Source organism: Puntigrus tetrazona, chromosome 7 (assembly GCF_018831695.1).
Source record: "Puntigrus tetrazona isolate hp1 chromosome 7, ASM1883169v1, whole genome shotgun sequence".
NCBI lineage: Eukaryota > Metazoa > Chordata > Actinopteri > Cypriniformes > Cyprinidae > Puntigrus > Puntigrus tetrazona.
Genome location: NC_056705.1, coordinates 30,177,825 through 30,318,354, shown reverse-complemented (window position 1 = coordinate 30,318,354; position 140,530 = coordinate 30,177,825). Strand labels below are relative to the sequence as shown.

At 38.8% G+C, this 140,530-nt stretch overlaps 5 protein-coding genes across 5 annotated transcripts in view; 3 read left to right on the top strand and 2 right to left on the bottom strand.

The window, feature by feature from the left end:
• Positions 1-16,105, top strand: part of LOC122347966 (NACHT and WD repeat domain-containing protein 2) — a 33,284-nt gene extending 17,179 nt beyond the window's left edge. The window contains 4 exon segments of the mRNA XM_043243199.1: positions 3,783-3,986; positions 5,840-5,990; positions 7,822-8,411; positions 9,902-16,105. Coding sequence (XP_043099134.1) covers positions 3,783-3,986; positions 5,840-5,990; positions 7,822-8,411; positions 9,902-13,807 — 4,851 coding nt within the window. The 3' untranslated portion in view covers positions 13,808-16,105.
• Positions 16,106-18,378: 2,273 nt separating this feature from the next.
• Positions 18,379-40,768, top strand: zgc:194930 (uncharacterized protein LOC557813 homolog). The gene is made up of 3 exons (XM_043243828.1): positions 18,379-18,710; positions 31,239-31,291; positions 38,634-40,768. Exons 2-3 carry the CDS (start codon positions 31,260-31,262, stop codon positions 39,355-39,357), a joined length of 756 nt encoding a protein of 251 aa, XP_043099763.1. The 5' UTR covers positions 18,379-18,710; positions 31,239-31,259; the 3' UTR covers positions 39,358-40,768.
• A 1,684-nt stretch (positions 40,769-42,452) lies between these two features.
• On the bottom strand, positions 42,453-59,486 carry rell1 (RELT like 1). Its single transcript, XM_043243827.1, has 7 exons — positions 59,155-59,486; positions 52,909-53,106; positions 50,768-50,842; positions 49,107-49,158; positions 45,145-45,390; positions 44,015-44,150; positions 42,453-43,919 (listed from the first exon to the last, which is right to left on the bottom strand). The coding sequence occupies exons 1-7, from the start codon at positions 59,186-59,188 to the stop codon at positions 43,896-43,898; spliced, it is 765 nt and encodes a 254-aa protein (XP_043099762.1). The 5' UTR covers positions 59,189-59,486; the 3' UTR covers positions 42,453-43,895.
• Positions 59,487-60,408: 922 nt separating this feature from the next.
• Positions 60,409-63,770, bottom strand: rwdd (RWD domain containing 4). Its single transcript, XM_043243830.1, has 8 exons — positions 63,561-63,770; positions 63,141-63,221; positions 62,687-62,796; positions 62,011-62,161; positions 61,700-61,811; positions 61,564-61,613; positions 61,412-61,414; positions 60,409-60,876 (listed from the first exon to the last, which is right to left on the bottom strand). The coding sequence occupies exons 1-8, from the start codon at positions 63,582-63,584 to the stop codon at positions 60,844-60,846; spliced, it is 564 nt and encodes a 187-aa protein (XP_043099765.1). The 5' UTR covers positions 63,585-63,770; the 3' UTR covers positions 60,409-60,843.
• Positions 63,771-66,817: 3,047 nt separating this feature from the next.
• Positions 66,818-135,601, top strand: adam19a (ADAM metallopeptidase domain 19a). The gene is made up of 23 exons (XM_043245775.1): positions 66,818-67,336; positions 75,194-75,273; positions 89,201-89,277; positions 105,434-105,509; positions 108,514-108,590; positions 112,082-112,265; positions 113,860-113,925; positions 114,532-114,603; positions 114,769-114,935; positions 115,425-115,509; positions 117,081-117,223; positions 118,654-118,831; positions 120,201-120,290; positions 120,725-120,920; positions 122,402-122,510; positions 122,972-123,176; positions 123,347-123,424; positions 124,667-124,775; positions 126,275-126,416; positions 130,052-130,148; positions 131,240-131,491; positions 131,699-131,880; positions 134,933-135,601. The coding sequence occupies exons 1-23, from the start codon at positions 67,213-67,215 to the stop codon at positions 134,982-134,984; spliced, it is 2,841 nt and encodes a 946-aa protein (XP_043101710.1). The 5' UTR covers positions 66,818-67,212; the 3' UTR covers positions 134,985-135,601.
• Positions 135,602-140,530: the final 4,929 nt, after the last annotated feature.

Sequence of the window (140,530 nt, the reverse complement as noted above, 5' to 3'; positions counted from 1 at the left end):
AAATGTTTAAATGACAACGATTAGCTTCTGAGAACATTCTGTGGAAACTTAAAAGTCGTCAAAATGTAATCAGATGAAATCAGCTACGTTAATAAAGTATTGAAATGGTTACACTCTAAATATCAGCTTGCATTCTGTAACCTATTGCATTTCCAAAGTAACCTTCCCAACACTACAAATATAAACACTGTTCGAAAAATTTGTGGTCAGTAAGTTATTCAGAAAGGTTTTTAAGATATTTATCATGCTACAAATGATTTCAAAAGATTTCAAATAAATGCTGTTCTATTAAAATAATGCGACAGTAGACTGGAGTAATGGAGAAAACTTAGCTTCCCATAACAGAAATAAATTACATTTTGAAGTATATTAAAACAGAAAAATTGTAGTAACGTTTAACCATTTCAAATACAGATTTATGATCAAATAAATGCAGTCCAACTAAGAGATCTTACCAAACGTCATAAAAAAAAAAAAAAAAATAGGATCGTTTAATTTACATGGCTGCTCCGTTTCATTGTAAAATTGCATCAGAGCCCCGAGTCTAAAATAGAATAGCATTCCTAAACAATGAACTTGACATTCCTCAAAGATGAATTAATTCTGAACAACGCTCACACTCTCCACTTCCCACAATGCTCTCAGGTTATGGTTTCCTAGAACAGTAACAGTAAGACAGACATCAAAGCTCTTGCAAGAGGAGACAGCAGCTGAAACTCACTGTCACACAGCTTGGGGCAGAGACAGAGAGAGATGGGCAAAAATATCTAGAAGGGAAGAAACAAGAGAACAGTAACAGAGCCGCTGAACAACAGAGGAGTGGATGAGAAAATTAAGGTCGCTATGATACACACTCGTAATACGACTTCAAAGTCTCTGTTTATTCCAGTACCTGTTCATGTGTCGTCGAAGTGTGGCACGATATCAAGGGACAGTGTCTCACAGCTCACGGTCCGCTCAGTTTCACCGGTACTGGATGTTTAGGGGTTACACATGCAGAATATGTTGTACATACTCTTGTTTTGTCTTGGAAAAACACTGGCTTATCTGCAAGCAGACTGAGCAAACCATCTCAGAGGAACAGTATAGCAACACAGACGGTACTATATAGGGTCATTTTACAGACTCACTCTCTATTTCTCTCTTACACACACCTTGTTGTTCTTCACGCCCCGGGGGTGCAGATAATAGTGCGTATCTTCAGCAGCAGCAGATTTCATGGCAGCGGAGGTGTCTCTGAGCCCCGCGTGATAAAACATGAGACAGATGTACATCTAACATGTTTTCGCCAGTGTGCGTGTCTCAGTTTCCACGTATCTCCACACTGACACCCTAACACTCCAGGTTGACCAGGTTTTCACAGTCTCTCTATTCTTGTTATCCGCTGTCTGAGACTGTGACAAAGACGTCAGCTGGAACTTCCTTTGGTTTTTTTTCGAAGAAAGCATCAGCATCAGTTCAACATATAGTCTGCAAATCTAAAAAGAATATATGTTTTGTAGCTATTTTCACAACTGTTAAAACCCCAAATCAAAGGAGGATCCTCACAATAATGGATTCCCAAAAAATTGTATTACAGGTCAAAAAGATTCAGAGTTACACCGGGTGAATTGTAGAGTGTAGCTCATCTTCCACATCCAGTGTGATGAGATTTCATGAAATTGAGAAGACTGAAATTGGAACCAAATGATTTTCTGACATGTTTAGAATTGCTGGAGGCTGAACAGCGTGTATGTCTGAGCTGGATGATACCTAGCTTTTTTCTTTTCAGGGTTTCATTCTGGTGCTCGGAATGCGTGTGATTATGTGATATTTTGCACACACACACGCATAGATATGCGCACCCATATATCAGAGGAAATCAATAATGGCTTTAGAAAACTGTTTGGGGTTGTGTGGTCTTCGAGTACATTTTTGTTAAATGGGGGAAAAAATATATATATATATATATATATATATATATATATATATATATATATATATATATATATATATATATATATATATATATATATATATATATGAGAGTAATATTGATGATGTTGATCTTGTTTTGTTAAAAAGAGAATATGTAGGTTTAAAATATGTGGGCTCTTTTGATTCATTTAATCCAAATATGCTTTAATTTCTTATTTCTGCTGAACACAAAAGATATTTTAAAGAATGTTGGCAAATTGCTGCTTACATAGTTGCATTAATTATTTATTTTATTTCCTAAATTAATTAATACAAAAAAAATTGTGTGTAATACTATAGAAGAATTGTTGTTTTTAAGCGGACATTTCCTTAATTAAATCCAATAATTTCAGTGGAGCTGATCATTTTTAGTATTTTTTTTCTCGCATCACACAGTCATGTAGCTCATGAGAAAAATTCAAAGAATTCCTTCGATTTTTTTTAATTAAATGAAACATCCAGCAATGTTTTTGCACATTCATTGAGAGTTTATTTATCAAATACAATGTGGTTTTAGTTTAAAACATGATGTTGATTATATTAGGAAGGTTGTTTTTTTTTTAAGTCATATCACCTTTGCTTATAAGGGACGTATGAAGAAGCAGAAGGCGAGGGAGAGAGAGAGAGAGAGTTGGGTTTTGGCTCATCACACTCATTCTTAATCTAGTTGGCAGAGTTTCATAGTCCTAATACTCCTCAGTACTGTGCTCTAAACACTGGAGCTATAAAGCTCACAGGAATAATGTATCTTTCTCTGTGTAGGAAGGAGTTGGAAAGAGTTTAAGGGATAAAAAAGAGAGACTGTGTGAGCTAAAATGACAGTGGGTAAGCGAGAGAGGTAGATGCATGGTGATGTAAAGGTCAGGTAAGCAAAGCATTAAAAGTTCACCCAAGTAGCCATTAAAAAAACTGAATTAGCTGTCATATAAATAATCTCACAGCACCGCTGTCACATGTTTACTGTAGGAAACCTACAATTTCAGTAGAGATATAAGCCAAGGCCAAGCATTTCTCTTTGGAATCCGCTACTCCTCTTGATCCCACAACCCCTGTCTCATCTCCTGCAAGTCTCTAATGTATGTTTTTGAAGAAGGGCCAGATCATTAGTCTATAGGCTTATCCAGCACAATTTGAATGCTCTGCCACTGGCGGTTATGGGCTTGTGGACACAATGACACTGGCAAACGTAGCAAATTGGCTTTCTAATCTCAGCGGCATGGACAGTCGCGCAGGAGTAGCTAAATAGCTCGGTAAAGAAAGAAAGAAAGGTTGGCAATGGTATGTTAAGCTAACAGCCTTCAATGTATTTTTGTGAATTCATGACAAACTTGCAATGGTAAATGGCATGTAGGATGTTTTTTTATTCTTTGCATGAACTCTAAGTTAGTACGTTTTAATCTATCGTGATTTTTAACCACGGTTTTACAACGTTCATACTTGGCATAAAAAATAAACCCACTTTTCAAGGTTTCTCACTCTTGTAAACTCTGGGTTATTGTTCTGATTCGGATATTTAAGAGGTCAGTTTTGCAATGTCCACTAGATGTTTTCAACCTCGTAATATGCAAACCTGAATACCGTTTGTGACCGTGACCACAAAAGATTAGAGGTTTTTATAAGCAAGGGTTTAAAGCAGCTAACATTCAAGCGCAAACTTGATTTGCCAAGGGTTAAAAGTGGCCTTAGTTCAGATTTTGAGAAGACAATAAGCAAGGTTATGTGCAGTGTAACAGCCCTTTGTGTTTCTCTCTTCCTCTCTATTCATTTTTGCTTTTATGATGTGCTGTGATAAGATTAAGTAAACAAAGTTTCTCCTTCCTTCCCAGGGGCTCATCGGAGAGAAGTATGGCAGCATTCGGGTCCCAGGTGAGGTGGAGTCGGCCGAGTTTGAGATGATTTTGGATGCGGCGGTGGAGGCGGGACTAGACACACGGATCTTGGAGGAGTGGTATTGTCGAGATGAGAACTCAGTCCCGCCTGCCTACTACCTAAAACCCAAAGCTGAGATGCTGAAGAACTACCAGAACTCTGTAAGTAGAGCAGGAAAGAGCTGGGATACCTTTCAGTGAAAATCTTTCTTTGTTATTAGATGAGTTGATCATTTCAAAGTACATTTGTCCAAGTTAGCCGAGTTACCATTCAAAAGTTTAAGAGTCAAAAGTTTAAGTCTAATCCTACCCAATACGTACGTTTAACAACTTTACTAACTGCTGATAAGCAGCAAATTGGGAATTTATTGAAGTCAGTTAATAATATTTAAATAGTAAATTTTGTAATTAATAATAAATAAGTGTTCCCTATTCTGAGTGTTACCATCTAATGCATACTCTCTGAATAAAATAAAACCTTTGAACAGTATAGTGTAAAAATGTCCAATTTTTGCTATTTATTCATTATCACAATTTTAAAGGAATTAAAAAAAAATTCAGCTGAAAAGCAAATTAAGATTTAATTGTTGGATACAGTCAAGACCTTTGAGATAGGGCAGGCTAAATTCCAATTTACAGTGGGCTGGCATACAGACGCAAAAATTGGCTCACTTTTAGTACTGTTTGCTTGTTGATTGTCCCAAGTGTAAGGTGTTCCATTAACCCAGAAACTGTGTAAACAGCAAATGCAACAGGAACATGAATTTAAATGAGCAAAATAACCCCCAAACCCAGACAGGAGACTTTATCACTTTATTTCAGAAGTCTAATACGCAGCACCGCTTTTGACTCACACAAGAGGGCATCCGGGATTAAGTTCAGCTTCCAGCAGACCTGACCTGTCCCGCACACACAGGAACAACCTGTAAATGTCAGCGGCTGACCGGTGCTGTTGCCGTTTTATATGGAGCGCTGTAGAAATGGCAGGCCTGAGAGGGAACACCGTTCAGTGCCTGTTGAGTTTATTAGCTTCATAAATTCAGTTTGTCTTTCATTAAACCTTACTGGGGCTCTCTCTTCCTTTCTTACGCTCACAAATTCTGTTTCACTTTCTGTCACCTACACACAGAAAGATCATATAGTGTTGTATAAATCAGGTTGTAACGCAGAGTGGCTGCAAATTGAAGAAGCGTCTGTGAAGCTGAGGGTCTCTGTTGGACTAAAATGAGAAAAGCAGCAGGGACAGTTTCTACCTGCACTCAGCAAAAACACCCACTGATCTCTCTCTCTCTCTCTCTCTCTCTCTCTCTGTCTGTCTCTTTCTCTCTGGTAGGTGACTGGGTTCATGACAAACACTTCTTAAAATATTACTTCAGTAAAACAGTGTGGTGTCCGCTTTCACTTTTCCCGTTCAAGCAGACAGAGTCATTTGTATTGTTGGGTGAACCCTGGCGAATTAGATTCCTTTTGACATCCCTCTACATCAAGTTCCTGTGGTCATAGAAATACTAGAAAATGTTTAGGCATGATTTGGAAAAGTATTAATATATGTTTTCATATCAGTATATGATTTAAATATCAAGTTCTTATTTATATATATATATATATATATATATATATATATATATATATATATATATATATATATATACATGCTATGTTGAAATGTGAGAGACTTTTCATTAGCTCTATAGGTGAATAACTTGGAAAAGTTACAGTATGGCAGTTACAGTATGGCAGTAATTTTAAAGGACAGAAGTCAAATGCTAAAAGAAAAATCTCAGCGCCGTTTGTGCTAGAACAAGATTAAAACTAGCTATGCCACCAACGTCTAGAATTAAGATTAAACCAAAAAGTGCTAATGCATTTGATGCTGCTTTTTGGTGAAATGAAAGAAGTGTTAATTAATGTAAATGGGGCAGGGTAGGATGTCGGTTTTCTTTTTTTATAGGCCAACATACAAATAGTGGAACCTTGAAAAACCGGATGACTCCATATGTGCTTTTACCCCACAGATGGAGTCAAGCAGCGTAGCAAAATCGAAGAACGACAAGGCATGGAGGGCAGTCTCAGAGGAAATCAAGAGGATCTTCAGAACCTCTGTTTTACAGCTGCAGGAGAAGGGAACCATGAAGAGCGCTCAAGCCAAGAAATTTCTGTGCTCAGGTACACTCTAGTTATATTTACAGTAATGACCGAGCCCACAGCTAATAAATGTTTAGTGTTATTTTGCAGTACATTCCAACTTCAAGTGTCAACATTGACTGTGTGTGTGCAGTAAATATACTAATCATTATGGTCAACTTATTTTCAACTGAGCTAAAGGTCCCCATCCATATGCCTGAAATGACTTTATACTTGATATCATTCTTTCATTTATTTTTTGTAATGATCTTAAAGTTCCGTGAGTGATTTTGCTCATATAACATGTTTTCCGATTAAAAGGCAAAGTTTCACTCTAAACATTTCAATGCCACTTAATGCAAAACATCATTTTTCTGTTAAATTACATGCAAAATTTAAAAAAAGGCTCAATCAGAGCCGTAGTTTATAGTTTTGTGGTTTTAAAGTGAGATCGTATTCAAAGCTCATAATGAATGTAAATGTTATTTTTATCCCGCTCTTGAAAGTCATTGTGACTGAATTAAAATTTGCCCGGATTAGCCAGCATAAGAGGAGATCTAATCAGGCTAACTTAATTCATCCAGGTTAATCCAATATTCAGTGATACAGTTAAGTCTCATCACCGTACCCCACATTAGAGACTTTGGGTCAGTACAGGAGAAAGAACAGCTTTACTGCTTGCTCTTTTATGTCATTCTGAGTGCATTGACTTATAATTCAATCACCGATACAGTTAAGTCTTCATCCCGACATGCAGTGGATATGAAAGAACTGCATTCAAGAGGATCCCCTAAGTAAAGCATTTCTTTTTTTGCGAGAAGAATACTTTGCTCTCAATCGCAGAGGTTCCTTTCATTAAAACTGAGGTCTTCTGTCTGACTTCAGAGCATCAGTCTTTCCCTGATCTCAAGCTTGTGCACTCTGATGTCTGACGGATGCTCCACATTGAGGGTATTTATTAAAAGAGCATCCATGCATCATAGAAAATAGGCATTACATTGGTATTACATTTCACAAAGCAAATGCAAGTAAAAATAAAAGACAGTAATGTTGGTCAGAGATCAGATTGCCTGCTCTTCTTGATCGGTTTATTTTGTAACATTAGACATAACATTCATGGCAAAATATTGAGTATGATGTATTTTAATATAGCATACATTACATTTATTCAATTCAGTGTAATAAAAGTGTGATTAAATATGTGCTGAAAAAAGTACATTTGAATATATTTTTTGCTTTTTGAAATAAACTTTTTTGCAACATTATAAATATCTTACTTATTGTGTTTTTCCAAACAAGCAAACAAAAATTCCTAATGAACCCAACGGTCATGCATTTAGTGTATAATGTATAAAATCTTCAAGCAGGTACCCTATTAGTTTTTCAATGCGATTTCTATTTGATTACTAATATCAGAGTGAGAAAAGTACATGCAAGATTTAATCGAGGTAACGCTTTCCTGGGGGATTTGTAGCCATTTACTTGCCGCATTCGCATCCCCCACTCTTCTGATTTAATAAACAACAAGCTGCAAGTATGTGATACTAAGCTGACGAGGTTGGCAGGCTATCACTGGAATACTGCCTTTGGAGGTCTTTGATAAAACCAGGCGAGGCTGGATTAAGAGATCATATCACTTTTTTCTTCGTCAAGGCAGCTCGGAGAGACGGATCTAATCATTTGCTAAAGACTGGCAAACGCGGGGGAAGCGCTCACCTCATGACATCAAATTAAGCATGTTTTCTGAAAGTGCCACTGAAGTGTTTCGGGGGAGTAAACAGTGGCAGTGATGAAAACCATGAATGAAAAGAAACGCTCTGTCATGCAGAACTGAGTAATTATCATGCTCTCTCTGCTTTCTCGTGTCTTTCAGCGTTAGAGGATGAACTGGATTTCGCATTGGGCAAGCAGACCCCAGCCTTCCTCAAGAAGTGTGTATGTTACATCCGGAAGATATCCAACTTTGACCGCTTCGCTAAACTCCCCGAGATGGCCCGCTACATGGACATCGTGGTGAGCGCCGACCGTGTCATGAGAAACCAAGAAGCCTATGAGCGTCTTCTGAAAGTCCGAGACGAGTTCATTCCGATGGTGGTGGCAGCATCCAATCTTCGAGTCTACTCCTCAGTCACTCACTGTGACATGAAACTTGGCTACTCACAGGAAGTAGAGAGCCACTACGTCGAAGGTCTGTGTAAACAGTTTTATGAAGACATGGTGGATATCATCCAAGCCACGGTCCAACAGAACTTTGACACAGAGACCGATCCGCTCTATGATGAAATTATACAGCATCTTTCGCTGTGCAAGACTTTTTCATCTTTTTATGTGTACAAGAGTGAAGCTTTGGACATAGTCCAGGAGTACCTGTACCCCTCCAAAGGTGGTCGAATAACTCCCCAAGTGGTGTATGGAGGACCCTGCACTGGAAAGACATTGTTACTTGCGGAAGTGGCAAAACAGGTGAAAAGCATGTAAAGTATGCACATTTGTGTGTGCGTGGTTGAGAGAGAAAGCATGTGTGAACATACTGACCTGCTTTTTAAGGCCATCTGGATGCCGGCACATGTTAGATTAATGCTGCGGGATGCCTGTATTTAGCCTGAAGCTGTTCTTTGCTTCCTTTGACTTAATATCTGATGTCATGGCATGAGATTCAAATTAACATTAAGGTATTTTGGGCTGCTTTTACATGAATTTGTCTGTCGTAACAGATTTTGTGCATTCCAGTGTATCTGGAGGGACACGGTAGTCCAAATACAGATCATTGCATTCACAAGCTTAAAAAATGCTGATTTCATTTAACTGATAAAAATTATTTGATATAATTACTCCTATCTGTCAGCTTCGGCCAATACTTAGGGCTTATAGAGATCAGTAGTGTGCTTGTGTCATGTGTTGATGGTCAGAATTGACGGTGTTGATAAGTTTGGGGGCGAGGAACAAAGGAGGAAGGGTAGTGTTGACATTTCCCGTCACCCATGGCAACCCGTCAAAGACCTCAGCCTCTAATGTTAGTTCACAGATGATGAGCCTGGGGACCTTGACTAACTCCCTCGTCCTTGCTCATGTTCTCTCTCTCTCTCACTGTCCTTCTATGTAACATACACACTACAGAAAGTCAGATACTCTGAAATGTTTATATTTGTATGCAATGTACATGCCCACACATTGCATGCAGTTTTTATAATCAAGAGTGTGTGTCTGTGTCATTAGCATGATCTCATGTTTGGTACAGCTGGCATGTTTTTATACTGCCCTTGTCAGTGCAGTACGGTACCAAGAATCATGCAGTAAATATGAGCACAGTGATGCATTCAAGTAGCAATCTGGACACACACACCCCTTGGCTAGTCATACAAATGCACAGACACACAATCCTCCTGCAAATGGTGGCTTTGGAAAAGCATTTTATCATTAATTGTCAGCCTCTCCAAACAGGGAGAAATACAATTTCATGTTTCCCTGAATCACAGCTGGGGGCACCCTTTAACCACATCCAAGAAAGAATTGTGCTAAGGATGAGGGAATGTTTCAAACTGATTTAGAAAATCTTTGGCACAAGAAATACAGTGCTGACTCTATTGCTGTGCATTCGATTATTTGCTGTACAGTCATTGCTCTTAGATTTCCTTCCTCGCACTCAGGGTTGTCAAAGTTTGTGTACAGCGGATCTGCTAAGTAATTTATGGACTGGAGTCACTCAAGTTTTGTTTGCTATAGTCATACTTATATATACTTACTCTAGGTCACAGCAGTTCACGGATTTTTAACCATGTGTGTTTTTATAGAAACAGGACACAAGATCCTGTTAAACATTAATTAATAATTCATACAGTAGTTATTTACAGTAAATCATCTATTTGTAAATATAAAAATCAAATGAAATAACATACCGGAAAACATTCTGTAAACTGTATGTCTGAGCTTCTTTTTCATTTTCACTTGTTTAGGCTTATTCATGGCTACAGAAGGAAATGGGACCAGAAACAGACCCGGTTGTCATTGTCAGATTCATCGGGTCTTCAGACTTCTCTACTGACCTCCGCACGCTGCTGCAGAGCATCTGTGAGCAGATTGCCATCAACTATCGGTGCCTGATCCACTTCTTACCAAACAAGATCCAGGAGATGAGGGAGCTGCTGGTAAATTTGCTAGGGGAGTCATCATTTCACCGACCTCTTGTCATTATTCTGGATGCCTTGGAGCAGTTGTCAGATGTTGACGAGGCTCGGAAGCTGTGGTGGCTGCCTGTCCACCTGCCACGTACAGTCCGAATTGTAGTGTCAACCCTGCCCAACAAGCACGGGATACTCCAGAAATTACGCTGCCTGATACATGACGAGGATGCCTATGTTGAACTGATGCAAAGAGACCGCAAAGCTTGCAGTCAGACACTTAAACAGCAGCTTCTGAGTGTCAAAAGGAAGGTGACATCTGGCCAACAGATATATGTGAATGAGGCAATGGCAAAATGTACACTCCCCATGTTCGTCAACCTCATCTACCGAGAGGTAGTTCACTGGAGGTCGCACAAGGATGTGGACGACAAATCATTGTGTTCGACGGTGCACGAAAGCATTGAGCAGCTTTTCTACTCTATTGAAAACAAGCTTGGCTCACGCTTTGTCTTTCGAGCACTGGGCTATATCACAATGGCACGGGCAGGCCTAACAGAGCTGGAGCTAGAGGATATCTTATCTTTGGACAACAGTGTCCTTGGGGACATCATGGTGAGCTCTAATCTTAAAAGCCCGCTGCGCATTTCTTACGATTTCATAGCCAGGCTAAAAGAAGAACTTGAGGGTTATTTAGTGGAGCGTCAAGTCCGTAATGTAACGCTAATGGTTTGGGCAAACCGCCACCTGCATCTTATAGCACAAAAGCTATACCTCAGTAATGAAGAAGATGTACATCAAATGCATAGCCTTTTGGCTGAGTACTTCCTTGGGGCATGGGCAGGTGGTAGAAAGAAGATATTCCACTGCGACAATAATCACTTTGCCTCACTGAATATCTCACACCATCGAAACCCTCATCACCAGCAGAGCCTTCACGGCCACGACAAAGCTTCTGCTGACAAGCACTCTTATGACAGACAGACACCCGAACAACCCTGGGTGTTCCAGTGTAACTTGCTAGAGCCAGACATCTTCTTTGTCAACCATCGAAAGATGACGGAGCTCACATACCACCTGACAAGGAGCGGCCGGACAGATGATCTCATGTATGGTGTCATCATGAACTTCAGCTGGCTCTACACTATGATAAAGATAGGGCAGTTTGACAAGGCCCTGTCAGACATTGACCTAGCTTACAGCTACACGCAAGAAAAGGAGCTAAAGTTTCTCGCAACTACACTCCGCAGTATTAAGCTTAAAGTGACAAAAAATCCTGCATCACTGTCTGCTGAACTTCAGCAAAGGCTCCTTCCAGTTGTCACATCTCTTCCGAAGCTCAGACACCTCCTTCTTGAATGTGACAAGGATGGTCCGAAATATTGCTCCATTGTGCCACTGCACTCTTCCATGGATGTCACTTACAGTCCCGAGAGATTACCGCTGTGTTCTAGCTACATGCAAATAGTGGAAATTCTACCTACATTAGCTCCAAACATAGTCATTGTGGCCCTTGAAGATGGATCAGTCAGCACGTGGGATGTTGAGAGCAGACAGCTGATAAGACAGATAGACACGGCAAGGTCAGTTGTTCTTGGCATCAGGCTAACCACAGATGAGAAGTATCTGGTAGTGGCCACTACAAAAAATACACTGCTCATTTACGACAACCACAAGTCCTGCTTGTTGTCAGAGGTTGAGGTGAAAGGGTCCAAGCACTGTGGCATCACTGGCGGTGTAGCATTTATCAATGGATTCACCTTGTCCAGCCACCATGCCTTAGCTTGGCTGGAGGCAAGCAAAGATGTCAATGTGATTGATTTGCTCTATGGCTGGCCGTTGTATCAGTTCCATTGCTGGTATGAGGTAACCTGTGTCCAGTGTTCCCCAGATGGAATGTATGCTTTCTGCGGACAGTATCTCAACACAACCACCATATTTCATCTCGGAAGTGGGGACAAGCTTGCTACAATGACTTCTGAATTCTCTGGTGGTTTTGTTAAGTCCATCCTGATTCTAGACACCATTCATCAAATGGTGATGATCGACAATGAGGGCAGTCTCTCTGTGTGGAACACCAAAGATATCACAAATCCCAAACTGATGGAGGATTATGACTGCAGAGGAGATGATAGTGAAGTTGTGGGCATAGAGCTTTCTGAGGATCAGCGATCCATCCTCATCTGCAAAGCGAGAAGCATTGAGGTGCTGGACACCAAGATTTGGAAGATGGCAGAGAAGTTCAAGGCCAAGCGCAGCGAGAAATTTGTGGCAGCCGTTCTCTCCAAAAACAGCCAAAGTATAATAGCTTCCATGGAGAACACATCATCCATATTCGTGTGGAGGAGAGATAGTGGACAGTGCATGGCCAGCTTGATAGAGATATCTGGAGCCATTGTTAAACTGATCAAATCAACACACCATAACTTGCTGCTGTCTGTGGCCAGCAGTGGCGTGCTTTCTGTGTGGGACATTGACATAATAACAGCCATGTCAAACATTGATAAAACTGGGAAACCTATCCAAAGTCTGCAGCTCTCTGGCCGAGAGGATTTTGTCTACACCATGGATGGGTCAGAGGTCATCCACAAGTGGAACTACAGCACAGGTTTCATTGAGATGGTGTTCAAGCATGAAGGCCTTGTGGAAAACTGCGTCTTGACAACATCGGGCGATCTAATGGTGACATCTGATGATAAAAGTAGTCAGTACATCTGGCATACAACCACGGGTGAGAATATATTCCGTATCAATGGTCAGAGGATCTCACAGCTTCTCATCACACACAATGATCAGTTTGTAGTGTCCCTTTGCGAGCAAAATGCTTCCCGCGTTTGGAGGCTTGCAACCGGGCACAAGGTGTGCAATATATTGGTAACACTCCAGCATGCCCTCATTACCACAGCAAACACATTCCTCGTGGGAAGCAACAAGAATAAGATGCTGGCTGTTAGTTTGTGGTCAGGCAGTGTATCCAAAAAGTTCATCTGTGATGATGGGATCACAATTGTTAACTTCAAGTTAATTCCTGACAGTCCAGATTATGTCGTCTTCATCACCTCCACAGAAACAGTTTTCATTTGGAGTGTTGCAGATGAGTCTGTGTGCAGGCGGGTGCAGCTGCCTAGCAACTTTTTAAAGAACTTGGAGGATTTCCAAATATCGCCAAATGGGAAATTGGGCATTGTGTCGAAAGGTGATGAGAACATTAATGTCCTAGACCTTCACAGTGGAAAACTGCGTCTGGTCCATGCTGCTGGTATAATATGGCGGCAAAAGCTCTCACGAGATGGACGCTATTTAGTGTACATCTGTTTCCTCAATTGTGACGAAGATGATGATGCAGGGGTGGTTTCAAGTCTGATTGTCATGAGATTGGCAGATGGCAAGAGCATCGGGACCTGTTCCCTCTACAAAACGCCAACCTATCTGTGCCTATCACAGCGAGCACTTAACATCATTGTGGGATTTGAGGATGGCAGCATTGGCACCTACACAGTCGTAGACCGTGTGGATGCAGCTCTGAAAATCAAGATCGCCACCTCAAACAGTCGCCAAATAGTTAACAACGCCTCACAGAAAGTACGACCCAAGTGTAGCACCAATGCCTTCAAGACCATTGCTGACTGTGTGTGGAGAGAATCCACCGAGGTCTTTTCACGGGACAGTCCTATCAATGTGTCTGACAGTGGAGAACCAGAGACAACAACACCCACAAAGAAAACTGAACTGCTGCAGTGAGAGCGCCCTCTGTAGGACACTGACAGACATGAAGGAACAAGGCCAGGTTTGGACACAGGTGATTATTGTTTACAGCAACTTTGATTCAACTGCACAGATCAGTTCTCTGGGTAACACACAGCAACTGGCCATTTGCTATTAAGCTGCACTTAAGCTGCAACCAGTCACCTTGGTTTCTTTTATCCATCACCAACTTACTGTCAAATGTGTACAATGAATTTGATAGTAACAAATTCATAACAAAATGTCATTGACTGGAAAAGCAGATCCAGTTGGCTTTATGATATGTTCTTCCTTTTCGTATGTATACCGGTGTGGCCATATAGTTTAGATTTTGTTTAGTCAAATCAAGCCATAAAGTCACTTTATACAGAAGCATAGAGAAATGTAATAGATTTGTAGCCATATAAAAGTTGCTGCCATTTTTTTTTTTTTTTTTATATATATATATATATCATTTGTGTCTGTTTATTAACGTCCTCTGGTACTGTACTAAAATGGAAACTTATGTACATATGTGTACATATGTACTTTGGCTGCTGCAGTTTGTGCAACTTCTTAAATATATGTTATGTTGTGCTAAATGCAATCAAAGTGAGTGCCTGGATTTTAACTTTTTTGTTACAGAAACTGATTAAGAAAAAAATGCAGGGAATTTCTAAAGAAAAATATATTGATACAACTATTCATCATTACGGTTCTGCATACAATGAACATTTAGCATACAAATTTGCTTAATTTGAAATTACAGCATTTAAATGAGGATCATTGGATCAAAGTTTCAGTATTCAGGTATTCAGAGTATAGTCTGGAGTCATCGTGAGCTTCTTAATGAAATTCAGAATGTGTTCTAGACTTTCTCTGACCAAAGTCGCATGGAAATCCATGTGTGGAATTTGCTTGAAATACCAGACAGTATTGAACCCATCCTCGTATTCTATACCAATTCACCAGTTAATGTTACTATACCACAGCATCGCAGTCCAAGTTTCAAACTGTGGTGGGAAAATGTATATTTTGTTTTCTCAGTGAAAGGATTTGAACTGGCAAACTGATACTGAGAAGGTCATCCTCTGACTCGACTAAATCCTAGAGATTAATAGTATTAATGGCATTACTTTTAAAGAATGTGCAATTCATTGTATCAAAGGACAGTACAGTTGTATCAAGCTACAAATGTTGAGTACTGATTTGAGGACTAAACCACTATTGAGGAGTCATGTGTAGCATCTCACCAAGAGTTTCTACGCCTTAACGGTTGAGTCATCTTATACAAATGTGTATTTGTAATTGTTCTTTGTGAGGTAAAGGTTGATTGATTGTGTGCTTGAAAAAAATATATACTTTGTACTTTCATGTTATAGATAACTTAGAGATATTTATGAATAGATTATATGTTATCATAAACAAGGCTGATTTATGAATGGTGTTTACCAAGGCAGTGTTTGGTGGTTGCACTTTATTTTAAACGGGTTGTTTACTGAGGTTGACTTTGAACAAGTGTGTCGTGAATGCTAACTATACGATTTTTGCCTTCAGTTATGGGTGTACTCCGGCATGTCGCAAAAGAAAGTAGTTTCAACAAAATGATCAGCCATGCCCCATTCAAACTCTTCTCTCCATAACTCAAGGGCTATTCCGTCGAATTGTATGTTTACCTCTGGAAATACTGACACATAGGCCCATTTACAACCCACAACCTGTAGCAGCATTCAGGTGTGATTAGCATCTCCCACTGAAGTGTTTAAAACATATAAATATCATACAATATTTGCCAAAGTTTTATTTATTTATTTTTAATTATTAATATTTGTTTTCAGAATGTTAAATGGTGTTGTTTGTGACCCTACTTGTTACTTTTCTGGCTTTGTTGTGTTTTCTAGCATAACTACGAGAACATGCATTATCTTTGCTAAGAGCTTGACAAAGTCCATCTCTATTATAACGGAATGCCAGTTTTAGAGTATCTTTGAATGTGTCCATATGAGAGCAGTTGAACAGTATATTATATGTTATGTAACTTGAATGACTTTTAACTACTTGTTTGCAAAACATAGTTCACATACTGGTATTGAATGTGTTTATTGTATTATTTGTATTGTCAAGATTGAAGATCCCTGTTTAGAGATATATATTTTCATAAATGTTGTACTTACATTTTGTTACAAAGTTGTTTATGTATTCTAGAAAAAAAATAGCAGAAAAAAATGTGTCTGAAAGCAATATGACTTAGTGTGTATGCATTGTTTGTATGGAACATTTTAATGTAATAAAATGGTTTTCTTTCTGCCTCTTCAATCTCATTGTTTTTTCATCTGAACGTATTGGTCTTCTTTTGGAAAGAAAGCGCAAGACGTTCTGTTCTGTGATCATACATCATTTTTCAAAACCCTGCCATGATACAATCATACTTCTTCCAATCTAGCCAATGCTAATTCAGCTCGGTTTATCACAACAACGCCTCTAGAGTCATGTTGTTTACACGAGGAGAACGATTCCCTACATGGCACAATCAGAAACTGAGACGTTGAATGATTTGACTGATAATAGTTTTGCTCCCCTGTGCAGTGTGCAAACAAGGGTGTTAAATATTTTCCCAAACAGTGGGCAGGTGCTATACCATATCAATATTTCAATTACTGCTTGCGCACACCTGGATTATTTGGAGCACATCTGCAGCAGCGCAGGTATACGAACACCACCGTAAACAAATAGTAGCTCAGGGCAGGAATTCTGGTGTGTGTGTGTGTGTGTGTGTGTGTGTGGTCTCTATGGAAACTGAATCCTCAGTGGAATCAGCCCCCTGTTGTGATGACTATGGAACTGGCATATCAACATTGCGTATCAGGGAAAAGCAAATGCATTGCGTTTTTTTTTACATAAACTCATCACGGCATAGACGCTCTTAGTCATCTCTCCCTAGGAAGTCACTGCGCTGTAACTGAACAATTTGTCAAATAGTCAATATTTGTACAGCTAAATATACCGCATTTATTCTGATCGTCCCCCACTTTTTGATTGAATTTCCTGGTGTGAGCGAGCGGTACTTTGAATTTGTGTTTTGCATTTAACACATCGCACACGCACACACACACCTGAACATACACCAAAAGGAGCAGCTTAAGCAGCATACACCAAATGCTTTCATGTTTTCAATTAAAGCACAAGTGATTGTACAGGACAGTTCATTGGCTCAAAAGATATCTCGCTGTTGTGATCATCTGTAAAAGATCACGATCGTGTAACTCGATCTCATAAGTACATAAATGGAAAAACTAACAGATCAATGGGCAGAGCAGACAAAAACAATATACACACCCATATAAGACAGTAAAAGGCCCTGTGTCCTGCTGTCATACTCACTATGCATATGCACAATGGTCACATGGACATTAAGTGATAATCAAACCTGTGTTTTTGTATAAAGTATTATTATTAAGCATTATTTTTTATGTTAGGTGTCCTCAAATTAAAACCGCTGAATAAATACTAACGTATAACATAAATTCCCTGCAAATGGAAAAACAAGCTCTTTAGATATGCAGGCCATAATATGCAGCAGCAGTGCACACGTGAACAAATAATAACTTCTGACCTAATACAGACACCACTAACCTAAACCAGAGGACGTTACAACATTAACAATATGAAAATGACCAAGAATACACACCTGAAATTGACCCTCAGCCAGACAAACCTGTTGAGATCACTAAATGTAATGTGAATAATTTATGGGCATATGAGCAAAAATGCCACAAGTCATTTTTATCACAAACTTGTGGCCCTCACAATTATTACTTAAACCCGTACACTCACAAACATATGTTCACTGATCATATTAACTCTATAACCCACACCCTACAACTTCTTTTATATATATATATATATATATATATATATATATATATATATATATATATATATATATATATATATATATATATATATAAAAAAAAAAAAAAATCTAAACTGATTTACAATCAAGGATGAGTACAAATGAACAGTTCAGTAGGCCTATAGGTACAAATACAAACTCAATCACCTGAGAAGCTGCAAGGTTGTTTTGATTTGATATAGACACTCAGAAATGTCACTCTCTACATGAAGTTTCCGCTGTCAGTTACATAAGCATATCAAACTGTCAGCATTGGTAGGTGACAAGATCACTCATCACATCAAATTATCACTCTCTGGCATCACACACTTCCTGACTATCTATTTTAATCAAACACTGCACGCAAATGTATCCAATAAAGGAAAGAATGCTAAGATAAAGCCATTGTTAGTATTGGGCAAGTCACCATAACCTGTTCATAACACGAGACCTAAAGTAATAAATCGGTTCTTTTTCACCATTTTATTGCAGTGAACTAATATGTGCATCAGTTTTGTTTGTTGCTGATTTATTTAGTTCTCATGCAGTCGAATGCACCTGCCCAGCCTGTCTAACACCTGCTTAGACCGCACGACGCTCGTAATTATTTCCCTGCGTGCCAACGGTTTAAACTGTGTTTCCCAGTCCGCTGACTTTCCCTGATCCCCCGTCACATGGTTTGTCATTACCGTGCCGAACACAGGCCCTTCCTTGGGACGGCCATCTGAAATTCAAATGGACGTGTGGAGGAGGCACGGCAGAACGGAGTCACGGGGGACCTTCCTTTACTCGGAAGCAGTAACGCGGGAGGGAAAATAAACATAAGGAAGGAGGAGGAAGCGGCTGCTATGAGCGCGCGACGTCTTCTGGTCATGGAAGAAGTTTTTGGGACACTTCGCTTCTTGGGACCGCTTCTCTTTTAGTGCGCTAGGAGATACGACATGGGAAAATAAATGAACGCCGGAGTTATCCGTGAAATTGTAGCCCATCTGGCAAACGACTGCCACACCTTCGTCATCAGTGTAACAGGTAAAGGTTTTCTCTTCACGCGCTTCATCGCGAAAGAGCTAAAGTTTCTCCTCGCACCTGTTGCTCGATGTAGGAGGATTGAACATTTGGCCAGTGTGAATATACATCTTTAAAAAAAGATAAACAGTGATAAAGTCTACTTTACTGCCACCGAAACTGTGTTTTTGGGCAATATTTTAGTGAATATAAGGGAGTTAAACAACCCAATAACCGCGTCAGATCGATTACTTGAGTTACATTGTTGTTTTTGGTGGTTGTACTTTTCCTCAGGAGAAAAAAACACGGTTTTACCTTGTCAGATGGGGCTGTTGCAGGGAACAGTGGGTAGTTTACTGCGCTTGCATTGATTAAAGGGTAGTTAACCTCAAAAAAAAAAAAAAAAAAAAAAAAAAAAAAATATATATATATATATATATATATATATATATATATATATATATATATATATATATATATATTCTTATCCTGGTGTCAAATCTGTGTGGCTTTTTCCATCTGTGGAACACAAATGGAAAGGTTGCCTAACATTTTCCATGCAATTGCAGTCCATAGTGACTAAAGCTAAAAAAAAGAAAACATGTAGCCTATTCAAGTTCTTCTAGTCACCGTTTATTGGGTTACACTTTATATTAGGTGTTATATTAAACATAAGTATAATGTGCTTATTGTGGTCATAATGTATCGCAAAACACATTTGCTGTTATTGAGGTTGGATATGGGTAGGTTAGGGGCATGTTTGGTGGTGTGCTGTAAGGAATGGGAAAACAGTGTAATTATAATTGTAATTACAGAAATGAATAATAGATGTAACTACATAGGTATTTCTAAACATAGATATATACAATGTAAAAACATTTTTGTACACAATAAGTATCAAACATTAATTTAAATATAAGTCGTTAAGTCCACCTAATATAAAGCGGGACCATTTCTTGTCGTTGGAAGACGTTTTTTTTTTTTTTTAATGATTCAAGAAAGAACGATGGGTTTGAGACAACGTAGTGAACACTTAAACCTCTCTTTCTGCCAATGTCTGTTTTGGGATTTTGAACAACATAAGTGATTTAGATGAACTGGAGTTTGGTTATCATTTGTATAATTTTAAATGTGGGTGAAGCCATTACTTTTGCTGTAAGCTGGCGGCTTAGAAACAGGCTTTTCGCTGAAGGTGTGTTTGTAAAAGGTGTAGTTTTTCTGCCCTTAGACAATTTGGTTTGAACTAATTAAAAATGAACGAGCTCTAGACATGTTAGCTGCATGTAGTGTTTTCTGAAGCTGCTGAGATGAAGCAGGAGGAGAGAGCAAAACATTTAAAACCTTTTTAGGAATGTTTTGTCAGGTAACATGAGGGATTCGTATAATAACATCTACTGAAAATTAGATGGTATTAAATAATAACACATGATGGACGCGATTCAAAAGTGTGGGGGTCGGTATACTTTCATTGAACAAGAATGCATAAAAGTGACCAAAAGCGTAGGTACAAACATTCTGTGAATCGCATCCTTCGGAAGAGGATTCTAAAAATATTTCAGCATGCAAAAACGTTTTCTTAAGCTCCAAGAAAATGTTCACGTCAATGTACTGTATTTCTGGCCAATTGAATGAGCCTTTCAAAAAAATATGAATCGACAGCATCACATTGGACACATTCAGTGCTAAATTTAGAAGCCCGTTTTGTTATTTTAATGCACTTTACACATTGCAAAGCCCATTCTAGACTTCGTCAGCTTTGGTAGGCTTGTGTTACTGTTTACAGTAGCTGTGAGGGGGACTGAGCAGGTTTATGCAGTTTGTCTAGGTGTTTACAGTCAGACTCATTGTTTACTTTTGAGCGAGGTCTGCTGTGCTGAGTAAGGTGTGGTCTGAGGTGCCCTACAAAGGCCACTGGGCCTCGCTCCTTGATATTTACACTACTAGTGTGTACACAGGCTAGCCTATATCATACATCTCAGTGTGACGTTCTGTAGCAAGAAGCAGCACCTTTTTTCCATGGTTCACTATCCACCTATCTCTCCATCTCTTTCCCTTTAGCCATTTCCCACTTTGCAAGCACGACTCTGTTTGAAGGGCAGCGCGTTTAACGGTGATAAGAGTTTTTTTTAGTAAAAAGAAAACAAGTTGTGATACACCCAGGGCCCGTCTTGCATGATCTTATGTGTCACGAATGAGCGGTCTGAGGCGTGCGGATCCATGTGCAGGCTTTTATTAAACAAAGGCATGGTCATAACAGGCAGGCGTCAAACAGGGCTAACAGATATATAGGAGGCGAGGCAATAACGAAATCCAGAGACAGGCAGAAGGTCAGGTCAGGCGGCAAACGATCAGAGAATCAGAGAACAGACAGGGTCAAAACCAGAAACTATAAACCACGAGTTTCTAACTATGAGACAGGCGAAACAATGCAACCTGCAGGTGAGTGGCTTGCTGCAACTTTATAGTCCAGGAACAGGAAGTTAACGCAGAGGGGAGTGGATGCAGATCACCCAGAGGTCAGGGCTCCTCTGCTGGCTTGGTGACATAGCCCCCTCCTAGGAGCGACTCCTTCCACAAAACAAAACATAACTGTGAGCTTGGGAGGGGTTCGGGAGGAGTCAGCAAACTGAGACCAGGGAGGAAGAGACGGTGGGAGGAGCCAGGGTGAAGACGGGAGGAGTCCGGAGCGGGAGGCAATCCAGAACCAAGCCATGATGGTCAGTGGTGGAGCCGACGGAGGGAGGAGCCATGGAGAGGTAACGGTCATCAACCCCATGGAGCCGACCGGCGGCGGCGGCGGAGCAGGTAACTGAGGCGAGAGCCGAAGAGCCAGGAGTGACACAGCGGCGCTGGAGGTCCTAGGCAATACCGCAGGCTACTGCAACTGATGCGGAGGCGGGAAATGAGAAGGTATTACAGAGGACTGATGTGGAGCCGGGAAGGGAGGAGCCTGACAGAGCCGGAGGAATGGAGGGACGAGGCGAAGCTGGAGGAGTGGAATCCTGAAACGGATGGTCGATGACCGACCAAGGCGTAGCCGGAGAGACGATGGAGCCTGGTGAAGCTGGTGGAATGACAGAGCACGGTAGAGAGGAGGGAGCTAGGAGCCTAAGGGAAGCCGGCGGGTCTACAAGCCGGGGTGGAGTCTGGGACTCAGAGGCGGGGCGGTGAATCCTTCACCCACGGCGGCGATGGAGACTGGCAGACCCGTGGCAAGCTCCAGGTGGAGGGTGGAGGATGAGTGCAGGGGCTGCTGGGATCCATTGTTGACGTGTAGCAAGGGTGGGAGGGTGGGATAACTTGAGGCTTTGCACGAGGCGCGGGCACTGGAGGCTTTGCAAGCGGGCACTGGAGGCTTTGCACCGAGGCGCGGGCACTGGAGGCTTTGCACGCATGGAGGCTTTGCACGAGGCGCGGGCACTGGAGGCTTTGCACGCGGCGCGGCACTGGAGGCTTTGCACGAGGCGCGGGCACTGGAGGCTTTGCACGCGCGCGGGCACTGGAGGCTTTGGTACGGCGCGGGCACTGGAGGCTTTGCACGGAGGCTTTGCACGCAGCGCGGGCACTGGAGGCTTTGCTGTGGAGGCTTTCGAGGCGCGGGCACTGGAGGCTTTGCACGAGCGCGAACTGGAGGCTTTGCACGAGGCGCGGGCACTGGAGGCTTTGCACAGGCGCGGGCACTGGAGGCTTTGCACGAGGCGCGGGCACTGGAGGCTTTGCACGAGGCGCGGGCACTGGAGGCTTTGCACGCAGGCGCGGGCACTGGAGGCTTTGCACGGCAGGCGGCAGCCATCTTGGGAAGCGGTGCTGGGCAGGCGGCAGCCATCTTGGGAAGCGGCGCTGGGCAGGCGGCAGCCATCTTGGGAAGCGGCTCTGGGCAGGCGGCAGCCATCTTGGGAAGCGGCTCTGGGCAGGCGGCATCCATCTTGGGAAGCGGCTCTGGGCAGGCGGCATCCATCTTGGGAAGCGGCTCTGGGCAGGCGGCGACCATCTTGGGAAGCGGCTCTGGGCAGGCGGCGACCATCTTGGGAAGCGGCTCTGGGCAGGCGGCGACCATCTTGGGAAGCGGCTCTGGGCAGGCGGCGACCATCTTGGGCAGCGGCTCTGGGCAGGCGGCGGCCATCTTGGGCAGCGGCTCGGGTCTTGGGCAGCGGCTCGGGAAGCGGCCATCTTGGGCAGCGGCTCGGGAAGGCGGTCATCTTGGGCAGCGGCTCGGGAGGCGGCCATCTTGGGCAGCGGCTCGGGAAGGCGGCCATCTTGGGCAGCGGCTGGGAAGGCGGCCATCTTGGGCAGCGGCTCGGGAAGGCGGCCATCTTGGGAAGCGGCTCGGGGCAGGCGGCGGCCATCTTGGGCAGCGGCTCGGGGCAGGCGGCGGCCATCTTGGGCAGCGGCTCTGGGCAGGCGGCGGCCATCTTGGGCAGCGGCTCGGGGAAGGCGGCCATCTTGGGCAGCGGCTCGGGAAGGCGGCCATCTTGGGCAGCGGCTCGGGAAGGCGGCCATCTTGGGCAGCGGCTCGGGAAGGCGGCCATCTTGGGAATAAATGCAGTGTCTTCTTCTCCATAATACCCAACGTGAGTGTGTCACTAAACCAAACTCAATAAAGTGTGCAAGTGATTCACGTGGACCCTCTTGAACAAGTTGTGTTTTGAGTGGCTGATTTATTCCTCGTGAAAAAATTCAATTAGCAAACAGTCCGGTAAATCAGAGAAGTAAGCCAGGTCCAGAAATTCCTGAGTATAATCCTCAAGTGATCGGGTGCCCTGCTTGAGGGTTAGCAAAGACATTGCAAGGTGCATACCTGGCCATGGTTCGGGTGAAAAGCCGCTGGATCCTGGTGTGAGGTTGCATTCTGTCACGAATGAGCGGTCTGAGGCGTCTCCATGTGCAGGCTTTTATTAAACAAAGGCATGGTCATTCCAAACAGGGCTAACAGATATAGGAGGCGAGGCAATAACGAAATCCAGAGACAGGCAGAAGGTCAGGTCAGGCGGCAAACGATCAGAGAATCAGAGAACAGACAGGGTCAAAACCAGAAACTATAAACCACAAACGATCTAACTATGAGACAGGCGAAACAATGCAACCTGCAGGTGATGGCTTGCTGCAGTCTTTATAGTCCAGGAACAGGAAGTTAACGCAGAGGAGTGGATGCATATCACCCAGAGGTCAGGGCTCCCTCTGCTGGCTTGGTGACATTATGACTGTGGATCTCTGATTGCGATCGCTGGTGTTACGTAGACTTCGTTTGGAGCTCACGTAATTATGCAACATCCACAGATTAATGTCACTATGATAATGTTTGTAGCTTTAACACTCGGTGTAGTTTTTATATTGGCATATCTTTCTAGAAACACATTGGAAATCATTCTAATATGCTGACAGTTCTAACAGTTGCGTCGTTTACCTTTTTTGGAAGAGATCATTTCTTTTTCTCTAAAAAGCAACATTGAAATAGATTTTTTACATTTAGTTACAAAAGCCTTTACTGTATTTCATAATGTATTTAAAGCACCTTTGCTGAACAAAAAGTAATAATTTGTTTTAAAAAATCAGTCAATCAATCAATCTTACTAACTCTAAGACATTTACTTTTCTTGTATGTATTAGCTATTTATTTAACAAATGTGCCATTTTACTATATATAGTATTCTTGTAGCTCTGTTTAAGTTGTAGCTCTGTTATGAATTGTTTCAAACTTTGCGAATTTCAGTCTTGCTGCACACTTTTTCATGGATCAATATGAAATTTCAGGTTTGAAGAGTGCAAGCAATCAAAAACGAGCTCAGAATATAATGTATTTTGTTATGCCCTAACCATAACCTCTGATTTTTAATACAATCCTAAAAAACAAAAACGCTTTATGCGTCAGCATATAAATAAACTTGTTTTATTCAAATCAGAAATATTATTTATTATGCATCAACTTATATTTACAACAACAAAAAAAGCCATTTTGATGGTCATTAGCAGATATGTTTGTTATTGGATGTTAACTTATAAGACGATAGCCATCTGCGTACATGAAATGAGCATTTTAGGACTATATGTGAGAATTTTAGCCCTGCAAACAGCTAAATACATCGCAGAGAATGACCGTGACTCACAGTTTTTATAAACAAAGAGCAAACAAAGAGCCAACGTCGTGAAGCGAAACAGCTGAATGATAGTTAGCAGTGACTCTGGAGTGTTTGGAAGTGCTTCACACGGGATGTAAGGTGGATTCTTGTTTTGTATATTTAGCGCAGTATTAACTGATGATATGGGCATTCTCAAGAGGGCTGATTCTGCGCGCGCTGGTCTTCTGTGAATGAGGCCATGGCAACGGTGTCCAGGGCAACACACCCATATTTGGCCACATTTCAAGCCATATTTAAAACCAGCTTTGAATGCATTTGTATTTTTACCTGCTCCAGAAATATGGAGAAACGGAGCTCAACGTCATTAGACGCTCAAGCTAAACGAGGATGAAGATGGGGGAAATATTAACTCGAATTGCACTTTTAAGTTTCCATCGTCGTGATGCATTTTTCATTTCAGCTTCATTTTAATGACCCTTGTCAATTCCATGCCATCTGGCTGTTTCCATGCGATATAAATAAAAACGAAGAGGAGCATAACGCGTGCTGAGAGAAAGAGAAATGCTAAACCAGTTTTCCCACTTGTTTAAACCACACCTTCATGAATCTGATCCCTTTACGTAGTAACCCAAGACCTACACATCATCCACTACTTAGTTACACGTACACTCACGCACAAACACACAGTGTACTGGTAGAAAACTAATATTCTTTACCATCTCTCGCTTTCTGTTTGTGTGTTAGTCACTTAGAAACATTGACACTTTCATTAATGCAATTATCTTCATTTAAGTCCTTGTAAATGACCCAGAACTGTGTGTGCCTTGGCGGAAGTATAAAATAATCTCTTTCCTGTCTTCGGATACGGAGGCTAATGTTTTGACTCATAACATAAACCAGGATTTTAGACTAATAAACGTAACTGAGATCTGAGATGCTGCTGCCACAACAGAAATCAGCTTCCTGTACATCGGTGCATTAAATGCATCTACACTTTAAACATTTCCCTCGTTAATTATATATTACATGAATATATATATATATATATATATATATATATATATATATATATATATATATATATATATATATATATATATATATATATCATTAATTAATATATTCAGTGAAATACAAAACGTAATCAGTTATGCATCATTTGCAATGCAGTTATCAAAATATGCCAACAAATATGATATTTCATCGCGTTTATGTAGGATTTATAAAATGCTAGCTTTGAAATTAGCCTCAGCGAGACAAAGGCGTCAAAAGGACTTTTATTGTCGTTTCCACCACAGAATACCATTAAACAAAATATAATATGTGATGAAAATGACATTAGGGCGAAAATATTTTACATATTCAAAAATGAGAGTACGCATTTTAGTAGACAAATGACGCGATAATTGTGAAATAATTGTGAAAAGGCCAAACAACCAATTATACGATGATTTCCACGAAGCAGTCATAAAAAGAAAAGGCCTTACAGGTGTCTGTGAAAAGATTTGAGCCCGTCGGAGCAGTGTGTGAGTGAAATCAACTGGTCATTGATAGCTCTAATTATCTCTTGACACTGGTCTGTCTGGCTGTTTGCTTCACTTTGTTCTCGGCAAATTGAAAGGAAATGAACCGTTAGTGGCTTGTGCGTTTGTTTATCTTGGCTGCGGAAGACCAGTGCGTGTGTGTAGGCTTGTGTTGGCAGCTGAACCAGTTGAAAGGATTTAAACGTTTGAGTAATGCTCAGAGCAAGGAACCTTCTAAAAAGTGTGTGTGTGTGTGTGTCGATCAGTAGTACCGTGTGTCTGCCTTTAAGCTTAAACACGTAAGACTGTGATTTAATGCTATGGCAGCGTGTGCGGATGCCTACCTGTTTGTGTGTGTGTGTCTTGAGTAGGTTAAGGGCTGAGGAATGGAAAAGCCCCCTCATTTTGTTGCAGGAGATTAAGTATTTGTCACTTTGAAAGCGCGGGCCAGAAAGCTGAGCTGGAGGGCACACATTCTACAGTGATGAGAAATTCCCTTCTCCAATTTATTCCAATGGCATATAGCTCAGATTTCAATCTGCCTCGGTTTCAGCCCGCAATCTCCAGTAATCTCCCCAGGAATCACCTTTCTCCACATGGAACATTTCTATTCTTTGGATATAGAGTCCTGGATACGCCATTCATCTTAACTTCGCAATCTGCTAATCTCCTGTTAATCTTTGTTGAGACTGCACAGTGAAAACTGTAATGTTTTTCATAAAGAGCACGGTTTGGCTTTGTATTGTTACGCACGTCTGTAGTAGTAGATGTAAATGAACAATGTGACACTCTTTCTGCACGTTGCCTTGCTCCCAGATATGCCTGATTATTTTAAACTGCAGTACTATTTGAGCTATTTTGCATAATCCTATAACTTTTTACAGTTTCAGGGTTTTCAAATAAATTTGCAAATCTTTGTTTTCCCACCCATAGACCGTTGGATTGAAGGGCAGGGACAAAATGAAAAAAAAGAACATTATGGGTGTTGAAGTCTTTGGCTCCACAGACATTTTTCAGATTCTTCAGTCATGTAAAAGAAACCGATATCTCTCTAGTGACATATGGCGGACTTCTCCAGTCATTTAGTGTGGGATTTAAGTGGATTAAATCAGTAGTTCTCAATGTTTTTGTAGGCCCCTGCACATTTTGCATGTCTCCTTATATAAACACACCTGATTCAAGTCATCAGTTCTTTAGTAGTAGAAGTGCTTTGTTGTTAGAAAGAAAAGAAATCATGGTGGACAGCCTATTTAGTCATTATTTAAGCCGAGATATATTATATTTTAGAAGGTATTTTGACAATATCCAACAGATTTTGAATAAAATGTAGTGTCCCATTCATTGGTAGCCATATAAAGATTCTCAGCGCTGTGTCGTTCTTTCAAATAAATGCAATTTGCAGAGTGTTCAATACATATAATATGCATTAAATGGTTATTTATATACAGTATGTGAATATACATAATGAAAAGCAATGTAAATGTTGAAAGAAAATTAATAAACTTTACTATTGCTATGTTTCTCTCCTTGGCCATGTTTAAAATGTACGGGTCGCCTAACTTGGGTTTCGACATTTTCGAAAATCTTTTGGAAATGGAAGCAGTTTGTGTCCAATTTCTGACTAAGAAAATCATATTTACGATCATTCTGCTAGCATGTGAAGGCAGAATAAAACCTGAAATAGGTGTCTCAGACAAAGGAGACATATATGCATTATTAATGCGCGGTTCTGCACTCTGACAAGATATCATATAACATCATCAACTGCCGAAGTTCAGTTCCCGTACTCAAGATCGCAAGTACGGAGGATCCATAAAAAGTGCCCGCATGTGTTCTTGATATCGGATGCAGTTGACTTGAGACAATGAAAAAGTTCTTACTTTCGATGAATGGATGGGCCTTTAAAGCTATCACTCCTACTTTAAGAATTACTGCTGCAAGATTGGATATATGTAACGGTTTGTGAAAGTAAGCGTTCTAACTATATGAAGTAAACATAATTACGTTATGATTAACGTTATAGATTAACCACAGAAGAAACTTTTAGTCGTTGCATTCATGGAAAGAAAGACTGTGCTATGTTGACTGCTGTAAAATGTAATAATCTCTAGCAGCTGACAAAGAGGTTGCCAGGTGCCCGTGTCACACTCCTGCTGTCAAACAGGTGTCTGCTGCGTACCACATCTGGCTGCTAATGATTTAGAAAAACTCCATCCAGTTCCTTGTGTCCGTGGCAGTGGCTTGAAAGCTGTCAAGCGCCAGCTTATTTTATGATCATTTTTGTATAAACATATTCCAAAATTTGTAAATAGAGCAGCTTTGTAATACAGTGAAAGTAACGACAGTGCTTTCAAATGAAATGTCACATATTGCATCAAAGCAACATGTAAGTTAGCCATGGGCATCTGCTTTCACCGTGACCCGAGTTTGATTTCCAAATTAACATGCTTTGCCGGTCCCATTCCCCATTTTTCACCCCGTCTGTCCTATATAAAGGCATAAAAAGGCCCTAATAAAGATGGTTGAACACAAGACTTCTATTCTCACTCATATATGATAGTTCACATAAGAAAGGTTTAGCAGCTTTAGTAGATTTTTTGAGTTTACTCAACTTATTTTCGTAGAACTTTTGTTATACAAACTTAAAACAAGACGTTCTCCTGTAGCTGGTTGCCTTAAAGTTTTAAGTTTGCTCAACTTTTTTTTTTTTTCAGCTATTCTCAGTGCAGTCCTCGCGCCAAACCGACCTGCGCGTTTCATATGTTTCTCTTTTTGCTTCAGACATTTGTTCTATTCGACGTATAGTGAACCTAAACCTTCCATTCATAGTGTTTTGAAGTGTGCGGGATGTAATGCAAGCTCTCTTCTAAAAGCTGATTATCTAAATCAGGTGCGTTAACAAAGAGAGACAGACAAAATATGCAAAGCGGTGGAGCGCAAGGACTAGAATTGAGAACCATTGTTGTACAGACATCATATAGACTTAAAAAACACGTCTGTGAAGAGTGCCGTGTGTTGATGTCTGGTCTACGTGCACTGCGTTTTGAATTTTTCCACTTGTTAAGCCATTTGCCTTTCTGTCACAGTGACTGGCTTTTCAGTAAACCTGTACAACAAATATTGCCTAACTTGATATACTTGTTAAATTTAGTCTTATTTGTCTTAGTTTCAAACGCGTTATGCCCCAAGTGAATGACGTAGTCAGTTTTCCCTTCCTTAAAACTAAACTATAAACATGTCTTACAAAACAGCATTACCTGCGAGCATGGCAGTAATGTATTTTAAGCTTTTTTCCAGTTTAGACAGTTCTTTCATTTTAATCTAGGACTAGTCTTAAACCCTGTCTGGAAAACTTAATTGCATTCGATTCTGGTTCAGATTACTGATTGTGACATAATTAAATGGAAACTAAAATAGTATTACAAGACATTTGCATTTATGTAAAATATGGGTTACACTTTATTTTAAGGTGTCCTTGCTACAGAGCAATTATACATTTATGTACTGAGTAATAACTACATGTACTTACTATATGGTTAGGGATAGATTAGTGTTTGGCTTTACTTGCATGTACAGTAATTATGCAGAATTTGTGGGGTCCCACTTAATATAGGGTGGTCTTAACTACTATGTACTTGTACATAAATGTTTTTACATTGTACTTACATTTTTAAAAATACCAATATGTAATTACATCTGTAATACATTGGTAATTACACTATTTAGCCATCCCTTACAACTTACAGCCTTAAACCTACCCATAAACCTAACCTGTTCCTAACCTTACCCGTATCACACCTCAATAGCAGCAAAAGTGTTTTTGTTCCTTATTAGCATGAATATTACTAGAATATTAGTACTAATTAGACACATATTAATGCCTTATTCTACATGACTTTATACTGCATCCCAAATCCTACCCAATAACTTAACAGCTACTTTACTAACTATTATCAAACAGCAAATTAGGATTTTTTTCATATATTGGTCTCTTCTACGTCACTCTCTTTTAGCTTCATATGTTTGGTCCCGGGACACGTGAGGTGACTGTTTTCCGCGTTGCTTTCTGTCTCAGGAGAAAAAAAGCGAGCGAGTCTGGGAGTGTCTTTGTCCTATTAGACGGATCTTTTCCCAGACTGAGCTATCAATTATTTACAAGGCTACTTGCTCATAAAAAGAGCACAAGAAATGCCAAAGCCTGAAATGGCACGACAGGCATTGGAAAGGTCAATCCATCTTTGTTGCTTTTCACAAGATGAGGATGTATTAATAACATTTTATTTGACCAACCACAGCGAGGAGTAATCCAGAATGTCATGAACATATGTGTATGACCGTCCTTGTGTCCCGAAGCCACATACCTGACTAATTTCATATGTCAAGTTAACTCCATGTGCCACATCAATATGAAACCAAATAAAATGTCCCCAAGGCCTGGCAGATATTGATATAGTACTTCTAAAATATCATACCCGTGTGTGTGTGTGTAAACATATCAACAGAGTCCGACATTGAGTGTGCTGACATTGAAGGGTGTAGTTTAAAAAAAAAAAAAAGAAAAGAGTATGTATTCTTGAATGTATTCTTCACCTGGGTCCACCAGGCAGTGGTTCGCAGTTGTTGCCATTCAAGGTTTATGCTGTTCTTTAAGTTTCTCAGTTCCCGTGTCAGCAGGTCTATTCACACAGATATAACCGCGATCACGTCCTCATGTTCTAATAGCTGAGGTGAAGAATTAGCACAGTTACTGAATAGCCCTTTGTTGAAATCATGTTCACTCTCCTAATCACTGATTCAGCAGCCCAGCTCTAGATTCTTCAAATACCTTTAGAATAAATGTAACTTGCGTATTTCAATCCACACAATAGTTCTGTGGTATCTCTAACTCACTTCATTCAATGAAATATATATACGCACAGCCAAACGCTAAACCTAATTTTGCCTTTCCACAGGTTTTCTGCACAACTGTCCAGATGGGTTGCAGTTGCTGTAGGATGATAAAAAGGTAAGACTGAAGGTACAAATAGTAGAGATTCTTTAGTCTCGAGTATTCTTTCCTAAAGATCCTAGATATTTCTTACATAAATGCTGCTGTTTAACAGACTCTAGTCTCTCTAAAGCTGACCTGGGATCAGTTTTTGTTTGAAACTGGGATTCAGTCTGCCAGCACTGCTCTGTTCTCTGTTAATAGATGTATTATTTTAGTATCTTTGACTTATAATTATGTGGGTTGTTTTGATGCAGGGAGTTTATTTCACGGTAAATACACACAGATATTCACACTCTCAAACAGCCCTTTAATTGCACAGAATGTCACATTTCTGGGCTTAGTTTGAGCTGCAAGAATTGCCTCATGCACATACTACAAATACATGCTTTCTTTTGGCATTTAACATTAGTAGTGTTGAACAACACCCACACATTTTACATTTATATGCATGGAGATGAGGAAAAAGTACATAAATCTAAGTTTTAGTTAGAATGCAAGTGTGTCCAGTACTGTCCAGTACTCCTAATGCCAGCTGTACACCTCTGGTGTTTCTTTAAATGCAGTCCTTGAGCCAAAAACTCATAACCAAACACCAATGACTTGGTATGATATGGGTGAAGTCATTTTAGACACTTTCAAAACTGCTGCAACAGAGATGTTAATCAATTTTGTTTCTAACATTTTGGAAATGCCTTATCTGTTCTACATAAAGGGGTGTCCCAATACTTTTGTTTATATAGTGAATGTACAAGTCATTGGTGTTTGGTTATGAGTTTTTGGCTCAAGGACTGCATTTAAAGAAACACCAGAGGTGTTCAGCTGCTCAGCATGTATATATGTATATATGTAAATGTATGTATATATGTATATATATAAAGGCTAAATGTCTATGGAAAGGTGGCCCTCCAAGAGCAAAATTTAAATCCCTTGACGTAACGTTCAAACATCACAAAACCTCCTTTTTACATTGTGCAAAGCGTTGTAGGCAATATTTGCTGAAAAGATATACATTTTCAAACCTCCCCTGGGAACAGTATATAATCCGGCCAGCTGTTTAGGGTGAATAGAATGTGAGTTCCCAGGCTCCTCTTGGATTATGTCAGATCCTGCTGCTGATAAACATTAGCATTCTACTCTGTTGCACCTTTTACCAGGCAAAAATTCCTTGCATTGCTAGACATTGTGTGCTGTTTAACGGGGGTAATGTTTACTAAAGGTAAAATGTTTCATCCTGCCAGCTAGAGTGGAAAATTCCACTTTATCCACCCTTAAACTGTTAAACTGGAATGGATTTTGAACTGATGTGCTTAAACGTTGAGAATTTATAATATCAGGAAAATCATGTCATGTCATACACTAAAATGAAAAACGATAGGAATATGACAGAGGAGACGCACACAGATAAATACATGAGCACCTAAGGTTGACATTGGCTCTGTTACCTGCCTCTCTCTTTCCATGTGGATTGTCGGCGGACTAGGGAAGTGAAAAACAGAAGGATCTCAGCGGGAGGTGTCTGACACAAATACACCAGGCTCACACACACACACACACACACACACACACACACACACAAATTGGGATTCGTGTCTCTCATTCTTACGTTGGTTTGACACTTTCCCTATTTATCACCTGTATATTGTGTATAAATATAGTGTTGTTAATATAGAAATGTAAATATTTTGTTATGTAATAAGAAAAAAAACAGCAAATCCCTAAAAGAGGAAGGAGGATATACACCTGTTTGTTATTTCAAATGTCGTTTCGCTACACTGGTTGTGCTTTCGTCAGTACGGCCCTTTGCCTGTGCTATGCAAATTACGAGTGCATTCAAATGTCCTGCACATATCAGGTTCCAGTATAACCCCAAAGAGAAACAGCATTTTGTGTATTATGATGAAATTGACAACCTGAGGAAATTTATATGTGGTGTATTAAGATTGGCAATGGTGGTCAAGATTTAGGCCGGATAAATAGATAACAAATGGGTTTGTTTGTCTAGCGTCTTTTAATACTGTTAGAATATTGCTAAATTATTATACAGAATTGTTTTGACATAAAGAGCCCAACCTCATTTTGCTTTTACTTGTTATTTAGGGGTGACTGAATCTGGAGTCAATCAAACTGCAAAAATAGGCTGCCATGGAAAAACTCAAATTATTCAAAATAATGTAAATGTCACAAATGGCTGTATAGAAAACACCAAGGAAACACCAAGGAATGATTATTTCAGAGTCAGAAAACAATTGAACAATTGAAATTTAATTTACAATATGAATATAATACAGGGATGTCCATTCTGGAGGACTACCTTCTTGTGGAGTTTACCTCCAGACCTGCTCCAGCACTCCTGTCTGGAAGTTTCTATTGATCCTGAAGGCCTTTATTAGCTGGTTCAGAGTTCTGTTGACCAAACATTTTAGTTGTACTATATAACAATGCACTGAATTTTTCAAGTAATGCATTTATTTAAAAACTAGAAAGTTTGTTCTGTGTTGATTTGATAACATATTTAACCTTAGATGCACAGACATTGATTAAAATGTTTATCATTAAGTTTTAGTAAAATTTAAAGTAAAGGGTCACTCCAATTGTGTCATTAATCACTTAATCACCATGCTGTTCCAAACCCATGAGACCATTGTTCGTCCTCGGAACACAAGGCTTGTGACTGTCCCATTGACTGGACACTGTCAAGTTCTAGAAAAGTATCAAAGACAGTCAGAATAGTCCAGCTGTAATGTTGTAAAGTGAAAAGAATACTTTTTATACGGAAAGAAAATTCGAATTCAGCACCGTAGCATCACCATAGCAGTATTTTGGAGAGTATTGCTGCTTGCAAATAGTGTATGTACACTGTTCTTTGTCATCCATGATACACGGCTATGTTGCAATTGCTATTTACGTGCATCGATACTATCCAAAATGGTGCTATAACGATGCTACGGTGCCAAATTTATTGAATAAAGTAGTTATATTCCACTTCATTTTCTCCTGATTAACCTGTGGTAAGTTTTTGAAGCCTTTCATTGTTGAATTGGCTCAAGACAACATTTCCACAACAGCAGTGATGGAAATTGCAGCACACATACAGTCATGGCCAAAAGTATTGGCAGTGGCATAAATTTTGTGTTTTGTGAAATCTGCTACTTAAGCTGTTGTGGTGTTCATTCACATTGTTTCTAGATTATGTTACCTCAAATACTTGTAGAAGTAATGTGAATGAACACCACAACAGCTTAAGTAACAAATTTAGCAAAACACAAAATTTATGTAACTGCCAATACTGTAGTGATCTAGCCTCCATGTTGTCCGGGGATATTGAGGCATGATGGCCAATCACATTCCTTTCTCATTTTTGTTGAAATTGAAGCCAGCTTCATCAACATTCAGCCACTTGAATGAGTTGCACTGCTATCCAGCTCCAAACTCTTATGGAGTAAAAAGAACCGAAAGTACAGCACTGCAGTGGTTGGACAGTAGTATTGATTGTAAACCTGACTCTGTAATTGTTTCCGAACTTTAAGTTCCCACTTTGACACAGCACTAGGCATTGACACATCTTAGTATTTCCAGAGTGTAATAGTATATGGATACGCCATTAAATACATATATTTGCATTTACAGTAAAAGTAATTGCGTAGCATGCACATACCTGAACAAACTGGAATCACAACTCCTTCAGTCCATCCAAGTTCCTTTGTATTCATCCAGATGGAATTTCTTCTTAGAACATAATCAGTTGTTAAGATTATTAAATAGTTGATTGCCTTGTATTATTCTTTGCTGAAGTTCTTGGTGTTGTTTTGAATCACCATGTCATTAATGGCATGTTTTGTTGAACTAAAAGTAGTCTTGAATGAATGAGTGAGGCATTTATATAGAACTTTACTGTGTATTGCCTATACCCAAAGCACTTTACAGACATGTAGGGGAATCTCTCCTCAACCACCACCAGTGTGCAGCATCCACTTGGATGATGTGACAGCGGCCACAGGACAACAGTGCCAGTGTTCTCACCACACACCAGCTTCAGGTGGAGAGAAGAGAGTGGGATAGAGCCAATCTAATGGATGGGGATTATTGGAAGGCCATTATTGATAAGGGTCAGTGGAGGGAATTTGGCCTGGATTACACTGGGATTATACCCCTACTCTTTATGATGAATGTCATGGGATTTTTAATGACCACAGAGGGTCAGGACCTCGGTTGAACGTCTCATCGGAATCTAAATTTAAAGCTGTTCTGCTGACTCTGTTGATCCTTCTCCTTGATTCCTTTAACTCAAAAGCTAAGAAAGTTATTGATTATATTGCTCCAACAAAATTCAGAAAGACAGGCAGACAAAATCAACTGCAGTTCAGAGTATGAAAAGACAATGCAGGAAACTTGAGCAGATGTTGCAGAAGACGAAACTTTCATCCTTTCAATGTGGAACTAGACACAGCTAGACAGATCTTCTTCTCGAACATTTTAAACAGTAGCTTAACACATGCATTCTTTGCATTTAAAGGTTGCAAGACTGAAAAACCCCCCAAAGTATGATTCCCATTAGAAAGGCGATTAACACATCCTCAGATTAGCAGAGGTCAGAAAATCTCGACCACAACCTCAACAGTTACTTTGTCTGTTTTTCAAGCAATTGATAGCAACATTTTGGAGTAAATAGAACGGCACCTTAAATCATCGACCTGAGACCTTGACACACTTCCCACATCTTTTTTCAAAAGTGTGTTAAACTATTTAGAAGCAGATCTCTTGGTGAATGTCTCACTTCTTTCTTGGACTTTTCTGAACTCCCTGAAAAGCTTCTTCTGAAAAAGAGCAATCTTGATAATGCCATATTGAGTAACAGACCTATATCAAATCTTCCTTTTATAGGCAAGATTATTGAAAAGGTTATTTTAAATCAGCTGAACAGCCACTTAAACTGAAATAGATACCTCGTATCACAGTACAGAGACAGCGCTCACAAAGATAATAATTGATATTCATTTAAATTCTGAGGCTGGCAAAATATCAGTGTTGGTACTGGATCATAACATACTACTAGAAAGACTGGAAAACTGGGTCGGACTTTCTAGGATGGTACTCAAATGGTTCAGGTCATACTTAGACTTATGCTCTCCTATGCTCACACAATAACTTTCCCTTCTAAGTAAATGTCCATGACATACAGAGTCCCACAAACCTCAGTTCTTGCACCGTTCTTGTTTAGCCTGTATATGCCTTCACTAAGTCAAACAATGAGAAAGAACCAAACTGCCTATCACAGTTATGCCCATGATACCCAGATTTACTGTATCTCCAAATGACTATTGCCCAGTTATCTCCCTCTGCCAAAGAATTGATGAAATGAACATTTGTTCAAAATTTCTTCAGTTAAACAAGGAGAAAACACGTCATTGCATTCTGAAACAAAGATGAAGTTCCAGTCAAGTCTTGGAGAAACCTGTTCATGCCTTTATCACCACAAGGGTGGATTATTGTTATTATTGATTGATTATTATTATAATGGTCTCCTCACCGGCCTTTTCAATAGCATCATCTAGAACGCTGCTGCCAGGATTCTGAATAGAACCAGAAAATCTAAGCCTATCTCACTAGTCCTAATGAGATTGATGTTAAAGTATTTTTACTCGTTTATTAACCACTCAAAGGCCTAGGACCTAAATACATTGTAGAAATGCTCACTGAATATAAACCCAACAGAGCACTTAGATCATTAGGATCGAGTATGTTAGAAATACCAAAGGTTCACACAAAACAATAGGAGTCCGCTTTTAGCTATTATGCCTCCCACAGTTGGAACCAGTTTCCAGAAGGGATTAGATCCAGATTAAATCCAGACTCAAAACAAAAGCTGTGCATTTTTTTGAATGAGCACAGTGCCATGTCCAAACTAACTGCACTATATTTTATGTATAAACATTTTTTATTTTCATTGTAAATACACTTTAATTTTTTTATTTTATCGTAATTTTATTTATGTAAAGCACTTTGTACGAATTGCGCTATACAAATAAACTTACCTCGCCTTGCCTAAATGTTCTAGATCTTAAAACGGGAAATGGACAAGGATCTACTCACAGAACCAGAATTGTATAGTTACTTATTGGTGTTCTTTTTGAAATGTGTGGATAATCAGTTTATGTTTGGCTGAACTCTTAAGGAGAGACAGTGATATGTAACAGGGTCAATCAGGGTGGCTCTGATTTCGATGAAGATCATCTGTTCCACCCTGCAGCCCTCGTCCTTTGTGCGTATCTTCTTACTTTTTTTTATCTCCACTATATCATCTCATTCTAGTACGTACTTCTGTTTTCTCTTATCCTGTTGCCCTTTTATTATCGTTGTAATTGAGATAAATGTGTAAACAATTAGGAAATTAAGATTTCCTTTGTTGTCTGTATTACTCAGCAGATATCAGTTTGGGGCTAATTGAAAACACAACAGAGAATTTAACAAATAAAAGAGTTTTTTGCATTTGGGGAAATAGTACATGCATTAAAAGTAATACTTACATTTGCGATTTTCAGATCATGATTGTTATTTCGAGAGCATTGAATTACTTTCGGAGAAATGTGTCAAATCGTTTGAACTATCAAAGAAGCGTATGTCATAACATATATCAGTAAAACCCTGCAATCGTTTTTGTCTTGAAAAAAGGTGGTTGGCATCATATGGCTGAATGGGATTAGAGTGGTATCATGTCAAGCAGGAAAACTTGTCTGCTCATTCTCATTCGCTTGGTGATAGTGAGGTCATGTGGTGTCTCCGACGCTCCATGCATTCTCCATTCTCTTCTGTAGGCTCACAGGAATACTGGAAAATATGATATCCCGCTGTTTCATTTAATGATAACAAATAATACGCAGAACAATATTAAAAATAGAAATATGCTAAATAAATCCATTAATACCTCACAGAAGAACTCAATGATTCTATAAGCCTATTATAATATTTTTCACTGTAAGCTAATGAAGAATGGTAGCTCAAATGCGTCTGTGCTCAAGCACCGACACGCTAAGTGTTGTCAAAATAAAAGTCCTTTTCTTATCAGTTGATGTTTTAATTAAAAAGGCAAGTACTAGTTCTGCTTCATTGTTATTTGGTTGGTAACACTTTATTTCGATAGTCCACTTTATACATTCAACTAACGGTAAGTAACTTTCCAACTACATGTCAACTAGCAGTCATTAGAGTCTGCTTAATATCTTCTAACACAGCATACTTACTATCAGAAACCTTGCAAGTATATGACCGTTTTAACTGGATTATAATGATTGTTTCCAGCAAAAAGGCCATCAACAGTTCATTTCTTTAAATGCTCTCCTCAACTGCTTCTCTGTTTCAGTTACATCTATGACCCCTCAGTTCCCGTAGAAGTTCCTGGTCGGAAGCGGGACCCCACCAGCAGCTCTCTGTATCAATCTCACCGATTTCCCGAGGAGGCAGAGCACATTCACAAGAAGCAGGGCTTCCACAACCTAGCATACAGCACCCATCCCAGCCCGACCAAACTCGACATCGACAACAACCACATCAACCGGCTCCATGCCAACGTTCCAGGCGAGCAGATCCGACCGAGCCCAGCGGAGGGTGACCCAAGTCCTTACATCCTCCAGCCCGAGGGCGAGGGAACGCCCATAAAAGCCACCCCTGCCTCACGCGCCAACCCACCCGTACAGAACGAGTCGTTGTTGGGAACGGAACCGGGGAAGCGAGAGGACAGATTCCGAGACTCCGGTCTGGGAGGTGGAGGGATAACGGATGGGACGGAGGGATCGGACGGATATACCTATGGACAGGAGGACGAAGACGAGGACAGGAAGAGCAGGCTAGCCGGTACTCCGGACACGGAGAGCGTGTTATCTGTGGACATGCACACCAGCAGCACGAGCCTCTCCTCAGCAGATACAAAGCTCACGATAGAGGACCGAGAAAAGGAAAAGCCCTCAGTCGAGAAAGGAGAGCAAGAGAGAGAGAAAGAGATGGATCGTGTGAGCGTCACAGACTCAATGGTGGCAGAGGCCTTGGCCGCTCTGGACGCGGCGACTGCGGGAGAGGACTCCGAGTGACGTTCAGGTGCCTCACTACATGGGAGATTTCCATACTCACTCTCTCGCTTTGAATACAGCCAAATAATAGCGCTCGTGGAGCTTGCCTTTTATTCTCAATGGAAAAAAATCAAATGAAGCCTTAATAACAGGAACTGCTGCTTGTTTACACAACAAAAACGAACCACTTACGAGAGTTACTTGAGCGAATGAAGGTCACCGAAGGAACTCAAACTGAAAGGATTTTCACAACTCAGTGCTGTCGTGTGCACAGCATCTTAATGAAATAAGCTCATTTCGTATCGTCTGCACCATAACATCATGAAAGTTCTCTTCTTCTGTAGCAACTGTTTGGAGGTGGGGCTAAATCAGTCATAATTATTTTCATACATTTTCTATACAAAGAGGCGGTGAAAAACAAATAAGCCAGTGTCCTGGTGTGGGGTTACTTCTGTGCTCGATGTACTTTTAGAGACTTCGTATGATTATATGATCAAACGCCTTGATACAGTGAAATCCAGTTCATTCATTCTCAATAGATCAATATGCTATATCTTTCCCACACTGTGAATACATCAAAAACACCCTCATAGATATGTAGGATGACGCGCGCTTTATTTTCACGCGAATTAAAGAAGAATTGTGGGTGAATCTCATGAAAACATATTTCAACCAAAAATAAAAAGTGAAATTATATTTTGCATAAAGTGCATGTTTGTTCCGTGTTTTTGATGCCCGTTTTAAATGAAATATTTAAATATATAATTACTTTATAAACTTATTTTGAGATTTTTGACATTAAAGTTCATTTAAGGAGGGAATGCGTAATGCAAAGCATCGGCACAACGGTAGCAAAACGTATGCAAAATATCATTTGTTTTTCTTTCGATTTTGAAATATTACCCATTCATGAGATTTATCCTTGTATATTTATGTTGCTGTTGCACTTTGTACATTTTCAAATCGGTAGGGTGTTGAAAAATCAGGCCAGTGATGGTAGTTGAGGTTATGCTCTTAACTAGTCCTGGTTAACTATCAGAGGCCTGATGAAAAGAACCCGACTAATTTAACTGCATGGTACGGCACTCATCTCTCGTGCAGGCATTTCTATACACTATTACGTTTTTTTTTTCAAAAATGAATGTACCCCTTTACACAAGAAATGATTTTGTTTTTATCTTTATGAAGGTCGTCGAGTATTTCCAAACGTTTTACCAAGTATGCATTGGTTGAACTTTATGTGTTGGTCAGAATCATTTCTTTTAAATCTGTTAATGAGTAAACGTTATTGACGTCGGACTGATCATCATGACTGCATCGATTGCACATTCACGGCGAGCATGCTGTGTATGTTCCATTCTTTCCGCTTTTACCAGAGGACAGAATTGTCACATGAACCGGGGCAAAATAAAAACAATGTGCTTGATCATAAGACTTGCGATGTAATCTGTTGACATTTCTGTCTTGTGGATGACGATGCCATAGGGCCTCTTATGTAACCCTCCAGCAAGACGCGTCCCGAAGTGTGCATGACTGCTACATTGCGCTGAAACCCGGAGAGATCGGATATTGGGAACGGCGAGGTTCGTCCGGCTCTCCAAATACCAAAAAAACGATGTCATGAACCATTATAATCCGATGACTCTTATGGTTACAGCATCGTATAGAACTCACTAACTTTTTTTAATTCACCTGGTTTGCAGTCAGGGGTTTTAATGCGGCAAGAACAAATTTGCATTCAGTCTTAGTTAAATCGCTAAAAGCAAAGGTTTCTCTCAACCGTGTAAGAGGCCATGCTAACACGAGTGTTTGGGATAAAAGAGAATCTGGGTTGACGACTCAAACATTTGGGTGTCTGGCGTTTAGAGCCCTGACTTGCGTTGTTTGGTGATGGACGACAGAAGCCACAAAGATCAAACTTTACTCCAAACATACTCCAAATGATGAGGGATTTTTAAAGAGGGCTTTACTTGTTTTGTTTTTTTTTTAAATTAAATTACACACTGCTGTTCAAATATTATGAAATCGTTCGTTTAAAGTGATTTTCTACTTGAAATATAATTTATTTCCATGATGGCTTTTTTCACAAGCCGTTACTCGGTGTCACATGATCCTTCAGAAATCACTAATAACGCCGGTGCTTAAGGAACAATTCTTATCAAATGTTGAAAACAACTGAGCTCTTTGTGTGCAAACCGAGATGCAATCTTTTGTGATGAACAAGGACAAGTTCAGAAGAACTGTATTTATTTGATATGCTCGTTTTAACACTTATATAATACATTTAGAATGTTTCTTTGGACACTAAATGAACAGTAGTGTATAAAACGTGGCCATTATTAAAAAAAAAAGAGCCAAATACAACTGACAGACACAAAGGTCCAGCTGTTTCTACGCCTAGCAGACTTCGAGAAACTACCTGAATAAATGCGCTGCTGCACATCTCTTTAAAGTCTGTGTGGGCTTGAGTTAATGATTCACAAATCCCAAAACATATCCAGACTAATAATACTCTACAGCTGGTTAACCATTTATATGCTCCAGACTCATACCGTTAATGCGCATTTTTGCTGCTTAATGATTCTTTCTTCCTAGAAATATCTTCATGCGTAAAAGGACAAAACTAGTTCTTAACTCATAAACGCAATGTATGTAATGCACAAGGTCACGTACTTTCCAGCAGGTCACGGGTAAGTAAGGAAGCGGTCACGGAGACGTGGGAAAGACAGGCATTGGAGCGTTTGAGTTTTTAGGAAAGGGTCATTAGTGCTGCACCGGTCACCCATTAACAGACTCCAACTGATCTTTAAGCTCAGGCCAGCACCAGGAAGCACACTACGGATGCAAGGGCTTCTCATGCCTCGCTGTGGATGAACGCTCTGATATTTTATCACGCTGAGAATTTTAAAAAGGACATACAGAAGTTAAAGTTTCTCAAAGCCATTATACCTTCGAGCTACGCTGACCTCAGCGCACCGAGTGTATCGAATGTGCGAGTACATGGTGTGTGTGTGTGTGTGTGTGTGTGTGTGTGTGAGTCCTGATCGGTCTTGTGCTTCAGAATGGAAACGGCCGTGGCTTGTGGGTAAAGCAGAATCAGAACAACAAGTCCAATGTGCGTTTAATCTTTTTAATGTATAAATTCTGGGTACAAAACTTAATTAAAATATAACAGTACATTCATTCATTTTCTTTACGCAACTAAATTTAATTCTTCCGATCCTTCCGTTTATACAGCTTTGGCATTTCTTTCATTCTATTCCGTTTCGGGAATGACAGCACTTCTGTACACATTAAGATGGTTATGGTTAATATTTCAGCATGAATAACTTGGACTAAAATTTGAACAGGAAGGCTGTGGGCAAAAATGTAAGATATTGTTCCAGCGATTCAAGCTCATGTGCAATGAACTAGAAAGCTTATAGATATCTTGAGGTCTACCTTTATGGTGTTTGAGCAAAGAAAAAAAAAAAAAATCTGAGGCACAATAATGACAATATATATAAAAAAAAGGCAAAATACATGAAAAATAAAACAAAAAGTAAGCTTTGTATTTATTATTAAGGTTTTTTTTTTTGGTTAAAATATGCAGAATTATTAAAAGTCCTATATTTCGGTCCTCTGCTTGGCACTAAACCAAGGACGTTTTTTATGAGGTACCATACATTGTTTTCCCCAAAGATAATAATATTAAGTATAGTGAAGGATACAGTCTTATTATATACTCCTGACTTTCTAATAATATAGAAGATAGATTTGAGAGTTTCTGAACTCTGTGGACGCATGCAAGATATAACGAAACTAAGAACGGTTAACATTTCTAAACCGCCGAGTGTTCGAGAGACCGGTGAATTGATCGCAGTGCTCTGTTCCAGACATCCCCCAAGCAAACTTCCAGTCGGTTAAGGTGCGCTAGGTGGATAAATCAAACTAATCAACATGCAATTTCACTCGTTTACAGACAAATGTTGTCAAATCACAATTTAAGTCATTAAAAAAACTAAACTGAAAAGGTATATTTAGTGAAGAAATGAAGCCCAGTCCGTTTTAGAAGACACCAGGTTAAGAAAAACGTACAGATTGTAACCGGTGAGAAATTTCATGGCTCTGGTTTTCCGTGTTTATCACAGCTTGCAATAAAGAGGAAGAGGAAAAAGGAAAAAAGTTGAACAAAACTTCCCACTTCCTGGACGTAAGCCCAAAGAGGCACATGGTCGGAGGGTTTGGCCTCGACGCCAGGTTGGGTTAAACATTGACGCGTTCGTAGTCATTAACAAGCACAAATGAATCCGCCCGCCGCCGATAATGACACGACCATGTTTGAGAAAGGCGTGTTGGCATGGTGACGGGTTAATGTATAGAAAATGGCTTCTGCCGCCTTTCCACCACCGACGCGACGTGAGGGTTCCCAACCATCGTCCGCTTTTCCTCCTCCATCATGGCATCTCTCGTCACAGCCTGAAGCGTTTCCCCTCTCTTAAGTCCTATTTGGAATGGACACTTCCAGATTAAAATCTTTTTAAAACGTCACCTGAGAAGCCGCCGGAGCTCTGCAGATGTCACTTTGCACCGTCTCCTTTCTCCTGAAGGCAAATCACACGCGAAACCGGGATAAAACACCACTTGATCTTAACCTGCATTAAGAATGAGGCTTGTCTTCCACGCCAAAGCCACTGACCTGTGACTTCGGGCTTGTGCCGTGTTCGGGGGGGTCAGCATTAGCGGGTGAAGGGGGTACGCTACCGTTAGGCTCTGTGATCAACAACGTCCGCCTATCCCGGGACGATTTAGGGTCACACTTCATCACCCGGAATCTAGAGAAAGAGAGACATGTAACGAGATGTACATTTTTTAAAATATCTTTCACCTAATATTTAATTCAAGTGCCTATGAGATTTTAAGAACTATATTTTAACAATTAGTATCACGTTTGATGTTCACTGTACTCGATTGGTTAATGGTGACATGAGATGCAGGTAAACAAATAAAACATTTCTTTTTGCAATTATAAAATCACAGTAACGCTTTATTCTAAAGTGCCCAAAAACAGTAATTACCTAGTAAGTACTTAGTAATAGCTGTTGTACTGGCGTAAAACTAAATGTAATAATCATGTAACTAACTTACGGACGGTCTGTATTTATGCAGACGTAACAGGCTGCTACTGTTACACATTTGTTACAGACCGAGTCCGTTACACAGCTACTTACGTAACCAAAAGTTGTACAAGTGTACCTATACTGTACATTAGCTGCACCTTAGTTTGATTTAACCCATTAGTACACAGCTTAAATACACAGCTCACGATTGTACTTAGGCTGCATAACATCTTCATAATTATAGGCTGTTCCATAACTTACATGATAAGGACATTGTATCGCAAGTACAATGGCTAAGTACCTACCGAGCATTAAATGTTAACATACCCAAGGTGATATTTTAATTATGCATTAGTTAAGATTAATAAATGCTCTAAGTATTGTTCTTTCTGAGTTCACATTAACTAATGAACCTTACTGTAACCTTGTTTTGCCAGTTTTTTTGTATTATTACCTATTAGCTTTTCATTAAACTCGCATACCACCTGCAGTTCCTGGTTACACTTTACTTGATAGTCCTTCTACTAGCCATTCTACTAGCTAGAAGTAACTTTGTAAGTACGCGTCAACCAATTCTCATTCATTAGCATTCACATGTCTAGTAGCACTCAGACTAGACTGTTAGGGTCAGTAGAAGGAGTTGGCTTACTGATTTCTGAAGGTTTCTGATAGTCAGTATGTTGTGGAAGCGTTAGTATGGGACACACACCTGCCTACGGACAGCACTGTGACCTCTCCTACGTGACTGCGTCGGTCCAGTCTCTTGCTGGAGGAGCGTCTCATCAGAGGCCATTTTTTCTGGTTGCAGCGGTTGCAGATGTTCTTCTGTCCTCCGATCCCTCCGATGGTGTGCAGGTGGTTGCAGGTGTGTTTGTTCGTGCTGGGCGGCAACCCTGGCAGTGCAGGGCTCTCGGGGCTGTTGGGTGTGTTTGGAGAGGTGGGTGTCACAGGGCCACTGCAGGAAATTGAGCAGAAAAATATCAGCTTAACTGCATCAAATACCCAGATGACCTACTTGCATTTGCCAAAAATGTCGTATATACAACAGAGAGCGCTGCACTGGGTCAACAATATGCTTGACTTGGCCTACTCTGAGCACGCTAATCATAGCATAATACACGCTTTCGCATACCACTGAAACAAAATACACACTTTTTCTATCGTTTAGACAAATAGATGACTAGCTTAGGCTCAAAGGGGCTAACTCTCATTAATTACTCACTCTCACGTCATTCAAACCCAGTACCTTTGTTCATCTTTGGAGCACAAATGAAGATATTTTTCATGAAATCAGAGTTTTCTGGCCCTATATAGACCGCAACGCATTCAAGACCCAGAAAAGTAGTAAAGACTATAGTCCATGTGACATCAGTGGTTCAACTTTGTGTGTGTGCATAGAAAAAAACACAGCTTTTATTCAACTTTTTTCCTCTCTGCCGTGTCAGTCTGTGAATGTCCTTAAGTGAACAGAGCAAAACAACACCAGCACCAAATCACTGAAAGCACTAGATCTGAAAAAAACCCTTTACTATATTTTACCTGAAATACAGCACAATTGGAGCAGTTGCTTTAAAAGACAGACCAACTATCTCCCCTGCTGCTTTATCAGTGTTCTCCTCTCTCTTTCTCTCTCTATTTATTTAGTCCTTCCACATAGCCAACTAAAAACAATTAATTAATTAAAGAGGGAAATGCAGCGGTCTTCTCTGATCTGTCTTCATTACACTGCGGGATGTTGTTCTGCTCGCTTGAGGAGCAGAAGAAGAGCAGGACAGATACTTCAATTGCCACCCGCAAGAGGGACTATAAGGAACATAAGAAACAAGAAGTGCGTTCAGCGTTTTGCTAAGGAGCTAAAAATTGCTAGTTTGAGTATTTACTGTATAAATATATCGTCACTTCAAAGTAAGGTCCTGCTGGCTGCTGGTCCCATTAGCCCCTGCCGGTGGATGTCATGACTACAGCTTGTGTGAGTTAGCTTGACTGAGAGATATTTTTTCACCCGAAGCAGCGACACAAAACGCTACATATCTATGCTGAAAATTTGATATTAAACAGCCAACAGGCAAAAGATTGATTATTTTGAGTCGATTATAACAGATACAGCACTAAAAAGGTAGAGAACGGATGGATAGAGTGGCTTTTTCAACGAATAGCCAAGTATTCTGACTAAAATGTTTGAACGCACGCACTTGGACAAAATCGCAAGCTCCTCCCTCAGACTCATCTCCCCGTGGATGTCCTGTGCGTCTAGAGAACGGACAGCACAACATCTCCTCTGCAAAACACCCAATCACCTCTCGTCCTGAGCACCACTCCTAATTTTCCTCTACATCCCTTGAGTTTCCTAATCGCTCCATTCGGAGCTCTTTTCGCCACAGCATCTGACTGCTCTAAACCTTTCACCTTGCCAACGCTCCGCTCTTCTTTTCACTCTCTCCATGTCGGTCCCAGGCTTGTGTTCAAGACAGTAGGAATCAAATTCACTCTGCTGCTTATACAGTGTGTCAAGCAGAGTGACCTCATTGTTCAACCCAAATCTGTTATTCACATGAATGCTCAGACCAACTGAAACACACACACAGTCAATGGAGGGCATCTGGGGAAAAGGAAGGATTAAAGTCGATATTAAAATGCGAGTTGGTCTATGGCTCGCACTGTGCTGATGTCACACAGCGATCGGTCTGTGCAGTCAGTGCTGCTTCACGTCCAACAATAAACCCTCATTACCAAAATGGCGAAATGGTGGAGTTATACCGTTAAGTATTATATAGTTCAGTTTTCGTAATGCATTTCTCAAAGCTCTCAAAATTGACTTTAAAAAGAACTCCCCCAAAATGAGAACTCTGTAAAGGTTTACTCGCGTTCCGTCTGGTAGGGAGACGTTTCTTAAAATATGCTGGCTGAGATTTTCCACGTAATAACAATGGATGATTCGAGATTGTGATTCAAGTCTCAAGGAGGATTAAAAGGGGTCGTGACACCAGGAATCAAATTTCCTTTGATCTTTTGACACAGAAGAGGTCTTTGTATGAATAATGCATCCTGGGAGTTTGCCTTTTTTATTGACGAGTGCAGTTTATGTGATAAGCCTCAGAAAACCGCTCATTTGGGATCAAGACTGCAAGGTGAAGTCATCCGGGTGCAGTAGTTTTGCATAAACACCACCTCCGGAGCGACTCATCGGCGTAAGCCCCGCCCACTGGAATCCAACTGCTTAAACCGTGCATCACTGCTGTGATCTTGTACACACTAGATACAGTATATAGACACACGTTAGCTTTCGGACACTTAAGGACAAATTGAGTGGAAGAACAGTCACGTTTCAAACATTTGATTTAAACGGCTCGTTCGCATCTTCGTAAGGTTCCCAGCATTAGGAACAAGTGGAGAGTTTATTTTTAAAGACATCCCGGATCAGGTCAGAAGTGTGTTCCGGAGACTTCATGGAGAAACATCTGTTGAGATTAAGTGGGACTAGATCTGACTGCAGCTGCATCACAAACTGCAGTAAATGATTTCATAATGCTTTGTCTGGAAATGACTTACAGAAGACAGATAGTGTTTCCTATCGACGTTAGCCAATCATAACAGCGGCTGATTCCTGACAAACCTTAAAGGGAACCACCCCTTAAAACTGTTCTTTTCAGATAGAGGATCAGAATTTTCCCACATATTTACTTTATTTAAAATGTTCTGTGAGTGTTGATTATTTTAATAAATTAATATAAGTCATGACCATGTCTCTTTAAATATATAAAATAAATTAATTAAAAATGACAAATTTTTTTTTTGACTTTAGTTAAAAGCTCACTGGAAGATTTTCAGATTATATTAAGGTTTAAAATGCATGTTTAGAACCATTTGTAAGTTTAAATTCCAGCTGATACCTGAAAGCGACCACTACATTTATCTCCTTTTTGTTCCACTGCGCAAATTAAACCAAGTTTGGCATGACAGAACCTTTTTAATCTAGTGACTGGTGTGTTCACATTTACTGCATGAGATGAATAAAACAGTTAAAGTATAACATTCCAGGGTAAAGAAGTACTTTTGTAATGTTACAGGCATAAGGTGGAGTATAGCTGATATACAGCATGCGAGCGATGAGTTCAAATAAGTAAAGATCCCTTGATTAAAAAGGATGTTAATCTTGACATCACAGCGTATAATTTTAGCACCAGATAATTAACCGTCACCTTCTATAAACTGACGTCACGATGCTGATAGCATACAGCAATAACATTTCTTAAGGTGAAACCGATGCTCCACCCAGACTCGTATTCCGCGACTTCTCTGTATATGTGCTTTTGAAAGTCTTCCTGGATCTAATTCTGGCTTGCAGCAGTGTCAGTGATTGATGCTTTTGTGCTTCGTGGTGATTTCCCCCACGATGTGTCATACGAGACAGACAGAACCACCTTTACGCCTCAACGCTACTCTGCCCTCTTGTGCTCCTGCCGTCATTTGAGAAGTGACAGCGCCATCTTGTGTGAGGCACGGGGCACTTAAGCTAACAAAACATTCACGTTTATTGAAGCATTTGTGTTTAAGTACGCTAATGTGTCTACATAAAGGCAGAAAAAAAAATATGATGTGATACATGTATATACAAACACTATTAGATTAGAGATAGCACAAAAGAAAGTACAGATATAAACAAGGTCTTACCCCTCTGATTCTATACTGTCCTGAACCATTGCTTTGAGTGCATCCGAGTTGGCTGGTGAAAAAAAAAGAGAGAAAGTTCATTAAGTGACTTCATTAAGACTCTGCGGCCTCAGAAGCAGAAGCATTAAGCAAACCGTTTAGACTAATGAGAGCGGCCAACTGCCTTCCGATGCAACTACTTCTGCAGCACGTCCTCTCGGCGGCAGAGGCGCAGTTTCAGCCCATCGTTTACTTCCATTATGCAATGACAGTGCGGTAGCTTCTTTTTGAAATGCCTTCAAAAAAAGGCAGTCAACTTTAAAATGTACATTTTTCAGTGGCACAGGAATTGCACAACCGCTGACGGTGAAAGCGACTGGTGCTTCACGCAACTTTCAGTTCCTTCCGTTTACACAAGAGCATTTGATCCATTTTATGAAGCTGGCTGCTACATAGCTTCTCATTAAACGCATGCAAAAGAAATGCGCAGAAATAAAACCGTTTTTAAAAAAAGTAATGCGCTGCTGCCAGATCAAGCAGGAAACACGATTCAACATCAAAAATCAAATAAGCAGTAGTAATATCACTTCCTGTTTACGGCTCTCGTGTTATATGTATTGGGAAGAAAGAGGTTAAAATGCTGTTGATGAAATTGTGTTGCCATGGAGGGACTATGAATGTTTTTCTAAAGCAGTTTAAACAGAGCAAAAGCATAGTTCTGTTTTTTTTATTTTCCTATTCCCATCTCATGTACAGCTGAACGTCTCGTACGCTTTGAAGCTGTTAAGATGCAATATTACAAATGGACTGAACCAGACATCATCTACAGGTTCAAGCAAGAAATCAAAGTGATTTATGCGATTTGATTTTTTAATACCGATCAAAGAGTAGGTTAGGGACATCATTAGACCCTTTTTTACTAAGTGCAATACCACAGTGCAATCGTGTTTCTACAAGCAGTTCTGAATCAGAACTAGTGATCCAATCAGTCAAATGGGTTCTAGAAATGTCAGAAATATTGTGCGATTCGCTTTAAATTATTCAGTTTACTCACACAATCGTTTACAGCGGTTTCTCACGCTGTGGTATTTACAGTACCACAAATGTCTTCCATAATTCACGGTGATAAGGCGGCCACGTGTGTAATAAAGACGCTTTGAAAGGCTAGAAATGCACTTTAGGTTGACGCTGTGGTCACTCAAAGCAGCTGAATCTGTTTGAATAAAGCTAGAGACAGTCTGTTGTTAATAGGAGAACATGTTGTCTGGTGTGACCTCATGATGATTCACTGCTCCGAGGTCAGCTGAGGACGATTCATGCTCCGTCACAATCAATTCTGCATTACGATCAATGTGACTGACTGGTTACCACACCTCATGATTCCCACAAAGACATGCCGTCATATGCTTACATCCATCTGGAGGGTCTGTTAAACTAAAAAAAAAAATACAAATCCCAAAAATGACAAATCTGCCACCCTCATGGCATTTTAAACCCACAGGACCTTCATTTTGAAACACAAATTAAGATCATTTTGATGAGCAAAGCTCTTACTGGCTTGGAACGACATGAAGGGGAGTCATTAATAACGGAGTTATTTCATTTTTGGGTGAACTGTCCCTTTAAATTCATGTACGCAATTATCTAAATTCATCTTCATAAATAAACTTAATCGAGCTTACCTTCATTTTTCATGATGTAGTGAACGATTTGGCCCACCGTGTCAGTGTTGCCTTCACTGAAGGTGTCGTTCAGATCTGACCGAGAGACAAAGAGACAGCTTGTGTTAATACCAGGACAGCTGGCCTTTGTTACAAAAACTAAATAAGTGAAAATGGAACTAAAAATTGACATCTGTTCTGAAAAATAAAAGTGTTGCGTGTCATACAAAGCAGAAATTAAGCACAAAACATCGAGAAAAGTGCGCAGGTTTAATAGCCTCAAACTGCCATCACTGTTATTAGTGTTTATTTTATGACACTCAATACGCAGGTGGTTCGAAATATTATATTTGCTGACACCGTTGTACTAAAAGGACTTGCTTACAATAGCAGAAAACGCTAATATTTACAATACTAACAATAAATATGCTCTGTTGACATTACTGAAAGACCTCATAAAAGGCATCTGGAGATGGAAGGGAATTTCTGAAAATCTTCAGCTCGGAGGGGGCCACTAACAGAAAACACACACACACCACCCATGTCCTTCCTGAAGCCACGGACCCCTGCTGGAAGGGACAGACTTCCTGTGTAGGGTTTGCTCTCACAGCTGAGGATCAGGCTGGGCAGTGTGTACAACGTGTCTGGAGTCACGGAAAGTTTATGACTGCTCATTCCTTTTTGTTAGTTAGTTCATTTATTGCATGTGTTATTCTACAGCTAAATCATTTCCAAACACAAAATGTCTATATACAGTCTTAGAAACAATAAAGCCGAGATTACTTGTACGTACAGCACTTAACTACATCTACTACGAGTGCTAGATTACTACGATTAAAACAAAGAACAAAAAAAGAATAGAATACTGCTGAATAATATTAAAACAACACTGTTCAGACGGATGGCCTTGTAGAAATAATTGTATTTGATGGAGGGGAATGTATAAAGAGTGCTCAGTCATGTGCAATAGGATATGGGTGGATCATTTGAAGACAGACAAAAAGAGGAGGAGAGTGAAAGAAAGAAACAAAGAAAGAAAGGGTTGTGCCAGGTTTAACAAGTCCACACAAACATTTAGGTTTCCTAGAATTCAGATAAAGCCACGTGAACATTCCTAGAAACGCATGCAAACTAACAGACTTGCATTTTAAAATAACCACCAAAAACAAAAGAAATACTTTTAAATCTAAAAGAATCTACCGTGTAATCTTTAAAAGAGGATAAGTAGAGAGAACCTGAGACAACCGTGGCCGCGGTACACGAACAAATATACAGTTTCGTATGACGCAAAGAAATAAAAATACAAACACTGAGAACAGTAGAATTGGCTCTGCTGTGGCCAGCCCAGTTCTTAACCGCAAGGTGTGTCGAGCTGAATTTCTCCTCTTTGATTAAACTGTATTCCTCAGCGTGTGTGATGAGCCTCTGGCAGGGCCGTACAGGCTAGAGTCAACTCCCAGAACCTCGAAGACGCTGATAGGAAGGATGAGGCTGTGGAGTTTAATGTATCGTCTATTCTCCAATCTAAAAACGATGACACTGAAACTGATTATGTAAATCCTCGAGATACAATCACAGGAGTGTCAAAATAACAAGAAGATGAGCGGCTTCGATGAGATTAAATAAAACAAGCACGACAAGCATGCTAGAAGAGACATTTCTGACATCTCGTCAGCTCTCTTCCTGAAGAACGTCTGAAAACGAGAAAAACAAAACGGCTTCCTAGCGAGCTGAATATAAATCTCAGATTAAATCCGCTATCCCACAAGCACTTGAAACCCACGGAATGAGGTCACGCTTCCACTTCTAACCTTTGGTGGTCCTTCAACTGATTGCCGAGAGGAAAGTGGTTTAAAAATATTTACATCTCAAGTCTTTATTTTGATTTTAATCCACTGCTTCCACACCACAAATCTTTCAGACCATTTCCTTATACAAACCATCAAGCTTCAGCAAACGCTGAAGAACCAATTAGTACGAATATAAACCGCTTCAGCGGTCACTTTAAGATCCTTGTCAAAAGATTTCACAATCTCATTTTGGAAATGGTACATCAAAGGAACTGCGCGATGAGACAAAGTATGACCTTCTTTAGCCATTTCAAGAAACATGGTCAGTATACGCAATCTAATGTTAACCAATGTTCAGCAAAACACTCTCACCTCCTTTTTCTGGATCTTTCTCTTCATCCTCATCCTTCTCCGGCTCCTCGTCTTCCTCTGCCTCAGTTGTACAGCGGTAGCCCTTCCTCTTCAGGATGTGGCAGATAAGGACCCCCAGAAGGCCCAGCAGGAAGAAGAAAGGCACCAGAACAAAGGCAATGTACTCTGGGTTACCTGAGTTCCCATCACCCTTGCCAGCTAAAGAGAGAAGACATTAAATCAATACAGAAAAGTTCTGTACGTTATAAACTGATAAACTCATCAGCTGAATTACACGTGACCAAAACACTTCTGGGGCGTTGAATTCGTATCCGTTACACTGTAGGTCAGTATACTCCTTACAAATTAACTTTTATTATACGCATTTAAAGTGTACGTCTGTACTGTCTATGGTCTGGAAAAATGGACCAAAACCTGACTGATGACTCGTCTTGAACTGGGGAATGTATACAAAAAGTACTTTTCCAGTAGGTTTCTTTTTTTATTTGAACTATTATAGTCATGAAAATCAGAGAAACAAAGTTTATTTATATAGCACATTTCATATGCAATGGTAATTCAAAGTGCTTTACATATAAAACGAATAAAAATATATATATATATTTTACAAGTTTAGCCTAATCGTGAAAAAAAAAAAAAACAACAAGAAATATAAAAATTGTAAAATTATTTAAAAATTTATTTAAAATTAAAAAAGTTAATAATAAAATGATTATATGCAATTAAAAAAAATAAGAAATATAAAATGATGATAATGTATTCAGAAACACACACTTTCATGGGAGTTAGTTAGCACTAAGTGTTCTTTTTATGTGATTTGATTGTTATTGATTTCTTTGCAGAATTGATGTAGTTTTTCTTTAAGGATTCCACTGTTAATTTATTTTTTTTTAATGTGTTTACAGGAGGTTAAAAACAAAAAAAAAAGACTGCATTTAGACAGTTTTTACAAACGGAAAATTCCATCAGATAACACTTGAAGACAACCGAGTATGTCAAGTTATTGGAATTGTTAAGTAAATGGGATGCACCACTTATTAAAAATACCTAGATGAACAAGCCCACCTTACTAACTGGCAATTTATTTGATATATCTTTACATTTACTTCACTGAGTTAATATACAGTGAAACTTTAGCCACAGAAGAGGGCTAAAAGCGGAGTTAAAAGTGCTTATTGAATAAGTGCTGAGAGCTAGTGTCTGCACAGACAGAAACGCATTACAAGGCTCGAAAGTCAAAATGAGACAGGCCAAGTGTTTGGTCAGTCAGATACATCGAGAATGACAGAAAGGGCAAGGCTGAGTGAAAGCGAGGGCTGCGGAGGGAAAGGATGACCTCGGAGAACAGCACAGAGGACAGACACTGGCATGGTACCCTGCAGTGAATGACTCAGGGGACGCAGTAATCCCTGGAAATTTCCACTGGAGTTACACGCTCTCATCTCATCTCATCACCCTGAACCTTCAGCACCTTCATCAGCAACAGCATGAGATGTCTGATATGTTCCAAAACACAATCATTTGCATGCGCCAGTGAATTTACATGTTTCTCCAGGGTTCTTAATTAAAATACCACTAAATTACTATGAACCCATTTGGAAAAAACACACACACACAACATCCTAGAAGTCATGTATACACACTCTGGCTACATCTAGCAGCGCATTATCCGATTTCTTCCCAGAATTCCAGTCACAAAAGACCACATCAGCTTCTGAAACTAGCAAAGATGTAGGCAGAGTCTGGGGAAAATCGTTCGTTTCTCTCTCAGACGTTTTGGAGCGGAGTACCAGTAGTGAAAGGCTGAAATGTCTTCATTGATCCCACTCAAAATTCATTTACCTTCTCGAAACAATTCCCTCGGCTTCTGAGGATCCGTGAACAGGGTTTTCTCTGTTTTTGCCTTTATGAACACAAAAAACCAATACACTCACACCTCACAATCTCTATCTGTAAAATCGACATCACATGAAGAACTCTTTGTTTAAACACGTCTTGAGAACATAAGAGGTCGAAAGGGTTATCCAGTCTGTGAGCAAACTGTATATCGGGCGTTCCTATTCGGTCTCTGGGCTCTGGTACTGAACTCTGACCCCCAACAAGTTATGCACCAAGCACACATGCAGACAAAGAGCCAATTGTGATGTCTGTTACTGCATGTCTTCATATCACATGGACCGATGCTTTGACTTGCTGTATTGACAGAATTCGACAAAACACAAAATCACTAGATATTTGAAACCTTTGTTATGAAGGGGTCAAGAAAATATAAATCATCTAAATTCCACTAATACACTTGAATAGACCGGGTGCTTTTAGGCAATATTATGATTCCAATTGGTACATTCAGTTCTTATTACGGTTACGCAACCCAACGGATGATTTGTTCAAATCGAAAAGAAAATATAAAAGCACTACAAGAAGCTCAGTTCCTTATCAGACTCAAACAAGAGCCTGGGGGCAGGTTGCAGCAGCTGTACGTAAACTACAACTCAGCCTAGTTTTGATGGAAATGGGCACTAAGTTACTAAAATATACAAATAGTTGTTGTTGCACCATTACACTTATCTGAAGATAAACGACATTTTTACGGAATAATCTGGATTAAGGGTTTGAATAAAATGACAGACTGAGTGAAACGCATCAATGTGTCCTTTTCTGAAAAAAATGGAGAATGTTAATAACGTCCTTTTTAATGAAAGCTTGTTTTTACCATTAGTTAGAATAAATTGAAATTCTTAGCGTTTAAACGAGTTCTGGTGGAAGACGTAAAGGTGTAGAGGGAATTATGTTACTCTTTGTTTTCTTTGCGCCAAAAAAGCATTCTCGTGGGATCTCAAGTTGAGCCACTGATGTATTACATTTCTAGAGCCGGGAACGGTTGTGTTTCGTGGAACAGTTGTGTTGCCGTCTATGGAAGGTCAGATAACTCTTCGATTTCATCAAAAACATCTTAACTTTGTGTTCAGAAGATGAATGAAGATCTTAAGGGTTTGGAATAACACGAGAGGGGATAATTAAATGACATTTTGGGGTGAACTAACTCTAACTATGTAAGAACTTACGAATGGCTAGTGCACCCTGTCTAGAACAGGTAATGAAGATATTTTGTAAATTTTCTACCACAAACATATCAAAACTTAGTGATAAGTGATTAGTAACAAAGTTGTCGTTCTCGGCGAGAACAGTTTACATCATATTTTTAATAACAAAGATTTGAAAGCCTTTATATTTACAGAGCTAACATGTTAAAGCAAGCGTTTTGGGATAGCTTTGTTTAAACCACTTGATTCATTTACACTCATTTTTCTGTGGAAAGACAGCAATCTTTCAGGAGTCATTAACAATATCTTTAGGGTTTTTTTCCAAGGAAGAAAGTCAGTCTTAAGTTTCTAACAACATAAGAAATGAGTAATTGGTGATCATTTTCAATTTTGGGTGAATCAACCATTTAAATTCCATTTTGAAGCTATTTTTGTTAGGCCGCACACTACAGAAGTACTTTAGAAGCCTATCTCAGTGAGCTTTGGAAGTGATCTATCTGCTGAACTGGCTCGACGCCAGAGCCGCTCTGAACAGACAGGGATCTGACATGACTCACGAACAATAAAACACTTCTAGCTACGTAGTACAGTTACCGCCCACTCGGCAACCAGGCCTAACAACCAAATGAAAGGGAATCTCATTTATCTCGGATTACAACAAGTGCAGTCATAAAAATGGACTCGATTTACCCAGGGGAACTAAAAGACAGCGTTAGCCAAATGGATGTGGTTCAGTTTAAACATGAGCAATCTGTGCAACGTGTGGGCAGGCATTCCAGCTAAACAATCCTCCTTTTCCATCCCGCTTGCTGAACTCAACACTAAAAGAGCACGCGACGCAGGACTGACATCGGAGCCAACAGAAAAATGAGTTTAAACGTGAACAGATTTGAGACTGGTAGTTTCCAATTAGCCGCTCAAAGAGCTTCTTTCTAGCCATGTAACTGTTGTTTATCTTCTAACATAATAATCCAGGGATGCTGTCCTTTTAGACAACAGCTGCTGCTTGTGACGCTCCCGCCATAAATAGGCGTTGTGAGAAATCTGATATGGTTTCTATTTGATCGAAACAGCTAAATAAAAAAAAACTGCATACCACACTCCTGGCTCTAGTATTATGTCATTTAGATCAGAAATCAGAATGCAAGTGTGAAGGGTCTTGGGGACCAGATCTTAGCCATATTTAGGTTTCAGTACCATAGAAAAATACTTGAAGATCCAAAGCTCTCATCGGTTTATTGCATGCGATAGTCGTGCGCATCCCGTAATATATTGTGCAGTCCTAGTACTTGTAAAACTGATTCTGACAGCTAGGAGGATTTTATTTTAAAAATACAACCAAAACAATTTCAATGTGCCTAAGCATTCAACTCCAATCCCAACAAAAGTTTCAAGTTTTTGTTTATCATAGTCTCATTAATTTAGTTTTCATCTGCTCAATGCAATCAGAACGTTAACGCCATCTTGTTCTTCAGCAAGGAATCTCAGTTAACGAATCCAAGCTAAGGTGCAAACCCAAGTAGCGAACTATTCTCACGCCATGTGGTCAAAATCACATACATTAAATTAAAGTCCCACTTGAATGATGGTATTTCAGTGTCCAAATGAATCAAAAACTTCCTGGAACATGTTTTTTTTTCACACGGACGGCTGTCATTGTCATCGTTTGTCCGAGCAAGCAACATTAATTATAGTGGGACCTTACCGATAGGTCAACTGTTGTGTGTCTCCAAGCAAACACACATCCACTAACAAAAGAATCAAATCATACGAACAACACACAACAACTACTCTTCACCACCTGCCTGAAGCATTTTGCGGCAAACGATTGCAGTAGCACTGTGTTTTTGTTTCTCTTAACTTCAACCATTCTTGATTCCAGCTTTTCTTTCTTTTTTCAACGTCGAGCAACATCCATAAATCATTCATGAATGCTACGCTCTTAAAATGATTCAGAGGGCCGGTTACCACAAATGAAACAAATTAAATGGTTGCAAGCTACAAATGTAATCAATTAATTAAACAATTAAAAGTCACCAACATTAAACGTTGACTTATCTTGACAAAAATATTGATCTTTACCATTTAATACTGCGTATAATGTAAACTCAGATTTCTTCACAAATTAAGTTGTAGAAGCTCAGTCTCGTTAACTTTGTTAATTGGGCAGTGGACCTAGATCTAGACGGCGGTTCTAAATCCCAGCAAGCTTATGAAAGACTGGAAAATGTAAATGTTGAAATAAAGCATTATTTAATGCGTTTTTGTCAAAGGTGACACCTGCTGTGCCTGTTTGACATTTAAAAGAGTTTCTGTAATGTTTTTGCGGTTACCATGCGATGAAGACTAGACCTTATTTAGGTTCTACCAGTGAACATCTTATTGTTCATTTAATATAAGTGCTAAATAAGTTACACTGATCAGGTGCTGTTTATAGGTGTGCATTTATTGATTGGTTGTATTGCAAATTATTATTTTAACTCGGTGTTGTTTGTTGGTTTAACATATTTTCAATAGACGTTGCTAAATTAAAAAAAAAAAAGGGCAAACTGTCGTTTTTTTATTATTTTGTGTTGAAGAAAACACCGGAGTGGAAACTGAGGAAACTCTACCGCTCCACTCGTTCTTCTCCAGCGCAGCTTTTCAGTTTGTGAAGCTCGGTGACACAAAAAGTTCGATGTTTTGGCTCCTTTTGGAACTATTTTAAACGACAAAAACAAAGAAACGTGTACTAAACGCACTTCATGTAAACAAAGCGTTCACAGAACTGCTGAACTGAAGCACCGTCGAGATTGGCTCGTGTGATACGGCGCGTAAATCATCTCATCCATGCCGATTCATACACATCCAAACGAGCTGAACCGTCCCGAAGACTTTACAGCCCGAGCGACGCTTTTTCTAAGAGACCTTGAGTTTTCTGACTGATGAGAGTCGAGGCATCTGTGCGCACGACCACAAAATCCCAAATAAAAATCGACGAAACGTGCAGCATCAGCGCGTGCATGCGTCCCAGGTCATCTGCCAATAACTTTATTCATTGATTGACTGACAAACCGCACATCTCACAACCCCTGCATTAACGAGTGCGCCACGAACACATTGTTATGATACGGGCGACTATGGATGCCGGGTTGTGCCAGGAGAAGGTGTTCGTCAATCAATCTGCCCTTGCACGTGTCTTAATTCGCTGCTGTGTACTCACCCGGCGTGGGGTTGGACTGCGAGTGGTCTCCCATCGGCCCAGCCGTGTAACCGTCGACCTTCGTCCACGGACCGGAGCGTCCAGAGACTCGTGAGCTTCTGGCTGCGCTTACATTCACGGCTACTGGTGTTTCCTCATTCTTATCGCTGCTACGAGGGACATCCCACTCTTAAAGTTGTAACCCCGTACCTCGCGGCGCTGCACCGCACGGTCAAGTGCGCTACTCGAGCACAAAAGCAGAAAAAAAAAATCCTCGGGACAAAAAGGCGTTTGTAAAGATACGCGCCTGTGCGAGACCGTCCTGTATGTGTATGTGGTGTCAGTTTGCGCGCACACAGTGCGTCTCCGGTCCTGAGAGGGGCGCGCGCTTCCACGCGCCTACAAGAAGCAAGAGACCGAAGAAGAGAGGTCCCGGAAAAAGTCTGGAGACATCGGCTTTTAGTCATTCCTCTACCCCTTACGGAAAAACAAAAACATGCCATTTTTGCCTCAACCCTTCTGGTCACACAGCAGAATAAGAGCAAAGAAAAGAAGAAAGATGCGATTTTTGTGCGGCCAATACTGTTTTTACAAACTTATGTTTTTGCTATCGCTGCAGGAATCTTCAATACCGTTGAACAAGCAAGATTTCATAAATAATTTTTTCTGTCCAACTCAATATATTACGGACATTTGAATTTGTTTTTGGGGGAAAAAGAATAATTTTTGTTAGTTTCTTTTCAGAACTTGCAATTTAGCGTGTTAATGCTGTGTTTAAAATAAATAGCACTTCCCTATTATTGACGTGTTTTAAGCTGCAACTTTCATAAAAGGTACGAAAGTCTAACACCCACGAAGTATATCATGGTTTCAGCTAGGTTGTGTTTTTATAAACAATGCTGGCTTTTTTTGTTTTTAATAAAAGTAATGTTTATAACAACACGTCAGGCTTCAGATATTTACACTACATTAAACCCAAGATTAAAATGTAAGCACACCTTGGAGCTTTCTGATCCAGACACACTAATTTGACAAATTTCTCAAAGCCCTTACACACAATGTTTTCACATTAAACAAGAGCAGCACTGTTTTGTCTACAAAGGACTGTGCTTTTTAAAAAACCTTTATTTAAAAAAACACACACCCATAAAATATCTTTCACATATCAACATCAAAATGTAAAACTTTAACCCCCAAATATATTTATTTATTCAGCTATTTTAATTTGAGCAGGAGACCTAATAAGGTTTGCCATGTAGAGATCACATGACTAGATAAACCATACTTGTTTTTATTTCAGTAACCCCTGACAACGATTCTCAGCACTGCAACTTTTTAACTATCTGTGATACAATTTTTAAAAGGAAATTTCACTGGAAGAAACATCCCACTGATGTTAGGTTTATTAAGTCACGCCCAACGGTTCGACCCGTTCCAAAAATGCAAGCATTTAAACGGGTTAGTCTTCTGATCACACACACCTCATGCCATTCATGTGCGGCTCAGGTGATTTAGCACACCCTGGTGCGGCTCTGAACACACACGTCTCCATGCACTCATTATCAAATCGGCCCAGGTGAATTGAAATCATGGCCACAGAGAATTCATGTTCGGCTTTCATTAAAAAAAAAAAAACAAGTGCACAGGGACACATTTCATCCATACGTTCATCCAACTACTTCAATCCATCATTTCTTCTCAAGCATAGCTTTAATCTTCATCTTTTCCTCCGGTTTTGCTCAGCTACATAAAAAGAAAGAAAACAAAAATTATTTAAAAAAAGGTTATGCTCACCAAAATTACTATTTAAACCAACTGTTTCGTCTTGTTATATTTGATATTTATTACAATTTAATGCATCCATGCTTAAAAAAAAAAGAATATTAATAAAGGACAACAAACTTTGCAATAGTAGTGTTTCATTGTGACAATTGTTTAAAAAAAAATAAATAAAAGTGTTCAGTGTCTAGAATGTAATTTATAGAATTACATGAATGTTTTATTCAAAACACAAAAGTCTGCAAACATTTGAATACTTAAGTCATAAATAATTTGTATGCCATTATAACAGAATATCAAATCTGCAAACATAAGATAATAGATTCATACACATTTCACATTTCTGTGAGATGCTTTTGCTGTTTTTCTTTACAGCATTTGGTTTTATTTTTAATGTAATGTCACAGCATTGATATAAAAGTGCAAATACTGCTTGGGACCACCGTATATTGTATCTTGTACATCCTATATGTATATTATAAGCGTATAAACTGCTTACATGCTGTTTGTTGGGCAGATAAAGGGCCAATGTATAGAGGAGATCCCCGTGCAAAAGGAAAAAAAAAGGCAGATTATAAAACAATGTAATGAACATTTAAGACTGTGCCATGTTATTTTACATTTGACGTGAATCGTTTCATCTAAACTTACCTTAATAACATCCACCCAGTTCCAGCCTCTCGGCAGTTCACCCTTATTATCTGTTCATTGCAAAGAGCAGCTTCCCCATCAGTGTGCATTCAAACAACAAAGCCAAACTTATTTCTTTCTTGCCAACAACACTAACCTGTTCTTCCGATCAGTTTCCTCTTCTGTGCCTTGGTTAGCTGTTCTTTCTTCTCTTTTTTCTTACTAACAGAGGTGGAATTATTCATGACGTCGCTGTTGGACGCCAGGGTCTGGGAAACAACGGAGCCATTGCATTATTTACAGGAGCTGCGAAAAAGTCATCGTGAACAATCTGAAGGCAGTTTCCATAGCTACAAGAGACCTTTAACTGTTACAGTGTTCGTACGAAAGCTACAAAGTCAAATAAATCGGAAAGCGACAGTCCAGACATTGCACGGTGCATTCAGAGAGCTCAGCGTGAATACAGACCACAGCGGATGTCACAGGTTGGTGGTTTTCCATGAGGGTTTCCTGGTTTTCTTTGGCCCACTCAAAAAGCGTGTACATCATGGCGGTGCCCAGGTTCACCTCCACCTGTTCACTCAACCTCGAGAGGATGTACTGCTTCGTCTCCAAGGCTCTAAAAACAGATGTTATTCTTTATAAATTGAATACAATGGGCACTACTGTTTAAAAGTCTCGGGTACGTTTTTTTATGTTACCTCCTTAAAGAGAACTTTTATTCAGCCAAGGCTGCATTAAACTGATAAGAAGTAACAGCTTTCAGTGTTACAAAAATTATACTTCAAATAAATGCTCTTCTATTTTTTTTTTTTGAATACAAAATCAACAGATCAAAATTATTTCTTAAGGATCATGTGATACTGAAGACTGGAACTACATTAAGATGCATTCTAAAAGAAAACTGTTGCAAAATTTAATAATACTATTATATAATAATAATATGGCTCACTGTATTACTGATGCAGCCTTAGAGAGCATAAGAGACTTTTATTAAAAGCCATTTGGAACAATTGTGAATATTGTATAAATATAACATACCTGCTGCTCATAATCCAACACATCTAACTTACCTTAATTTAGAGCTTTACGGCCAACAAAGCCACAATTAAAAGCTAACACAACTGCACTGGGAGCAACTTACATTCTGTTATTGAAAAAAGCATCTAATGATATGTTCGGGGCAGTTTCAGGATAGCTTTCCGGCCATGACACTTCTAGCAAGAAGGATTTGGAGTCATCAAGATCTCCTATCTACAAATAAAAAAAGAAACACACCGTTCAGATGCAAACCATGGCATTACCACAAACTTTGATGAGAGATGATGCAACAGTAGCCCTAGAGGTTTTTGGAATTGTATAAAGGAGTAATCTCAATATATGAATATGGTAATAATTTAATTGCACTATTAAATAAAAGGACCATATTTACTCATCATACCAATGGCATTGTTACTACACAATCAACAAATATATATATCCCTGGTATCTGTACAGGTCTTAACTAAAGCATATCTGCAAGCCAAAGTAAACAGTGTTGGGTGTCTTTATTATATTTGTCACACACCTGAAGTATTTGTGTGTGCAGCACTTCTTACCCTGAACTGGAAGGAAACTGAGCTTATCTCTTTAAAGCAGTCATCTCCTTCATAGATAGAGCGGAGAGCCTCCAACTCCATCTGCACATGAACACTTCACCGTCACAACACTTCCACGGGATTATCAGATTTTATACATGTACCGGCGTGCAAAAATCCTGTGGTATATAAAATGAATAACATACAGCTGTAGCGCTGTGCCGCGATACAGCTACTGTAGTTTGTGTAGTGTCAAATGTTACATTTCAGAACAAAACGTGGGTAAATGCGTAAAATGTTACATTACTGAAACAAATATGTCGTGAACCTAAAGCCTGTGGTTGGATTAGAAGAACACACAGCCTTCGTTAAACCTCCGCGCTGCATTTAAAAGAGCATCTTTTAGCTCGTGTGCGTTAGCTTTAGCCGCATCGGTCTCACCTCCTGGTCTTCATTGGCAGTCATGTTTTTCGCCAAACCAAGACTTTAAACCAGTCATAAACAGCGCTGCTGCGCCAGCGGACCGTGACCTAAAGAACTTTTAGACATTTAAGAAAATCCACATGCTTTAAAAACCACTAGCGTAACTCTGCGCCGCTTTTACGGAGTCTCCCCGTCTCCACAACACAGAAGAACATCATCTCACAGAAAGCGGTCACATTACTGCCGCCCGCAGGACTGGAGGAGAAGCACACCGCTCTGCATCGGCCCCTCATTGGCTCTGGGTGGCGGCAAAACACTGCCGAAAAGTAAGCGCGAAAACATAAAAAAAAAAGAAGAAAATATGCATCTAATCGTTAAGACATTTCGCTGTCAGTTACATCGCCGAAGCTTTAATGAGCTTTTCATACACAATTATAGTTACCTATTAAGGTTTTGATTTCAAATGCTTTTTTGTTTGTTTGTTTTTTTCCCGGCAGTCCTTTTTTGACTAAAGAAACCTTAAATAACAGTCATTTTGTGAATTAAATCATCATAGATTTACATAAAATGACAAAAAACAAAAATGTTGGCATAAATGTTTGAAATGTTATTCCTTTATTAATTGATTACAATATTTGTTGGCTGTTTATTTTTCTTTTACGTAGTTTTTCATGATTTTGCGTGAGTGCGTTTGTGTGTGTGTGTGTGTGTGTGTGTGTGTGTGTGTGTGTGTGTGTGCGAGAGAGGGGGGGGTGTGTGTGTGCTTTTTTAAAAGAAACATCAACATTTTGTTATCATTTACTCTCCTTCATATTGTTTCACCCATATCTTGTTTTTTTTCCCTTAACTGATATATTTTGTGGCACAGAAAAGACAATATTACATACATTACATACATGTTACGTTGTTTTATGGTGTTGTCAGCTGTAACCAAAACTTTCCGGTTGCAAACATTCTTCAAACTACTTCTCGAGCGCTCTGGAGCAGACAGTACGTCACACAGTCTTGGAACAACATGAAGGCGAATAAATCTAGTCATTTTCCCCTTTAATAGCAGGTGTTATTGTGACAACTCAACACTGAAGTATTTACTCATGTTTTATTCCAAATGTTACGTTATGCATTATTTGAAGCTCACCATTTCCTATTTGCGTTCCAATTAATGTGGCTTGACTACTTACGTAATCTAATCAGAACAAAGCAAAATCATTTAACACCTTTCACTTGACGGTTGGCATTTACATAGCAATCAAGAAACAACACAGCTCACTTAGACTTTCTGTGCAAGCAGCTTCACAGCGACGTGAGTGTTGATTATTTGCAATCATCTACACGTGGAGCTCCTCTGGTTTATGGGTCAACAAGATGTCCTCATTGAGTCACGATTAAAGCCCTCTCTGATCATCGAGCAAAGCCACCTGCCTTTAAAGACTGAGCTGAGGTGCACCGTGAAGATTACATCCTAGCTCACATCTGACAGGCCCGTAGCCAAATTACCTGTTGGGAAGATTTACTGTTCTAATTTCAGATCTATTTCACTGGACCTCTACAAGCTCTTCCATTAAATAAGCCATCCAAAAACGAGTTTATGAAAGACACAACTCAGGGTCGAAAATAAATCATCTACCATCTGTCTGCAATTGCAATATTTATCATAGCTTCGTTGAGCTAAGGTATCCGGTCTACAGCGGCATGACCCTACAAGACGGGATATTGCTCAAAGTTTTCAGTGAGTCCAGCAGAAAGGCGGGCGGCCAGGCTTACGTGATACAATCCGAAAAATTTGTTTTTAGTTTATTTTAAGCACCTAATGTTAATCATGTTTTTAGGAAAATGTATTTTAGGTATTTTAAGTCACCCTGCTTGCTTCTCAAATACTTGATTTAAAGCAAAAATATTTTTGTAATAATATAATATAATACAAAAATGGTTTTATCTGCATGTTATACAGTAGAAAAGTGCATTATGATGAAAAGAGGCTTTTTGATGAGGTTCTGTTAAGTGCGTTAACTTTTAAGCGGTCTGAATGCCTGATTCACTTCTGTGGCTTGCTGCTTACGTGGAAGAGCATATGGCACCGTGGAGCCTAAAGTATTACACCATTGTATGTTTCTTTAGGCAGAGAGCTGCAGGCAGCTGGCCAAACTCCCACAGTTTGAATTACAAGACCGCTTGGCTCTACGCAATCTCTTTTATGGCTTGGATGCACAAAGTTGCAGGAGGCCTATTGTACGCGATGCCGTAAACGGCTCGGGCGCTTTGTTTTGATGGTGTTGCTGTGTTTAAAACCTGAATGGATAGAACATTTCCTGATGACTGATGAGTAATGGTAAAGTCACAGAAACCCCTGCACACGCTACGTTAAGGGCTCCATTGTTTCGCTGTGGGGCTTTTCTTCACGGGCCCACAGCTGTTCTGCAGCATTACGTCTTGAATCGCGATGCTGTTTATGTGCCTGATGAGGAAAAAAGGCTTTATGCAGAACTGTGGAAACAACAGAATACAAAAATGCAGGTGAAACTATTATATATTATATTATATATATATTATTTATGACCCTGGTTCAAAAACCAGTCATAAGCATCGCAGGTAAATTTATTGCAAATTAAATTTGGGTTAAAATTTTAGTTTTTTTACTTTTATGCTAAAATTCCTTAGAATGTTAAGTAAAGAAGATATTTAGTACATTTCAATCATATATATATATATATATATATATATATATATATATATATATATATATATATATATATATATATATATATAATTATTAGCTAAGAACTTAATTTAAACAACTTTAAAGGTAATTAAAGGTCTCTCTCTCTCTCTGCCATATTTTATATTTTAGCCAAATATTGTCCTATCCTAAGAAATCATACATCAGTGGAAAGCTTTTTTACTCAGCTTTCAGGAATATTCCCAAAATTATATCAGATATGAAATTATTTTATAATTAATGGAGTATTACTTTTAAAGAGAGTCTTTCTCAGGATTCAAAAACAGTCACATCAGACCGAAAGCCTATTATTAGCATACGAAAACGAGACAAATTGACATAATTGATCATTACGGCATAAAAGTCAACATTGTGACTTTCTAAGTCATAACTATCTCATAAATGTGGGTGACGCACCTCAGCATCTGCACAGTCCAATAGGCTATGGCTTTTACTTTTTAATGTCACCATACAATTTTTACTTGCACGTCATAACTCATGCCACAAATGTTTTCTCTTCTCCTTTGCTTTCCTTGGTGGAAATAATCTTTGGCTTTACAGTACAAACCGGCCATCTAAAGCGAGCCTGCCCATGCTGAGAGACCATTTCAGAGCAGCAGAGCAGCTCGGGCTGTTTTAAGCTGTTTTTCGCAGCAGGGGTCTGTTGAATACAGTGATCATTGAGTCCCACGTTCACTATGCCCGGAGGAAAGCCCCGGCGGGTGTTTTCAAGTGTCCGAGGCTTCACACGTCCTTCCCTTCCTTCCCCGGTCGTGTCGTCTCCTCTTAGCAGGAGGACAGTTTAACTAACACATAATGGTTCGCGTGGCTCACGCAAATCGAGAGGGCAGAGCTTAGCTGACTCAATTACATCTATTTCTTCTTGTTTCCTCTCACGCTGGCGAGTGAATACAGCGAGAGGCGAGACGCGGAAAAGCACCCACCGCCACAGGGATGTATACCAAACACAGACAGAAAAAGGGACACGTTTCATCGACACGATACGCGCTCGTAATGCTATCGGTTTTTCTCTTTAACGGTTTACTGGAAATCGCAGGCGGAAATCCTCGGGAGGAAGGTAAGACCCCGCTCTCTTACCCAGAACCTACTTGGAAAGTTGTTGTCTTTGTCAACCAGTTGCGCGCATCCGTGAAGAAGTTTTCTTGCTAGGGACACGCATTTAAATAACTTTGCAAAGTGTTGGTTCGACGCGTGAAAGCACCGTTCGCTCGGTTTATCGCGTGAACTAATTCCTCCGAGCAATAATTCATCAGTGATTTCTCTTCCATATAAGGATGGCGACGTCGCCCGCGTTTACTAACGCAAGACCACTTTATTCTCAGCGGATCGTTCGCGCCGCTGTCGCTGATGCACGCTTCGGGACATGAGCAGATGAAGCGAGGCTTAATATTGATCTCGGCTGAATTCGCAGGACGAGGGAGAAATGTGACATGCGGCTAGCTGAGCTCAGAGACTGTGATTTTAACCCACAGTTCAAGCCTTTACGGAGACGTTTACTGCCAGGGCTTGGGCTAGCAACATGCATCCGAAGTTCTCATCTAAAATATTCTGCCTTTCTTAATTGCACTATTATTCGGCACTGTGTATTGCCCAGCCAGCGCGGATACTATAAACCCACGTCGTGAAACGACAGCACAGCGCCGCCCAGTTTAATAAGATTTCCGAACGACTCTTGATCGGTCGGTTCTCGTCGCTGAGTCAAAAAGAATCAAGCGAGAGCAGTGCAACCACAGGCGGGTCTCAAATGAGTGACTAACCCGAGTCTGTTATTTTCATTGAATCAAAAACACACGTCGAGAATCAAAAGCGAGCTTTTAGCGAATAAATCTCAAAGGGCTAAAAAACGAGTGACGATTCCCGAACGAACGACTCTTATGAACTGATTCTTCTAGCGAATCTAAAACACTTGATTGAATGATTTGGAGCGGTTACTTAGTTCATTTAGAAACTCTCACTGTGTTATGAGGCAGGACGGGTAATCATAATTTCCGACAATGAGTTTTACTATTATTTATTTAATTATTGGGTGGCTGTTTTGTAAGTCTGTGTAAACTAACTGTATTAAATATACACGTTCTCCCCTCCTCATATTTCCTGTACTTAAAGAATCGTTAATGCGGGCTGTGATTGGTCAGTTTAGAGGACCACGGCCAGAATCTTTATTTAAAAGCAATGAACGCCACAAAACCAAATGAGATTTTTAGACATTAGTCAGTTTTCAGCTGTGTAAAACAATGACGTGATGTCAGCTTTAAAGACCGCGCTCCATTAAACCAAACTGTTATTGATGCTTCAGATCCATTACTGTCAGCATACTAAACCAGAACGTGAGCAAGAAATTCACTCTATTAGCACACCACATTTTCACTGATCGGCAGATGAAAGAGAAAGTGGAAGAGCTTTGACCATTTTTTTCCCATTAGAATATTTCATCACAGCCATCGCTACTCTGTCATTTAAACACTGTGTGTTTTATGGAAACTCAAACAGGCTGTTGGTCTCAGGATATCAGGTTCAGTCCTGTTCCAACAGAAACGACACAAGCTCTCTGCTTGTTCTGCGTGTTTAGAGAACTTGCTACATCTCTCTGAGATTTGACCGGGGACTCTGGGACCAGCACTGAGCTTCAGTCTCCATATTGCGTGACAGACCTTTAATGCATTTATAACAAGGCTAGCGATATTATCTACGGCAGGCGAGAGTTATTAGCAAGAGCAAATATTCTGCTGAGCCGAGAAGTCGACGTTAACATACACCCATAGCTTGTTTATACCTACACGTGGATTTTAAATGATGCACAAAGCTAGCCTTTAGTACTTCTACATACACTAGTAGAAAGTCTTGTGACGTTATAATAATAAATAATATTTGCATTTCCTAATATCGCAGATTGCACGCAAGGCAGGTTCTCATTTTGTATAAGAAATGAAATCTCAATTTAGAATGCAAATATTAAAACTGCTTCACCGCTAGTTTTAATATAGTCAACATATAATAAGCACTGATTCTTGTGTCCAGCGAACATTATTTTAGATTATTACACATAGCTTTGTAAAATACTTCAAGTCAAGTATTTTAGTTTAATGAATGTCTGGAATAACTGACCGCTCATCTGGACAATTGATTTCCCACATAATAGTGTCTATTGTATCTCTGCAGTCTCTCTTTCGCTCTTTCTTTTCATACAATGCAAGTTGTTAATTGATGCCATCTTTCATCTCAAAACAGATATCGACCGTAGTAAAGCTGGCCTTGGAGGACTTCAGCATTACTTTTATGCTGAACATAAAACTTTATTCATTTATGTTTGGGTACAGTCTCCGGCTTGTTCAGATTGTTCCCAAAATGTGCTTTTCCTCGCCTGTCATTCAGATACCCGTACGGTGTCGAATATTTATTACGAACACCGACACAAGTCGAGCTTTCGCTTGAATGAATGAGTTCACTTTCAGTTGCTTACAGTTATCAGAAAAACCCACCAGAGCCAGTGTGACATTGTTCGACTCATAACCATTTAAACATACACAGAAAAAAAAAATCGCTAGTCCTTTTGACTGATTATTGCAAAAAAAAACTGGTAACGCAAAGAATTAAGTGCAAGATTTTGAAGTCAGACCATTTTCTTGTACTCCAGTACGGTGTAGTTTGAAATGGGTCTGCTTTTATCTGCTCGCGGCTGAATTAATTGCAGAGAAAAAAAATAATATAAAGAGACGCATCAATAGTGTTTGTGATTCAATAGTAAATAGTCTGTAGACAGTCCTGTTCGACCGGGGACAGCCTGCGCGTTTTCTATATACTGTGCTGTTTGTTACAGAATGATGTGAAAGCTTGAAAAACTGCAAATGAGACAAATGGTGGAAGACATTGCTCGCATCGCAATTAAATACAAACCGCAGAACTATATAAGTCGAACGAATCCTTCTCGTCGAGAAAGGCCCCGGTTCACTCATTGTAGACTTATTTGAAATATGCACATAATAGCACAGGAAGTATAAATAAGGCAGGCTTTTCGCAGTGGTCTACACACAGCGCTTTGTGCCCGCCACAGCTGCATGGGTTAGTTATATCACCATTATTCATTTATACGCCTTATGTTTATGCGATGAGAAGAAAGATGGATGACTTTGGGTTTCATCAGTATGTCTAAAAAGCCCCTTGTTCCTGGAATGTTCCATTAGTCCCCGGACTACGGTTTTTCTATCAGGATAATGACTTTCATAAATTGGCTCACACAATAGATAATGGTTGTTTTTCCTTGTGAAAGCAACTTTTGTGGCATGGAATCTTATTATAACGCCATCTTTTCTCAAGCTGTAGTTCCACTGTACATCATTAAAAATCCTTTCTGTCTTTCCAAATACATCACGTACTTCAAATATTATCAAGTTGTGCTGCACGCTGCTCTTATCTAAAAGTAGTGTACGAAATTGAGTTGAATGTGCGCTTGTAGAGTACTTAATATCTCAAGTATATAGTCTTAATGAAGTAAAAGGCTATTTAAGGATACTTAAAGTACAGTTTCACACTGTTTGTCAGTACACATGAAAACAGATCTGAGATCTTTGTTTCATGCATCTTTTGTCATGCGTTAAAGCCTTAAAATACTACAGCGTTTTAAGCTAATGCGAAGCACTTGATTTACGTTAAATATAGCGCACTGTATTTTTTCTGTACATTTGCTTTTTTTCATCATTACAAATATGTAATCGTTACAAATAAACACTTGACAAGTTACTCTTTATTTTAAGGTGTCATTGTTACAGTGTAATTATACATTTAAGTACTGAGTTATATTAATTGACTACATGCACTTACTGTATGGTTATGATCAGGATTAGTGTTTGGCTTAGAGTTTCTTTCATGCAATAATGCATAATTAATCGTTATTTTAAAAGTAAGTACAAGTAACGTGTAACAAGGACGCCTTAAAATATAGCGTTACCTAAGTTTAAATAGAAATAATGTTTTTTGTGCCATATCGAATTACTCATAAAGATGTTTGCAAGTGCTGCTTAAATGTAAAATTTACCTATAAGACATTTCATTGTAAATACCATGCAATGTCACATTTATTGTCTTAGCCTGAATATTATTTATGCTAACTACCCCTTTTAAAAGTATGCTAAATTGCACTTCTTTTACAAGAGTGCACACATTGTTAGCATTTCAAAAAATTCTCATGCTTTGTGTGTCCATTGTTCATCAGCTAGAGCGGCATGAACTTCTTTGATAAAGACGTGAGATAAATCTGTGTATCTCAGAACAGTTTGAAGTGCGAGAGGACTTTAGTGCACTCCTACACAAGCAACGCTCGTGGCATTTGAACAAAAAAAAAATATCGAAGGCTGCATGAGTCAGATTGCATTATAAATTGACATTCTTAGGTTGCTATATAATGAGTGAGAGAGAAAGAGTGCTCGTGTGTGTTAGAGAGAGAGAGAGAGAGATAAAAAGAGAGACAAAGGTAATCAGAGAGTGAATCAGAGAGACAAAAAGCTGCAGACAGAGACGGGGAGCGTGGCGGAGCTGTTAGTTGGAAGGTAAGGGAGGAGTTTGCCTGTGTTGTTTAGAGCTGTCACTGAAGACGCCCGGTCCCTGCAGCGCTTTGTGATTGCATTTGGTTTAAAACGGCACCCTGGAAACAGTGATAGAAACAGTTCCATTCAAACCGCTCTATCTCTCTTTCTTTCTGTCTCCTCTCTCACACGCGCACCAGGCACAATTCAGAGAAGAGATCCCCCACACAGAAGCAACATTCAATCTTGTGCCAGCTTATCTCACGCGCACACACACACACACAAATCGTAGTCTGTCATCTGCACCATGCAGCATCTTTTAGAGCGTTTTGGACTTACTAAATTGCAGATGCTTCCTGTCAATCTGATATTGACATGCGTTTTTAGTCCCTGTCTCTCAGCAGTGGTCTATAGATTGGTCAGTCGCAGAGAATTCCTCACACAGTCGGACAGCTGTTGCGACAGACTGATATATTGGCCAGGCCAGTCAATTGCTTAATTTGGAAGTTTTGGTTTGCTAAAATGTAGAAAGATGTCTTGTTGAGGCCAGAGTTTCATGCTGGATTTTACCCAGTCGTAAAGCGATCTTTCCTCGTGCGCATCCTTGCCGATAAACAATTATGACAATTTATTGCAATTAAATTTGAAGCGCATAGTTTATAATAGCACCACTTTTTAAATCGCCATGTACAACAGATAGTCACGTCCCAAACAGCATTAGTTGCACTAATGTGAAGCAATCTTTTGTGCGCCTCAGTACCTCGGCGTTTACCCTTTTCTCAGAAGTCAACCTACAAATGGCATATTTCTAAAACGTTCAGCTGGGACAGGAGCAAAATTACTTTTAGCCCATTAAAAATCTTTTGATAATAAAGCTGTTTTGGAGCAAATATTGTTGCAAAGAACATTACAATACTGCGCATTAGGTTGGCTACATATCAGCATTGTACCAGCTATTTGGCCGCTCTCTTGAAGAACCCATATTGTTTGCAAATTTTAAATACTCTTTGCATGTCTCTCTCTCTCCCCCTATAACTCTCTCAGTAGTGACAGGAAATCATAATCATCTCGTCTGTTTTTCTCTCTATTTGTATTCTGTCCTCGCCGGGTGATCGATACGTTACGTGCTTTCCTAACATCTGTGCTGGATATCTGGATACACTCATTAGGCCTCTTTAGAGCACGGTATGGTCGTAACCTACTTCTGTAACATGTGGTGCAATATTTCATTTGTGACATTTTAAGGCTGACATCCGGTCGGATCTGTCAGTTACACTCAACCTATCCCATCCTCGGGTCTGACCTCAATATTGTTCCTCTCCGTAATGAGGCGTGAGAATCGGGAAATCAAAGATTTCACACGCATTCCTGAGCGGAGGTGTTAAAATATGAGGATTTTTTAGTTTTTTTAATACTCCTGAAGCAAGTCTAAATATACTGTATATAAATACAGAAAGTACTATTTTTTTTTCTAAGGAAAGGGAGAGAGGAAACGAACAGATAGCAAAAAGAGGAAGAATACTAATCCTCTTCTATCTCAGACTTCTACTTTTCTCCTGAGGTCTGTTCCTAAAAACCTGGTAAGAGAGAAAGTGAAAAAGTAAGGCTCTTTGGGACCCCCATGGCAGTTGAGTGACTTGACGGGCAGATAATTGTCGACCAGAGGAAGGTCAATTTCGCTGTGTTTGAAGAGCAACTGCCCTCGAGCCAGCTCTGGCCTTCTTAGATCATTCTTTGGGAACAATGTCTTAGGCTGGCTTGCAGCTAATGCCTTCTCTAAACCTATTAGTTTTGGAAAATGGTTTTCTCTAGAGGGCCATAGTCTGCGTTGATGGATTCTCTGGATTTATGTTGTGCAGGCGACAGGCTGATTATTTTACGTCCCCCCAACCCTCAAACTTGGCCTTTGATGATGTTTATTGTGGAAAAGAGCCGCGGTTACAACCGGAATAGACTCTGAGAAACATCGCACCGTGATTGACAAGCCGCAGCGATTTAGATGGCGCTGATTTAAGACGAGTCAGATATTTTAGCATTAGAAGAGATGAGACCATTAGAATTTGGAAATAGAAAAGCAAATTGGAAAAAAGATGGTCTCGTGAGGAGCATGCCGACACACTCCCCTCCCGATCAATTATATTGCTTCCTTTTACCGCGTGTCATATTTTATAAACTCCGGCCATAAATGGATATGGCGAGGTCAGTAATGATCTTATTTTTCCACATTTGTGGGCATGACAGCTCTGTGTGAGACCCCGAATGTCTGGGATCAAGCTGAGAGGGGATGCTTATTTGTTTCTTTTTGCAAAGAAAAGTGCTATCGTTGGGAAAGAGAGAGGGAGGTAAGAGAAAAACCCACACCTCTCATTATCTCTCCCCTCTTGTTCTTCTCTTTATCAGAGAGAATGCATAGCCAGTTTTGCTGTGCTGATAATCAACTTGTAAAAGCTTGTAATTTTAGCGTCTAATTTTGGATCCCTCAAGAGCTTTAAATCAAGTGCATGAAAGCTGAGTCGTACAAAATGATTTATGAGGATGATTATTCCTCTTAATCATGAGTGATTGAGGGAGATTAATAGTGTGACCTGCTGCCCACTTTCAGCTGCCTCTCTGGAGTTGATTAACTTAATACCGGGCCTAGATTGCCAAACTCTGTTGTACTCTCATAAGTAACGCGTCCATGTTCAACTTTCATAAGGTTTCAGGCTTGATAAAAGCACAAACATGGTTAGGAGTCTGGGGGTGTCTGCAGGATTTCATCTCGGGGTACACATTGAAACCAGACCAGGACCCTAATTCAGTAAATCTCAGATCATTTAGCTGCTTTTTATTGTGATGTGAAAAATGTCATATGATAATGCCACTCAAACTTCATTGAACAGAAGATGTTTTTTATATATATTAAAAATACACCATTCAAATGATTTGGATCAGTAATCATTTTATTGGTTTCGAAAGAAGTCGCTTATGCTTAAATTAAAAATGCATTTATTGTGCATCTATTCTGTCTGTTTTCTATTTTTATATATATATATATATATATATATATATATATATATATATATATATATATATATATATATATATATATATATATATATATATATATATATGCATCCTTACCGAATAAAAGTATATTAAAATAATTTTTTCTTGGTGGTCACACCACATGACTTGAGCATTTAAAATTAAAGTTGAAATGTGTTCAAATCAAAATGAATAAAAAGATTACATTTCTGAGAACCTGTCGCATGCATTTTAAATGAGATTTTAAAAACTTTTGTCCTTTTCTTTATCATGAACACTCTTATATGTCAATGACCTTAATAGTGGGTCTTAAATGTCAGTAAACATTTATTCCGTCCCATAATTTCAGTACATCTCTTTCTTTTCAGTGGAAGACAGAGGACAGAGAGTGACTGCACACTGGATTTCTAACAGAACAGCACAGCAAGAGACTCAAACATCATTTGAGGTAACTATCGCACAAAAAATGAAATATACACTACATACTTTTCTTTAAATATTTATTCGTTTCAGGACACTAGAGTGATGTTTAGTTAGATGGTGTACTAAAGACACATTGTTGTCTTGGTCTCAGCAGTAAGTTTTCCAAACAATGTGGTATGTTGTGCAAAATGGATGCTTGTAGATTTCAGCCATGTGGCAAATGTCTTCGTAATATGTAATTTAATGGACAACATATAGATTTTTTCTTCATGAAGACGGTCAAGCCAGTGTCTTACAAGCCAGTCCATTGGGCACTTAGAAGGATGTAGTTGCTGTCTCTTGCAGCTGGCGGTGGCAGCATCACTGCCAGAAAGCAGCTCCTGATAAGCACCCTGGGGTCCTGGTTCTTGTTATCTGAATTATGAAAACTTGTACAGAAACTGGTGTGTATTTCAGGCTCTTCCTTTATGAGGAAGGCCTGGGATACAGACAGACCCTTGCGTTTGGTCACTGCAGGTGTTCTAACATTCAGAGTTTCTAACAAGCTACTAGAAAGATTTTTCTTCATGTTCTTTTGGAGGAACCTGATGATTCCACACAGAGACCGCCTGCCTTCTGAAGCACCTAAAAGAGCCCCTCTTTATTCAAGTCAATGACAACAATGCAGCGGAGTTTTAGGCAGCTGCTCTAATCCTGTGTCCAGTTGTCGCATGATAAGCATTCAGTGGTGACAGTTCTGGAGTAATAGTCTACCCATTTCTCCGTCTATTCACCCATCTGGAAGTTTTTAAAAACATATGAATATTACATACCATGTGTATCAGCCGCCCACTCTCCAGTTGTCTATATTAACCACAGAAAACCTCATATAAATATTACATACCATATAAATAATTCATAAAGTTCACAAGTGAAATAGTTTGACCTGACTAGAAAAATCCATTCCCATTGGATGATTTAAAGTCCCAGCTCTCCCTGCTGAAATGTTCCTTTCCTTGAATAGCGTAGCTGCATTTTCATGTGCAATGCAGCCTCTCACATGTGAGTGCACACATATCCTTTTGCACTCCACTGGAACATCCACTCATACTGATTCCTCTGTTATATTGACATCTGTGCTCCGTCTCAAACTCAGTGCCCTTCGGATGCGTCTAACCTTCTTGGCTTGTTGTGAAATCCTTAGACAACCTGAAAATGTCAAGCTAAATGCCCTAAAAGAAGTCCAGTTGAACCTACATGAGAACAATGATGAACCCGCAATAATAAACATGAACGTATTTACCACCGTTGTTTTCTTAGCATACATTGCATAATCACTAAGGGGCGGATTTACTAAGCAAATTAGCGCTAGAGCGCAATTCGTGAGGGGAAAAAATCTGCTGGTGAATTACTAACAATGCGCAGAATACACAGATGCAGCCAGATCAAGAGATTTTTGGTGTGAAATAGTGGCATACTATTAATTTGATGAGCGCAAACTTTAGTAAATCATATTGCGTGATTCATTTCAATACACTGCTCCCATCATTTTTGCATCTGAAAGGGCAACTCCTACAAACACGTATTTAAATAACAATCCTTATTCCTTGTTTCTGCAAATTGTGCGTCTTTAGTAAATCAGTGCTATTTTAGCGCCAAAACATGTTCGTAAATCTCGCCCTTAATGGTCAGTCGATGGACATCGGGTTCTTGGGAAGTTTGTCAACCTTACCAGTATTTCTTTTTGACCAATATGGAAGTAATGTCTGTCCTATGGGTCGTATATGCATGGCATGACTCAGTAAGGGCGTCATGAACCTATTTTCTGGTGGGGTAATAGCGCCAGTTCTGGCTCACCTGGTGCCCTACCAATATAAGACACAATAAAAAGAAAAAAAAAACATATTTTTGCAGTTTATTAGTTTATTATAAATGTGAGACATGCTATTCTAGGATGTTCAACACTTTGATCCATGAGGGAAAAGTCACGAGCATTGCTAGTCATCTATATTAAATTCCCAGATTTAAAAATCCACTCTTTGGAATCCACAGAACCTGAGTGAAGCATGTGCTCAGTTTGAACAAACATGGCGCTTTTGACTCGGAGTGTCTGGAGCCAAACAGATTCTGTCAGCTGTTGTTTTGCCACTGGTGCTGACTATTGATGCGGTGGCAACTTCTTGACATTTAGGTCCAGCCTGTGAATATGTCACCATCTGTAGAGAAAAATATCCAATCACACGGCCACGTTTCATGGAAACAGCACCATGAATTACTTTATATGGCACAGCAAAACGGTCGGATATTCATTTTCTATAAGAGTTGGTGATTTCCTGCAACATACTGGATGCGGCGACTGTTGCCAGCGCATAAAGAACAGAGCTAAGCTTTATGCAGATGAGGACCAAAGTGACAACTACCAGTGTGAGGTTCCTGCTTGAAACCAACAGCTAGGCTTAGCTACCTCGAGCGATTTGATGGCTGTCTGTGAGAACGCTGCTTTGTCGCTTCACCCTCGCTGCTGGTGTCTCTCACAGGCTTGCGCGTTCACTGAATAGTTGACTTCACAAATCGACAGAAAACACATGTTTGCGCGCTCGCTCACAGGCCATGAGAATCTGGACGTTTGATTGAACTTCTGGCTCTTCTGGTGATGATGTAATGAGTCACTGTGCTGTTTGGAGCTTGGCTGAACGCATGTCAGGCGGATGTAATTTTATATGCTGAAACAAAGACACACACACACACAGACACTCTTCCCTAAGGATGGGGGCAGGGGAACAGGCCGCCTGCCAGAACACTGAGTGTATGAAGGAAAAATGTTAGCTACTTATAGCAAAAGAAAATCACTTTCTGCCTCTTTGTGTGTCACCAAGCATAGAGCATATGGTTTAGATTTTTCCATTTTTTACCCCAAATTCCCCACACAGATACGTGTCTGTCATAGGTTTTCTTTTTGCTGATAAGTAGATGGCTGTCAAGCAGTGGCAGTTTGGTATGTGGTGGGCATATACAGGCTACAGTGTATATATATATATATATATATATATATATATATATATATATATATATATATATATATATATATATGTGTGTGTGTGTGTGTGTGTGTGTGTGTGTGTGTGTGTATTGCTTTATTTTTCAAATTAAATTTTTTTGTTATTGTGTAGAACTCATCTCAACATTTCATGTGGAGTTTATAATAATCTGTACGAATTTGTGAGGAATCAAAACCAAGTGACATTTATTTGAAAGAAATATAGCATATTTTATTTTCGTTATTTTTTTTATTTTTTTATCTTATTTGTATTTATTTGAAAAGATACCATTCACAATGTGGAACGTTAAAATAAAATAACAGATTTTCCATAATATGCAACCTCCAATATATTGTGCATATGCACACACAGAGAATGGATGAATTAATGAATAAATAGATTTAAAAAAAAAGCTAATACATCGCAACCATATCACTGCATATATTGGTAATGAAAACATTCATTGAAACATTTTTTAAAAGAGGTTTATGTTTAAATCATGAAACAGCTAAAATGTTATTCTAGTCGAATTCCTGATGGTCAAAAATGTTTGTAGTTAATGTGATGAACTATGCCAATGGTAATTCTGTAAGGACACCTGTGTAAATCTGAGTGGAAATGCCTTCATTCGTCCACAAACACCAGATGGTTAAATGTAATTGCAGAAAATGGCACAGAAATGTGAAGATGGTTTACAAAAAAAGAAAAGATTATGCCATTTTAAGTAAATTTCTTTGCAGATGGAACTTGGTTTCGTATTTTACATCAAATGTAATGTCATACTTTAGAGTCCAAAAGGGTCCAGTGTTCAAACTTTTCTGGTATTTTAGACTCTTTTTCCCTTTTTTTTACTGTTTTAAATATTTTCCAGGCTGTACGCTGAGCTATTTATAATGAGCACACCACCATGAGCCAAGGCTAATGAGTTATGTTGTATATCTGAGATAATTGCAAGGTTTGTTTTGGCTAACACTTTACATTTACCACATTCACGATGAGTGCAATATATATACGTTTTGGTCTTGAGCAATACACAAATAATTTAGAACGCTGACCATTTTATTAAATTCCTCGTAGTTCGTGTATTTGCTCTGTGAGAAATATTCTCAGTCTCATATTCTCAAAGACCATACTGCCCTGGATGACAACATTTTTTGCAATTCCTCCTGCTGAAAGCAACCCAGAGCATGATGATGCCACCGGCGTCCATGAAAGTAGGAATAACGCCCCTGACGGTCGAGCTGTGTTTGATGTATTCATGTAGACACATATATCTATAGTAACGATCAATATGTATGAATACCTACTGAAGCTAATGAAATTTTATGTCATTGGTAAAGTTTAATATTTTGGGTCTCTGAATAAAAGGCAAACTTTCTTGGAACGGCCAGAATTGACAGCAAGCATACCTTTACAGAATATAACAATCAATGATAACTTAATATGTACATAACTCTGAGTTTCAAAATAAAAACTGCACAAGTCAATATTATTTTTTTTCCCCCCTCCCAGAAAAGAAATGGCCAAGAACTCGCAAAAAATGCAATGTGCATGATACTGCGTATAATATCACAACTCCTCAGATCTTTCAAGATATCTGATTTGAAAAATCTGGGAGATGGATGAACAGAGGAAAGACTGAAAGACTAAAGGAAGAAACGACTTCACTGAACCATTGCACCTTGCAAATTATATTAAGAGCATATTTTGTTTCTGCATTGTGATTTCATGTATTTTTATAAAGCTTAAATGAATTTCATTTTGGGAGCGTAAGCGATAATCAATACTCAGAACGCCGGACTGGAGGTAAAGAAGTTAAGATCGCTATTTCAGATGTTTAATGTTTTACATTCTACATGTAGAAATACAACATTTAACAGAGAGAATACTCTGAGAGTTCAGTCAGAGAGCAAGAGCCAGAAGAGCAAGAGTGGAAAGTTACATGGGAGGACGCCCAAGAAACAAAAATAAGCACGTTTGACACCAGCAATCCTGCAAGGAATTAGATTTGTTTTTCCCCACCCTACGTTCCTCTTTCGTCTCTCCTCTATCTCTCTCTGGCTTTCACTCTCAATCATTCTCCCCCCCTTTCATTCGCCGCTCCATCACAGTCACTCTCCGTATGGCTCTCTCTTTTTCATTCTATCCCTCTAACTTTCCCATCCCCTGTCCTTCCTCTACTTCCAGAGGCTTTTTTTTTGCACTGACAGCGTTATACTTTTTGACCTCCAGAATTAAAACCAACATTTGAATGGCGCTGAATAGAGCCTGAAGTCCCACTTTAAGTGAAGTAGTTGCTGCTGAATTTGCAGCTATGACGGAATAGGCTCATTTGTCTTAGGACGCGGGTCCCCGAGATGAACCTGTCTGGAATTTGGGTCACAAGCAGGTGAATACGTGTTACAAGACTGTGTGATTACAAAGCTCTATTAATGGGTTTTTTTTATGTGAGTGTTTGTTTGTGGGTGTTTGCTAGTCCGAAGGTAGGTCGGTGTGTTAAAGAATTGATAAGCCACATAATAAGACAGTCTGGCACAGTCCACATGCTCCAACTGAAAGTCGTTTTTGTACAGTTCAGGAAATCTTATATAAAATGATGTAGGGAGTTTAGAAAAGGAGCACTGAATGCTCAGACATACACACACTTGAACATCGCCTCACAAAGCAGCATACAAAAACTAGCTCAGACATGGCCATTTTTATTATTTAATAATGTTTCTTCATTCAGTGTTGTTTTGTTGGACAGATGAGTCACCTGCGGTGAGAGGTGGATGTGCGTTAGGACGACTGGCCAAAAATATATTCATTTTAATGATTATTTTGAAGGACATCAGAGTTTTTATTCAAGCAAAGGCTGGTTATGTTGTGAGTCATGTTTAATTCCAAAACGGTCTGGACGCATGCTCAAAAAGGTGGACGTTCAGAGATTTTGCAGGTGAATGTGAAAAATTCATGTAATTAGGCCATAGCACGTACGCAGTGTTAGTGCATGACTGTGTTGGTTTGTGTGTTGTTTGTACCGTGAAACCTCTCCGTCTGTATTGTAAGTCTTTGGATGTATTTTCAATTAGGTCTTCTGAGCCATTATTCTCAATGAAATAGTATGTTAATACGGGTAAAACAGCTGTAAAGAATTATCTCTGTGTCATGTATTTTTGAGAAGATGCTTTTATTATGTTCAGCATAAAGGCCACTGAACACTAGAATGAAAATTGAAGGTCATTTTACTTAGTAACTAAAGAATAAAGTTAAGAATGTTTTATATTCCCAGAAATTTACATTTAAAAAAAAAATGTAATTATCGTTTTTCTCAAAGGTCACTTCTTAGGGTTTAGGGCCAGCCATTTCCGTAGTCAGATATGAGGTGTATTTTTCATGTTTAAAAATAAAATCAGTTTTCTGAATGAATAAGCTGTCATTTAAACCTCCTCATATGAGTCGCTGCATATAATTTAGACTATTTCATACAATTCTGTTGTAACTTTGATGTAAAAATGTTGGAGAAGAATGTGTCACTGAGAGAAGAAACGTTATCAAACCTATAAAAAACTGTAGCATTTAACATGCAATTATTTATCAATTCTAGGAAAGGTTATTTTCCTGGCCAAAGAAGAGTAGTTTTCCTACTCTGCAGTGCTAGCAGTAATTTAGCATGTAGCAAGGGTCAACACTCAGTGAAATTGTGAGCAGCACCCAGAGACCATCAATTGTGAATATAATGGATTTAATAAACAAGGCTATAGATGACATACAATACGTTAACAAAACACTTATACATAGGATAAAGGAAAGGAAGGAAGAGAGAAAGAGAAGGAGAAGAATGGCAGTATTTCACATCAATTAACTACAACCTAGTGAGAATCATCAAAGAATCAAAATTCAACTTAAAATGGGCTAAAACCAAAACACGCATCCAACTAGTTATAAAAGTTACTTGCATTAGTTTTTGTTGCTGCAAAAGAATCCTGATGCAGCAGACAAGAAGTTCTTGATGGTTTCTCTAGGTGTGAGCTGGGGGTTTTCCTCTGGTTCCTCTTGAAGGTTGGAATGTCCACAGAGAGATGGCAAAGTTATTTGAAGGTAACTACCAGAAGGTTGGACTCAAGAGTTGAGTCTGTAGAGTATCTGTCTCAAAGAAAAGAACATTTTGAGCATTGAATAGTTGATGTTAGGGACTTTTTGATAGTTCCCTGACACACCCACTGTTTGATTGGAATTGCCAATCAGAGGCATGGATTTTGAGCGGGAGAAAGTCTCTTTGTTTGCTTTTATGGCCCATTGACATCTTTATTGCTGGTTTGGAGAGTTGGAGCAACTTTATTCCAAAACACAGTAAAAATGGTATGATGCACTTTGATTCTATACGGTAAATCATCATTTGAGGGATAACAAGGGGAATCATTTTCATACCAGGAAAGAACCCTCTAGAAGATATCAAAGTAGAGATACGCTCATAGACATGAATATAGGAATTTAGGGTCTAACTAAAGCAGATAAGGAGTTGTAATTAGGATAATGAGATAAAGGGACACACATACAACACAAGCATATATGATATATATTCTTGATTGTTTAATCATGGCTTAAAATAAAGAAAATGTCCTTATGTGTGTGCGTGGTGGGTATTGCAATGGCGTGGCCAGACCACGTCTCTGGTGAATCCATAGGTGAATGGCACGGGGGTTTGTTACTCCTCGTTGGAATGTTTTTGGGGCTGTGATGTAGAGAGCCAATCTGTTTAGCATCTCTGTGATAATGGGGGAACCACGGGCAATTTAACACCCACAAAGATGTAGATATGAGGTCCAGGTCTGTAATTTATCTGCAAATGTTTAAAAGGCTAAAAGGGTCCTTTAAGACATGTCTAAACGAACATCTAGATCTTAACCAGACGCAATAAACACGTCTGTCGGTAGAACAAATAGGTTACAAAATAAAATAAAATATGCAAACACTGACCATTAAGTCTACACTGTAAAAAAAAAATGTACAATGTACAGATGGTTGCAGTAATTCTACCGTAAAAAAATATGGTAACAATGTTTTTGGTTTTACGGGTTTAAATTTAATTTGCAGTTAATAGTGATGGGTCATTCTTGAACAATTCAGGGTTTTTTTTAAATCTTTAATGTTACTCGGGAAGAACGAGTTACCTTGGGCAGTAATTTGTTCATTTGCACATGCGCAATGTCCTATAGGTTCTCTACTAATTAGTTCAAAAGACTCAGGAGATGAACTAATCAATTGTCTTTCTGGCTCATACTGCATTGGTTAAAGCTTATTCAGTTATGAAATGATGAACAGACACTGAGAGCTAATCAGGTAAACAATGAATTCATCTTTTATGTTTATCATTGCATTATAGTTTTGTATTGTTTGTTGTGTGATCAGCATTTGCGTAAGTAGTAGATCTGTTAAGAAAATTACACATAAAATACTTTAATTTTGTTAATTGATATGATGTTAATATACTATTAAATTACTGAAATCTGTTTTGTACCTTTAAAATACATGTGAGTCATGTGATGAACCAAAGCCCATCACAAACAGCTTTTAAATATGCTCAGTGTCATTCACCTAAACATGAAATTAAACTGAAATATGCGATAAACAGTAATTTAACAATATTAGATGTACAACTGTAATCAACATAGCTTATAAGAGAAAATAAAAAAAACATCAAATTCAAACAAAATTTTTATGTGCAATGCAGGGAATTTTGGGAACAACAATTTACAACAAGTTTTTTCCCTGTCAATTTTACAGCAATTTACTGTTAACCATTTAAACAGGTTTTTACTGTAGCATTTTTACGGTTTTGTCCCGTTAAAACTATGATCATTTTCTACAGTGTATGCAATATAGTTCAGTATTAAAGTTACATTTTCACAGAGACATGCTAAAAACATTCATGGAGCCTTAAACAAAGTTACTACCTGTATAGCAGTGCTTATTTATAAAAATTAGTCAGCATGATTTGATTATGCCTAAAATGACTTTTTGCTGAGTTCAAAAACCAGTAACATCAGTAACAAACACATATATAACTTCTGAAGAATTTTTAAAAAATTGCACACTTCTAAAAATACTTCTAGAATGTAACTTTTTTTTATTAAATACTGTTGTAACCTATTGCAATATTACACTTTTGAAATTCACTCCGGATAACATCATTCTGCCAAAATCTCACTTTCTCGATCTGGCAAACTCTAATCTGATTGGCTAGTTCCACATCATTTCAGGATGCTTGAGTCTGTCTCAAAATCATGTGGTGTTTACAACATGTAAAGTTGAGATCCACGAGTTGTACACAGTTGGCTTGTATGTCTGTTTAATTACCAGTGTGTATTACTTTAGATGGAATTACAAAATCAAAATTCAAATTCCTCTTTTTTTATACGGGCCTTCCAATAAACCTGTCTCAGCATTTACAAGCAAAACAAACTGTGAATTGCTGACATGTCAGTCAGACAGTCTCTTCCTGTCTAAGCAGACAGTTCTTGGACAGAATAAACTAAACAAGATATTCAGAAGTCTGTGGCTGAGGTCTAAGATAAATATAGAAGAGTAACCTCTATCAAAATTCCATATTTAATGGCCGGGAGGTGTTGGTTTGAACCATCGGGATGTGGCTAGCTGCTTTTAGGCCCAGTTAATTTCCCCCAAATCATCTTTTCTGTGTCTCTCGTGTGACTCCTTTTTCGACGAAGAATGAGCGATGATGAGTCCTCCAGGATGGAATGTCACGAGGAGACTGTGGTAAATTTGATCTGGTGCACACAACTCCCTTAATGGCAGACAGGTTATATTAAAAAGATTGTCCTCATAGCTGATTCCACATCTCTCAAAGCCACATCGTCTACAAAAGCTGATAACTGCGCTATAAAAGGTCTCATATGTGCAGCGCCTGGAAGCTCAATAATCTCTTAGCCCCATTAGTCAAAATATGTCCAGTGAGTTCAAAGGGAAATGTATGCACAGAGAAATACGGTTACCGAAAATTAGCTTCCTTACCAAGTGAATATGAAACTAGGACAATTTGTCATATTGAGAAGCGAGTGGATTTAATATGAAATCATATTTCCTTTGAATCCCTCGGCTGATGTAAACACACTTTCATGAGGTTCTTCTGTGGTCCCAGTCTGCTATTATGTGCTATCATGGTCTCATCTCTGAAAAAGGATGTCATGTTTCTAAACCTATCAGAATATTTACCGAAGCAAAGCACAAGTTGGCGTTCTGTGAAAAAGAGAGTGTGAAAGTACATCAAATTTGAATGCGTCTCTATGCTTTCAATGTTTTTAAACCAATTCACGTGGTAATACATTATTTTCAGCCCATCCAGCTCTCGTGGCTGCATTCAGAATTCATTATTTCAGTGTGGGATTGCCTAACCTACAATGCATTGATACAGATCATTACATCATTTGGGAGAGTAATAGCAAACGTAAGTAGACTTTGAAAGTCAAAACTGTGGTTCACACTTATTTCACCCATTTAGCTTTCTTTTTTGCAAATATTTGCCAAAATTTCATGGGTGCTCTTTTCCATACGACGAAAGTGGCAAGGACGGATTCTGCTAAATACAGCCATAAACATATAAAAAAAGCGATCTTAACTGAAAGTTCATTCAGATTTATGTAAAGCATTTTCAAACACGACTCATTATGCCATGTTTTTTTTTTTTGTGGCAGTGATGCCAAATGTTATTGGTTTCAGTCTTCAGAAGCTATATGACAGAGGAGATTAAGTTATTAAAAATCTTCTGAAGATTTGGGATTCTGTAAAATTTCTTCTTTTCTGTTACATGCACACTCATACAAAGAACAGGCCTTACAGTTTTGGAAGAAGACGAGCAGCTATTCCTCAAATTTCGTCCTTTAGAAAATGTTCTATTGTGTATGAAAATGTTCAGCTGAATTGCATGCTTTGGCATAAATGCAAAGTCCCAGTATGGTGCAGTCTTTCACAAGACTACAAGCTTGCAACCCAGCATGAGCTCTGGGACTGCAGCTACCACGCGCCTGAGTGCCCACCTCCCTGGCTTTGTGTTACTCTTTCATTTATCATTCAGATGTAATCATGTCAACAGAGGAACAACTGATTCCCCTCATATAAATATTTAAACTGAGGTGATGAAGAGCCTAGCGAGGTGTCCGAAAGGGTTTGCTTAATCTAAACTTTTTTGGTTTTTTTTTAAGAAAGATATTGTCATTAGAGGAAGGTGTCTGGGGAAATAATATCATTTTATTTCTACTCGCTATTCAGCAGTTGTTTTTTTCTGAGGGAACTAAACTAAATTGGCTGCGCCTATGACAAAGTGCAAATGAAACCAGCACAAATCAAGCGTTTGACAAGAATGAAATGTTAAATGATAACAGATTTAGGGTGCGCCGACATGTTTTGACTGCTAAATCTCAGGATGTGAATTCCAGAGGTGTTACTTACAAAACTTCACACGGAACATTACGGCAACTTGTGTCATACACTTCTGTACAATCACTTAAAGCAGTCTGTCTTTGAGTCTTCATCTTTCATCTTCCCGTCCTCCCCTTTTCTAACATCCATTTCTCCCGTTGTCCTCTGACATCTTCTCTCGTCCCTTCACCTGTCTCTTTGACAGCGGCGTGAAACTCTTGGGGTTGGTAAGTGATTGCATGTTCAGGAAAAGTGACCCCCCTCCGCAACTCCTCATTTCTTCCTTCTCAACCTTTCCCCGCTTGATTTGTGAGATGTGAACTTGTCTCAAACCTCCTCGTCTCCACTTGCTTTATTCTGTGGAGCTAAAGAACATTCCCCCTCAGCCTAGAACATTCTGACAGATGTCTGTATGTGTAGTCCTGCGGTTTCTAATGCATTTCCTTTCTTCGCATAGAAAATCTGTCTTTATGTTCCAATAATTTCTCCACAGTTGCATCAGAAACTAGATTTTTACTTGTTGTCAAGAAAATGTGAGTGGTTATTGCCCATGCAAAAGTTGCAAGGGTCTTTTGCAGGGTTGCCAGGGTTTTTTGTGCGGAAGCTATGTGGTTTTTCCATTTTTGAGAGTAAATATGATTGCCACTTGCTTGTGCAAATGTTGCTAGAGTGTTGTGGGTTGTTAGCAGGTAGTTGCTATGCGGTTGCCAGGTTGTTGCTACATTTTATGGCAAATATACCAGTCGACCATTAGCTGTTGGTTAAAGCCATAAATCGACTAACTGCGTGTTTGCAATATTAAAGGAGATATATCACAAAACTTTAACTTTTTTCGTGTTTAAGTGCTATATTCGGATAACATAAACTTGTTTGTATTTGACAATTTAAGCCAATAAGACATGAAAGAGAACATGCGCAATATCCTATAGGTTCTGTACTGGAATTTGCTTGAAAGACTATTCAATTATTATTATTTTAGTACTCACAAGCCATGAAAGCTGCTTTCTGTGCATGTGCTTTGGATGTCTGCACTCAGAAATACACATCCACTTTATTCTTCACATAAAAATCTACTGCACGTTGTTATTTTTCTAGTTTTTTTTCCCCTATAGCAACTAATAAACAAGTAGTCGTGCCATAGGCTTGCTTGCGCATTTATAAATAGGTTAAATATCTGGAGTATATGCTTTAAACTCATGATGTCCTCTCTCAATGTTCTGAAGCATCTGAAACTTGTTCTAAACGGCCAGAAAATAAAATTTTTTATCTCCCGCATGTAAAAGACTATGTTAGAAATTGCTGCCAGAGAAAGTGAAATAATTTTTTCACACAAATACAAATAAAATTGGCATGCCTTACCGAAGTGGGATAAATATGCCTTACCGAAATGTGATACGATTAATATTAAGGGGCATCCCTACGCTATGCAGTTGTTTGTGTTCTTTACATTTTCTGAAGAAAATAAATGGTCAGTCGTAGGTGATGTGGGTTGTTGCTAGGGCATTACTATGCAGTTGTTAAGAGTGTAAATTTGTGGTTCTAAAGAAAATATAAGTGGTGGCTTGGCTATGCAAAAGTTGCTAATGTGTTGTGGTTAGTCTCCAGGGTCATTGTTATGCAGTTTCCAAGGTGTTCTGGTCTCTTAAATATTCCTATCCCTAATATACCTCAAGTCATTTTTTAAATTTGTTTATTTTTGGTTACCGGTTTTATCATCTGCCAAGTGAAAAATATACGATTATTTCAGTAAGCACATATCTTTCCATCAAGCCGCTCAATTTTAGGTATCATTTTTGTCCGTAGCACTAATAATGTTCGGATAAACCTCAGACCTTAAGTATGAGCCATAGCGAGCAGGATAGTAAAAATTCAAAAACGCTTCCACCTTCGAATTACTTTCTGAGAATGTGCTAGCAGCAAGATGTTTCACATTTACAATCATTCTTTTTCACTGCTGTTCCAGTCATTTCATGTGTGGTCCCTATAGGGTACTGTTTATACAACATTCTCCCCAAGGTCTGCAGAACATCTTACTGACTTCAGTTGCCGCTGGACTAAGAGATTTTCCATTTGTATCGCAGGACTTTTGATGGCTGGAGGGAAGAGTTGGTGTCTACTGATGTCTGACTTCTTGGAAAGGGTTTACATGGAGGATCAAAGTCCTCAGCCTCCTACCCGTTTTATCTGCTAGCACATGCAGAGCAAACACATGCTAGATGCTAGCTCTGGCCTGCTGGCTTCAATGTGGTTTCTCTCGATGGCAGGGTTTTAAGTGTGCAGCTGACTCTGTGACATGCTTGAATTTTTTAGACATAATTCTTTACTCTTCTGCATTTTTTGAATTTTTTAAAAACGTATCACTTGAGAGGGTTTGAAGTCAATGTTAATTCATCATTCAAAGAATAATGTTGATCTTTAGCTTGTAGCACTATTAGATATACACCGGCTTGCATTTGATCTTAAATTGAAATATTTTTAAACCGAACAGAGTTATATTTCAATTTTCTTTTTCATCAGGTCCTGTTCCCAGAGAGAGGGGAGATTCTAGTCTCAGCCCAGGACTTGAAATTGGTTCTACAAGTTGAAAGAAATCAGTAAGTAACCCCTTTAAATGAATCTCATACACATAATTGAAGAAAAAGTATCTGATTACAAGGCCCCGACGGACTGACATTTGCAAAACACTCTCACACAATGCCTCTTATTTAGTTTCTTTCACACTACTTACTGACTAACTGGAAGGTTTCATGAGTGGACTACTCTGAGTAGTAAATAAAAAGCCTTTTTAAACGTGAGCTCAAGTGCATGCTATGCAAGATAAACATTCAAAATCTTATATACTGCTGTCCGATTTTTTTGCAAACTGTTTTTCAGATTGCTGTGCAGTTAGCTGTTGAATATCCATTGAAATTTAGCATTTAAAAAAAGGCATCTAGATCCAGCTAATAAAGTGGAGATTTGAGAACGGTGCTGAATTTATCTGCGACTGGTAAAACTGCCCAGGAAGTGTGCTGGAGTTTAGACAGTTGAATAATGACTTGAGTCCCAGGTCTTCTGAGAACAGGGAACAGGAATCTCCATCGCCTTCTGATTGTTCTGCCAAACGCTGAGATGAACCAGCGCAAAGGAGTCAAAGTCTGAGTATGACTGTACTGGAAGCCTTTTGGGGATAGATTGCCTTTTCGGCCTCAGAAATTGCAGGACCACATTAATGATACTTGGCGGTGAAAATGTTTATTTTAACCACATATGAACCCTGCGTTCCCTTGCAGTCTTGGCCAGTCTGGTTTTTCGAATGTAGGTCAGAAGGGAGGACACACATGCTGACACACATAAACACCGAGCAGCCTAACTTCCTGAGTATTGTAAAGGCTCGAAGGAACCCTCAAAGCGGTCCGGCAGTCTTTTTTGGAGTTTTTACAAGACAAAGTACTCTCCAGGCAGGTCGAAGTGAAGGAAATGAGGACTGGCATAGAATCTAGATCACAGCCGCATTGTAATGGGCCAAGGAAATGGAGGATAGCTTGAGGACTTTTTAATGAATACACTCAATCTATAGACCAAGCTTTTCTTGAGATAGATAAAAGAAGGTGCATTACTTCAGCGTATATGCCATTTTTCTAATTGCTTCTTTATATTGCAGTCAAGCGCTTTCAACACACAACAGGAAGCAGACCATACAGAAACTAAAAGGTTTTGTAAAAAAAAAAGGGCCAACAAGCACACCTGTTTTTCTGTGCACCATAGGAGAGAATAATTATAGTATTTATGTATTATAAAGCGCTTATTCTGTATCTGGAAACCAGGCGTCATGGCAGGCAAAGATCTGTGTCACTCAGAATTATTTTATTGCTGTTTATATTTCAGTAATCAAGACAACTTCTCACCGGCCCTTTTAGTTGTGTGAAATACAAAGACACTGACCCATCAAGTTGTGAATTCTTGCAAAGGTCGCAAGGATCAATGTGTAATGCAAATAGTGCAGTGAGACGTGTGTACACCTTGCAGTGTTCACATTAGTGACATTTTACAGATAAAAGGTCACTCGCATTGCCAATAGTGTAGCAATGAATGAAGCGCAGCTAACTTATGTTACTTTTATATGCAGAAGCAAAGGAAAAAAAATAAATAATGCATGTTTGAATTAAACTCTTTGGACTGGTTGTTGTTACTAATATAAGAGAACTGGTAATGCTGAAGTGATTTAAATGAAGAAAATGTGCTACAAAATATAAAATGATGGCATTGAAGTAAATGAAGTTCTATAACATTTAGACTGCCATGCTGACCTCTGTCAGCCGGGGTTTAAAGGTCAGCAGTCTTATGGCTGTGTTGCGTGATGTGTGATCCAAAACATGCCATAAAAACTTCCAGGCGTGTTTTCTAAGTGAATATGATGGCACATTTCGAATGGTTCTTGAATAGCTCTGTTGTGTATTGCAGCTCCTCTATCCCACATTTTTTGTCTCTGTGAGAATAACAAAGTTAGAGCCTCTCATTCTGCAAATGACAACAAGAAATAGGTACAGTTTCTCACACCCCCCCAAACGCACACACACACACACACACACACACACACAATGCCTGAAAACTGCAAGGTTTTGGCATTTTATTCGTAGCCAACCCATTTGTGATGTAAATGAGCGTGTTTGTGTGTGTATTTGCAACGCATCTGAGCTGGTATTTAATTGAAAGGCTGAGAGACAGTTTAAAGAGAGCGAATGAGCGGATACAGGCGGATGACAGGCATGCTTTAGGCAGTGTTTATAACCTGGAGTAATGAGTTTTAATCTCTACTGGGGAGGATCTTATTTTAATTAAAATTTACACTGAATTATGCGAAAGTTTAACATTTGGTATTTTAAGGTACTACGGTGATTATGTCAGTCACCTCGATTTCAAGCGATGACATTGCGGAGCGGTCTGTGGGTTTCTTTTAAGGTCAAGTGGTTTGTGAAAAGGTTGCATTTATGTCATCTAAAGAGCGTTTTAAAGAGAGACTGAAGGAGATCATGGTGCATCGGGGGTAAAGGGGATTATTAGAGTTTATATTGCCTAATGTGAGAGAGAGAAACTGGAAGGAGAGAATGATTGGAGGGAGTGTGAACGGGAATGTATTTGAGAAGTATAAACTGATGGTGTGAAGGAGAAAGGATAAAGAAGCATGGAGGACGAGAGGGGTTTAGGGCATGGAGAGCGCTGATAAGAAGACAGAGGATAGAGAGCTGAAAAGAACATGAAAAGGGAGATGAAGAGTCCAGACAGGTGGTTGTGGTTCAGATCCGGTGCTAGTTGAACTCCCGAGAACCGAACCTCATATCCCATCAGAGCAGAAGTGATTGACCTACATATTTTGTTATGAATGTTTTAATGTATTCATCCCAGAGGATATGATATTTAAAATATTTCTTCTGGAAACGCAGCGCATGCTCGGGATTAAGCCAACAGCTGTCTGTATAATTCAACACAGTCATAACTGAGTTGTTATGAACTTTCAAAACCTTGCCAGAGGTGTCATGGTATCACTAATAATTAGGGAGGTCAATCCAATGAGATTTTTAATCACATGTATGACTAATCACATGTAAGCCTCGGAATAATTGCTGAGCATTTTCTCCTTAAAACTGCAGGTCTCAAAAATGAAACAGCCCTTTTTTCTTACCATCACAGATGTGTAACCAATCCCGCTGACTCGTGTAACCATCGACTTTGGTGGGTTTTTCATACGATCAACTGTTTGATAACGTAGTCAAGCCAAAGGCTAATGATATCAGTTATCGTGTCACGCCTGACTTTGCAGAGAGCGATACATAAAATGCATTATCATTCATTGACTTGTAGATGATCCTGTAAAATTAGCTCTTCCTCTTCTTTAGAAACAGTTTCTGGTTCAAACACATGAAATGAATCCACCATTCTCGTTTGCCTTTGTGTAGCATTAAGACTTCTTAACCCAGCGAAAGTGGAGGTAGTCCGAGGTGTGGGATTGAGTAAAGGCAAGGGGTAAATTTGCATATTCATGCTTCCGCGTACACTAAGGAAGCTGAAGTTATTCATGTCATTTTCATGGGAAATGTGTCAACGTGTCATTTTGATCAAAGATGAGTTCTACGAGATAAAATAAGTGACTTTAGGGGGACTTTAAGACTTTAAATAAATAAATATTTGTTTTGTTTTTTATATCATTGAACATAAACCCATCACTGGCCCACGGCAATATATTCAATTTGTCAATCTGTCAGAGGCAGATTATGCTGTTTTCACAGTCTAAAATTCATAAAGAAAACCTTCCTGTAGTTTCGTATGGAATAACTGCTTATTTTGATTATTTTGTTTACATTTGTTTGTTCTTTTTAGCAATTTGCGCTGAATTAATAACAATTTATAGTTTAATAACTAGTGGTTTACAACAAACCCTAAAGTTCTTTAGGGTTTCTCATCTGAAATTTTGGCATGTGAAAAAATAAACACATGGTGTCCATCACGTTTACACACGGAAACTTTCGTCCGTCATTAAAAATTGGACCAGGTTTCGTTTAATTTTTTTTTTTGCGTATTCACATCCACAGCAAGCATTTTGATAGGAGAAGATGACAAACACAAAAAACGGGGGGAAATGCATGTGAACTCAACGTGCAAAGATTCTCGCACAGTTGAATAAAAGTTATTTAATATAGAATGAATAAAGTGCTGTAATTTCTGCTTCATACGTTGATAATGTGAATGGACGATAAGTAAAATATAGATATAAATTCATTTATATTACTCATTCATTTTGTATTTGTAGAGATTTATTTAATTTGTGTGTATCAACAGGTAGGTTATAGCAGCAATGTATAAATGCAATCCAAATACTTTGCTATCAGTCTGCCAGGTTTCTTGAATTGGGTGTGCTATTATAACAATTCAAATAGATTTTATTGTTAAGTAAAGAGTTATTTATTTTAAACAAGGGTTATCTTTTAACCTTATTGAGTTACGGGTTTCAAATATGTAAAAACAAAAGTTTTACTTTTCACCGGATAAGCTACCCTTTGAAAGTAGGATGCCGCATCTTCTGTTTGCATAGACGCTAACCAGAACTGCGCTGAGCAGCTGACTTCTTGGAAAAAACAACTTCTTGCGTTCTTTCGAAATTAGACACAGAGCTAAATTGTGCATGATGTTATTATGCATTTATGAATGCCATCTGCAGCCATGAGAACGGTGGCATGCTGCTTAACACAACTCTGATTCACCCCGATGCATTTCTCGGACTCTCTGCCCTGCAGTCCCATCTGCAGAAGGCTTGTTTTGTTCTCTTCCTGACAAGCAGCCAGTGTTTGTGTAATCTGCTCTCTCATGCATCCTCAAGATTAAGTAAGCCTTCCCTCTTCAGTCTGCTCTGAAAATATCATCGAGAGTGATGATTCCATATTTGCGTTTAGTTCAGAGATGAGCTCCCGTAATGCTCACTGATTACAGTGGAAATATTGCCGTTATTGCCATATTTAATGTGACTGTGACATGTAGCAGGAACAAGCTGGAGGAAATAGCAGTTTGATATCGAGAGCGACTCGGATGTTAAAACGGAATGAGACGGAGCAATGTCAGCTCTAAACAGCTGTGTTGCATTAAAGGTTTTTTCCTGCCAATATTTAGTTCCACGTTATAGCGTCAGAATCTAGTGAACTCACGGAGGTCTTACTGTTGAACATTTCAGTCCAATTAGTGCTTTTCGTTGTAATGTTTTTCAAGCTTGTTCCATGTCTAATAATAATGAATGAGAGCTGAAGATGCCATGCTTCAAAATAACAATAAAGCATGTTATATCCCAAGTCTCTGAAGTCACACAATAATAGCTTGCGTTTGAGAAAAAAGACCAGCATGGAGGCTGCGTTGATTAACTGATGACTCTGTTTCCACTTTTAGGGTAAGCTTCCTCTTTACCTTATGCATTGGATGAGCATTTCCAGGAGTGTGCATGTGTGCGTTTCTGACCCGATGCCATCAGTACCACCGAAGTTTCACTTCCCGAAGCTCGGTTCATCTTTGGCAGATGTTTTTGTAAGAAGTGTAAAGCAGTGCAGTTTTGAAGTACGGCCCTTATTGGGCTGTGTTTGTGTTAGCAAGAAGCCAACGGGCATACAGTTGAGCGTCTGTTGTTTATTGTTAGCGCTGAAAAATTTATAGTCCCAGACTTCCCCCCAAATATCTCGAGTCGCTTAATCCCAGACAAACGTACACAGTGAAGGATATATTCTTTCTTTCTCTCCTCTCACTCGGTTTTTCTCTCTGCATCTTGGTCTTCTTTCTCGCTCTCACATGATCTTTGTTGCCTCCTCTCTGTGCCCATCCCCCTATTTTCTTTGTTTTCCCTCTCTCGTTCTCTCTCTCTCAGTCTAGTACAGTACCGCTGGTTTGAATGAGGTGATTGGTAACAGATGGTGCTGCTTTAAAAGGGCAAGGAATTCTGTGCCCTCAGTAGGTCACTGGGCCACAGTCTCTCTGGCTCTCGTCCACGCACACAGCTGACTTTTATGTATGCTAAAAAACCTTCAAATGACAGTAATGTTTTAACACGAGGATCAGATGTTAGGACCATTACAGATTACAGGCTAGGTATCAGTTGGCAAGGCAGTTAAATTTCTATAGCGCGTTTCATACACAACGGGAATTCAAAGCATAAAAGGAAATAAAAAATAATCATAAAATCAAATAAGAATAAAACCAATAATAAGGTCCATTTTTTTGCCATTAACTACTTTTGCCTCAAATAATTATTAATGTACAATATGATCACAAGAGGTGCATTATATGTACTAATAAACAGTGTTACTCTGCCTTTTGTGTGTGATAATAAATGTTGAAAATAATGTAAAAGCTGGAACAAACTACATAACATTTGTCTCGAATTACAGCCTTTCAGCGGTAGTTGCTGAAAGTCAGAGTAAGCCTGCAGATTGACATATTTCACAAAATATTGTGTAATATGCGATGGGCACAGACTTTGATATCTTAGCTTCAGACTATGATTGCATCTAGTTGGAAGATATCAAACATGCAACCACAGTCCTCCAACTAGATTAATATTTTGAGGCGATTTTAGAACACGCATTTCTATTATTAGTCATGTGTCTCCAGTTAAACAATGCAGTGAACTAATTGAACTTTATCGTAAAGTGTTTCTGTTATTAATGGGTATGTGCGCTTCAAAGGAAATCCGCTAGTATTAAAGTTTAATCTTCACGGACCGTTTTAGAGGAGCAAAACACACAAAGCAAAATACTTTTCTTAAAAATACATTTTTATTCAAATAAAACAAATGTATTCAAGTCAGGTGGAGGTAAATGAATTGACTTAGCAGGCAGCTCTATTCATTATAATTAGACTGATCTAGTTTTGTCGAGTCGCAACACGCTGCTTACTTCCAGTATAGACATTGTGCCAGAGGTGGCTTTCTGTTGTCATGACAATCAGCAAGTCTCTTGTTTTCTGTCTGCGGTATATGTTTATTTTTAATTACATTAATTCACGAGGAACGATTTGGACCGCAGTCAGCTAATTTTTGACCCTTCTCTAGACTCGTTCACTGCCTGATTGCCTTTACATTGTTCATTTTTCTCAGATGAACAATAAAAACACAGAGCAGCCATCTCCTTTGTGCTGTGACCTCTGATGTTCATACCGCCGCACTTTCAGCCCGGTGTTTTCGAAACTGTAAACACCTTCTTCTTTTTTTCAGGCGGGAAGAAAATAAAAGGGTTCGCAGACTGCAGAATAAATAAAGTTGAAATCCGGTATGTCGCACCATCTTGACCTTGAGCGCAATTACGGCATGCTTTGATAGTCTGCCGCCATCGGATGGTAGTTGTGAATCTCTTTGACAATTTATAGTCTTTTGGATCTTGAGGAGCAGAAGGAAATGTGATTTTGTGATGCAGCAGAACAGCTGTTATGAGAGATGCTGGTGGTTAATCGTCTGAGCTCAGAATGAAAAAAATGTCATTTATGAGCAGCTCTTTGGGTGTTTAAAATATTAAACAGAAGCTCGTCACATGTTTTGTGTCTTATAATCTTACTGTAAAAGAGGTAGTCAGCCTATACTAGCTTTGAAAGTAAAGTAAGCTCAGTGTCAGTCTTTCACAATATGAGTAACCTTGAAAACTGAACTTTACCGAAACTAAACTAGATTTTTTTTTTATCTGTCACCATTTAGTGGTTGCCAGAGTGTTGCTCTGTGGTACTAACTATTTTTTTATTCATTGATTTGCGGTCATTAGGGTGTTCTGGGATGTCAGACGGTTTATAGGGCGTTCCAGTCATATTATATTCTGCTTTCTAGATGTGACTCAAGTCCCAACTCAAGTGTAAATGTATGGCTTTTTTACTCCCTGAAAGTTGTCAGTTTGATAATAACAGTAGTAAACACCCCTATTCAACAAAACAGGATATTATTCATATCTGTAGGGCAGATTTTATGGGATAAGTTAACAGTTACAATTAGAGGTTTCTTGCATTACATTTAGGTGAAGATCTGATACCTTATTGACTTTGAGAGCCCCGCTTTAAACTGCATAAAACAGTTTGAGTCGGTTACAGATCCTGGGTTGTGGTAAACCTTTAGTGGCAGGTAAGGTTTTATGTTCTGCTAACCGAGTTTCACAACGGCTGACAATCACCAAAAAAACATTCTGCAAACACTTGCAGCGCAAGCAAGCGGAAATATCAAGGTGCGATTTTAAAAAAGGCAGGAAATGATACATTTCTATCTATACATCCGTCCATCCACGAATCAGGGCTTGGTACACACCTACTTCCCTCTTAAGTAAATAATTAGACACTAAATATTGATTTGAGTTGAAATATTGAGTATATGTTGTTGAGTATATTTTAAACACAAAGCAAATCAGTTCCTAACAAACCCTTTTTACCACATGAATAAATCTTACCCTATTTGTTTATTTCCTTAAAACCATTACAGCATACAAAGCTATTTTTTTCTGGCAACAAGACAAATATTACCGCAGTCCTACTGTTAATATGGAAGTCTTACGTTTTCGTTTTACAACAAGTAGTCGATAGCTGAGGCGCAAGAGGGTAGTGATTGCATTTGAATGAAATGAGGAAGTGAGACGTGGAAGAAGCTGAAGCCACAAACGCCCAGATGAGCGTATGCTATGTGGTTTTGCAAGAAATAACACACCGTTTGACATCACAACTGACATGTCAGAATCGACTTTTCCAGAGAGACGTCTTATAATTTGTAATAATTTATATTATTGTTGGATATAGGCGGTTCGTTCATTGAAAATGCGATATTGTAGAGATAAGCATACGTACGAACAGATAAAGAAATGAATGGTATATTTGTACGTTAAGCAAAAATGCTGTGTGGCCATAACCTGAATTCTGCTGATGGCCTCTCATTTGGATTTCTTTCAAGCTTGTTCAAGTAAGCCTTTCAACTAAGAACTATGAGTAATTTTTTTCTACCGCTGATTGCTGAGTCGCACCTGTTTTCCCTCAGAGAAAAACACACACACATACACACACCGAGACAAGTCCAATTCTTTTTGTTCCTCCAACCCAGCTGTGCATAAAACAAGCACATTAATCTAAAGCGAAGTCCACTGGACAGTTAACCCAGACTCTGGTGGTTGAAAATAGAAGTGTAATGAGACACACACTCACACTCACTTATCTCCGCCTGTGCTCAGTGCCTGCTCCAACAGCAAACCCTCACTGTTGTTTCTTTATGAGCTGTACTGTGTGGTTCTTCCCTCTCTGATGTCCAGAAGAAGAAATGGACCAGCGGCGCTTCCTTTGATTTTTTTTTTTCACTTTAATTTGTCTCCTATTATCTGGGATTGCGCAATCAACATAAACATTATTATTATTATTAAAGGCAGAAGAAAAGGACAACAGAACGCATGCACTAAAACACTGACTTTCATCATGCTTTGACAAATAGCCCTTGATTGTAGTGAAAATCAAAAATTCCTCAGTGGCCTTGTATTTACACTTGACACAATATTGCCAATCGCCTTGTCTATTTTCACCCTGCTAATGAAATTTTCGCAACAGTCAACCATTCAGCTAATAATAGTCAATTTTATAATGGTTCCTTTCTAAAATGTGACGGCCTCATTGGCACATGCAGCTAAAAAATGCCACATCCGGAGGGTGCAGCCTTTGAAATGAGACACAGCAATATAGGGGTATTCGATTAAAGTAAGGGGTACAATCTCAGTAAAAAAAATAAGGCATTCGTCACAAACATTTAGTTTGAAGTCAATATTGAGTGTTTGTAGTGTGTGCAGCTCAATGTAACAGTTTTCCTTGTCCAGTGTCTGCTAATTCTTAAACCTGATATAGACAGTATGTGATTTTGAACAAATCAGTTGAGTGAATGATTCAATTGCTTGTAAAGACAGGCTAAATTCAGAACTACATAATACTCCCTCTACTTTTACGGTATATCTCTATGGCTGAGTGGTACGCTCCTAAAAAAAATAAGGTTCTTTATTGACATCAGTGGTTCCACAAAGAACCTTTATCATCCATCAAAACTTTTAATTCCACAAAAGGTTCTTTACAGTGGAAAAAGCTTCTGTACGTTATTAAAATGTTCTTTGGCAAACCAGAAGTGTTTCTTCTATGGCATCATTGTGAAAACCACCCTTTGGAAGCTTTATTTTTTTAAGAGTGTATGCTAATTAATTCCTGATTCAATCAGAGTTTTAAATTAATTGATTTAGTGACTCACTGATGCAGACCACTCACTTGTTTTGTACTGGAATGATTCAGGATTTTAACACTTCAGCAAAGTGAATGATCCGCTGACTCACTCGTAAAGACAGTCATTTGTTTATTTCAAGAACAAATCAATGTTTTTGAGCAAACCGGCTTAGAGAATGATTCGGTGACTCAATCATACGGACAGCCACTTTTTTCATGCTGCTGGACGTATTACAGTAGGACTTCTGGCACGCCACTGTTCATGCAATGTTTACACTCTTACGGAAGCCACCCGACATGTTAAGCTGGTAGTATATGAACATTAATAAAAATGACACACTTTATCTTTAAAAGGAATTGCATAATCTTAGTGACGCTTGATTCCTAAACACTCTCACAATTTCTCATGCCAGCTATTCATTCAGTCAGATAACTGTTGGAGGGTGTTACATCAGAGGGAGCAAAAGGATGGATGTGCTACATTAGTTGGAGGAAGCAGATGGATGTGCACTTGGTTACATTTGGCAGCCAACCTTTGCACAATATAATGTAGAAGCTGAGACTCAGATTGCATGTGCAGTACATCAATATGCAGTGAATTTAACATTTAAGCACATTTTTTGCAGATTCATTCATTTGGAATATGTCGGTTATAGCGGATGTATGCGTTTACTATGAGGAAGGTTAGAACTGGCTCTTTTTCTGTTTTTAGCAGAAACGGATAACTTATTTTGCTGAACGGCTGTTTTCTGCAATGCTGGAGACTCCAGAACATCTAGCCTGCGCACTTCTCACGGCTCCTGCCGGGAGGCCGTCTGTCTCAAATCATGCTCCCGTCTTCTCTCCTATTTTTTGCCTACTGGGGCTCCACCTTAGAAATGAATCGCCGTTCAGCTTTCACTTGATTGAACTGCACAGACCACTGTGCTGCTGCCTGAGTTTACCTGCTCAAAACTACTAACGGCTGATTTAGCTTCCGTTCCGAGAAAAAAAAAAAGTATAAGTGTTTTTAGTTCAGTGGTTCTGTGACCACAGGGACCTTTTGAAATTAATTAAAAGAAAGCTCATAAGTTTTATATCATTGTGCCCAATTGTAAAGGTGGCTCTTCAGGATGAATTAATTACATTTCCTTTTTCCCCTTTTTAAATATTCAAATTCCTTGGTTAAAGAAGTAGAATAAATGTGCCACCAAATGGATTATGCCTTTTTGCTGAGGCCATTTCACTGCTTTATAAGTCTCCCAAATACTTCTGTTGATGTCTCTATTTTTTAGTAAAAGAAAGCTGGTTCTTTTTCATATTTAAATAAAGCGGTCACATTGTGAGGAATCAAACTTTCCTTCAAGATAATAGAGTTCTTATTGTGAATTCTACTCTAACTTTAAAAAATGCAAACCTTCCAAATTTGTTCAGCAACTTGTTTAATTCTAAGGGTCAGAGAGAAGGTCATGAAAAACTAAATAATGACTGTTTTTGCTGCAAAATACTTCACTATCATTTTAAGTGGACCTTCGGGGTTGAGGGAAATTAAATGGTCGGAAAAGATGACCCTTTAACAATTTCCTTTCACTGTAGGAAGAAATTAGCTGAATCCCACTGGTTTTGTCCCTTTCTCAGCCATTACAAAGATGTTTGCCACAGTTTGGCATTTCCAGTGTCTGCTTGATTTGTTGATTTGCTCATTTAGGTCGGGCGCACATTTTCTGGAGGCTCCTGAAAGCTGTGGATACACATTGACCACAGTCCTCCTTGTAAATATCAAGAATCTACAAAACGGAGTTTGTGGGTATGAATTGCTTAGAAGAATTAGAGCTACTTTAGGATCTGCGACCACGCTAATTAGACGTGTTTGTAATAAAAAATGGATGCTAAGTGCAGTACCAGTTGCGTTCATAGTTAACACAACAATTGATTGTGAATAGCCGCGGGGTCAGATGACTTGAATACCATTTCAATCCGATTAGTCTGGAATCATTGTTTGTGAAAAGTGATTTTCTTTTTTAGAGGGACCAACATCGCTGACATTTAAGCATGTCACGACTGTGTAATCTTGCAAGCATTTTAGCCAGAGCGACGTCAAAGTAACACACGTTTCATTGTTTATCTCTGCTTTCAAAAAAATATATAAGGCTGATACATTATCATGCGCATCAGTCCTCATGCTCTGATGGGATCTCTGAGGTGGGATAAACAGAGCTGCTGAAGCTTACTGTCTAACGGCGCTCAATTGGGTGAACTTTAACCATACATATAATATGTAATACAGTAATACAGTTTTTTGTGCCTACGCTATGCTTGTCTAAAAGCTGTTCCTCGGAAAACGCCAACTTTTGAAACATTCTAGCTGTCAAAAACTATTGCTTGCAATGATCTTTAGGATAGTCCCGGGGGTTATTATTAGAAAAAAAGCAAAAAATCCACAAAACACTGTGTGTATGAGTAAAAAAAATTAAAAAGATTGATATCTAATCTTTCATTTTGTTGCCATGATGACCTGATTAATATGACTAATTATAAAGCACCGTTTGCATACGGGCGAACTTCACTGACAGGATTTAAGTTGAAAATACCTAAGAAAAAGCATTTCCAGTTCAAGACATCATCATTTAAACAAGCTCGCATTTAATTACCCTCAGTGCTCAAGTTGACTTTAACTCGGCTGTACAGACATTACTGACTTACAGATATCCCATAATGCTCAGAGTAACAAAGCTGTTACCATAAAATTTAATTCTGGGGATTTCAACATCAAAGTAAGTAAACCTGTCCGTGAAGGTGATTTGGACACAAGTGCACCGAGAAACAAAGATGTATCGATGCCCGTGTATTGAAGGCCCATAAATGTCACAAGGCTGTAGCCCGCAGGTTCGTTTAGCAGTTAAGATCAGCATTTTTCCAGTTAAAATAGGTGTTAGATCAACACTTACACTGTAGCTCCCATGTATAAACTAAAACAATGACTCATGCCTTGTTGATCACATTAACTTTGCGTGCGTTTTTTTTGTTCCCCACAACCCACAAATGTTTGCCACCATGTCAGCGTGGTTGAGCGCGGAAGAGGTAATGAGTGTGTAGCTGCGGGCAGCGTGATTTGCTCGAGTGGTTCGTGTTTATGTGTGGATGCGAGCTTTGCTAATAGGCAGGTTTGTTTTGTTTATTGATTGTAATACAGAAAGAAGAGTGCATTTCTCACCATGCTGTAAAAAGTTGTTCTTTTAAATGGTGGTAATTCTAAGTACAGGGTGATTGACTAAAGGAGAAGTTCAGTACTGCGAGGGTTTGTGGCATTTATGAAGCACTTTTCAATCCTTGTAGAGTTATTACGGTTGGAGTTTGGGGAATTGGGGTCTCATAAAGTGTGAAAATCATAGAGGTAATTTATGAATGCGCAGATAATGGTGCTCTCTCAGTAATAATACACAAATCAAGCTGCCAGCTGTGTTCTCTCACTGAAATGTTATGGACACGCGCGCGCACACACACACACACACACACACACACACACACACACGTCTCCTACATCTCAGCGGCGGTCTCCACACCAACTTTAGATTGAAAATGTGCCATCATTTCATTCTTGTCAGATGCGAAAGGTCATCACTCTGATTCGCTGCATGTTCCGAGATTTTTTTTCATTTCCTAGCCTATTCCTCGCTCCTTTCCAAAATGGTGGTCCTTATGACTCACCTCTTCTGTTTTGCTGGTATTACCATGTTAGAGCTTCAACTATTTTAAAAGCACAACCCCCCCCCCACCCCGAAAAAAGTAATATCATTCTCAAAGGGATATTGAATTCAGATCTGCTGAGAGTAAAAGAATGTCTTTCACGCAGATGTTTCTCAAGGTTAGCTTCTATAAGACGCCTGGCATATAAGAGGTCTGAAAAGTTTCGCTTACTTCTATTAGAACAATAATTCATGAGGGGGAAAGAGCAGGGAATTAAACATTGTAATTGTTTAGTCTCTGAAGTGAGTTGTGTGTCAGCATTGAAGGGAATTTTTCTTTTTTTTTTTGTTCAGAAACTTTCTCACTCTATGCAGAGAAAATGTTCTGTAATGCCATTTAACTCGTTGAAGTGTAAATACATTGCTCTGGTGCTTTTAAAATATTGTTCTGTTTGTGCAGTTTGACTAAATGTTTCAGAAACGTAGTTTTGGTACATTAGATGTACCAAAAATTAGATAATATGGGTGAATGTTCTTCATTAAGTGCTTTAACTTTAATTGTACTAAATGCCAGCTTTAAGTCATTGAGAAGTAATAGTACTTGCATAGAAACCTATATAAGTAGCGAGAAAGAAATGCTAATTTTAAAGAAAAACGTCAGACATACTCATATATACACACACACACACACACACATATATATATATATATATATATATATATATATATATATATATATATATATATATATATATATATATTGTCCAACGGTACACATTTATTATTACTATTATTCTATGCATGACATATTCTATGCATGTGTGTGTGTGTATGCATATTTAAAAACTAACATGTTATATTTCTATATTAAATATATTTATATTTGATGTAATTTCTAAATGCATAGTAAATATACACACATAGATTATGTAAACAAAAGCTTTGATTTCTTTGACATTACAAATATATATATATATATATATATATATATATATATATATATATATATATATAGTAAGATCATATTGGTCTGACAAAATGAGGACATGATGTGTGTTATAGAAAGTGTCCTTTAAAAAGTCATTATTTTTGCAATTCTGTTTCAGTGACTCTAGTGGCTCTGAAATTACACACTTCACCTTTAAGTATCATATCTCATCGCTTGGTTGAGGAAATGCTGCATGTGCTGTGGACTGCAGTCATGCTCTATAATCAGAGAGCCAGTGGCACACAAAATTTAACAACTTGACTTTATGGTTATAAATGTTGTCCCTCTGCATGTGTGTTTGTTTGAGTGTTGTTGTGCGCCTGCCCTGATGGATAGACTAGATTGCAGAGTCGGTCCTCACATCCTGCACACCCCTCGCTCTAATCATAGCCTCCCTCTCTGACAAGATCACGGCTCTGACCACCAGCCCCTCCGCAAAGCCTCACAATAACACTCCAGCTAAAGCCTGGCCTCTTATCAGCCTGGTATTTCCCGATAGAGGACAGTGTGATGAAGAAAGATTCACTTCTTGAAGGAATGATGGGATAGAGAAGGATTGATGGCTAGTTGAGATCATATGTTTTTATTTTCTCTCTCTATCTTTTGAGCCAGTGCTTTGAAGTGTGTGCGGCTTTAACTGGAATATGACATCTGCCGCCAGAATGTGAGCATCATTTTTTAGTGATTCAGAGGGTCTGTGATTAAAATGATGTTCATGTGAACGCACATACTGTATTTAAATGTCATGATTTGTCAATACCATATTTGTTACTGTAGACTAGAAATGCATTGGTATATTTATGTGTGTATGTATGCTAATTTGCTGATTTTGTGCTCAAGAAAAAAGAGAATTGCTTCATATTTTTAGTTGTGCTGCTTCATGTTTGGTTTCACCATGTTTTAGGATTCTTTGTTGAAACCATTATTCAGTGTTCTTTGATGAATAGAAAGAACAGCATTGATTTTAAAAAAGAAACCTTTTGTAACAACTTAAAAGTACCGTCACTTTTGATGAATTTAATTCATCCTGGCTTGAATAAAAAATCTTACTGAACTTTGAATGGCAGCGTGTCATCGCATATTGAATATCACATTTAGGTTACCTTTTTGTTTTTAATGCTCACTTGCAGTAAACACAACTTTTCTAAAGCACTGCTAAATGTAATATTTAGCGCATTTAAAATGAATATCCATTTTTCATCCTATGCATTATAATTACGTGGTTAGTTGTTGTGTGGTTATCTTTTCTCTGTGTATTAATGTGCAAAAGCATCGCCTGAAAAGACACAGTATTGCTGTTGAAATGACATAAACCTCCACCAAGTGTGTATGTGTGTAGTGCAATGACAGCTTGTTTTTTCATTTTGTCTCTCTTAGGGAGCTCCTGGGTCACGACTTCACTGAAACTCACTATGAGAATGGCCTCCCTGTCACCCAAACCAGCAATCACTCTGTAAGCACGACTGAGACCTGTGTGTGTGTGTGTGTGTGTGTGTGTGTGTGTGTGTGTGTGTGTGTGTGTGTGTGTGTGTGTGTGCGCGTGTGCGCGTTTTTGTCGGCCTCTGCTTTTTTCAATGCTTGTATTAGTTTAGTTTTGTTTTATTTACTTGACACGTAAGGCTTGATTTTAAAAATCCGAATGTTCAAAACCCAAACGTTCTATTAGCAAGTCTACTAAACACATTCGTTTAATGTGATTAATTCTATAAATAAAGCAGTAAAAGAAATAATGCCTCGGGCAAACGTGAATGCAAAATAGATTTCTGTGGAATGTGCACAGTGATATCGATATAAAAGTAACATTATATCGTGATGTCCATTTCATGTTTTCATCTGCTGCAATAATTCACTTTCTTAAAATGATCACTTTTCTCAAGTATCGGTGTTGATGATCATGTAATGAGCCAAGTACCATGTCATGAACCATGAAAAAAAAGATTGATAGGCCTAATTTATAAATAATTTTCGTTTACATCAAAATAAAGACATACAATAAATCAAAAATGTAATTTGAACACATTTTGCATTTTACTTCTGTAGTTTTACTCACGGCAGTATAGTATTTTTCTTGCATAAAATTCTGCAACATAACTGCAGTTTTTAGTTCTATTTTCGGTTCAGTCAGCTATCGGTGTCGCGCTATCTCCGTGTTTTACACATGTGAGAACGTGAGCGGGCCCCATTAACGTACTTGAACGCTCAAATCACAAATAAACAGCCTTATACAATGCAGCCAGTAAACAGTCTCATGCTGCCAGTAGGGATATTTTTTTGTTATGAATAATTCTTTCCTTATTTTCAGTTCCTGCAAAACATTCAGTAAACGGGCAAAGAAGACTCTGGAGGTTCCATTACGATATATTTTAGCTGCAGAAGGCAGATTTTATACAGATAATTTATTGCTAACTCTTGCAGAAAGTTGTGAAAACTTGTCGCTTATGTGCTTCCGTTGAATGTGGTTGAGGTGTGAAGTGCCGGGTTCAATCAGGGACGAGAGCGACTCGATATCAAAAAGTGTGACTCGGAATATAAGACAAAATTGCTCGATTTTTCACGCTGTCTGTTCGTTGCAAAACAGTCTTGTTTTGCTCCACGCATCCCCAAAATCCGACTTATTGATCAGCCAGAAAAGGATACAAAACCGCAAGCGAATTTCTTCAGCCGTAAACTGCCTGTTATGAAGGATCCCGAATCCACTCGTGGTCCCCGCGCAAGCTCCGAGCTTTGTAATTGCGTTTCCATCGCTTGACAAGGGTTGATGGGAGTGAAGTCACACCCCTGATTATTTTTGAGCCCTTTTAACGGCTTCCAGCTGCCCCCTTGAGTGAGCAGCACAGGATGGGCGTACAGCTCACCATTGGGCGCTAACACACAAAGAGCTTTTGAAGGGAATGAGCAGATCGCTTTAGTTACCGCAGAGATCACAGCACCCCTCTCGCTCCCTGTTGTGATAGACGGGGTAATTCAATCTAGGGAAAAATCGCAGAGGATTTCTCCTTTTTTTTTCTTCCGACTACCTGCATTCGAAAAGGAAAATATGACAGAAGGGACTGATCCCTAAGCCAACCGGTTAGCTGCGCATTACGATCAGGTTGGATCAGGTTTTCCCCTTTAGTAACCGCACACGCGCGCGCACAGACACGGTTTAATTAGCATTGTATTTATAACTTCATAAAAAAAGTCATTAAGCAAACCTTAGTCCTATCAAATCAAAGAAAATCAAATATTCATGAGTCCTACAGCAGGAAGATTAAACTGTCAGTGTGCAGGCTTCACATTATAGCAAATCAGTTTTATGTCTTAGTTCCAGTTATTGGAAATGAAAATATTCCCTATGATGGCCTGAAATGATGGCGTGGAATGGATCTGTGAATAAATGCTGCTCAATTTCGATGTACTGACAACAAGAGGAAGCGCTGACAGGAAGAAGAGGAAGTAGTGCTGATGATTTCAACCGAAACACATACACTTAAATGTTTTAATATATATATATAACAGGCTGTGTAAAAATAATGCGTATGATGATTCAACTAAATTAAAACCATACCTTAAAGCTGCAGTCTGTAACTAACCAGCCAGTGTTCAAAACGATCTCCGTATGTTAGCTCGATTCAACGGTTAGCTTTTAATAACACATAAAAGCTACAACTGCTAAAGTGCGATTTCTCATGCTCTTTTTGTTTTTTATTACCGTAATAACATGTGTCGTATCATGGAAGTCATATATGTCGGCATCGTACAGTCTGTACAAGTTTGTTAGATCCACAGTTTGAGATAAAGTGATCTTATAGGAGCAGTGTGTTTTGGTCCTAAAACAGTGCATTCTATACATGTAGTATGTGTGTAATATGAATATGAACTGGATGAAAACATTCTCAGGTCCTCTGCTGTTTCGTTCACTTTTTGATCGTTTTGTACGTACTTCTTCTTTCTCAACCTCTCTAGGAAAGTATGCGTGTTCGGAAGCAGGGATTGTCAACTGTTGTCTTCAGAGACAGTTGATTTGTGTCTGTCGTGCTTGACCATCCTTCTCTTACCGTCTGTCTGTTCAAATAAATGAACTAATTTCATGGTCTGACCGCTCATATAAGCCTTTTTTAATAGCTGAAAGAATATCACTTGTATGTAGTTTGGATCTGTTTCAGTAGAGTTAAATGGAGCGATTATTTTCCAAATGTTAGCGGTAAACTCCTGAGGGAAGTTTTTCGGTGCTGCAATCAAAAAGAGGCCGTCTAATTAAGTCCAATAAACCTGAAAGCCAAAAATGTAACAAATGTAATTGTGATTTACAGATGTAGTCTTTTTACTACTAATTAGATAGATGTTCCATTAACTCGGTTTTGCCCATTTTATGAACAACATTAACTCCGCAGCCTGCCTCTTGAGCAAACTGCTCCCTCTTATCTCGTTTTCTCCGCACTGCTTCCAGTAATCTCTTTGTCTCCTTCCTTTTCCAGGATCATTGCTTCTATCACGGGAGGGTCAGAGGTCACACCGACTCTTGGGTCGCTCTGAGCACATGTTTGGGAATGAGGTGCGCCGTGTCTTGCATAATTGGATTCTCTTCAGACACAATACACTCAATTCATTCAGTCACATGTTTTAGGAAGGCTAAAATGCCACATGGTTTAGTGTGATAAGCATGTAAACTGCCTGATTGCACGAGTATCCTGTGAGCATTATTCAGTTAGTCGCGTGAATAAGACTTTGTGAGCAAGCGTTTGTGGGTTTGCGTGGAAGCACGGAAGTAAAAAATGCTCTGTAGAAAGAGAAATAAAAATCTAGTTGATGCTCTGCATTTGTTCTTGCAAAAAGTCGGCCATCTTTAATTTTGCATATGCAGCACAATACCGTGCGCTTAATTTGTGAAGAGCCGAAACGTTTTGGCCAGGTTATTGAATATAAACACTGATGACTAATGCTGTGGCCCTACCAGAATGTTAATAGTTTGTTGAGCTCAGTCCTCATTCAGCACTAAAAGCTTCCTCTCTGCAATACCCACAAACAGCCTTGAAACTGCATCTGCCCCTGTCTGATCCTGCTGAATCTTAACCTAATGCCCAGAGATACAAACCAAACACCTGTGTCTTCAAAGCATACACAAGTGAAGTTTCACAAACCATGTGCATGATAATAACTAAAGGCTCGTTTGCATTTTACTACACGTTGTACTGATGGCAAAGGTAACGTGAAGGTCATAACATTTTTGATTAGTATGAAGTGGCATCCAAATAGGAGCCGCAGAGAGAGAAAGGATTTACTTAAATAATTTGAAATACCAAAGATGTGTTGGCTACGTAATTGGTAAAATGCGGCTAGATGATAAATGCAACTGTCATTTACTCTGGAAAATTGTTGAAACCAAAGAGCGGCGGTCAGGATAGCAGCATTCCCTAAAGTGCGTTCGCTTTCAATCCTGATCATTCAGTGCATAGACTACGAGAGCAGTCGCTCTTTTGACATCCAGAGTTTGCTGTAATATATATTGAGCTGAGTTGAGTTTTTAAGGGTAAAGCCCTGGAGAGTCTGTCTCTTGATATTGCCAAAGGTCTTGAATTTCTTATAAAGACAGATCGAGTCATTGAACAGCTGTTGCAAGATTTTGTAAGAGCAAACGTAATTAGCGCTGTATGTTTCACACAGCTTTCTCTCAAGGCGACCGTTGGGTTTCTTTACCCTCGGCTCATTGGAGGTCACGTGCTGATGTGTGCCATAGTCTACAGAGGCATCGGTCCATTCAAAAATTTGACAGTAATGTAGTTGATCGTTTTATTTTATCATTAAATGTTTATTTTATTATTTATTATTTCATGAATATCATTACATTGATGTTAAGGTAAATCAAATCAAAGCCACATTTGCCTACAGTTTTAGTGTCAGGGACTATTATAAAGCCATAGCCTGAGTCATTTCTGCTTGCCTGTTGTCAACTTGGGGAAAATGACAATCCTCATTTTGAAGATAATAGTTGGATGCCCTGGGGCGTAAACAAATGGTTTTGTGACTAAATGGATTTGGACCAGTTGCGAAAAATTTGGAGACAAAACACATTTCCAATAACCATAAATCTCTTTTGTAAACAAGAATAAAACTAATTAATAATAAAACAAATTAAAACAATTTCAACAAGTGGAATAACTGTGGAACAGTAGTGTATTTTATCTCTTTACATTTAGTAAAACTTTTGATACATTCTGTTTATATTAGCATACATTAGTACTTCTCCCAGTGATTCATTGCTGATGATAAAAGCTCTCATTCTTATTTTATAAATACAATGTCCCTCAATTTTAGAGCTGTAAAATTATGTATGTTAAAAGGAAAAGTCTCTCTCATAAGGCTATTTTCCTTTCATCGTATTTGTGATATATTAGTGCTATCAAATGTTTAATCACGATTAATCTCATTCATAACAAAACGTTTATATAACGTGTGTGTGTACTGTGTATATTATGTACGTAAAAATACACACATACAGTATATATTTAGATGTAAATGTAATTACATTTATATATTTGTATATTATGTAAAAATATATTTATAATAGAAATATATTTTTTCCTAAATATGTACATGCATGTGTGTTATATATTTATATATACATAATAAATATACACAGCACAAACTTTTTATTATGGATGCAATTAATCATTTGACAGCACTAATATATATATATATATATATATATATATATATATATATATATATATATATATAAACTTTTATACGGTTAATCAAGTTATCTAAATCAAAATTTTGTCATTAATCGCTTACCCCCATGTGCTTCCAAGCCCGAAAATCTGTGGAATACAATTAAAGATATTTTTGATGAAACTCGTGTGGCTTGTTGGGGCTCGTTGTCCCATTGACTGACAAATAATTACAACTGTAAAGGTGCAGGAAAGGCTGAAAGCCATCGTCTGAATGCTCCATTCGACATCAATGGTTCAACCGTAATATTATGAAATTGCGATAATACTTTTTGTACAGAAAGAAAACAAAAATAACAACTGTTTAAAGACTTGGCACCATCTCCGTAACACCATTGTAGACAGCATCCGTGTACTTACATTACGTACGTAGTTCTGTGTTAGAAGCAATGGAAATATACACTGTTTGTGCAAGTCAAAGGGTAAATAGATGTACAAGACATTTGTACATTGTATGTACACCGGATGCTATCCTAAATGGTGCTTCAGAGATGCTGCGGTGCTGAATAAAGTCGTTATTTTGTGGGACAGTCTCAAAGCTTTCACGGGGTTGAACTAAATTTTCATTTTGGGATGGATAATCACCATACCAAATCAAACTAAAGACCTTGTCCCAAATTCTTGCTGTAGTGGTGCATTGGCTTTTGAATAGTGGTCCACTGTGGAACCCACATCATTGCAGACTCAACAAAAACACATATTGAGGACACATCGTAGACTCAAAGGGGGGCAACACGAGAACACCAAAACTGAAATCTGAAATGGCAAATAGGTCACTCTGCAGTTTCATGGACTAATTTTTAGCATTTTTTTTCAAATGTACTGTTAGAAAACTTTTTACAGAGGTCGAATTTAATGTGGTTCTGTAGAGGTGCTTTGGGAGACCTCAAATCCAGCGGCGTTTCAGGAGCCCTTCTGATCTCTCTGATTAGTTAATGCATAACTACTTAACGCCGTTAACTATACCGAGGTTAAAAGAAGGATCAAGAGGCATTAAAATTCCACTCTGTGTGTCTATATATGTTTGTAAAAGAAAGATCAACTGCAAATGAACTCATAGATATGCACATCTCAAAAAGCACTACTAAGGGCAAAACCTTACTAAAGCAAATTCTGCCATCATTTACTCATCCCTCATGTTGTTCCAATCCCGTGTGCTTTCTGGGGGTTCTTTGTCTATACATTGAAAGTCAATGGGGTCCAAGGTTACTTAGAGTCCAAAATATATTTATTTATTCAGAAATAAAGTGAAACAGCTTCATGAAGTTTAAGAAAAGAGCGTTTGAGCTGACATTACTCCAATTTCCTTCTGCAGAGGTTTGATTGTCTTGAACTCAAATGATACATACTACCTGGAGCCAATCGGAGACGAGGAGGTTCTCCACCACACCTTCTATCGCACTGAAGACCTGCCGGTCAAATCCGGCACCTGCGGACACAGCCATCAGACTGGACACATCAGCCTGTTCAGTGGTCACCTTAAACCTTTGCATCAAAGGGTCAGTCAGCAATTAAATCAGTTTGATTTATGTAGTGTTCTATGTCAACATTTAATAGCTGGTAAAATGAAGAGACTTGGTAATATCTGTTGATGTTTACAATATATTTCACTGAAGTAGATGTCAAAAAGCACATTTAATTAGTCCTTACCACAGGTGACAAAAAGTCTCATTTTGTAAACCAGCTCTCGCTAGATTGTAAGCATAATAGTCATTAGGGAAATAACAGTGAGTCATTGCCATCATTATTCAGTGTGTAAAATCTCTATTTCTGATCTCATAAGTGGATTGTGTGTGATGTCAGAGAAGATTTCTCTCTTACAATAGCAAAGATGTTCTGTTCCCTCCGATCTATAATAACTAGATAGGCCACTTACGAAAGAGAACATTGCGGTCTGACGCAAAGCTGTTGTGTTGCATTGTGCGTCAGTAATTTTGTTTGTTCCCATAATGTGCAGCAGAAAGAAAAATGTGTTTTGGCTCATTACAGTACAGAAATAAAGCCAACTTAAGCCCAGGTTAAGTGTTTAGACTGATGAAGTGCATAATGTAGGCTTATTATAAAACTCTTGAGGATCATTAGCAGGAGTTGGGAGCCCTCCTACTGCTATTGTTCTGCTTGCACTTGCTTTCTCATTAAAGCCGAGCTGTAGAGACTTCTAACTGGCCTGCTGTTTACAAATGAGAATTAGAGGGTCCATAAATTAATAAACAGTGTGGACTAATATGCTCGCTCCTCAGTGATGATGCATTCCTGCTACAATCGGATTACAAAGTTCCTGAATCTTGAAGTTCGTATATACTGTAGTACAGCATGTCCCTGTGTAGCTTTAGCCTTTAATTACCACAGATCCCATGTGTATAGATATCATATCAACACTATTTTACGAATTTTTACTTTTTTTTCGAATAACTCAACTTGTTTCTTGTTGGCTCTTATAGCTAGTGATGTGTCCTCTAAAAGTGCACGGCATTTTGTACACGTTTTTCCAACAGAATGATTACATTTGCAAAGATTTCTGTCCCTGTAGCTGCGATTTTTATTGGTTCTGAACATTTATCAACTTGCACTTTTATTTTGCACTTGCTGCCAAGGAAGATGACTTATATGCACATTTTGTTCATCCACTTTTACTGTTTCACTGGCGTTTTATTTACTGCTTGGTTACCGTAAAGTGCTCGCTGTCACTTTGTGACGACTGAATACTTTCGTGATTACTGTGCCAATAGAGTCTTTCAAACGAATTAGACCCATCAATTAAAATGCAAATAAAACTGAACAAGAAGAACAGCGCCGTTGACGAGCGGGGAAGTTGAAACACGTGTCTACAATATCGATGCATACAGTTTTGGAGATTTTGTTAAACCGTTTTTAAAACCGCACAAACAACAATTAGCATTTACATTAAATGCATTTTGTAGTAAATTCAATTGTCGCTTCATTACTTGCTGAGTAGATGCAGACTTTTATTGTATGTATGTAAAAGCAAGCGCCAAGAGGCTTGAGAAACAAATTCATAAATCCTGCCCTCCAGCAATTAATGTTTCATTTTGCTTGCCGTTTGTTTGTGTCTGTATTTATCTCCACCTCTAGGTTAGACGAAATGCCTTGGGTACTACAAAGTACATGGAACTGTATATAGTAGCTGACAACACACTGGTAAGCCGATGATGTCTGTGTCACCCTCAATTCCACTAATTAGACACTTCCACAGAGTAAAGTTCACCGCAGGAATTAAGACTTTAAAGCTTTAAATACAGGCAGAGTTATATAAAGTGTACTTTAGAACCAGTACTTTAAGCCTAATGTTTCTTTCTCATTCAAATGTGGCCACTGAGAAATCGCTTCTTATATATAGAGCTCCGGAAGTGCCATTTTGCTCTCTACCTCTCTTTTCTATCACTCCCATTGCCGATATCTTACATATATGAGGAGTTATCAAGAAGTTATCAGTGAATTTAATAGTTTAATTTTTAGTCCTCGGGTTTGAGGGATGCATTTCGTGAGAGGCATGCAGACAATCTTTCAGTGTTACATTCTGTTGAGTTTTCTGATTGAGTTCTTTCATACATTTACATCAAATCTGTATAATATCCACCAAAAGCCAAAAGAGGCAGAAGGTTATGTAAGATTTCATTATGGCTGGATTTAGCTAATCAAATTTCTCTGTGTAACAGGGTTTTTGCAATTTCTCAAGCAGAGTCTATGCATTTGTATGTTCGTCCTGATCAAATTGCCTCTTGGCGTTTCTTCATGTCTCTACAGTACAGAAAGCAAAACAAGGACCTTGACAAAACTAAAATGAGGATAATGGAAATTGCTAATTATGTAGATAAGGTATGTCAAGCCTGGGTGAATTTCTTTGGTTCAAAGGTTTTGTTGACTGTTTAGACTGCATGTTTGTTCTCTGAATGCTAAATTCATAGATGTCTGTATTATAATAATATTTAACCAAATAAATCCCTTTGCCGTGTTCCTAATTGTTTGTTTTGGTCTGATCAGTTCTATAGAGAGCTGAACATCCGCGTACCTCTGATTGGTCTAGAGGTTTGGACTGAACATGATCAGTGCATCATCAATGAGGAGCCAAATTCAACTCTTTGGTCCTTCCTACAGTGGAGACAGAAACTCAAATCCCTCAAGAAACATGACAACGCACAGCTACTCACGTTAGTCATAATACACACCAACTCTATGCAGACATAGAACTGTCCTGTAACGTATTCATAAATTTAAAAAATTATAATTCTGTCATTAATTACTTACTCCCATGTCATTGCAAAGCTGTAAGACCTTTGTTCATCTTCAGAACACAAATTAAGATGTTTTTGATTAAATTCATACGACAACAACACAACTAAAATGTGCCAAAAACTCCAGTCCATGTAACATTAGTGACTCAACAAGAATACTTTTTGAACGACATGAGGTGGAGTAATTAATGACAGAATTTACATTTTGGGGTGAACTAAAGCTTTAAATGTTCTGACGTGTAGTACTTTATACATTATTTAAAGGGGTATTTCACCTAAAAACTCACCTACTAGTTGCTTCAAAGCTGTATGGGGGAAAAACCCCACAGAAGGGTGACTGAGTGATGATTAAATGATATCAGAAATTAAATTTTTGGCTGTAAGTGTATATTGTTTTCCTTGCAGTGGTGTGATTTTCAAGGGCACCACCATTGGCATGGCTCCTCTGGAGGGTATGTGCAGTCACGAGAACTCGGGCGGCATCAACGTGGTAAGAAAGCATGCAGGCTTGCATCTGGAATAGGCTGTAAACACTGTGTACATAGAGTGTGTGTCTGTGTACAGCTTATGCAGGGATTTGATAAAGTGATCAATAGCTCCCACACACCTGATTAGCCTCTTATTGGTTCTATTACTTTGTGTGGCGGGAGAAGATCACTTTGCAGCATACTAATGAGTGGTGAAGCATTTCTTCTGGATATTACATATGGATGGGGTAATTCTACATTACATCAATATAGCCGGCTCGGCCTAAGATCATTGCGGTACATGGAAAATGCTTTTATGCGTGTTAACAATGGGTACATTGGTAGAAGTACTACCATATCATATTATGGGAGTGCATCTGTTTAGTATGTGCTGTGTGACTGTGTTGTGTGACTGGAACTGCAGTTGACAGCTAGTTATGCATCAAGATATTGATATATTTAGAAGTTTTGTCGTTGTTGTTTTTTTGTTTGCTATAAATCCTCTAGGGGTTGGAAATAGCAATATTGTGTGCGTGTATAGTGATTTTGGTGAGAAGAAGAAACTATGATTTTTGACAATCTGGGAGGATTACATTTATATAACATATATATTATTAAAATTCAAATTATATTTAATGTAATTGTATGTAATTTTGCCATTTTCCTTTTGAGTACATGTTATCCAATCGGTAACCATACATTTAAAATAAAATGAATCATAATGCAATGTTAAAACAATGCATTTTTTCCTTTTTAAAGTAATTTTAAGTTAACCAATTACAGGTTACTGTAGCATTTCTATATTTATTAATATTTTTTCTTTCTTTTTTTTTTAGTTTTTTCACAAACATTACAATTTTTTCTACAATTGGTACACGTGTGCACTGTGATGAGAAAGCATTCCTTATCGTAAATAGGCTCCTTCACATTCCTCAAATGCTTTAGACCACTATATGACAAGGACAACCTGGTTTCTAGGGAGACATTTAGGAGATAGAAAATCCATAAAAGAAATCATTTGTAATACAACTTCATGTCATATTTCAACATTGTTGTTATGGTGGAGATATTATCAGCGCCGTCTGTAAAAATCAACACTGCATGCCCTTTGCACAGATATCTGTTTGTGCTCCTTTCTCTGGAAATGTGTGTGAGTGTGTGCGCCTTTATGTTTTTGTCATGGTATGAAGATAAAAGAAAGGCCATTCTGCTTGCCCCAGCCAAGGTGCTTAAATTACCACCTGCAGGTCAAAAAACAACATCCTCTACAATTTATGGCATCATTGTAACGTAACAAAGATGCCTTTGGAGATCAGAGATGTCCTTTGGGCTGCTACTGCCATTTACCTACCATAGTGTTAGAACCGTGGCAATGTGGCATAGTAATGACAGAAGCCTGTGGGCCACAAATAGCCTTTATGTCCAATTTAAAGCATAAAATGTAAGTAATTTATTGCATGGCAGTGAGAACAACAAATACTAATCCGGTATATTGAATTCATCATTCTAGACAGACTCTGAAGGCAGTGCTTGAACTTTTGTTTCATTTATTGTGATGTTTGTTATGTCTGGATTAAATGATCTTCTCTTCCAGGACCATTCTGAATTGCCCATTGGGGCGGCTGCCACCATGGCGCATGAGATCGGCCATAACTTCGGCATGAGCCATGACCATGAGGGCTGTTGTGTGGAGGCCACCGCGGAGCAGGGTGGATGTGTCATGGCGGCAGCTACAGGGTAAAGACTTTTACATTTGCATTGCATTGAAGCAGAGGCTTCCTTTTATAAATAACCAGCAATGCAGAAAATAAATCACCGTAATTACAAAAGCATGCTAATTACGCCAAGAACCCTGGAGCCCTTGCAAATAATTTTAACTTTTAATTGTGTCACTACTAAACCAATACATAGACAGGATGCTACCGTACAAGTACATATTTAGCTGCTAATGATAAGTTCCTATGGATGAGTCAAGCATTTTAGTCTGCACTTCAGATTGTACGCCTACAGACCATTCTCTGACCGTCTGATGTGCACTACCATTCAAATGTCTGGGGTCAGTAAGATTGGCTTATTTTTTCTTGAATGGAATTAGTATTTTAATTCAGCAGTGACACATTATAATTCATCAAAAGTGACAGTAAAGACATTTATAATGTTTAAAAATATTTCTGCTTCAATTAAACGCAGTTCTTTTGGCCTAAATAAATCGTGGGACACTGAAGATTGCGGAAATGAAAACTTGATATTTCTAAATATTTGTATTGTGCTTTTATTAACTATTGCACACTATTGCATATTGCACACAAAACTGCCTTAAGCTGGCTGAAATGCACTGCTTGCAATCTAGCCTCTGGAAAATCTTTAAGGAAACAGTTGTTTGTGTGATACCTGAGAAGGTAGCAAGTAAACAAGATACCATGAATATCCTGCATATCAATTCTGATATGGCGCCATCTGTGATGGTATTGCATGATGGTCTCGGGAGCAAATATCACATGTATATATATATAAATTCTTTAGAAGAGAGATGCGTGTCACAGAGACGCACTCAGATCCATTCTGAGAACACTGATTTACAGACAGGAGGGGGGAGCATGATGTGTCAGGTGTTGTCAGCACACCAGTTGCGCCAAGCAGCTTGAGAAATGTTCCAAGAGATCTGGTATAAATGGAGAACACCAGGGTGCCCAGCACCGAGCCCTGTGGAACCCCAGTGTTAACGGTGCAGCGGTTTTTCAGTTAACTGGGTAAGATCTAAGTAAGGCATAAACCAGAAATAAAGCCAGAAAGAACTTTTTCTGGCTAAAAAATACAGCCGCTAGCATGAGATCAAAAGTGGCTGACATAAACACATAATTTATGGCAAGGATAGTAGTATTAGTATGGTGGATAAGTTTGAAGCCTAATTGAGATGAAGTGGGTTAAGCGAGCCCTTGCTCCTGGTGCAGTAGAGGAAAGGTAAGACAAAAACAGTTTGGGAAACTTCCCTGCTCGTTTCTTTTTAAATCAAGACCTTGCTTTCATGATATTCATGTTACTGGATTTATTATAAATCGATGTTCAGCTGCATCTGCCTCAGTAGTTTCCCATCTTATTTTTACTAGTGCCTCTTGTTTTCAATCATTCTGATGCATGAAAATATCTCTTTCTAAAATGCTCTACAGGCACCCCTTTCCGAAAGTTTTCAGCCGCTGCAGCAAAAAAGACTTGGACAACTACTTCCAGAAGGGAGGAGGAATGTGCCTGTTCAACATGCCCAACATGAAGGATCTGGTCGGTGGCAAGAGGTGTGGAAACGGCTTTGTAGAGGAAGGGGAGGAGTGTGACTGTGGAGAACCAGAGGTGATTTGTGCCTAAATTAATTATTGAATGGAATTACTTATTGATTTAGAGAATATTGAATCAGACCAATCATGAATTAGTCATTTTCAGAGAACAGGAGTGGGTATGAAATACATGTAATAAATCGATTTGATAGTTAATATTGATTGCAATTGATTATGCCTCATTTTTATGCATTTATTATTAATTCATGCACTACTTGATATATTTATGCCTTGTATTGTTTTTTGGCGTTTTTATTGCAAAGGCCTTTGCCTAACCAGCAAAACATTTGTTTTATCGCGTGGAAGGTCCAAACACAAATGCTTAGGACATAAATAGTTGAACTACAGCCGTAACAAAGCGTGACAGATGAAAGCGTATGTGTTTTTATGTTTGCTTGCATGTCTGTATGTGTGAAGAGAGAGAGAGGAACGTCCCACCTTGCTGCAAAGCCGTGTTTGACAGGCTGTCAGTGCTCATATAATGGCTGGGTGATTTGCCATCTGGTGCAGGTAGACTGAGGTAGCGTCTCTAACTCCTAGTCAATACATAAACACCTGGACTACTGTTCTGGATTTTACCTGCTGCCAATACCATATTCAGTGAAACAATACCTCAGCTATCACCTGACAGAGAAAGCTAGGTTGCGGCACTGAACTAAGAACTGTTATCGTGCACTTTTTTTCTAACCTTTTAATCCAAATCTGCCGGCCCTCTCTACTTTCATGAATACACAAAAATACATTTGACAGTGCAAGCCTGTCGTGTATGCATGTCTTTTTTCATTATAGTCACTGAATCACACCATTTATTTATTTCTAGTGCAATAATCATAGCTGTCAGTCGCACTTGATGCTCTGAAACCATATCAAGCAGAATAAAGGTTGCTGTGTGTGTTTATGTGAGGCTGAGAGAGACTGTGTGTGTGTGTGAGAGACAGAACGTATGTGTGTGTTATGGCTGTTTCCTTCTCATTAAACACCCTAAAACACCACACACACACACTTCCTCCCCTTTCCTATTCATTTTCAGCTGTACGGTATAATTATTGGCCGTCAGACGCCTCCACTCTGTATATATCAGTGTCATACATGTCAAACATTTTTATATGCATCTAACGTTCTGTGCAATTTCTATTCTGAATTTATTCTTTTCCGCACTTTAATCAGAGTGTGCAAACAGACACTTCATAGTGTGTTTGTGTGTGTATACAGTACATACATTGTGCATATATATATATATATATATTTATTGTATTTATTGTGTTTTCACAACTTGCTCTAAGTGGTTGACCATGTAAGTTGAGGGCCCTATGTTGATTTGCTTTGGTAGCCTTTATCGGAAGTACCTCATGTGTGTGTGTGTGTGTGTTTTCTGTCTCCCGCAGGAGTGCACCAATGATTGCTGCCACCCCAGCAATTGCACTTTGAAGGTGGATGCACAGTGTGCCCACGGGGTCTGCTGTGAGGACTGCAAGGTGCCTAACTATTTATCTGTCTATTTATGTATTTATTTATTTATTTATTTCTCTCCCACTGCTTCCCTCTCTGTCTGTTCTGACTCTCACTTAGTATGTTCCATACAAGTGGTCAAGGCTTAAAGAGTTAGCCTGTCCCTGTTAACCCAAGCTGGTGCAAGTCAGAACTACAGCACTATCTTTCCCTGCTGAAACCATTGCAAATGAAGGAATGCATTTTGAAGAAATGGCATTTTCGTAATCAGCGTATTTCATCGTATTACAGTAGTTTTACTGATTATTGACTTACGTGAGCAAAGACGAATTACCTAAATTCTAGTGAAGCACCAGGCGTCATTTCATATACACTGTTTCTCTGTAGCTTGCCCACCACCTGGCTATCTTTTTCTTTCATCAAAGTCCTCCAGTCTCCTTACCTTGCCCTCTGCCCACAGCTGAAGCAAGCCGGGACCATGTGCCGCGGAGCAGCCGGTGCCTGTGATCTGCCGGAATACTGCACGGGAGGTTCTGCCTACTGCCCTTCTAACGTTTACCTCCTGGATGGGTCATCGTGTCAGTACGGCCGTGCCTACTGTTATAATGGCATGTGTCTGACCCACGAACAGCAGTGCCTGCAGCTGTGGGGTTATGGTAAGATGTGTGCTGTATGGCTGTCTTTAGTTTGCAGGGAAATTCTATATCGTGTATCTATACCGTTACTGTGTTATTGTACTGAACGCATTAAATTATAATATAGGGACGGTGAAGACACTTGTAATGCGATTTTTTTTTACATTCATAATAATAAGAAACGTTTCCTGATCAGCAAATCAGAGTATTGGAATGATTTCTGAAAGACTGTGTGACACTGAAGGCTGGAGTAATGGCAGCTAAAAAGTTTGCTTAGTCCTCACAGAAATAAATGCAATTTGAAAATATACTAAAATAGAGATCATTTATTTTAAATTGTAATAATTTTTTTGTTATATTTCAGATCAATTAAATGCAGCCTTTTGAACGTGAAAAACTTACTGACCACAAACTTTTGAACAATAGCACTGTATATATCATTGTGTTTATCCACCAGTTGGATACAATGGTACTGAATGATTATTTTCGTCATATACCATCATATTTATATGATACTGGTACTGCCATGGTAAAAAAACAAGGTAATATTATGGTACTTCATTGACAAATGTGACCCTGAACCACAAAACCAGACATAAGTCAAATATATATTTGACTTATAATTGACAAGTATATTTGTAGCAACAGCCAACAATATGGGTCAAAATGATCGATTTTATTTTATGCCAAAAATCATTAGGATTTAAGTGAATGCCATGTTTCAGGAGCATATATTAGTAATATGCATTTCTAAGAACTTAATTTGGAGAACTTTAAAGGCAATATGTTTTTTTTTGCACCCTCAGATTTTTAAATAATTGTATCTTGGCAAAACATCGTCCTAACAAACCACACATTAATGGGAAGCTTATTTATTTAGCTTTCAAATGATGTAAAAGCGGTACATTTAAAAAAATGACCCTCGTGACTGGTTTTATGGCCCAGGGTCACAAACGTCCCTTTTAAACCAACCTTTCTGAACAAGTTTTAGAATCCTAATTGACCCTTTTAGTGTTTAGTCAGCACTAATGATCAAATATTGCCTGATGTGGATTATGTAGTGAGAGCTCATGGCATTTGGCTGTACACCTCCAGTGTGTTCTGGGCTTATGTCCAGCCAGGCTCTTTGGCTATCAAACAGACACAGATCACAGCAGACGTACTTGTCATTTGTGGGCTGAGGGGGCATTGACGTGTTTGATGTTCACTGTGTGTAAGGGATATTATCATATTCCATAATTAAACTTGACCGGTCTGGATTTTTTTTTAAATCAATGGTTGATTGAACGTGGCACGGCAGAATAAAACAAAACTGCGGTATTTGTAAACATTTAAAAAACTTAAAATCTAACACTTTAGCTTCAATTGAACAAAATCACCAAATTAGTTAGTTATTATTAGTTATTAAGCCAGCAGATCCATATTCACACCGTGAGTCCCCAACTGTATTTGAAATTTCTCAGAGGTAATGTAGGTTTAACTAAATAAGTCAATTTGTCCAGGTGCGCAGCCGGCACATGACGCCTGTTTTCAGGATGTGAACGCAGCGGGGAATGCCTTTGGAAACTGTGGCAAGGACAGTCATGGCAACTACGTGAAGTGTGAGAAGAGGTGAGGTGGTATTTTAGTATTTCAACCATCCGTGCCAGCGGTAATATGTGGTTTCTGTCAAAGAACTTGCTGACCTGAAGTGAAATCTGCGATTTCTGCAAACAGCAATTTGGTCTTGGGCTTCTTTAAAACTGTTACAGCACAATTAATTCTCTTGTGACTTCACCTATATATATTAAAAAGAACAAACTAATACATCATAAAGAACAAGCCGATATATTAAAAAACAAAAGAAAAGAACAAACTAGTTCAAATAAGGTTACTAGACTACAGACTATTGTTTCATACTTTATTTTGCTTTTATATCACTCTTAAGACTAATGTGATTTTTAGATGATATCTTTTTCATCATATTGCTATTTAATTAGCTTTCTTTGATGTATTTTTGTCGAATGGTTGTGAGCAAAGACGGCTAACGATCCCTCATGACTTTCCATCTCTCATATCAAATATCTCAACAGTGATGCCAAATGCGGTAAGATACAGTGCCACAGCGCTGCTAAGAAACCAAAGGGCACCAATGCTGTGTCCATAGACACCACCATCCGCACAGACGGCATTGAGGTGAAGTGCCGGGGCACATATGTATACAGCACACAAGATGGGCAGGGCGACCTTCCAGACCCCGGACTGGTCATGACGGGCACCAAGTGCGGAGAGGGGAAGGCAAGTTTTGGGTTTTTTTGGAAGATGTATTAATTTATTAATGTAAATTATTAAACAGCATCAGTACTAATCAAGTGGAGATGTGCCTCAAAAATAAGCAGCTCGATAAAAGCATGGATTTTATGTTTTGCATTAAAGAGTCGATTTGTTCTGTTGCTACTTGCCTTCAGGTGTGCAAAGATCGACGATGTCAAAACGCCTCTTTTACTGAGTTACACACCTGCATCGCTGGTTGCCATGGCCATGGGGTGAGTGGTCATTCAAAAAATTACTATATTTTTAATTATATCAATAACTATATTATATATTATATATTTTATATCATATTTTTATTTTATTTTATTATTTTTTAAAAATTTTATGCAGTTTAGCTTTATTTACTCGTCTTGTTTTAAGGGTATTTAGATATTGCATTGGGGAAAAAATACTGATTAAGAACAGGATTTGGTGCTGGCAATATTTGTTACAGCATTGTCAGTGCTGCAGTTACTGGAAGACACTCCTGATGCAAATAATGTTTTTTCATGAATCGCGTAAGCTCTTCTCTTAAATTATGGCTAAATAAAGGCTATGTCTTAGTATTCCTTCTCCCTTTGAGTTCCTCTTTAACCCAGACTGACTCATTGTGGATTTCACACCTCTAAATCCTTTAAAACCGCCCTCTGGGTCGCTCATTTCCCGACACATACCGCCTCTAATAAAAACCAACGCTTTTCTTATATTAGCAGAGCTATAGCATTTGATTTGTGTATTTTCTGGTCAAATAGTCGTAAACAGCCTCCAAGCCGTATAAACTCAAATTCTGTCTTTCCTAATCCCTTTGCCCTCCCTCTGTCTCTCTCTTTTGTCAGCTTTTCTTTTATTTCTTTATTTCTTGCTTATTTACCCAGTCGCTTTTCAAAAGGGCAGCCAAATACGACAGGTCTTGGAGGGGAGATTAGAGATTCCGCAACTGCCTTTTTATTATTCATTTGCATTATCATTTGATTCATATTGATCGTACGGTTTAGGCAAGTGTGGATGGAGAATAAAGTGAGTGATCGCGCTATTTGCACACAGCACATTTTCTCGCCTTTCCACCGTTCCTGTCTTGCCTGTGGGTTAGATTGAAGCGTGTAAAATATTCTGTGTTAAAAGAAATTCCATTAAGATGAAAGGCTGTATATTCTGTATTTGCCCTATACTCTAAAAGACGTGACGGAAAAACCTTCTCAGCAATGGTGGCAATGAAAAGCGAGGATAGGTGAAAAGGCGAAAAACCGACTCGAACTAATGTATGTCGAAACCAAACGGTTGTTTGCGGCGTTCTTTAACCGAAAGGTCGTGAGGAAACGTGAACGCTGGCGGGATTTCCGTTCGTGTAGGATGAACTCTTTCTTTAAGGTCAAACACTTGCGCTTGAAAGGCGTGTGAAGGTTACGCCCCAAGTGTCCAGATGGAAGTTCTCATCCGCACTAATCCCTGTGTGTATCGTGTTGTTTTGCATGCAGGTGTGTAACAGTAATGGGAACTGCCACTGTAACCGTGGGTGGGCTCCTCCTTTCTGCGAGAAACCAGGACTCGGAGGAAGTCTGGACAGTGGACCTGTGCAGTATGACAGTGGGTTCACCTTCAGCTTTCAGCGCTCTCACTTATTTCTCTCCTATTCTTTAATCCATCTTATAGATAGATTTATCTGAGATTTTATCACTCGTGTGCTCTCTCTCCCTCTTTCTCACTTTCCCTTTCTTCTTCACACCTCTTATCAGATGTCACCTTGACCATTAATCTCTACCGTCCGGCTTTTCTTTCCAGGACTCAGGCCAATGATATCTTTGCTCGTTGAAACGTTTCAAGAGCAAATCTAAGAATGTATGAATTTAGGTAACACTTTCGATAAGGGAACACTGTTCCTTATTAACTAGTTGCTTATTAGTCTGTGTATTGCTGTCATAAGGGTACATTTTGTGAAATTGAGGTTTATATATCATCCAAATAAGCTTTCCATTGACGTATGGTTTGTTAAGACAGGACAATATTTGACGTACAGCTATTTGAAAACCTGAAATCTTAGGGTGCAAAAAAAAACGAAATAATGAGAAAATTGACTTTGAAGTGGTCCAAATGAAGCTCGTAGCAATGCATATTACTATACTAGGTTTTGGTATATTTATGGTAAGAAAATGACTAAATATCTTCACGGAACATAATCTCATAGTTAATAATGAATATGAGCTCCCTAATCTCAAGTGTTAGCTGGATTTATTATTTATTATTAATCATTTCATTTATGTATATGACTGTAACTGCGAAACCTATTGTTCTGAATGGAATACTAGAATAGGTCTTAAAGGATACTCAGTATATATATATATTCTGTTTATATTTTAAACAGATGCTGTTCTTTCTATTTAACTTTTATTTCTATTCAAAAAATTCCACATAAATAAGAAGCAGCACCATTTTCAATACTAATAATAATAAGAAATGTTTCATGAGCACCAAACCTGTAGAATGATCTATAAAGTATAATGACGGCTGAAATTCAACATTGCCATCACAGCTGTAAATTCTATTTCAAATCAATTCAAATTAAAAAGCAGTTATTTTTAATCTTAATGATATTGCACAATATAGCCGTTTTTACTATATTTCTCTCAAATAAATGTAGCCTTGGTGAGCAAAAAAGACTTCAAAAACCTAAAAAAAAATACGAGAGTGAGACAATTTTATGCATAAACGGCATAACTTAAAATTAAAAGACACAGTTAATATACCTTCCCATTCACGAGCCGCTCTGAAAATAGAAGGTCAAGTTGCATTGCTTTGCGGGAGAGTGTGTCCTCCGGTTTTGTGTTGCACGTTTTAGAAATGCAGTAGGTCATTCGGGTTTTCTATTCATTTGCTAGATGATGCTTTAAAGTGGTATGCTAGAGAAAAAAAAAAAGCATGGTAGTTTGCTATTCTGAACATAGCCGTAGACGTTATTATAGTACAGAGTGAATGCAGTGCACACAAGATCTATTATTCAGAGTGGCAGATATTTGGCAAGCACTTCTGTTTGTGTTTGCTGTTGACCCTCGTCTAACAGTCGCTGTATGTTCTATATCTGTCCTCAGGTCAGGTGGGATTGGTTGTTGGGCTGCTCTTTGCTTTTCTAGTGCTTCTCCCTGCTGTACTTATTGCCTTCTACTGCATCAAGATAAAAAGCTCCTACTACCACAAGTGGAGAACACAGAGAGAGAAGAGCAAAGCCAGCAGGTATTACTGTAGCAACACACACATACTCGCCCAGTGCTTTTACAAAGCGTTCAGACCCTTTCACTGTTTTGTTAAAAAATTTTATGCATATCCATTTACAAGCAAACCACCGCAGTTACAATGTGAGAATGGGTTCGTGGAAGTCCGAATGGGTTAATAGCAGAACGCTAAAACCTCACATGCGCCCTGTTTCTTTTGATCAATTTTTCTTTTTTAGTCCCATTACGCAGATTCACTTGATTGGACATGGTTTTAGAAAGGTACACCTGTATGTAGGCGAAAGCCTAAAAAAGGTCTTTGGAGATATGAAAGTTGTAAAACGTGTCTGGCCAGTGAAGGCTGCTAAAGGTGCAACGGCCTTCGTTATTGTCGGGCTCGGGGTCGTTATTATTGAGCCATTCATCTTAAAACTAGCTGTTTAGGTACCCACTGAATTCATCCTGTGAGTGAGAAAATAACTGAAGTGAAGTGAAGTGAGCAATTTCGAGCGCACTGAGTAGCACCACCATCGGCATGCTGAGTGATTCGGCACAATATTATCTTCTTCATGCAAATTTGTGCTACGACTGATTCCTAGAGATCGTATTGCTTAGATTTCTAGAAATAAAAGTGACAACAGCATATTCTGTGCTTCCTAGAGTCCATCCGCTATACACAAGGGTATTTCTCAAGGATAAAAGACTGTCTTTGCTGCTGGAGCCTGTGATTTTATAACTAATATCAAAGTTTTTAATGGCTTCGAATTCACTTTAGGCGAGGAAGCACACGTCATGGACACTTTTGTCATGTTTGGCTTTGTTTGAAGCAGGACTTGAATTGCTTTCTTTACAATGACTCTGTTGATAATGTCCTTTACATTACATTTGACTGTTGATAGAATATTTAGATAATAAACTGATTGATTTTAACTAAGAAAAAAGGGCATGGGATGACTGCATGTGTACAAATGAAGATTTTTTTTTGCAAAGATGGGAAAGTGTTGCAAATTATTTAAATATTTAATTAAGGCTTGGTCAACCAATGTATGATGTAATATTGAGGTAAGTTTCTATTTTTTTATTTCATTTAATTTTATTTACCTCTTTTTTTTTCTTCCTTAACTGTAAGGGGTTTGAATGTTGGGGAAGGGGATGCTCTTTTAAAAATATAAAAGTCATGAATAAAAAAAAGAAAGAAAAGGACAGGAGAAAACACTACATTTTTTATGTAGTAGACTTATCCTTGCTATTGACTTTGGGGTCAGGATAAATGGGCTCTTTCAAGCCAAGGTTGATAAGAAATGGGTTCCATCCTATCACAACTGGCTGACATTTGGGAATTTTCTTTTTAAGCAATATAGATGCCGTGGCTCTTGGACTAGTTTTATGGAGCTGCAGTAAAAAATTCAGTTGGAAAACCATCCATTCCAGAGGCTTTGGAACTTTTCAGCTGATTAATGCCATTGTAATAGAAGCCATATTTCTTCAGTGGATATTGGTATCTCAGATAATGTCTTCATCGTTCCTATATCCAATATCTGAATTCCTCTGCTCAAGGAGCTGCTCATACCACTGACTTGCTAGATTATACATTTTCGAAAAAGTCATTTGGTCAATCCTTCTTTGATCCATAATGCTTTTCTACTTGATTTGAAACCAAGATACCAGCTCTATTTTGAAGAGACTTCCTTCCCTTCCCTGTCTCTCCATATCACATATTCTTATCTTTTAAAGACAATAACCCCATCTGTTTATTTACACAATTATGGATAATATCTGGCCCCTTGTATAATCCTAACTCAGTGATCCCCCCTGCCCTAGCCGAGTTATTTTCATTTTCTTTGAAGTTTTTTTTTTTTATGTTTCAGATTTAATCAAGGTATTTCAGAGACATATTTTGCTTTGTCATATACTTTCAAGCTATTGTTTTGCGGCCTGCTTTATGAAGGACTTTTATAAGAAATAATAGTAGCTGTTGTAAAGAGTGCAAGAGCCCCGTCTTTCATCTGAGGCCCTCTAAAAATATGCGATTAGTTCAGCTGTCAGTATCCTTTGAAATCTAATTATGTGATCTCTCTTCACATTTGCTGAAAACAGCAGCTGCACTGAGATAACTGAGGTTACTTCCCCAGTCATTAAAAACATTAAAAGTTAGTCAGATTAGGTACAGTATTATCCTTTCTTCTAGGCAGTTGGCACAGAGCGATTCCCGGCACGTTAGAGTACAGTCTCACATCTGAACTCTCTCAGTTCAAGTAAAACGCACCACACTCACTGATTACACATATGCTAACAGCAAGGTTTCAATTGAACAACTCTTGTACTTGATTTAGCCAAAAATGAAGATTCTCGTATTTCCATTCCAAACGTGCTTGACTTCCTTTATTTCTTCTGTGTTACATAAAAAAGATATTTTAAGAAATGGCTTTGTTTTTTTGTTTATACAAGAGGAATCAATAGCCACCTAAACCGTTTATTTCCCAACATTCTGTAAAATATAATTTTTCATGTTCCACAGAAATGTCATAGCGGTTTAGAAGGGTGATGGTGAATAAAAGATGTAAAAAAAAAAAAAAACATTTTTTGGAGAACAGTGCCTTTAAGGCAATTCATGTAAGACTTTAAATCCCACAATTTCTCCTGAAGCTTCGAATGGACGTGCTTAAATATGTTATGCAGCCATGTGGAGTAAAAAGGCAAAAAAGCAGAGGTCTACCACTTCCAAACCGTGTAGCAGTGATGGCACATGACCGGTACGGTGTATTTCCTGTGTATTTTGCTCATATTGGCTAACAACTAAATTAAATTTAGAAAAGAATCTTTGTGCAAGCTCGGTGTTAGCCAACAAAAAAACGAATGAACAAATTCTCTCTTTTTTTATTAAAATATCTGCACCCAGAACTGCTCGTAATAATTTCATTTGACTGCAGCGAAGCGTTACTCTCAGCAACAGGCTTTAGGATTGGCAGGCAACATGACAGAGGTTGAATAGAGCCAAATATAGAGTGATCCTCGCAGAAAACCTGCGCACAACCTCTGTCAAGAGAAAAGATTCTTCATTCTGTGTCAGAATGACCTGGAGCACAAAGCCCAGATGATCCCGGATTGACTTTGGGACAAATAATGTCCTTGAGTGTTCCAGCTAAATTGACCCCGTAGAAATACTGTCGACAAACTCTTCACAGCCAAGCTGACAAAGTTTGAAGTGCTCTGCAAGGACGAAGGGGTGGGGGGGGGATCCAGGTGTGCAAATCACACCCAAAAAGACCTCCTGCTGTCATCAGTGCCACACAGCATGCACAGCTCGCAGGCTCTGAATACTAATGCAAATAATAGATTTCAGATTTTTTCATACATACATAATAAATCACATGTTCACTTTGTCCTTTTGGTGTATTGTGTCAAATACAATAAATAATTCAGTCTGTCCTGAGCTATGAATACTCTCTAAGCGGTCTGAACGCTTTCTGATGCACACAAGTTTGTAAATGTTCATTATTCAGCATATGTACTTTTTGAATAGCATGCTTAGTAAATTATGCTATTATTGTGGTATTGTGGTATACATACTAAAAATGTGAAATCAATCTTGTGCTTTAACAAACCAATATAAAAAAAAGTCTATTCGTTTTCGTAAACCATTTCATATGTTTTCAGAAATGAGGGCTCCGTTGAAAAGGGGAAGAATGGCCACCTAAACCATGCTTTCCATCTGAAGGTGGTGGGACCCTCCAACAGGAGTGGTAATCTCAAGGTATGCTTTAGTCATATCAAATTACAGAGAGAACATTTCATATGCGATTTTTAATGAGATACAGAAATTTGCATTCCATTATACTGTACATATTTGGGAGGTTGTTAAGATATTTCGGTGTTTTAAGTCTCTTTTGCTCACCAAGGCTGACTTTAATTTAACAAAAGTACAGTTTAAAAAACAGTGGGTCTCTTAATTAGTTACATAATTAACATTAATATTACTAGAATATTAGCCATTTATTAGTACTAATTAAGCACATACTACTCTACATCCCTATTCCTAAACTTATCAACTGCCTTACCAACTATTAATAAGCAGAAAAATTGGAATTTATTAAGGTAAAAATGATAATTAATAATGAATAAGTGTTCTCTATTCTAAAGTGTTACAAAAAGTTTTTTATTGCAATATCTATATTAACATCTGAAATGCAATTTATTGGCAAAGCTGTTTTTCAGTAGGCATAATTCTGTGTAACATGATACATCTTCATGTTATCATTCTAATCTTCAGAAATCATTCTAATAAGCTGAACTGGTCCTCAGAAAAAAACATTCCTTAATGAACAGAAAGAATAGCATTTGTTTGAAATAGAAATTATTTGTGCATGTCTTTCCTGTGTCTTTTGACAACTGAATTCATCGATAAAAGTTCATTTCTAAAGACCTATTTCCTGAGTAAACAATTTCCAAATCAGTTTGAATGCTTTTCTGTTCCGGTCTCCAAAGGAACCCATTCAAATATCTTTTTTTTAACGTAGCTAACATCTGCAGAATATCATCTCCACATTCATTAATCTTTGAGGAATAAGGCACTGACAAATTCTACAGCAAGGTGAAGGTGCTGTGGAGCCATGTGTTTTTTAAAAAACATTATAGGTATGTTTAACATTAGATTATCAGCTTGGAGTATACGCTAATTTGACTACAAACACTGGAGACCGGAAATGCAAAGCATCATTTCAGCAGGCGTGACTCGTGCATTTTTTCAGTTAGATATCTATAATGGGGTTTGTTTAGGGTGACTTAGGTGCACTTCATTTTTAAAATCATGTAGCGTCACCGATATCCCATTCATTTCCTCTCAAGCTACCTCACACCAGCAAAGAGGTGCTTCCTCTGAGGCCAAACCCAGCTACCAACGGTACTCAGCCAGTCAATATCGTCCGTCCCCTCCGACCGGCTCCATCGCCGTCCCTGAGCAACATCAAAGGACCTCGACCTCCTCCGCCTATCAGCAAGCCGCCCAACTCACCCAGCACACCCAAGTCTGTAGCATCACCTCAGAAACTCAGTCCTCCCAAGAAGCCTCTACCCCTCAACCCATCACGCTCACCACTGGTGAGAACTCGGCGTGCTCATATTCTTTTGGTTTAATCAAAATCGCTGTAGGAGCCAAAGTAGGTCACAATCTCATCAAATGAAATGCTGCTTGAAACACCCGTTTTAATCTGTATTCAAACAATCTGTGAACACGCTGACAGAAATCCTGAACAAAGCTCACCTCGAATTCTTACTCGAATTCTTATTTTTCCTGTCCTCGTGCAGATGGCATCAGAACAACAGCCTAGACCCCCGTCCACACCCCCCCAGAGGCCTCTTCCTCTCAGCCCTGCTCGTGGAGCACAGCCCAAAGCCTCTGGTGGGGGGCTCATGGTGATGATGCCCCCTTCGGTCGGCCCCAAGCCTGTGGGAAAAGTGACCTCTGTTCCCCCTTTAAAGGCATTCCGGTGAGTCAACATATTATTAGCTCCAGAGATGGGATGATATCCACATCCATGTGATGAACCCCCGTAACCAAACATACAATACTAATTGGATCTAAATCCAATCAAACCTAGCCTTGCGTTTTGGTCAAACGGATCAGAAGCAGACAAGGGAGGCGCATTCCCATTTACAACTGCTCTTTTAAAATATCTTGATTTTAACAGGGTCTTTGAATGAGTGCATGTATTTTCTGATTTTTCGTTATTAATATTGCAAAAAGCTTGCGCAATTTACAGTGCGTGCGTGATTATTATTATACAAGTGAATATGATCTTTTTTTTAACCAAATTTTACGAATTACGAACTGCATTAATTTGAATAGCTGCTATTAATTTTGTATTTAATCATTTATAAGTGGTATATAATTGTCCGTGAAGGCTGGAAGTAAAAAAAAAAAAAAAAAAACTCCTTATATTCAAGTGTGCATAATTATAAAGCAGGTTTCCTTTTAAAGATAAAAAAGAAAAAAAGAGATTTAACTCAGACTGAAGTCAAAAATTATTAAATGCTCTTGAGAAGGATGCAATACTAATGCAATACTTGGAATTTCCAAAGTTAAGGCATGACCACTGGACAGCGAAAGGCTCGTCGGGTCAGCAGAGTCAAAAAAAAGAAGAAGAACGGAAACTGTAAAAGAATTTGGTGTGAAACCATCAAGAACCGTTTAGTCTCCAGTTCCAAAACATTATCCAAAACTACAACCTACCTAGAGACTCCAGAAGTAAAAGATGTCAGGTTTTTGGAGATTTAGGAGATTAAAGGATTAAAAATGAACTCCCAAAACTGCCAAGAGGATGTGATGCTGGTCCTTCAAGAGTCATTCTCAATGTCTCTGTTTTGACATTGATTAATCACTCGATATGGCAAGAATGTTTGAGATATCCAAAATCTGTTCACAATTTAGCAATTCTCAACAGCTACGTTTGCATGAACCCAAATAATCTGTTATTATTTGAGTGATGGCTCAATAGGATTGAAAAGCCTCAGAGGAAACCCATCAGTCGATCCGAGTGAGCTCAATACGTATGAATTTGTGTGGAGTAGCTCTGGCATTTCTCAGTCGGGAAAACTAAGCATGCAAACACATGAATAAAATTATCTTCTTTATTGAATTCAAAAATACCTTGGGCACATGCACAATACCGTAGTGGTCTATATTAACAAAATTAGTGCATGTAAACATACCTATTATGCTGACAGAGTTTCACGACAACCACACAAATCCCCAAGGAGGAGTATTTAGAAGTTCACTGCATGCCCTTTTCACAAAATTCAAAATGGCTGACATGCTGTTGGCGGGAGCTAATGAATGTCAGGGTGAGAGTTATCCAGGTTGGTGACAACAGTATGCAGTATGTACTGAATTTCCTTAGAATTGTCTTTTCCACTCGCGATTGTTGGCTTATTCTCGCACCAGGACATGTAAACTGTGACAACATTAGCTGATTAGCATACTAACTGTAGCAGTTGACTGAACAGTTCCTCTCCAATAAGAAATGTAGTCCTAATGAGTGAGAGTCTTGTCTGCTCGAATTATTTGATGCTTTGTTTTTCCTTGCCAGACCAAACGGATCAGAGGCGCTGTTAGATACAAATGAGCGTGCCGAACTGTGGGTGGTGAAGCGTGCGGATTGGATATTTTATGGGATTCCTTTCACCTCTCTACCTATTCTTGAGTGCAGTAAATATAGGGTCGCATTTTTACAACACATCAAACATTTGGACTGGGTTTTACTCATTTATATACAGTAGTAGGTTTTATGGGGAATTACACATGCCCCAATGAAATCTTGCGAGAAGCGAATTTTTCCTTAATTCTGCTTAAACCTGCTTTTCTCTCCTCGGGTCTTCACATCAATGCTAGTCCGCTATCAGTTCTCAAACGCAGCCGCCTAGCGCTTATTTTAAGAAATAACTGCACCAACGTACATCCAGGCCTCATTTCTGCTTGTCTCCAGAACTGTATGCTCCTCCAATCAAAGAACCATCGAATCTCGCCGAGTTTCAGCTTGAGAAGATAAATGCATTCGGAGCTTCCCAGTGGCGGCAGCAGCTTAGTATTATGTTGTGATAAAAAGACACATTCATTTTCAACACATAACAGCGAGACTCTGAGGAATCGACTGTATATGCTGAAAACTGCATTCACTTTGACAGGCTAAGCGGGATGTGAAGTTTTTATCGTGGTTTTTCACACAAAAAGAAAGGTATAAGCGGTTCGTTTGAAGTGATGGTAAACCTTGAAAAAACATTCATTTAACAGAGTTAAGTCTTTAAACTGAGTGATCTTGTGGGAGCTTTCTGCTTTAACAGAGGTTTTAACCCTGCAAAACCTGACATATAAAATCAGTCATTATTTCCATTATTTAATAGTCATTATTATTATTATTTTATTAAACCTGTAGACTTGTATATGATATGAATATAGGGGTAATATGGAGCTCATACAATTTAGGAGAAGCTCAAGGTAGTTGTATTAAATTACCATAAAGACAAATTTTTCATATTTCTGTAAGATTGTTAGTACAGTACAGCAGACGACTTAAACAAAAGCTTTAGTGTACATCTGTAACAGGGCTTGCGGATCCAAGTGCAAGACTTTATTAAGAGACTTTATTAATAGTTTAAAAAAGGAAGGGGTCAAACAACAGCAAACAGGTGTGGGGGTCAGTCCCTGGTGAACGTAATCCAATATCCCTATAGAGCGATTATCCAGGTAAACAAGCAATAATCCAAACAGGCAGAAGTCAGAACACGGGAGAATCAAACAAGGCGAAACTAGGACTAAGAAACAGGCCGTGGCTCCATTGAGTAGCTAACACTACTTACTTAAGGTGTGTGATGAGTGCAATCAGGTGCGAGTCATCAGTGCAGTGGATGATGGGAATTGGAGTCCTGAGTGAAATACAACAGAGGTGTGGTGCGAGAGTCAACGCGGCGAGGGAGTGACTTCAGGCGGTCAGCGAACGGATGTTAGTGACGATATCTAACCAATTTTTTTCTTTTTTTTTTCAGACCTGTTTCAGGACCCAAACCACTCATAGTTCCATCCGCTTTCCGAAAATGACGCTTGCAGGATTCATTTTTAAAGACTGCAGCCAGCCTATTTGCACTATATAAGGACCCTTGGTGACTGGTACTATAGTGAGCTGTCTCACAAGGGATGGAAGAGCATGGTGCTAGGGCCCTGGATGAGGCCTCGTAAAAACCGGCACTCAAATACAGCCGGGCACAGCAGAGACGACGCGGTTTCGCATGAAAACATGCAGACTGAGAACGTTTTGGATAGACCATCACATTGCCAAAACCTTGAATTTTTATCACCTTGCAATTTTTTGTACTTAATTGTTGCGTTTTAATGTTAAGCCTCTGTCTTGTTTACATTTTTTGTTTGACTATCATCTATTTGTCAAGTGCCAAAGATGTCGTTTTGTTTAATGCCTCGATTGATTCATTCGTTGTACTGTGCTGTATGTGATTTTTGTGTTTGGTACATAAAATACGATACACCTTTTTAGTAAAGACACCATGTTGTTGTGGTCGTCCTCACTTTATGGCAGACTTTACATCAGGTCTAATTCTTTACATCAGGTTAAAATAAGCAGAGATGTGCAGTGAACAGTGAGTTCTATGTGAGAACAATGGTTGTAGAAAGGAATAATGTTGTAATAAAAAAAAAAAAATACAAGATTAAACGTGTAATTTCTGTGCGAAACAGATGCAAAAACAGCGAACGTCATCTAAAAGGTCTATCTAAGTGGTAGTGGTATTTTTAAACTTACATTAGACTGCTATTAAGACAGACTAATTTAGTAGATTTCGGGGTTTTTTTCAAATATTCATTTTTCTGAGAAAAGTGTATCTCACTGTAATGTTTGCATATTTTACAAGTAACCTAATTCAGACGATCTCACAAATTTGTATAACCGAACTCATGATTTATGGAAAACCGCACATATTCTGTGAATTCGTAGAAGCCACCTCATAAAATACGTTCAAATCGGTCGTTGCAAAAAAGTGATAATGAAACACTTTTTACTCTTAAATTAAGTATAACTTGTGAGGAATCATCATCGTTGTACATTTTGTCATTTTGTAAATCATAAACGCTATTCAACCTTTATTACTGAGGCACGGCAGTTTTGCAGTCATCACAATTTGAGCATTTGGAACGCATAGTTGAGAGCAACCGTTTATAATGTCCCACGGCTGGCAGAAGCATCGTTTGGTTTGTTTTTTTTGGCCTTGAAAAGCATATTTAAAGTTTCAAAACCCGATTATATCTGCACATGATTTATTATATCTGGGTTTCAGCACACTAACCTGTGAGGTTTTGAGCTCTATATTAAGACGCCGCTGGATTGTAGTACCGCATGACCCCACCTGCCTGGAACGGTGGCTCTCTGCAACTGCATCTCAAACCCCGGAGAGGTTTCTGTTTGATTTGCAGCTCATTACACACAGTCAGACCTGCCTCAACCCCTCGTATGGACCGATAAAGCTCCGCTGACAGCTACGGCTGGTACATTTTAGGGCAGGGAGGAACTGAAACTCTGCTGTCAGCAGAAACGCTCATCGCTCCAAATTGACGAGCAGCCTTTCCGCTTCAATTTTTTGTTTTTACTTGAAATGAATCCTACACAGCGTCGCGGCCATATTCAGTCTGCTGAGCGGGCACTTCTCACGCCGCGCTCGTGTACGTTGCATTGTATTGGTTTTAATTAAATTTAGCTCCTCACTCTCCTACATGCCCCGAGTCCATCCCTCTCAAGTCTATGGGAGATGGTGTGTGATTAATTATGTAGGAAAAGGTAAAGGAGCTGTTAAGTCAGGAGTGGAAATCAAGCAGTGTAGTAGAAAATAGGACTAAATCACACGCTCTCAATATCAGCACCTATTCCCTCTTTAATAAAACAGTACACTAAAACTGCTTCTGCAGCCGGCGTTGGTTTAATGTTGTTATAAATCTAAAAAAAAATATGAAGACATTTACATTCTATGAAACTTCCAATAAATAACGGTTCATTTGTGTCATTTAATTTTATATGTATTCTTTTTATAAATATCAAAATATAAGAAAACTTAAATATAAAACGTAATTAAAAATATCAGTTAAAAAAATATTAAAATTGGCTCCAAATTATTAGGTGTTCTTAAATATTACGATTTTGTTTTTCCAGAAAAACTTTAAATGATCTATTATTGAAGTCTGGTAATTAAAAATACTTTTACTTTTGGGCCAAACATCGCAATGCTGTTCCATTAGTTATACATTTGTTAACATGCTAGCAATTACGTTCGAATATTAGTAATACATAGCATGTTGAGCAATATATTTGTTTCTGTTAATATAACTCTGTTACTGTTAATAACTCATTGCTAGTTCACACGAGCTCAGGTTCATTAAATAATAGTAACAATTTTGAAAATGTATCAGATGTAAGTTCATTTGAAATTAATGTTAGCTATAATTAATTAATGCTTTAGCAGCATTCCTTAGTTATGTTGACTAAAGTAATGGCACCTATGATAATTGATTGATTGATGATTTTAGTTGGATGTAGTCAAAAGGTGGTCTGATCTGGAACAGGCCAGTATTGCCCTTTAATGGGGAGAGATAGACGCTGGATGTTTAAAACGAACTACTTTTAATTTCAATGAATAGCCCTTACCAGAACACACAAAGTGGACGGTTTTCGTGGGCTATTAGTCTCAGGATCTTCAAAACTTTGACGACTAACCAGATGCAGCAGATAAGCACCTGCCCGAACGAATTAAGCAGCATTAAACCGGATTGTGCTTCATAACACATCCCGCTGAGCAACGAACGAACAAGGATAGCCACTTGGAGAGGCTGCAGCCCCAATGTGCTCTGAAACACGTCCATGATAATGTGACTAGATCGTGAGTGAGTCAATAGCACCGGAGGCCACAGTCTCGTTCCTTAACTTCATAAGACGAGGGCAGAATGAAACAGAACTGAGTAAGAGGTAATTCAATAGAGCGTAATCCAATAGAGCCGGGTACAGAACAATGGGACAAAGCGTAATTGAAACGTAATGTTAGGCAGCGGCACTCAATTCAACGGAACAGAACATGATACAAGAATGTAGAACAAATTACAACCTGGAAATGTCACTGAATATCGGGTCGGGCATTGCTGCTTATAAATTGAAACGGCGATATTCACACAAGAGATTTTTACAGCGGTAGCTCCTGAGCTGCCGGCAAACAGGGCACTTAACTCTGATTTTAATTACATTCGTAGGGGAAAGCATCAACGGTACTGAGGCATCAAAGCACAATTTATGTTCAACTATTGATCTCGTGCGACCGCTGGTTTTTAATTCCGCCGATTGCATGCAAAAGCTAAAACTCCCATTACAACAACATCAAGATCGCGTCTGGCAACATGCCCGTGAAAGTCTGAGCTGATGCTGGTCAGGTGAGTCTAGGAGTATTGCGCTCGACATTAAAGATGCACTTTGAAGAAAGTGCTTACATTAATAATTGATGCAGGCCGCCTGTAATCAATTTGGTATGTCTACCACAGTACAGCTCAGCTTTGGACTCAGCTAAGCTCTATTTGAGGCTGAATGTAAAATGGCATGCGATGACTGTAGAGCAGGGCTCCTCAAATCTCGCCCTGGAGGTCCGGTGCACTGCAGAGTTTAGCTCCAGCCCTGATAAAACTAGCCCACCCGTGATTTTCAGATGACCCTGAAGACGCTGATTAGCATGCTCAGGTGTGTTCGATTAGGGTTAGAGCTAAACTCCGCAGGTAAGTGGATCTCGTGGGCCAGACTTGAAGATCCCTGCTATAGAGCCTGTCAGTCACGACCGCATTATGGCAAAGATTGTGGAATTTCCAACGATTTTCCCATTGTTACTGCTATTGCTTCAGTGCCAAAACGTGAACTCGTGTGCTTTTGAAAGCCGGAGCGGAACATAAGTGACAGTTCGCCGTTTTAGAAAAGCTCAAAAGCTGAAGTGTGGTAGAACCGAACTGATCTCAATAGCTGCTGTTTTCTCAAGCAACCTCTGAATCAGACCTTTAATCCTTTGGATAGCAGCTCAGATACTTCACTTCTCAGATATTCATATTCCCCCCTGAGTGTCACAAAAGGCCTACTTACTAAGATTCGTCTTCCAGTCTGCAGGGGAACTCTTTCTTCTTCAGCTGTTTTCATGACAGAGGTTAGAAGTATGTTGTCAACTTAACCTCCTGAAGCACGGGAAAATATATATATTTTTTATGACTTTACATTGTTTTTAGCATTAAAAATAACGAATAAAATATAATAAATAATTATAAAATCAAAGATAATTGGGATATAGTTTCTTTAAAAACAAAGACGTGAATGAATATGCATAGGCAAAAAAATGTATTTATTATATATTATGCACACAATGTACATTTTGACAGATTTAAATGATAATTACAAACTATAATAATATTTCAATAAGAGTTTTATTATATTCATTTTAGACATATCTGAAGACAAAAGAGAGTGAGTGGTCACGGTGAAACATCGAATCATTTGGTATCTCTGAAAAGCCGTGAGTGACATCCGGACGTAAAACGATGACATAGATATAGATATTCACTCAAATATAACGTCTTCATATGAGGACGCAGGGTCTTAAGAGGTTAATACTGCTGCACTGAATGTTCAGAGAGGGTACAATGGGGCTAAAAAACATCCTTATAAGCGAGATCTTATTTCTCTTTTTTAAATGCATACTGAAAATGAACACAGCTAATAAGTTTAAACAGCATAGATGACACTTTTTCCCTATCAGGAGTCTTTAACCCCACGCTTCAGACATTGCAGTGATGCAGTGCAGAGCTAGCTTGAAACATTTTCATATGCAAGATATTTTTTGAGTGGATCTGAATGGAAAAAAGAAATGGCCACTTCAGCAAATGGCGTATCATTCTGTTCATATAATCATCTCTGGCAACATTTTAACTATGTGTTTTATAAGCACCTTTTATTCTGCTTTCAGGAAACCGACAAACAATCAAGTATTTTCACTGCACATATATTTATTAATGAATAATGCTTATTACCTATTAGCTTTTAGTCTCATTTCGCCCTATTTATTAAAATGTCGTTATCTTATGACAGAATTTGGTACTGCAGAAACAAAATCACCTTGGTTCTCAAACTTGGTTCATGTTGTATCATTTTTAGGGGTGTAATTTCTCTGAAACGCACAGTATTTAAAATACTACATAATACAAATCTGTCTTCTCTATGCATTGAATAAGAGTATAGACAAACAGCTGGTTTATGTGTCCACTGAATCACATTTTTTCCTTAGCAACAGTGGTAGCCACATTCAGTAGCTTTTTCTAGACTAGGTATCACTATACAGAGAATGACCTTGCAAAACTACTAATAATAAAAATATTAAAAATAATAATAAAAATAATTATAATTATAATTTATATATATATATATATATTTTGACAACTAGCCCTGGTAGTTTTAGTGGGGGAAAAATGTTCTACAGAGTAAATTAGCTGTTTGATTACCACTATAAAAATAATACAGTAAATCAAGGATCTGTAGGTTGGTATTCGTTCTCTTACCCATAGTCTCTTGG

Coding starts and splice junctions, on each gene's coding strand:
- adam19a (XM_043245775.1), top strand. CDS start 67,213: ATGTATACCAAACACAGACAGAAAAAGGGACACGTTTCATCGACACGA. Junction 122,511..122,971: donor TACGTGAAGTGTGAGAAGAG/GTGAGGTGGTAT, acceptor ATATCTCAACAG/TGATGCCAAATGCGGTAAGA. Junction 123,177..123,346: donor CCAAGTGCGGAGAGGGGAAG/GCAAGTTTTGGG, acceptor ACTTGCCTTCAG/GTGTGCAAAGATCGACGATG.
- rell1 (XM_043243827.1), bottom strand. CDS start 59,188: ATGGGAGACCACTCGCAGTCCAACCCCACGCCGG. Junction 53,107..59,154: donor GCAGTCCAACCCCACGCCGG/GTGAGTACACAG, acceptor TTCTCTCTTTAG/CTGGCAAGGGTGATGGGAAC. Junction 49,159..50,767: donor CTACATCATGAAAAATGAAG/GTAAGCTCGATT, acceptor TTTTTTCACCAG/CCAACTCGGATGCACTCAAA.
- zgc:194930 (XM_043243828.1), top strand. CDS start 31,260: ATGGGTTGCAGTTGCTGTAGGATGATAAAAAG. Junction 31,292..38,633: donor TGCTGTAGGATGATAAAAAG/GTAAGACTGAAG, acceptor TCTCTGTTTCAG/TTACATCTATGACCCCTCAG.
- rwdd (XM_043243830.1), bottom strand. CDS start 63,584: ATGACTGCCAATGAAGACCAGGAG. Junction 63,222..63,560: donor CTGCCAATGAAGACCAGGAG/GTGAGACCGATG, acceptor GTTCATGTGCAG/ATGGAGTTGGAGGCTCTCCG. Junction 61,614..61,699: donor GAAACTGATCGGAAGAACAG/GTTAGTGTTGTT, acceptor TGCAATGAACAG/ATAATAAGGGTGAACTGCCG.